Source organism: Clupea harengus, chromosome 14 (assembly GCF_900700415.2).
Source record: "Clupea harengus chromosome 14, Ch_v2.0.2, whole genome shotgun sequence".
Classification (NCBI taxonomy): Eukaryota; Metazoa; Chordata; class Actinopteri; order Clupeiformes; family Clupeidae; genus Clupea; species Clupea harengus.
Window position 1 is genome coordinate 8,565,190 of NC_045165.1, and position 141,606 is coordinate 8,706,795.

Consider the following 141,606-nt stretch of genomic DNA (forward strand, 5'->3'; position numbering starts at 1 on the left):
AAGTAATCAACATCTGTCCTGTCATGTCAATCAAAAGTGGAATTTGTCGCCTCTTCAAGTTAATTTGTTATGTACTTGATACGTGTCAATCTATAAAGCTGGAGATCATAATTGTCAAAAACCTTAAACACACGTAATGTGTTTTTGTCATGGTTAAGGTAATTGGCAATTAACCAAAGGCATTGTGTGTTTTCTGATCATTTAGTTTGAAAGTTTCTGTTAAAAATCTCAATGAGCTAAATTGCTTTATTTCAAGAACATTTCAGTTTTGTTGGACAAAACACCAGGCCACCCAAATACCCCACCACCACCATTTCCCATTGGGTACTTTACCTCTCATATGCCTTAGAAAATCTTTCTTAAGAAACCGGTTAAAAATACCGGAAATTAGCATACAGTACAAGATAGAGAGATCCATAGAATAATTTCAGTGAGAGAACCTTGGAATAACAGATCTTATTTAGGTATCTGCAAACAGTAGTAGTAATGGGATAGATAGTGGAGAGGGTGGACTATATAAGGTAATATAAAGTGCTTTTGATATTGCTAATAGGGAAAGACATTCAGGAAGCAGAAATAATACCAGCCAAGATGGTGCATACACCTCAAGGTGCATTCTTTTCTGGTACCTGGATCCTATGAAGTCCACTATCCCGCACTAATACCACGGTTGCCACAATTGCCCCGTGGCCCAGGTTGCCCCGTCACTAGTTCGGAGTGGATGGTTAAATGTGAAGGTTAAATGTGAAGGTTAAATGCATTCACAAATCCAGGATTAAACTCTAAATTACAAGACTTGCATCCTTCTAGTGAGCATCTGTTAATAAAATATATTCTGTCGACATCCAGCACAAGTAATGATTAAAATTGAATCAAATTATAGCCACACATAGAAAAACAAATACTTTGTTGGATAAGATTCATGCATATAAAAATTTATTATTTTTGCCCTTCTCATTTGTATATCATCTTACTTGATGGCTTTGGCATTTCCATATGTTTTGTAGAGAATATAGAACAATTTGTTAGACTAACAGCACTTGGTATGAGACATGTTATAATTTCTCCCGACCAGTTGAGCAGGAAATGTCAGTGGATGATTGCTCTGTAGAAGGAAGCAGCCATGCACCCTGAAATGCTACAGTAAGCAACCATGAGTGTCAATTATCAGAACACCATGACTTCCGAATGAGTGCAAAATATTTTGCTTACTTGCAGAAGTTTTTTTTTTTTTATATTCCTAACATTTTTAAATACTCTACCTCAATATGGACAACAATTTCAGTGGAAGGAATCACAAAGAGGGTAATTGAATTGTCATTATGTGATGATTCACTTTTCGTAGGAGCGGCGGTCCGCTGATGTTTTCCCCAATCACCTTCCACAGCCCATCTACCATTTCCCCCACAGACCTCACCTAGTCTGGAGTCTCATCTAGCCTTTTCTCATGTCCGTTAGTGAAGTCACAAAGAGCGTGAGAGCAATTTTAATCCCCCCCCCCCCATCTCTTAACTCAGAACATCTCTACAACACTAAAGCAGGACATGTCTATAACTCATTGTTCTGCAAAGGTAGCTATGATTCAGCTGGAAATGTGAATGTTTCTAGCCCCAGCTGCAAGTCATCAATAAATCACAAATGTTGGATAGATTATTACTACTCTCTAAAATCTCCTCTAAAAAGCAGACAGAGCCCATCACACATCAACACTAACCCTGTGGACATTTGATCTTTGTCGTATGTTGTCTAGACACAGGTGTTCTGACCCAGTCTACCCCTCACAACCTCTTCAACTCAACTCTTGGCCAGAGCAAACTCACAAGGTCCAATCTTGAAAGCTCTGTGTTAGGTGAAAATTCACCCTTGTTACCTCAGGACTCCGGAGTTGCATATAAGTATATTTATTAGACAAACAACAATTGCAATCGGGCTCACTCCCAGCACAAGGCTGAAAGTGAATCAATTTCACTCACAAACCACAAGGGTTATATACTTAAGATTTATCTAATACTGACGCCATAAATGTTTAACATCACAGTCAAAACAAAGTTCTCGACTGAGCTTCTTGTATCTTCCCAGAAAACAATAAGTGGCGCCAGTTAATCAAAGTTAAACATATACACAGGAACACAGAAAAGCCATGTTCCTGTTGAAAGAAAAGCATATAAGGTTATTATTAATTCAAGGCACTTGATTCATATATTCTAAAGTTATTAACAGTTTTTGGTAATTATCTCCATCACTCTGCAGTCAGTGTTTACACGTTGAAGTAATTGTTTTAGTTGAGTACGTCAACAAAGTATGTAATGTGAAGGAAAGTAGGGTACCTCCAGACTGACTTCAAAGAAATGGCAGTTGGTGCCTCTGAATATTTAGTGAATGTTAGTTACTTAAATCCTTGTAATGTTTTTCATTTGTATTCCTCTCCACCATACAACTGAAATAATCTTGCTGATGATAGAGAGTTTCCTCATGAGAGAAGCGTATAAAACACCTTATCATTCCTCAGGTGGGTCTTAAGATGCCCTCACACTGAAAATAGGGAAAGGGGAAACATGCTTTTCCACCATCTGGATGAATTTCCAGGTGGATCGGGGGGGGATTTCATTTGACAGTTTTAAAATAATTATTCTATCTTAATTTTCTGCATCATGAAGCTATTCGGGTAGTGCTTTAATTCACCACCAGAGACCTGTAATTCTACATGTGTGATGAGAGGCAACTAGAGCATGAATCAGCAGAGGGTAATGTCATGCTTGTTCTTCAATCTACAGCAAATGGAGAGTTTACACCAGTGGTGACAAGCACCCCTACAATGACTGTGAGCCAACCGTCTGATGAGACCACCATGCCCGCCTTTCCAGAAGATGGGATGATCTTTCCAGAGGACTGTGAGTAGTTATATTTCTGGCTGTAACAGAGGAACAACCTAGAGTTTTGATGTGTGTCGCTGTGTCTGTGTGTGAGTATTGGGGAGCTAGAGTTATTACGGAGAATGAAACAGACACAAAGACACACACAAAGCACGCACGCACGCACGCACGCACGCACGCACGCATGCACGCACGCACGGACACACACAGTTTTTTCTCATGTGGTATAATTGAAGGAAAAGAAAGTCTGCCATCTGCTGGCTTGATTCACCAGGAATTTCTTCACTTGGCTTCATATTGAATCAAAGGTTGCAGAAAGGCCAGTTATCCGGTTTATAACATTGAACTCTAATTTAAATGTCATTTGTGCCAGAAGGAATTCTCTTTGATCTTCCCATTAAAAGTTCATCTTGAGTTCTTAGGAACAGGGAATGATATCATACCGTATCTGTAGAAGGGCAAATACACTTTTATTATGCAGGCAGCACTACTGATGAAGGGTTTGACAAAGCTAAATACATGCAGTCAGGCAAGTGAACCAGCCATTAGGAGGCTAGCATTCATTCAGGCATTGACAAACCCCGCCAGGCTTTTGTTGCAAAGATTGGTTGCAAGACATGGTAATTGCATTAATCAATATCTTGTATTCCTGCCTGCAGCAGCTATGATGTTTTGTGACACCCAACCTCCTCGAGTTTTTCCTACCCTGATAAATCTCAGTGACTGCTTAATCTTCTATTTGTCATGACTTGTTTTCTGCAAGACGCCTACACCAATGTGCTTTGCATCCTCCAAAACTTCACTAATTTATTCCTTGCCACAGGCATAAAAGAATGCATTTTGCATCCTCCACTGCATCATGGGACACTAATTGTATGGGGGTCATCTCTTAGACAATCTAATCCCCTGTACTTGTGCTTCCCTGGCATGTAAATGCAATAACAGTGTAGTCCTTTCATTGTCTATGACCATGTTTTCCACTATTAAAAAGTGTAGTATGTTTCCCTTATCACCTAAGTGCAGTTGTGTCACATGGCGACGACTGTCGGTTGGACTGTTGTCTGGACAGATACCATGTCATTTCATGCAGTAGTGGAGATACTGATTATACTCGCTGCCCAATGCTAAAAAAAAACCTTATTTGATGTGGTTTGGTTGGCAGACAGTTACTGGCAAATGAGCGCTGAACCTACAAATTCTAGGTTCATTCTTACCATTTAGATGGACAATCTGTCTCAGTCTTCCACCCCCCACACCCCCCATTATTTCTCTTTCTCTCTCTCTCTCGCTCGCTCTCTCTTTTTAATCTTCTCAGGCCACAAAGTATTGATTTCCTCTATTCTACCATTTCATTGTATTCTACAGGGCTGCATCTGGGCATCCCAAATTGCCTTCATTGTGCTGACTCATCTCTCCGCAGCTGTGAGAGAACATGACCACTGTTAGATGGGCCCACTGACCCACCATTTCCCACAGAGAGAGAGGAGAATATGTTACTACTTCAGTCAGCCACTAATTATTCAAACGTCATAATTTTGTATCTTATAATTGACACTCTTTCAGTCAATTGCCTCCTACGTCACTTAACAATGAGGCAGCTGCCAAAGGCAGACTCTGTGTTGTATGCAGCCTGGCACACTGAAGTTCAATGCGACAGCACATTGTAAAGCTCCTAATGAGTTCTGTAAGTCTTCCAAGGCTCATTTACCACCATTTACCATCCTCATTTCAGGCAACTCTTTTGTTTTCCATTTCTGCATTACATTTGGAAATAAAAGCTAATGTTAAAACAATGTACAATATGGCTTCTCAGACAGCACACTCTGAGTATATCCAAGAGAGTCATTTGCCTTCCAAAATGTCCGTTTCATGGATGAGATTATTTTACAAAGTAACAAAATCAACTTAATCTAAACACCCAAATCTGGAGTTTGTCCTTGAGTCTCCTTTTTTATATGAAATGAATGCCGTTTCTCAGCATCTCATTACAACAGAGAGCAAGCGTCGCCAGTGTAACCTGAATAATGACATGCCACTCTGTTAGCGGAAAAACAAGTGTAGCAAACATTAGCCTCCAGTAATTTCTTCTGTAGCACAGTCTTATGGAAATGAATGATATAGCATCTAAGGCACCTATGTCGATGTAAATAAAGAAAATGTAAACGCTGTCTTTGATTCTGGTATTTCAACTGTAATGTATTTCCTATGATGACAGTTTTGACTGAATGTCTTATAGATTTCGAGATGCGTAAAAAACGCGTGTGTGTGTCTATGAGTGTGTGTGTGTGTGTGTGTGTGTGTGTGTGTGTGTGTGTGTGTGTGTGTGTGTGTGTGTGTGTGTGTGTGTGTGTGCGTGCGCGCGTGTGTGTGTGTGTGTGTCTAGGTTCTCATTTATGCTTTGCGACTCTTTGACAGTTTACTCTTATTAGTGCTGCCCTGTGCCCTGGGGAACATATCTCAATAAAGAAATAGAGGAAGATTCATAGATCTGCAAGGAACATATATATTGTTCAGTCTGTTAAGTGCCAGGCAGAGAGACATAGGAGTCTCATTTAGTTTCCTAGGGCTTGGGGCTCCCGCCACATAGAGGGAAATAGAGCCCGTCAATCGTCTTAGGCAAGTAAATGAGATCAAGGCTGGTATAAGCCATAAGATTTGGTTTGTAGGCAGACAGGATTTCAAGCAGAGTGGGGAGAGAACTCTGTGGGTCCAGGAAGCAGTGGATCAATTGGGGTTAGACAGGGTTGTATCCCTCTCTACAGGACAGCCAATGAGAGGCTCCGCATGGAGTCATGGCTCCAGCTGGTTGTAGACCTCTCTTTGTGCTTTGGCCCTCAAGTAACAGCAGCAGGTTACAAATCGATTGCCTGCCACATAACACCATAAATGTGAGTTAGATTTATAGTTACCAAGTAACCTCCTGTTGGTAAGGGTAAGCTCTGCAGGATTGATGGATGGTGGGAGTTTGATGACTGATTATTAGAGCTGGTTTTACATAAAAAGAGTATATGACGCATAATTCACTGAAGGGAATGGTTTACATTCGCACAGGTGAGGAGAAACTAAACTGAATACAGCCGCAGCGATATATATCATGTGAGTGCCCCATATGGTAGCGTGTGCCCCACTGAATTATCTGACAAAAAAGGGCAGCTCAGCCAACACAGCTTCACCCATTTGACTAAAGTAATTTCCAAAATAGCGCAAGGTACAGCTACCATCTGTAGCAGGGGCACAGCATTATAGAACTAATGAGTTTGTCACTATCCACAGCCCAAACCTGTCCCCTTGGAGAGGAGTGTGGCTAAGGGAGCTGTTCATTGCTCTGATATGTCACAGGAAACAGTTACGGAATGTCAAACATCCAAACTGTTAACATTTGTGTGAGTGAAACAGTTGTTTACAAGAGGGATTAAACAAAGTAATTTCTTTCTTTCTTTTTTTCTTTCTTTGTTTGTGTTTGCAGCTGCCACGAAATGGACCTTCCATACATGTGGTGCAATTGGCCCAGAGGGACCCACGCAGAATCAGTGCAACATTGCTTATCGCAACAGCAATGTCAATGTCACAGTAGGAACCAGAACACCCTTCCAGGGGATCCAAAGCTGGATAGTGCCTGAAACAGGGGAATACAGGTACAGCCACCACACTGACTTGCAAACAACTGTACTCACACACACATATCCACACCTAGACAAAAAAAAAATTATCTAGGGGGAAGAATGCTGGAGATAACCATTGTTTTTTTGTTCATGATCGAGTGCGAGATTCCCACTATTCCATAACTCTGTTGATGACTCCTGTTTTTACCATGAGAGGAGACATGCGAGAAAAAGCCCACACTGAAGTCAAAATGAAAGATTTTCAGGTCAATCTGCAATCAAAAATGGGCAGCGAGAAAACCCAAAGTTGGCTAGTTTACTAATGTAGCACCCAGCATGAGTAGGGGCTGTCATCAGGCATGGGCAGTAACTTGTCTATGTTTGAGCAGGATGGAGGAAACAGACATCTCTTCTCTGTCTCTCTGTCTTTTGCGTATGTGTGTGTTTTGATTTGTTCAAGGATGTGTATAAATGTGCAAGAAAAATTATTTTCCATATGTGCAAAACAATGTAATGTATGTCCAAGGAATAATGGATGACATGGCATCCTTTTAGTAGAAAAATAATGTATGCAAAACTACATGTGGTTATGCATCGTTGCTCAAATGATACAATGGTCTATACTAAATTTTTCCACTTATACCACGGCTATTACATATATTCATGTTCATTCCATGCGATATTATGTCCTTCCACCACTGAATTAGTTAGATAAATCATACATTATCAGAACATTTTCCCCATAATTGCAAAGGCAAAGCAACCGTCCTGAAAAAAACTGAAATGAGATCCAGTATTAGCTATCTGACATAGTAGGCCTGTGTGCTGACTCTATAGTGTAACTGCAGCGCAGTCCACATAGATGGGTAAAACTGCATTTCCCTGACATACGCTGCTACATTATAATGCACACGCTAAAACCTTAATGTTAAGTGGACACAGTTGTTATGCCTCTCAAAATGTTTCCCTTCTCGATATCACCTCTCAAAATGTCCAATGAACTCAATTGTAATTGCAAAACCATCAGCAACAACTCGCAATTTCTGTAAATGTAAAACGTTACCTGCCATTCTGAGAACTGCATCACAATCAAGTACTCAACACAGCCGTTGTGAAAGAATAGCTATTGGGTCCTTCTATTAAACAATTAAATCAATCTTGGGTCCCTGAATTATGAATTTAACCAAAGTTAAGCCGATGTATAACTACTACTGATATACAAAGGAATTAATAAATTCACTAGTAGCAGTTACACTATGAACATCAACCAAGCATATTTCTTTCTCACAAGTAGTTATTTTCAAAAAACGAATAATTAAATAAAACCACATTTACTAAACATTATATATTAGCAAAACAACCTGGATTGAAAATTTTAAAAATATATACAGTACCAGTCAAAAGTTTGGACACACCTTCTCATTCAATGGCTTTTCTTTATTTACATTTTTTTCTACATTGCAGATTAATATTGAAGACATCAAAACTATGAAGGAAGACATATGGAGTTGTGGTAAACAAAAAAAGTGTTAAATAAACTAGAATATGGTTTATATTTTAGATTATTCAAAGTAGCCACCTTTTGCTGTGATGACAATTTTGCACATTTGGCATTCTTTCAAGCAGCTTCACGAGGTAGTCACCTGGAATGGTTTTCAATTAACAGGTGTGCCTTGTCAACAGTTAATTTGTGGAATTGTTTGCCTTCTTAATGTGTTTGAGACCATCAGTTGTGTTGTGCAGAGGCAGGGTTGGTGCACAGTTCTATAAAGTGAATAGGCCTATTCGACTACAGTTCTAATCCATATTATGGCAAGAACCACTCAACTAAGTAAAGAGAAACAACAGTCCATTATTACTTTAAGACAGGAAGGTCAGTCAAGCCGGAAGATTTCAAGAACTTTGAATGTATCCAGTGCAGTAGCAAAAACCATCAAACGCTATGATTAAACTGGCTCTCATGAGGACCGCCCCAGGACAGGAAGACCAAGAGTTACCTCTGCTGCAGAAGATAAGTTCATTAGAGTTACCAGCCTCAGAAACCGCCAATTAACTGCACCTCAGATTAGAGCCCACATAAATGCTTTGCAGAGTTCAAGTAGCAGATACATCTCAACATCAACTGTTCAGAGTAGACTGCGTGAATCAGGCCTTCATGGTGGAATTGCTGCAAAGAAACCACTACTGAGGATGAACAACAAGAAGAAGAGACTTGCTTGGGCCAAGAAACACAAGGAATGGACATTAAACCAGTGGAAATCTACTTTGGTCTGATGAGTCCAAATTTGAGATTTTTGGTTCCACCAGCATGGCTACCAAAGCATTCTGTAGCAACATGCCATCCCATCTGGTTTGCGCTTAGTGGGACCATCATTTGTATTTCAACAGGGCAATGACCCCAAACACACCTCCAGGCTATGTAAGGGCTATATGATCAAGAAGGAGAGTGATGGAGTGCTGGGTCAGATGACCTGGCCTCCACAATCACCCAACCTAAACCCAGTTGAGATGGTCTGGGATGAGTTGGACCACAGAGTGAAGGCAAAGCAGCCACAAGTGCTCAGCACCTCTGGGAACTCCTTCAAGACTGTTGGAAAACCATTCCAGGTGACTACCTCATGAAGCTGATTGAAAGAATGCCAAGAGTGTGCAAAGCTGTCATCAAAGCAAAAGGTGGCTATATGGGCTAAGTCTATACTTTAAGCCCAGAGGGATTGCTGACCGAGCACTTAATTGACGCGCTTGTTAGATGTCAAATAAGTTCCAATTTTGCGTTCTCGTTCTTGGTTATGCAAATTTTATTTCTCACAGTAAGATCCAGTCCATAAGCATGTCCATACATCCAAACTTGCATCTTATATACATGGAACAGACCTTTGCAAATACAAATGAAGCGGTCAAAAAGGTGTGTGTGCTCTCCCTCCGTCAAGCAACACCTGATACCTGCATGAACTTTCACCCCTATATTGTGTAAGCCTAATTAAAATGGAGCGCCATCTAGTGTCCCACACAAGATTAAAACATGAACCCAAATGGCTCCTACACACCGGCCCCTAATTGTGATGGCCAGGACATAACAATTCCAACACGTACCAATGGGAGCCATAAAGAAAAGAGGGCAGAGTGAAATCACACCTATAGATACTCAGCAAGTTTGAAACATTAGCAAGGTAAAATGAAGACGCAAGTTAAGGCTAACCTATGACTCATGCAGCAAACAAAGTTTTGTCACAGGCCTTTCGATGATGCTCATTTTTGTCTGCAGACGTACTGATCGGGCAAACCCCCTTTTATCATGAAAAGCCTCCAAGACTCTTCCAAGTGGCCAAGAACCACGTGGGGCAGTAGGGTCCATGATGATTACAATATCTCCAGGTTTAAGATTGCCCCTCTTTTGATTCCATTTCTGCCGTTCCTGCAGTAAAGGTAGGTATTCACGTATCCATCTTTTCCAAAAGAGGTCAGAGATATATTGGACTTGTCTCCACCTCCGTCTGACGTACAGGTCATGTTGTTCAAACAGTCCGGGTGGTAAAGATGGTTTTCCTTTCATAAGCAGGATATGGTTAGGAGTCAGGGGTTCGAGATCATTTGGATCATCGGACAGTTTGGTGATGGGTCGGTCATTTAGAATAGCCTCTGCCTCGCACATGACTGTATGAAGTCCATCATCGTCTAGCCTCTGCTGTCGAAGCACTGCATTCAGGATTCTCCTTACCATGCGAATCACACGCTCCCAGACGCCGCCAAAATGTGACCCTGCTGGAGGATTGAAGCTCCACTTGATTCCCCTTTGTTGCAACATTCCTTCGATCTGTGCTTGGTTCAGACATGAGAGTGCCTCCCTTAATTCTCTTTCAGTCGCTGTAAAGTTGGTCCCGTTATCAGATTGAATATGAACCACTTGACCCCTTCTACAGGTGAATCGTCTGAAAACATTAATGCATGCATCTGTATCCAAGGAGTTGGCTACTTCTAGGTGGACCGCTCTACTGGTCAAACAGGTGAAAATCACGCCATAGCGCTTGACTGTACCTCGTCCTCTTTTCACCTCTATCGGTCCAAAGTAGTCGACTCCCACATTGGTAAACGGTGGGTGATCAGGAAGAATCCTTTCCTTTGGCAAATCTGCCATTTTTTGCTCCATCATTTTACCATTGTGTCTTCTACAGAAAGCACATTCAGTGATGATTTTCCTCACCGCTGAATTTGCACCTGTGATCCAGTACCGTCTCCTCAGTGTGGATAGCACATGATTACGACCACTATGGCCAAGCTGTTGATGGATGTGCTTCAGAATGAGAGTAGCTACATGTTGGTCTTTGGATATTATCAGTGGGTGTTTAGTTTCCTCTGGCAAGGCACCTTTAGTCAGCCGCCCTCCGACTCTCAGGAGGCCGCCATCCAAACGTGGATCCAATTTGTATAGAACACTCTGTCTGCTTACAGCACCGTTCTCAGTTGACAACATAGTAATCTCTTCACTGAATCTTTGCTGTTGACAGTACTGAATTAAAGCAAGTTCAGCCTCCAGCAGATCATCTGCCGACAGAGCTTTTCCTCCTGACACAATCACACGCTGTTTGTGTGCATCAATGGCCTCGGGCCCCTTCCTTCTGTGAATCTTGCGCTGAAGTATCCCTTTCAACTTAAGGAACCAGGCTGCTGCTACCTTCAATCTCCTCCAGTCTGAGAAGTAGGCGACGAGACGGTTGGTACCAGTAAGGAAGTCCCTCACATTAATTGCATTTACAACAGCTTCCTTCTTGACCTCCAAGTCATTGGCTTCGATCACAGTATCCACTGTATTGGCTGGCCAGTCCTCTTCTGGCTTACACAGAAACCCTGGGCCGCCAATCCACCTGTTGTTATTGATGAAGTCTCCAACCCTCACTCCTCTGGATGCATCATCTGCTGGGTTTTCCCTGGTACTGATATATCTCCACTGCGAAGTTTTAGATGTTTCTCTTATAGTTGAAACCCTGTTTGCCACAAAGGTATGGAAGCGCTTGTCTTCATTCTTTATATACTTGAGCACGGACGTGCTATCCGTCCAAAAGACTGATTCTTGCAATGGAATCCGCAGCTCTGTCCTCAGCATCAGATCAATGCGAACGGCAAGCACGGCAGCCGTGAGCTCAAGGCGGGGGATGGTAATTGCCTTTAAAGGGGTGACTCTGGCTTTGCCCGTCAGGAATCCCACATGGAAATCATGTCTGTTGTTTTGCATCCTGAGGTAAGTAACTGTCCCGTATCCTGACTCGCTAGCATCAGAGAAGTGATGGAGTTGAGCATGTGTGATGTTTCCAAAGCCTTTAGGTTTAATGCATCTTTCCACTTTCCACTCAAATAGCATATCCAGCTCCTCCATCCACCTTACCCAGTGATGAAGGATGTCAGATGGGACAGTCTCATCCCATCCAAAGTTTCTTCTGCAAAGCTCCTGCAACATGATCTTAGCAGGCAGGAGGACAGGTGCAAGAAATCCAAGTGGATCATACACTGAACTAGACACTGACAACATTCCACGTCTGGTGGGAGATGCTTGATGGATTTCCATCTTGAAGTTAAATGAATCCGTTTCAGCGCACCATTGCAAGCCTAGGGCTCTCTCGACAGGAAGTTTATCCATGTCTAAGTCTAGCTCCTTGAGATCTTTTGCTCTATGCTCCTCAGACAGGGTTTGCAATACAGTGCGGTTGTTGCTGCTCCATTTTGTCAGGGCAAACCCTCCTCTGTGACAGAGGGCAGTCAGATGCTTGACCATAAGGATGGCCTCCTCCTCAGACGCTATACTCTTCAGGCAATCATCCACATAAAAGTTTTCTTTGACTGTTTGGATCACCTCTGCTGGAAAGTCGGCCTGATTATCGTCGGCTGTTTTCCTCAGAGCATATATGGCACAACTCGGGGAGGATACAGCACCGAACAAATGGACAGTCATACGGAACTCAGCCACATGTTTGGTCAGATCTCCCTCCGGCCACCACAGAAACCGCAGGAAGTCTCTATCCTTTTCTGGGACTTGAACTTGATGAAACATCGCTTGCACATCTCCCATGATTGCCACTGGTTCCTGCCTAAATCTCAGGAGAACTCCCAGCAGCGTACTGTTGAGGTTGGGACCTTGCAAGAGCTCTCGGTTCAGAGATGTTCCCTTAAATGTTGCAGCACAGTCAAACACCACTCGTAGAGTTTTCTTCCTTGGATGATATACTCCGTGGTGGGGGATATACCACACGTTGCTGTGGCCGCTACTCAGCTGCTGGGTAGGTACTTCCTCTGCGTATCCTTTATCAATCATCTCATTGATGTATGAACTGTACTCCTTGAAAAAGAGCTCATTTTTCTGGAACTTCCTTTTCAAGCAGAGAACCCTTTGTTTCGCCACAGGGAAGTTGTTAGGCAGAGACAATTTTTCCTTCCTAAAAGGCAATTTCAGGCAGTAATGATTATGCTCAAGGGTTGCAGACCTTTCCACAATTTCCATGAATTTGATGTCTTCCCTTGATAACCCTTTCTCTTCTGTAGCCCTCTCATTGAAGTCATGATTGTACTGATTGTCTAACATTTCTTCTAACTTGCACACAGAGATCCTATTAACCATGGCTGATGTACTCCGACACTCTGCTCCGGAACTGCTGTTGTTCCCATGTAAAGGACCATTAATAACCCAGCCTAGGGCTGTTCTCAAAGCATATGGGCCATCGCCTTTACTGTTGACAACCTCCCAGGGCTCCAACATTTTGGGTGCGTTGCTTCCGATCAACAGATCAACATTCGCCATTATGCTGGGGATTTTAATGTTTGCCAGGTAGGGCCACTTTGCCAAATCTCCTTCGTTCAATAGGTTAACTGAGTTTACCAGCATTTTCTTCTGTGTGAATGTTTCTGGGAGTTTATAAAAAAGGTTGTCATTGATTCCGGACACCTCCAGGCCTGAGACCGAGTATGCTGGCACCACTCTTTCCTGTCCCATGGTTTGTAGGAGAAGATGAGTTTGTCTTCCAGCAAGGTTGAGCCTTCGCATTAGCTGCTCTGAGCAAAATGTTGCGGAGCTTCCAGGATCTAAGAAGGCATACGTTTGAATTACTTGGTCTCCCTTAATGGACTTGACTTGGACTGGCAGGATGGGAAGCAGGCAGCGATCCGTTCCGGCCCCTGTTTGACCACAAGTTTTCGGGGATGCTGTCAGTACTTGGACACCTGACTCCTTGGCGGGTTCTGTAGGTGCATTGGCTGTCTCTCTCCAGTCAATGTGAAGTACAGTAGGATGCCTTTTTCCACAAGACCTACAGGTCAACCGCCTCTCACAGTTCCGACTCCTGTGCCCGGCACACAGGCAGCCAAAGCAAAGATCTTTCTCTTTAAGGAAGCTCAGCTTGTCTCTGTGTTTCATCTGTTTGAACTGTTGACACTGCTGCAATGAGTGACCTTGAGTGCAACACGCACAGCCTAGCGCCACTGCAGAGTCATGTCTTTGCGATGCATTTCTCCGCTCTCCATTATTCTCCATCGATTCCATAGGTGTAATGGTTGTGGCAAAGCTGTTTCCCTTGATCCTATTTCCTTGATGGGACTTTGGCCTATTAGAAACCTTAGATTCATTCATTCCCGATGCTAAGTCACTTATGTCACCATACAGAGGGTCTGATATTATTCTGACATGTCTTTCTAGGAATTTCACAAGGTCTTTGAACAGGGCTCTGTGTTCGGTTTTTTCCAGTATGTCAAATGCAATGGTTCTCCATCTCTCTCTGAGCTTGTATGGCAGTTTAGACATGATTGCCCTCATATTATTTGGCATATCCAACTCTTGCATGTACTGTAGTTCCTCCATTACGTTACAACAGTTGCGTAGAAAAAGAGAGTAAGCCTGCAATGCGCTTACATCTTCTGTCTTTATTATGGGCCAGGACAAAGCCCTTTCTATATATGCCACAGCAATCTTGTACTTACTGCCGAAATGTTCACATAGCAGCTGCTTTGCTTTAGCATAGCCATACTCAGGTGTCATGTGAAGACAGCTACGGATCAGCTCCCTTGGCTGTCCCCTAGTGAACTGTTCAAGGTAGTAGAGGCAGTCACCCTTGCTGGCCTTCTCTTCCACTCCTTGTTCAAATGCTTTCAAGAAGGAAATATATTGCAGAGGATCTCCATCGAACAAGGGGATATCTCTTGCTGGCAATGATGATAGGCGTTGTTGTTGGACAAGTGCGGATGTTATTTCATTTTGCCTTTGCATTACTATGAGAAGGTCTCCAGAGTGACTTTGATCTGTTGGTTGAGTGTTGGGATGGGAACGTTCCAGAGTCGGCGTCAATGTTTCCCTTTCCAGGGCATGATGGCTGTTTGACTTAGTCCCCTCCTTTGGTCTAGTTGCAAGGTGTTGGCTAGCACTCTGGGGCACCCTTATGGCTGTTAATGGGTTGTTGGCTGCTGGCAACGACAACTGCTGGGTCCGCTGGGGTCTGCTTGGGGGTATAAGATTGAATTCCTTTGCCAATGGGTCCAATCTGTTTACAGGTTCCATGTTTCTAGTTTCCCTCTCCAGGTAAGAATTCATTGCATTGGATACCTTTGACCGACTATCAGAGGCCTGTAGCACCGCAAGTTTAGCTGCAGACTCAGCAAGCATGGTTTCCAGTTCATGTTGTTCCTTTTTCCTCCTTATTTGCTGTTCTTGCTCCTCCAAAGCATGCCTTTCCTTTAACTGAGCCCCACAGTGTGTGTACACAAAACTCGAATGGCCATTCATTTAGTAGCGGTACACATACCTCGCGTTGGGCGCCATGCGTCTGATGAATTTCCAGTTGGCTTTCGAAACGAAGTGTTGATTTCTGTGATGGTAGCCTTTAGATTCGCAGAGACGTGAAGCAACGTTGACTCCAATACGAACGCCGTCCTCGCGCTGTCCACAGATGTGTTGTTGTTGACTGGATGAACAAACGTGATGTCCTTTTCTCTACAATCCACGATTGCATGCAACGGTCTTGGCTTGGTTCGAACGCGGCTGTAGCCTAATCTACTGCGTCGGTAACGTGGAGCAGTAACCTTTTTGACTTGTATATGGGCTAAGTCTATACTTTAAGCCCAGAGGGATTGCTGACCGAGCACTTAATTGACGCGCTTGTTAGATGTCAAATAAGTTCCAATTTTGCGTTCTCGTTCTTGGTTATGCAAATTTTATTTCTCACAGTAAGATCCAGTCCATAAGCATGTCCATACATCCAAACTTGCATCTTATATACATGGAACAGACCTTTGCAAATACAAATGAAGCGGTCAAAAAGGTGTGTGTGCTCTCCCTCCGTCAAGCAACACCTGATACCTGCATGAACTTTCACCCCTATATTGTGTAAGCCTAATTAAAATGGAGCGCCATCTAGTGTCCCACACAAGATTAAAACATGAACCCAAATGGCTCCTACAGTGGCTACTTCTAAAAAGATCTAAGAATCTAAAATCTAAAATATATTCTGGTTTGTTGAGTATTTTTTAGTTTACCACATAATTCCATATGTGTTCCTTCATAGTTTGGATGTCTTCAATATTAATCTACAATGTAGAACAAATTAAAAATAAAGAAAAACCATTGAATGAGAAGGTGTGTCCAAACTTTTGACTGGTACTGTATATACATATTACAATTGACATACAAAGTGTCTTTTTCTTTAAACTAAAGTTTACCCTTTGACAAACAATCTTAGCATTTGACAACTCAAAAAATAATGTACGTACCCCAGATAACCAAAGCTAACATTAATACACTGTGTGTGGCTAGCCTGCTAGTTAACTTCACTACAAATTACACTAGCAAACCATCTCCCATCCCCACACGTAACAGGCCTTATTCGTTGCTTGTGTACGTTGTGGCCCAATAAAACTAAAACTGTCCGCTTCACTCCATAGAGCAACTAAAAGAAAATATGGGAGTCTTCATGGTTCTGGGTAAGTAGGTCCTCACTGATCATGAAGTCCTTTTCGAGAAACGTCGTTTTCCGTCGCTTACCCCCAGGTCACCACTCTCTTGGTCTTTTTCCTAATCCCCCGTTATCCCCAATTCTAACCCAACCAGAATTAAACCGATCTTTAAGAAACCAATCAGTACTCACTGACACCACTGGACGCAGATGACAAGGACTCAATAATTCAGGTTCATTCTAAACAGCATTTTCCCATACAATTCAAAAGGAAACGTATCCACTATGAATTGAAAACAATAAAGACATAATTCTTTAACCATGTACACTTACTATCATATATATACGTACATAGGAGTTTCAGGTATATTCATTAGTGCTGTCAAACGATTAAAATATTTAATCGCGATTAATCGGATTTATGTCATAGTTAACTCAAAATGAATCGCGATTAATCGCAAATTTTTATCTATTCTAAATGTCCATTCGTTTATTTATTTTTTCCATCATTTTATTTTTATTTTAATGCCCTTATCAACATGGAAAAGTGGATTGGCTTGCTTTATGGAAATGTTTTATTTTATTGAAAACCAACATTGCCAAACAGGGCGGTACAAAATAAAATTATAAAGTGCACATTTCTGGTAAACAAGGACTCAGCCTATAGTGCAGTTAAACCATGGCTTAATATTTTCTTTTTTTCAAGTTTGCTGGGAACATAGCAGTCAGGCCTCTTATTTCAGAAACAATGAACTGTAACAGTTAGGTTACCAATAAAAGGTAAGCATACTGCTTCTTTGCTTTCAGCCAGCTGCCTGTTGACATTTTCAGACAACAGTGAAGCTGGCTTCTTTTGCACAACTTTTAAACACAACTTTTAAAAGTGAACTTTCCATTCAGAAGCTTTTTATCATCCATTTCGCCGTATCGCGCGCACCATTCACTCAAACCGTAACGTTAGCCTACTACACAGTTTGCGAGGCCAAAAAGAATGTTATTCTAAAAAAAAAGAATTAAAAAAATCGCGATAAAAAAATGTACGCTGTTAAAATGGGTTTGCGTTAACGCCGTTAATAACGCGTTAAACTGACAGCACAAATATTCATACAGCATAAAATGAAAAATCATTTTCAACTCTGTTACAGTTGTATAATATGTAACACAATATAATAGAAAAACATAATAACGCAAATGTGTTTCCTCACTGGGTGAACAGAATTACAGTGTATGGCGCATCAGGTGGTCTCAGTGTCATGGATGTGGTCAGGTCACATGGCATCTATATCGTCGGGGACTTCCACCTGAAGAAGGATGAGGTGCTCTACATTTTGGTTGGCCAGCGAGGGGAGGATGCCTGCTCAAATGTGAGTCTAACTTTCAAATTCACTCTGAAATAAATCACATGAGCATAGACCAGATGTTGATAGCCCATACTTAACTACATTTCTGACCAACACATTGCAACCAGGTTAATGTAGTAGTGTCTCCAACAAATAATCTACAGAAATAAGCATATTTTCCAAAGAGATTCCAAAGCAGTAAACAAGGTTACTTTGAAAACCAGGGCACTGATGTCTTTTACCTGGTGTGCAAGCTGAGAGGTTCTAGGGCAGTCTGAGACTCACTGACTCTCAGAATCACTTTAATTGCACAGCTGAACAAGGGCATTGCCCAGAATGTTGTGGTATCTCATGTTATTTAAAGTTTTATGACCTACCTCTGTACACAGCAGATTCTCCTTCTACATTTATTTTGCATCTTTTCCTGTGCAGGTTAACACAGCTCTAAGCAGATTCTGTTCTGAGCAAATAGGGCCCATGGTGAACAAGTCAATGATCAAAGGTGGAGGAGGAGGAGGAGGGGGTGCCACCTACGTCTTCAAGGTACTGGTCTGTTGCCAGCTCTACTGCAATTAGCAGATGATGCTCAGACTCCTCACTGACCATAGTGTTTGGTTACCATGGTTACAGATTGCCAATGGAACACACAAGCCTCTACTCATTGCAGCAGGAGGTGGAGGCAAAGGCTACAATAGCCATTCAGGAGACCAGAAAGAGATCACGGACATGGACCCTAAAGTGCTGGGACGCAATGGCCTGTCAGCAGCCGCAGGTATTTTGGGTTTGCAGTTTTTGTCTCAAACTGTGGATGCCTCTTCAGGTCCCAGTGATCTCATTATAACAGTATACAATACGAATGTTTATGCCACCATGGAGCGATTATATAAAACTGAAGGGAGTGATGGAGTACCACTGCAATTCATTTCAAAGGCCGATGATATTATAACTACTGGAAGCTAGCAGGTAGTGCAAAAATGTGCATGTATCACCATGAATTTAAGACACATTTTTCAAACAGATATGAGCAAACCACGTTTCGAGATCAATTCAATTCAATTCAATTTTATTTATATAGCGACAAAACCATAAAATTGTCTCACGGTGCTTTACAGAGCCAAGGTAAGTAGGCTAGCACAGAGTATGTAGATATATCATGAGCGGGGTAGAATGAATGCATGACAGTGTGGTGGGGATAGATAGGTGTAGGCAGAGTGTTTCTGCAGGTAGATTAGATGGAGAGACTACAGCAGCATCCCACAGTGGAGACAGTGTAGACTAGGGGAGGAAGAAAGAGAAAAAGTGAGTGAGCAGAGCTTAGCTGCCTAATATGCGTACATGTCCTTAATGGATATGGTAATGCGGAATAGTGTTTTCACAGCCATCTGCATTTGTGGGCAAAGGTCATGCTATAAGAAAGAGAAAAATTTGGTTTGTAAACATCAATTTGATAAACAGATTGAACAGAGAGATATATTTAGGTAAACAATTAACAGTAGATAATATTGCCACTTTATCATTATGAATGCCTTAGCATAATATTATATAGAAGGAGACAAAGAGGGAGAGGGTGCCAAGCATGGTGTATGGGAATTATGTTTATCTTTAGTTTTGATGAGGTATGTTTAGTTATGGTTGACTGACACTCAGGAACCATAAAGGCCTTCCTACACAGCACAGCATGCGCTGTCTGTAGCCCATATTTAATTAATGTTGGGAGTGACATACTGTACCCAGGATCTGTAAAGGCCCTCCTACACAGTACAACATGCACTGTCTGTAGCCCACTGCTGCTAAACACAGCAACATCGCTGACAAGAAGTATGAAGTATGTTGTGACAGGTGCCAGGTTTTTGATGCATTATTTAGGACTATAGGATGCACTAAAGAGGAATGTCTTCAGTAGGGCTGAACGATTAATTGCATTTGCGATTTAATCGCGATATGATAGAACGCGATTTTCTAACCGCAACGTTCGCGATTAAAAAACGTGGTCACAAAAAAAAAAAAAAAATTAAAAATACATTTTTTTTTTTTTTTTTTTTTTTTAAGATGGTACATTTTGCACACAGTGTTTAAAAAGTGCATGCCTAGTGTTTATACTTAAAATTACTTTTTTTAAATTACTTAAATGCACAGTGGCAAAGCCACCGATTTGTTGTTCTTGTTTCTGTAATGAGCAGTTAAATAAAAATGTAAAATGTGGGAAAGAATATTTTACACTAAATGTATCTAATATTGTGTTGGTCATATTTAAATCATTCATTACGTTTTGTTGGGGAAAAAAAGAGGATAAAAAAAAAAATCGCATATCGAATCGCAATCGCAATATTTTGGTAAAAAATCGCAATTAGATTATTTCCCCAAATCGTTCAGCCCTAGTCTTCAGTCTAGATTTGATATGTCCACTTCTCGGATGGAGGCAAGAAGATTATCCCACAGGAGGGAGGCTTGATAGTAGAAGGCCCTGCCTCCTATTGTGCTTTTGATATTCTTGGAATTACGAGGAGACGTGCACTCAGGGAACTATACTAAGTGGTCTTGGTGGGCAGTAGCGGACAACTAATTCCTTGAGGTAATTTGGTACTAAGCTGTTTAGAGCTTTGTATGTTAGAAGGAGTACTTAGAAATCAATTCTACTTTTGACAGGGTGCCAGTGCAGAGAGGCAAGTGAGATATGTTCGTGATTTTTACTTCATTACATTTTACTTACATTTAAGTGTGCAAGCGGCAGCATTTTCTATAAGTTGGCGGTTCTTTATTGAGTTGTTGCTACATCCGGACAGAATACTATTGTAGTAGTCTAGTCGCAACGTAATAAAAGCATGAATTAGGGAAAGAACTTTTCTGATGAAAAAAAATATGTCTTTGAGATCTGTTTTATGTGTGAGTCGAGTTAGAGGTCGTGGTTGATAATAATGAGATTTTTGGTGCTAGTGTTAGATGTTAATGAGATGCCATCGAGTGAGGGTAGATGACTGGATAATGTAATTCTCAATTGTTTAGGGCCTACAAGCATAATCTCAGTTGTATCTGAATTAAGGAGTAGGAAGTTATTAGTCATCCATGCTTTTACATCTTTCAGGAAAGCTTCTATCTTAGGTAGTTGTATCATTTTATGTTATTTTATGTTATGTCTTTGATAGGGTGTCATCAGCATAGCAATGGAAGTTATGACAGCACCTAAGGGTAGCATGTACAAAGAAAAACACAAGGGTCCACGCACAGAGGCTTGGAAACATACTCTGGTGTGATTGGATGGCTCATTGTAGACATAAACAAACTGAAGACAGTCAGAAGGGGAGGGAGTGTAGTATTTTGGCTTTAAATGCCCAACCCTATTTCATGCAACTTTTAAATGGCTTGAAGTGCTCACACCACAACTACATGGCATTTCGTTTTATATGAGTAATGTTGAATAAACTGCGGTTAATACACAGATGTGGTCAATACACCGTGATTTTATTTTTTCCGCAAATGTATTAAACAAAACAGGCTATCCAGGTTAAGACGTGGAAGGGTTTGGTGGGGGTGTTAAAAATTGAGTTAAAACGGAGACTTTAAGTTTGCCATTGAGAACAACAAAATATGCATTGATAGAAAAAACTAAACTGAACAATAGAACATTGGCATTGAAACACTTGTTTTGAAATGAACTTTGGCCACTGAAACTTTTGATGTTTTTTCTGATGCTTTTTCAATGACAATCTTTTCTTTGGTTTTTGGATGTCAGTACTTTTCAATGTCAACTTACTGTCTCTGTTTTGGTGTGGGAAGGAAGGAGTTTAATGGGAGGGCCAAGACATACATTATTTGCATAGATCCAATGGGCAATGGACGTGAATGTGGGTGTGGCCGGATGTATGCGGAAAAGAAGACAAAAGTCACTAGTTTTGTCTCCCTAAGACATTGAAGTGACATCTATCGGTTTCTCCTTATTGATAGATACACTTCTAAATGGTTTCACTTTCATCCTTGCCCATTTCAGATTGTCATTCAACTTGGCTCACAGTCGACAGGTACATGAAGCAGTTGTTGTAAGCGTCGTTATGTTGTCCTCTGTGCTACCACACTGAAGAAAATAATTTTTTTTCTATTTCTTAGGGTTTTTAAATTGGCAATGTAAATGAAATTGAATAATTACCCTTATAGTGAGTGTCTAACAAACCTATTCTTTTTTTAATTAGTGTCATCTTGCTTTCTCCATGAGCCTATGGAATGTTATGGAAGTCTTCCAGTAGAGTTCATATCAGTGATTCACAGACCACTTTTGTCCAGGTGCACTTCGTGATATTTGTAGGCATGCAACAGCCCAGTACCCATCCCTTTGATGCAGGCGGGGGTCAGAGGAGGCTTAGTTCTGTGGGAATCCTCAAAGAGCTCCTTCATCTTGCCAGTGTTCAGTTGTAGATTGCTCACCACACACACTGACAATAAGTGTACCTGCCAGTCCTCTTTATTCCATATCCTATACACCCCACTATGGCCACTATTAGTCATCAGAGAGCTACTGGAGGAGGCATCTTTCCACATTCTACTTGAAAGTTGGAGCTCTAGAGGAGGGTCTCCTGAGGGCTCCACATGTTGCTTACTACACTCCCTTCACTGAGTATCTCAGCCTCATAAAGTGCAGAGGTGCTTGAACGGCCCTTAGTTGGCCTGCCAGAAATACATTTTTCAAAGAACGTAATTCTTACTATGGCGTATCTAAGTGAGAATAGGCCTGATAAAGGAGGCCATCATCCACTCCAGTGTGTGCTTAGTAGGTGAACTACAGAGCTGATGCTGGTCCGGGAGGGAGGTGGGGGGTTTACTCTCAACTGCCTTAATTACATTGAGCCTTAATTTACCACTGAGCTATGATCATGTAACTTCTTAGTCATGATGTTTTCCACATTTTGTGGAGCTTTTTTTTTTTCGGCTCAGCCTCAGGTGAAAATCCGTGAATGCAAAACATAATTCCCCCAAAAGTTCATTTCATTTCTGAAGACAGAATTCAGAGTTGATGTGTAAATGTTTTTGGTTCTGTGTGGGGGCTATTAAACTACATGCATGTATAGACAGCGTGAATTCCGGCTGAACAGCACATTTTAAAAGGCTGTCCTCCATTTCAGTCTATTCGTGGCTGTAACAATAAGCCCCTGTGAATAAAGGCTTGCCAGTGTATGAGAGTTTGTATGGATGTTTGGGTTGCATGGTGGTCTTTCCACAACCCCACTGCTTACCAGCAGAGAATAGAAGCCACTGGACATGTATTATGCATGAGTTGGGTTTCTCAGGCTTTATAATATGTGCAGGCTCTATTCCTGTAACACCTTTTTGCATGTTTGTCATTACTGCCAGTGAAACAGAAATGAGGGCTGATATCCAAATGTGCTTAGTGCCTTCCTTCTCCCTCTCCCACACTGCAGTATGATATTTTTTTCCATAAGATTATTTTTTCCATGTCTCATGTCTCATAATTTAGTCGTCCCAAGTCTGTTCTGAATGGATAAAAAATAAGTAAATCTGGCATATTGATTACAGAGCTTGCCAGCGCCACTGTAGCCTGCCTCCGGCTCCCCTAGAGTCCAGGGGAGGCACCAGAGCTCAGCAGGAGAGGAGGGAAAATACGCTCTCTGCATTCTGTTGTGGTATAGAGCGTGCCGACATAGACGGCTAGATATGCTAGTTCTTACCACCAAGCTGAATGATATCTTTGGGGGTGGGTTCTATTATTGTTGGATGTTTGTGTTTGAGAGTAGACAACGTATATTATTATTATTATTATTTTCATCATCATTATTCATTTTATTATTATTTGTTTTCCAGGTGGAGGGGGAGGTTGGACTGATGGTCCCCCTAGTAGCCAGGGAGGAAGACCACTGGTGCTGGGTGGTCAAGGAGGTCATCCCTGTCACAAGATGGGCTGGAAAACCCATGGGGGCTTTGGAGGAGGGGGAGGGGCCTGCACCACAGGAGGTGGAGGAGGTGGCTACAGAGGTATGTGACGATCTATCATATCAGGTGAGGAGGTTCGTTCAGTATGTGATTAGGCAGGGCTTATCAACAACTACTAATTGTGCACTGTTTAGGCGGGAATACCTCGAAAGAAAATGATCCGAAAGTGGCCGGACAGGATGGCACTTCCTACACCAGTCCCGAGGGCAAGCCCTACCTGGGGGCCATGAAAGGTGAGAGCTGAATTGTACAAGCGTCTTTGGGTATCTAGAAAAGCGCTATATAAAAATAAAGTATTATTATTATTATTACTGTATGTAGTCTTTTTCGACACCAATGAAGGCAAGTTTACATCCACAGTCACATTCCTTTGAAGGGCCCTTTTAAACACTTTATTATGCCCCCCTGTCAACTTAATTTCTGACTTTCATATATTATCAATTCCACTTTATAATGTTGAGATATTTCAACACAAATTACTAGTAAAATCATTGGCATAAAAATATACATAGTCATTTATGTAATTGATCATTTCTTCAAAAGCAAAAGTATCTACCAAAAAGTAAAAAATGTCAGTACATCATATCTACATCTTTTTTATTTCCCCTGGTACAAACTGTGTCATTTCCTCCCTGCCGTCAAACTGCCGCAGTTATGAATAGTTATAGTTTTAGTCGAAGTCTCAACAACAGTCTTGAGGCACTGCGGCACACTAAATTAGCCAACTGCCACCGAACATCAAATATTAACACAACGTGTGAAAGTGTGAAACAAAGCAAAACTGAGTGTGAAAAACACAGCGTCTAATTTATGTGGACCTCCCTGTTATGCAAGCCTGCAACAGAATGATCTTGTACAGTGACTGGACAACACAAACTATAACTCTCCATTTCTATTTCCACTGTAAAACAGTTGTCAATGTGAGAACACAAGCATTAAACTTAAGGTGCAGTCAGCTAAATCAAATGTTCTGGATCATTTCCTTCCTCCGTTGAAGTAAAGCAGCATTAAGAGTTACAATTAACAAACAATTAACATTGTTTGTTTACATCCTTGAACCTAGCTGAAGCTATGGTTCAACACAGTTTGTTTAATATGCTGGTGTGTTAGTATGGTTGCTTACCCATATTAGCAATCGGATTGAAACAAATGTATCGTTTTGCCTGTAGTCATTTTCTCTTTTACCCTTGTATGTATCTACCTCTTTTTCCTGACCTCTACCTGTTCCCCCTGTGTTCTTCCTCCTGTGCTCCTCACGCCCCAATTCAGTGGCGGACGGGGATGGTGAGGTGATCATTATTCCCGTGCTCAACTGCAGCCACTGTGAGTCAGGCGAATGCCACGGAACTGAGGAAGGAATTCAGTGTTATTGCGAAGAAGGGCAACTCTTGGCCCCTAAAGGGCTCTTAATGGCCTGCCTCAACATCTCAGGTATCTGTCATAACAACCTCTGTGGATTCCCTCATCAGTTATTATGAGCATACTGCATTAGCATCTGAACATACAAACAACATGGTAAGTTGACAAAATATTGATTGTTCTTGACTGGTGTGTTTCTTTGCTCCAGCAAGCCCTTCCCAGGCTTCTCAGCCCCCACTATCTCACCTGGCCCTGGGCTTGTCTGTGGGAACCTCTGCCCTCATCGCTGCTCTCCTGCTGGTGGTATCAGGTGTCATGATCAGTGAGTAAAGAGGGAGTGTTTCTAAGAATGCATTCTAAGTTCATTCGCACATATACAGACACAAAAATATAGACATACAAACAATACACATAGAAATGTACTTTCGCCAAACCACCAAACATTGACATTCTTTGAGCACACACTGATACGCACAGCCACATTAATATAGACATACAAACAATACACATAGAAATGTACTTTCGCCAAACCACCAAACATTGACATTCTTTGAGCACACACTGATACGCACAGCCACATTAATATAGACATACAAACAATACACATAGAAATGTACTTTCGCCAAATCACCAAACAGTGACATTCTCTGAGCACACACTGATACGCACAGCCACATTAGCACATAGTACATCTGTAGCTACACTCCATTGCATGTCTCTTGCCAGGTTAGAATAGACACTGGCGGGGGGCGGGGGGTGTCCTTTTGGGACCCTGTGTGGATTGCAGAGGGGGAATATATGGGGAGGGTTAGGTGGGATTCAGGGTCTCAGGTGTGTGCCCAGGCTGTAGGGAGTGCCTGTGTGTTCAAGCAGTATGTTATCTCACACAGACACATGCTCACTGAGCCATCAGCCCACGCATCACATTAAGTGTTGATGTCCACCTGGGAGAATGCAGCGTCGCCACCACTGGGATGAATGTAGCACTCTGATGATGGATGAGGGAGTTGTGTCTGCTGACAGCCCTCGTCCATTATCACTTCATAAATAATTAACTGCATTTGACTAGTGTTTGAAACCGGGGTCAAAGCCACTAGGGCCACAACTGCTGTCTCCTCCTGTTCATCTGCGTGTGTGTGTGTGTGTGTGTGTGTGTGTGTGTGTGTGTGTGTGTGTGTGTGTGTGTGTGTGTGTGTGTGTGTGTGTGTGTGTGTGTGTGAGTGTGTGTGAGAGAGAGAGAGAGAGAGAGAAGGTATGTGTGTGTGTGTGAGAGAGAGAGAGAGAAGGTGTGTGTGTGTGTGTGTGTGTGTGAGTGTGTGTGTGTGTGTGTGAGAGAGAGAGAGAGAGAGAAGGTAGGTGTCTCTGTGTGTGTGTGTGTGTGTGTGTGTGTGTGGTTGTGTGTGTGTGCAGGTGTACATGGCTGTTACATAGGTACTGATTTGCAGATCTCATGTGTGCACTGATTCACCAGTAAAGGCTGAATGCAAATAAAGTATGTGTAATGTTCCTCCGGTCACCTCTGGGTTTCCTCTTCACTTTGTGTGCTGTGTGTCCAGTGTACAGACGGAAGCACACAGAGCTGCAGTCCATTCAGCTGGAGCTGCAGAGTCCTGACTGTAAACTGAGTAAGCTACGGGCCTCCACCATCATGACTGACTACAACCCCAACTACTGCTTCGCAGGCAAGACCATTTCAGTCAATGACTTGAAGGAGGTGCCACGACGCAACATCTCCCTTACCAGGTCAGACATTCCTTTTACATACGTAGCCTCTATATGGACCCCACATATGGGTCACAGTGTCTGTCAATGCTGGAAGTGTGCAGACCCTGTGACCCAAAGTGGCTGTTCTTTTTTTCCATATTTATTCCTTATTTTCCCGCTTCCTGTTTCTGCCTTTTGGCCTCTGTCCTTCTTACTTCTTTCCATCACTGCCTTCTCATTGATTGTCATTGTAAACCTCCTTCTGTCTCTTCTCCTGTGTATTATGTGCGTCAATAGGGGTCTGGGTCACGGGGCTTTCGGTGAGGTATATGAAGGGCTGGCTGTGGGAATCCCAGGGGAGCCTAGTCCCATGCAGGTGGCAGTGAAGGTGTGTTTCCGTCTAACTACTACCAATAGAAATAGAATAGAATAGAAAAGCCTTTATTGTCATTGTATTTGCATACAACGAAATTTGGAGTGCTTCTCCTGTTGGTGTGACGAGGGACAACATATAACACAACAATATTACAACTATCTAAAAACAGTACAAATAGCTTAATATATATATATATATATATATATATATATATATTAAGAGTTCAACAAAGTGTGGTGGTATAGATTAAAGTACTTCCCTGAGGAACAATAAATACATCAACAGTACTTCCCTGAGGTGCTTTACAATAAATACAGAAACAGTTTTGTTTATACACATGTGTAAGGTGACTGAGATGGTATGTGTGACTTGTAGTCAATAATGTGATTAGTGTTTAGTGCATGTCTGTATTTCAATAGCCTCTGTTATCATAACAGTAAAGTAGGCCTTCCAATGGTCCATGTAAATCAGGAATGTTCAATGAACACAGATGTGTAATTGTATGGTGCTGTATCTATGATGACTGTTTGTCTAATCTCCTGTCTTCAATGTAGACTCTTCCAGAGGTGTGCTCGGAGCAGGATGAGCTGGACTTTCTTATGGAGTCTCTTATTATCAGGTGTTCCTCGCAGCACAGAGCACACGCATTACAAACCATCTTCTATATTACGTCATATTCATTACAATCGTCTAATCATTATTCTGTCCAAAAACACCTCTTGTCTCTCTTGCTCTCTCTCTCTTACCCTTTTTTGTTTCTCTGTCACACTGACAGTAAGTTCAGCCACCAGAACATTGTGCGGTGTGTCGGTGTGAGCCTGCAGGCTCTGCCTCGGTTCATCCTGTTGGAACTGATGGGAGGAGGTGACCTCAAGAGCTTCTTGCGAGAAACAAGGCCTAGACTGGTGAGAACAGACATATTATCTCTGTAAGTGTGCATGTCTGGGCTCTGCCTGAGGGGGTAACACACAAACTCTTATATAGATTGGTGGATGGAGGGATGGATTTTGGTGGTAGATGGATCAAATGTGTCAACATGTATTTAAGTTGTCTGCTCTTTCTCTCCTCCTTCAGGACCAACCCTCCAGTCTCACTATGGTGGATCTGCTGAACGTAGCCCGAGACATTGCTCGCGGCTGTCAGTACTTAGAGGAGAACCAGTTCATTCACAGGTATCAGAACATAAACACACACACACACACTCTCTCTCTCTCACACACACACACGCACACGCACACGCACACACACACACACACACACACACACACACACACATATATATATATATATACACAAACACACACACTCACACAAGCCCCAAAGTCCAACAGATGTTCCTGTCTTGATGTCTTGGCTGGGGTGTGCAGCATCAGCACATTTCAGTATGGTTGTCACAGTAGCAACAGTTCCACATCCCCACCCAAAAGCCCCCTCCTCCTCACCTCCTCTAAACTAACTGAAGCTCTCCTTCCTAGCACCAAGACAAACGACTCCAATTAAAACTCATTTACCCAACATGTGCGCAAGAATTATCAATCCGCTTAATGGCACCTGGGTCGAAGGCTCGGAAAGGAAGAGAGACTTTATCCGCAGTCACACAGGCATGCATTAACATTCATCACCATGTCCTTGGGGCCTCCTCGAGTTTGAAGTTGTACTTATTTTGGATGGTTGTATCAAGTTGGGAATATTAGGTTCTCTTCCTTTAGGTCTCACGCTCTTCTTTCCACCCATCACGTTTGACACACAGACACAGAAATATTTGCTCACAAACTCAGTTAATGAGGGTTTGTCCCCCTGGCTACTCAGACTCAATAATGCCACTTCTCTCTAACTAGCTTCAAGCCTCACATTTGGGAAATAGGCTGTTGCGAGTGGCATTCTCATCTTGATTAATGTATGCTGTTGTAACTGTTTCAAATACCTGGTTAAAAATGAAATGCACAGTGAACACAGATTTCTAAGTATGAGATATTAAAGACTTCATAGCATATGAATGAGATTACTGTGTTGGGAGTGCAAGCATCTGTCTATGACCTGTCTGCACATCTGTATAAGCCCACTGTCCTTTGCACATGTATGTGTTTTTTATGGTTTGAGTTGAGTGTTCCCAGTATACCTCAGGCAGGCTGTGTGAAAAAAGCCTCGCCTTTATTTTGCCATCTCATTTACAGAGACATAGCTGCAAGAAACTGCCTTCTCACCTGCAAGGGCCCAGAGAGAGTGGCTAAGATCGGAGACTTCGGAATGGCACGAGACATCTACAGGTACAGTGATGGTGGTACTCTGTGAAGTAATACTCACATTTTATGTACATGACCAATCTCATTTCCATACAATTGCCTGATGGATAATTTTCAAACACTGTTAATGACTTAAGAATATAATAATCAAGTGCCTTGTATTATTAATTACCTTATACAGTATGAATCATGTACTTATGTAAGCATGAACATGGCTTTTCTGTGTTTCTGCGTGTGTGTAACTTAGATTATTAGGTGCCACTTAGTCTGCATATGTACAAGAGCATGTTTAGACCAGAGGTGATAAGAAGGGTCGAACTGTGCCTCGGACGTCAGAAATCCACCACGTGGTTTTCTCTGCTGAACGCTAAACTTCTGTCTATATAAACCTTGTGCGATGTGTTTATCATTGCTTCACTTTCAGCCTTGTGCTGGGAGTGAGCCCGATTGCAATTGTTGTTTGTCTAATAAATATACTTATATGCAGCTCCGGAGTCCTGAGGTAACTAGGGTGAATTTTCGCCTAACATTGCCTGTGTGTGGTTAGGTGTTTAAAATCGGCAAAATTAAAGTCAGGATGTTTTGCTCATGTTAAGTTATGGCTGGGAGCACCTGAATTAATCAGTGGTGCAAGAAGAATTGAAAGGAGAGAAAAAGAAAAAGAAGTATTGTCAGTGTGGGGAATAAAGAAAGAAAAGCATCAGATTCAAACCTCTTCAGCAGGAAGTGTGAATAATAGAGGGGTCTGATTGCTGATGTAGATTTTTGGGCTTCCCTGCTGGGAGTTGTCGACAGGAACCGAGAAGATTCCCCCTGTCGGGTAGGACAGGAGGGCATGGACATGGAACTGTTGCAGCAATGACTGCCTTTTCCTGTTTGTCATGCATTGGAGAAGTTGCTAGATGTTTTCCTCTTAACATAAATAAGACAAACACAAAATAGTGGTTAAATTAAAGGATATAAAATAAAAAATAAAGAAATACACACACACACACATACATACACACACAGACAGATAGATAGATAGATAGATAGATAGATAGAAAGAGAGAGAAAGAGAGTATGGTATGACAAGAAAACAGGATTTTTTTTAATGTACTGTTTAGCATTTATTGGAAGGAGAAAAGGCTCCTTGGAGCTTATCAGGCTTTTGCTGTCAGGTTATCTGCATTTTATATCAATGCATTATATGTGTGTGTGTATCCATGAGAGGATTCAGTGGGCAGACAAACTGTATTTTTCTGCCAGATTCTCTGTCTGCTGCATCCCTTTTAGAGCTGCGTGTCACAGTGAAACACTTCCCCCTCCCCCAGCCAAGGCCCCCTGTCTCTCCTCACCCCTCACAGCGTCCCTCCTCTCTCGCAATAAAGCTTCTCTACCACACACACACACACGCACACACACACACACACACACACACACACACACACACACACACACACACACACACACACACACACACACACATACACAGCTACACATGCAGCTACACACACACACACACACACACACAGCTACACACACACACACACACACACACACACACACACACACACACATACACAGCTACACACGCAGCTACACACACACACACACAGCTACACACACACACACACACACACACACGTGCGTGCACTCGCACACACCCACACACACACTACTTCCTGTCCCTAAAGCTTTCAGCCTTCCACAGTCTTCTGCTTGTATATTTGTGTGGGATCACATATGCACAGATGCAGGCACAGACTGGTTCAGAAAAGCTCATTCATCTATATGTACAAAGGCCGTATGGCAGCACCAGGCAGGAGGAGGCCCATTTCTCTGAAAGAAGGGGAAGCGTTCAGTAGCACGTAGCAGCGGGCTCTGCAGATGTATTTTGTGATAAATGGATGGCCTTACTGTCGCCTCACACCTCTTTAGATTTATCTCTGCACCGTGACGGCCCGACGAGGCCGTGCAGCGAGCGGAAGCACCACGCCGGGTAGGCAGACGAGATGAACCGCGATAAGTTGTGATCAGCAGGTGATCTGATATCAGACCCTCTTATCAGATGTGTTCCGTGCAGAACATGGAAAGGAGGATTAAGTGAGCAGCGAGTATTAGGTGCTGAGAGAACAAAGTGACTTTGTCACTTCTTATTTTTTTTTGCCTTCCCGAAGAGATAAGCATAACAGCGTGTGTTTTTTGACACCCAGACCATTATGTGGACAATGTATAAGGGGTGTGTGCGTTTGTACTGTACACCCATGCGTATGTATGTTTGCATATCTATGCCAACAGAGCGAGTTACTACAGGAAAGGAGGCCGTGCTATGCTGCCAGTTAAATGGATGCCCCCCGAGGCCTTCATGGAGGGGATCTTCACCTCAAAAACTGATACATGGTAAACAGTACTCTTCACTCCCCTAAACCTTCGTCTTCTTCCTTGCTAATTACTGTCTCCCCCTTTTTTTTGTTCCTTCTTCTTCTGAAGCACGCTCAGTCTTTCTCTCCATCTCATTCATTTGCAGTACCTTCCCTCAACAACCTCATCCACACAGTTTCCATATATTTTCAATTTCTTTCTTTTCTCTGTTGTTCTGCGTTCCATTAACCCTCTTGGTTTTTTTTCTGTTCTGTCGTGTGCAGGTCCTTTGGGGTTCTACTCTGGGAAATCTTCTCCCTGGGTTACATGCCCTATCCCAGTCGGAGTAACCAGGAGGTTCTAGAGTTTGTCACTAATGGAGGCCGGATGGACCCGCCCAAGGGCTGCCCGGGGCCAGTGTAAGTTCAGTGTGGTGATGATGGAATCAAATGTTGGATGGTTAGCAATTGTTTATTATTATTAGAAGATTATTAGAAGATAGCTGAACATGATGGGTTTGTTTGTAAAACTGGATGCTTCCTTAAATGATTTGTGACTATTGTAATTCTTGGTACCCTTTCATATTTTCTGTTACCTTCTTACCAAATAAAAATAATTATTAAAAAAAACAGCAATGAACCCAACACTCAAAAATCACCATTTGATTATCCCAAACATTGTTGATACTAGGTGAAGAGAAATAGAGAATTAGAGATATGTGGAGAATATGGTTGTTATGGTATATTAATTACTGCATTCGTATATGTGTCTGTTTCTTTGTTCTATTACCAGGTATCGGATAATGACACAAAGCTGGCAGCATCAACCTGAAGACCGACCAAATTTCTGTACCATCCTTGAGAGGATTGACTTCTGCCTCCAGGTACTGGGTCTGAGGAATTATTCACAACAAAAGAGGATTTGAAGAAATCTTTTCTTGAATGTTTTTTGACCTTGAAATGTTTATCATAATCCCTTTTACTGGATATACATGTTGCATAGTAAATGTTAGTCTCTTATCTGTTTGTTACTTTATATGGGTGGATTCACATGAATTATGAAGCTGATATGCAGACTCTGATTCACTTTCTGCAGGACCCTGAAGTGGTGACAGCACCTCTGGCTGTGGAGTACGGTCCCGTCTCTGAAGAGGAGGAGCGTGTGGCCATGCATCCAGACGACCCCACAACCCCCGCCCTGCTGGTGGCAGCCCAGGGACCACCGGAGGGAGCCGAGACCCCCCTGAACCCCTGTGAGGAGGGTAGAAAGATGGGGGAGTCCTTGCTGCTGCCAAGCCACCACCCTTCAGAGCCCAATCCTGCCACGGTGCTGGCCTCTCAGTCCCAGCCTCAAACCAAGCAGCACCTACCGCTGTCCCACATGTCTCTTTCCAGCACCACAGCGCCCTCTGTGAGCCAATCTAATACAACATCGACCCCAGATGGAGGCCATGTCAACCTGGCCTTTACCCAGGTCCACCCAGCCGAGAAGGATAGTCGTAATGGGAAGCCCACCAATCTGTGGAACCCCACCTATGGCTCTTGGTTCCTGCAACAGCAGCAGAAGCGGCAGCAGCAGCAGAGGCAAGCAAGCAGTGGCCGAATACCTGGGGAAGGCCAGGAGCACACGGGCAGGACAGTGGCAGACAACCTGGGCCTGCAGCATCAGCACAAGCAGCAGCAGATTCAGCTCCATCATCATCATCAGCAGCAGCAGCAGCAGCAGATCCAGCAGCAGCAGCAGATGCAGCAGCAGCAGCAGATCCAGCAGATCCAGCAGATCCAGTTACATCAACAACAACAGGGCTTCTGCCGGCCCCTCCTACCCCCTCCCCCTCCTCCCGGTATTACCCAGAATCCTCTGCTTCTGGATTCAGCTGCATTGCCGCCTGTGCCGCTGTACAGACTGCGCCGCTTCCCTTGTGGGAACATCGGCTATGGGTATCAGGAGCAGGGTCTGCCCATGGAGTCGCCCATGCCCATGCCCATGCCCATGCCCTTGGCAGTGCCCACGCCTCAGCCCCCACCTCCTCTACCTGCTGGCCTTGGAGCTCAGAGACCCCTTTCTCTTGGTCGTGCAGGGAACCCTGAGGAAAGCCGTCCGCTCCTGGTAACCAAGGGAACGGTGCAGGACTCCAGATTGCCCAAGATGGAGGGGCACAGTGCCACAGTACTTTAACAGCCTCCCCATCACAGTCCTATGTCAGTCATCCTGTGCCAACACTGTGCAGCTGCGCCAAACCGTCTTGCAGAGAGGGTTATTACACTTTCCCATCTAAATCCCCCTATTCCCTGTCCTGTGACCTACAGATGTGAAACTCTACTCAGCCTTTTTCTTTCCACTTCAAAAAATAGATCTAGATCAGACTGTTCACTGGTAGGGGATAAGGGCATTGCAAATGGCTATCTGGAAATGTTTTTATCGTCATTGTTGTTTTCCGATTAATATTCAGGTCTGATAACACAGCTGGTCGCTTTCTGTATCATTCCCTTCTGGAGTCCTGTTAGATTGAAAGTTGGGTCAGGACATGGGTCATTGGGTCAGGACCAATCACCTGCACTCACTTTCACTAGGATGGGACCTGCGAATCTCAAGACTGCAGGATGCCGGAGGCACTTTTATCTTTGAGAAAAAAAAGATGTGTTTGTTGATATTTGCTTGCCTGCTTGTTTATTTATTCATTTGTTAATTTATTATTTGGAAGCTCTGTAAATTATTAATGGTAGCACTCCATTTTAGCTTTTGGGACTTAAAAAAACTAAAGTCCAACATTACATTTAATTAATTAAAACACGTCTACAGGGGACACTGCTGAATGGACAGGTTGTTTGGAAGATTACTGCAAGCTATTTCCAGTAAGGTGAACACGCATCTTGATACTAAGAGTGGGTCCATATCGGCCCTGAGTGTATTTTTGTGTATGAGTGACCATTGGAAAATGGATGGATATCAAAATAGTAAAAATGTTCATGAAATTCATCTTATGTAAATAGAAAGCTTTCAAAAGATGTCAATTACTTTTGCTTGGTTCTTAATTGTTCTATGTCTCAAGCAGTTGAGTAAGTATACTTGCCAGAGGCAGACTTTATGAAACCATTACCTGTACTAATGTCTAAAATACAGTATCTGTCTTTTCCAACAGCCTAATTTTGACATTGTTGTGAAGTCACCCTTTACGTGTATTTAATATATCAGATATCGATCTTACATATTTTTCATAATTTCACATTTTCTATTGAAGAGAAACTATTGAATAATAGAATGTTTTCCTTAAAATGGAAATAATATATAAATATAAGATTTATAACTGTCCGTTTAAAAGCTATGTCCCAATGCAGTAATTCACCTGTATCTGTTGAACAACAAAAAAAATCCCATTCCAGGTGGCGGTATCTGCCTCTAATCGAGAGATAAGGCCTTTACAAAATTTTCAACGTACCATTAAACTGGACGGTCTGCATCGCTGATTTAACCTTTCAAATTCTCCCTTCCCTGATGAACTGCACCTGATATAAATATTCTAGCATATTTTCAATATATTTATTTCTTAGTCTCACTGATAATTATGTCACCTATGTGAGATTGACACTTTACACATTTTATTACATTTTGTCAGTGGGAATTAAGGTCTTGCCCATCAGTGTGCAGCAGATATAATAAAGAGCAAGGAAAATGTGTCTCTGCTGGGACATTCAGTTTATTACACCAAAAGGTTGTGAAAGGTTGACGTCTGTGATATTAATTAACGTCTGAGATAATGTGTCGTCAAAGAAAGGCTTTGAGAAAAACAAGAGATTTTATGTACTGTGATGCAAGGAGCCATACCACCATTTACTTTTATTCTTGTTGTTTTATCAGTGGTCCAGGTGATTAGAGTTTATCTTTGCATTTTCAAGTTTCTTTTTACCTATCTCTTATCTGGAGGAAACTGCCCTTGTAAAATGTGTACAGTAATTAAACTATTGTACTATGTCTCTGGTAAACCCTGTAAGTCGACCCTCCTTTGTGAGAAAACTAATAAATTACTCTATAAAATCTACTGCTTGGTTAAAAATACCTCCAGCTAGCTAGGTAAATTATTATTAGGATTATTATTTTTATTATTATTATTACAAATATAATCCAGACAAAACAGGAAATTGACGACAGTGTGCTGGGAAAACATCTTATTTATTTGTGAGATTTATTACAAATACCCTTTTTACCATATGTGAAATCAGACTTCCAAACTCTTCTTTGCCTTTGACCCTGGTTATTTCTTGCAACTGATAACATATACACAACAACAAACCAAACAAAAATCTAAATAAAACTCAAACACACCCACTTTCTTAAAACATTTTTGAGTTGCAAAAAACACAGCACACCCACACTCTAACCTGAACCTGCAAAATACTCACGAACAGATGATGCAAAGATGTGTGACATACAACAACGTAACAAATGAAACCATGGGAACAACAACATCACAAACAGATGATGCAAAGATGTGTGACATACAACAACGTAACAAATGAAACCATGGGAACAACAACATCACAAACAGATGATGCAAAGATGTGTGACATACAACAACGTAACAAATGAAACCATGGGAACAACAACATCACAAACAGATGATGCAAAGATGTGTGACATACAACAACGTAACAAATGAAACCATGGGAACAACAACATCACAAACAGATGATGCAAAGATGTGTGACATACAACAACGTAACAAATGAAACCATGGGAACAACAAGGCCCCCTAGGGGAGCGGCAGCACATTAATCAAATCCATTCAAACTTAACTTAAGCTGTTAGATTCGAAGTCGCTAAGTCTTCACAAGCCTTTCTAAATAAAGCAAGCCAATGAGCTAATGATTCCTCATTCAGTGACTCATGAAAAGTCACAGTAGTCATATATAAATGTTTTATGACTGTCGAAGAACAGCCTGCTTGTTGGGGAACAGAAGAGATGATGATCAGTGATGCAGCTGAAATCTCATGATCGGGAATGTTTTAAGCAATGTTAAAGTGCTGTGTCATGACCTAGGTTTCCTCTACCCCATTGGCCAATATCGTCCTCTTCACAAGTGCAAGAACTTGGTTAACCTTCATAAAATATACTGTTATGAACACTGATACATTTGGCCATCACTTTAATTCAAGGTTGCTTTAATTCAATGCTACTTTTTAATGTAATTCAAGACTGTCAAGCTATACTCCTTCGTCCGTGTAAAAATAAACCCTTTGCTGTGCAGAAATCGCGTACATTCTTTTAGCGCATCCCCACTTCCTCACAGAGTGTTCAACTCATTAACATTCAACACCACCGTCTTGGACTCTGAAGTTTCTTTTGTCTTCTATAAAGTGCTTAGCCTCATTCTGGAATGCACCAAATCTTTGACCTCATTTCACTCTGAAATGAGGAAAAAATCAAGTCAACTTAATTTGACCAATCTATTTTTCTAAAATGTTCACGCTATCCTTCACAAAGTATAGTTAATTCTTAGTGTAAATACTAAAATAGGAAACCCATGGGCTTTATTGCACAGGCAGATCCCTGAAGATAGGGGAACTGTTCTCATCTTTAGAGTTGAACACTATTGTCCATTAATAGGTAGTGCTTGTTTTCCTCTTCGTGCGATACTATCAGGAATGTCTCACCGTGTTTGTCATCAACAGCATAGAAAGACAGCGATGAAGGGCACACACACATCCATTCACATCAAAACACAGAGAACATACGGCAGTGGAAGGCCCTGCTCTCGCTGACGGTGGTGCAGGAGGCTCAGCTGGCTTCATCTACCAGCTTGGCCCCGCTGATGCCCCGGTATGTGATACGACCGGGGCGCACCAGCACGCCATAACCTGGCCGGCAGCTGAAGTAGCGGTGACCTTCCACTGAACCGTCATTCTTGCCCAGAGCACGGCGCAGCTCGAGCCCAAGCCACAGGCCTGGGGCAAAGTCAGTGGTGCCCAAGTAGCGAATCGTGCCCATCTCATTGGCACTGCTCAGCAGGACTTGCATTCCCACGTGCAGTTTGACCATCCTTTCTGAGCTTGAGGAGGTGGTGGTTGTGGTGGTGGTACCCCCTATGCTGCTCGGACGACGGCCTGATGCATCCGTACCACAACCACTGCTTGTTGTGCTCCAGCGACGTCTAACGCTGCTTGAACGGTTCCTGTGAGATGAACAAAGACAAGACAAGAAGAAGACAAAGACAAAAAGAAGACGAAAGACAGCGATGAACAGTGGAAAAAGAGCAAGAGATACAGTAGACAGAAAAAAAGCCTTCAATCCAACTTAACTATAAACAGATGAACCCAAAGGTCATCAATAGGGATGCACCGATACCACTTTTTTACAAACCGATACGAGTACGAGTATTTTTATTTGTGTACTTGCCGATACCGAGTACCGATACCGATACTTCTTAGATTTGGTCTCCATGAAAGTGCAATTAATTTGGAGGCAGATTTTATTTTATCCTCTGCAGATTATGTCAAGCCTATGGTACAAAATTAACAGAAGGCTATCCCAAGCCAAAAATAAACAGAGCTTTCTGGTTTTAACACACACAAAAAAAGCCTTCAAACAGACAATATCATCACATTAGACAAAATGCAAATATAACCAGATAAAGGCAATTCAATTTGCTGCATAGTTAACAACACAGTCTGCTTAACAAAAAGTGAACAGAACTATTACTGGATTAGCACAAGAGCACATTTCAGTTACAAAAGGATCAGAAGAATCTCCTGCTCAAGTACACAAACAATCACTTAACCTATGTGGCACAGTCTTTCTCTCTACCTCTCTCTCTCTGTGTGTGCGTGCGCGTTTTTTTCTTTTGCAAGACGTCAGTTAAGATTGGTTACTTCGGTCTTGCGCCACTAGCAGGGGTGCAAACTCGTCACCTTTCGGCGAAATTCGCCGTTTTTGATCCAAAATAGGTCATTCGTGTGATTCGTGTAGATCTGCAATAAAAATATTTTTAAGGGGGGGGGGGGGGTCCTCCAAGTAATCTGCGAACGCAAACTGTCATGAATATTTTTTTCAAGCTTGTTCGTTTGGCCAACTCCATGTCATAATGACAGGCTTTCTATTTCGGGTCTTCTGCCTCGATGCCGTAATAGACAGGTGTATTACAAGACATCTTTTTCGGGTGAAAGCGTTGGTTTCGAGCAGCCTTTTTAATATGGCATTTACGGTAACGTGTGACGTTGGTACGCTGCAAGAACGTTATACTATCTAACGTAGGCTAACGTGCTAATGTCAGACAGTTGGCTGACAGACGCCTCGCAAATCACATCAACTATTTTTTGCTGGTTACAATAACGGTGTTATCGGATAGTACAGTGTCTTTTTCTCGGTAACTTTTGACAAATCTAAGCGTGAAAACGCCGAAAAATTTACATTTACTTAAAAGACATGGCCGTCAGCCGAGTTTGGTCCGGAGTTTAGCTGCTAAAGTTATCTTCTGTCCTGTCGTTTGAAGCAAACCTCTTAGCTCTGGCATTGGTCTCCCATTATGTATTTATCTATCACTTCACTGGATTGGAAGTCCATTTTCCAGGCTATCGCACGCCCCCTTCATTGAGGCAGAGGTTAGGTTTGCCTCCCCTATGTGCTTTTTCACTGTGGTTTTATGGCAGATCAGCAAGACTAAATAGCTTCTTCACATATGTGAAATACATTACATTACCTATTATATGGATACAAACAACATATAATAAAAGTGTCTACAAATATTTCAGTGATGACAAACAATGAGAAAGCAAAAGTCATGCGCTCAACTGTGTGAGGGATTGCACAATCTGAGATGAGGTGCAGCTCGTCGCTGCCTCACCTCGCGAGTCGCCTCTGTTTGAACAAGACATGGTCAAATTCAGCGATTTTGATTATAAAAATGATCGGAATCATACAAAAAATTTTTTATTTAAAGCAAAGATCAGTAAATACGTATTAATATTTATTTTATCATTATTTGTTTTTTACTTTTCATGATGACTTTTACTTTTCATGAGGTAGGCTATGTGTATGACCCGGTTGGGTTGGCCTGTGCCCGTGCAACATTCAACACAGGAATGTTTATGATGAAACTGTTACCAGAGCACAACATTGTTTACAACAGCACAAAGTTATTAATAGATCTAGCCTCATAATTTTGTTGTCAAAGTGCACCAGATTGATGCATTGAACTTTAAAATGTGCAAAATGTTCTTATATATAAAATATATTCCCCCGGGGGGCATGCCCCGGACCCTCCGCATCGTTGTCACCTTTTTCATCCCTGATGAGTTTGCACCCCTGCACTAGCATCAGTGAACTCTGTGTACTTAGCACTATGGTGTGTCTTCAGGAGTTTAATCAAATTGCTTGTGTTAAACAAAGTACTTTCCTTTCCGCCCTCGACACCGTAGCAGTGCAGATCTTACACTGTGCCTTATTCCTGTCGTCGTCATTTATCTTAAAATGAGCCCAAATCGCCGTTAAGGCAGCATAACGGAATTGCTAATCACTAACGAGATGCTAGCAGCTAAATTTAGCGAAACCTGTATACTGAAATACTTTGACACTATGACAAACTTTCCTAACACAGTCAAACATCAAGCAAATGCAACACAAGACGGCAAATAAGCTACTTACTAGTCTGGCAGAGAGTGGTAGGACAGGTAGGACAATAAATCACATTTTGTGTCAGCATAGCCCGGCCAGTTTGATGCAGTGAAATACTGATGAGTGGTATCGGTGCTTGGTATCGGCAATTCAAAACGAGTACGAGTACGAGTATTTTAACGAAGTATCGGCACCGATAGTGCATCCCTAGTCATCAATAATACAAACAAAAAACAAAAACAATATTAACTCAAATTAGCTCCGCACTGATAAGGGCATCTTAATATGACGTAAAGCAACACACCTGTTGACTGGACTTCTGCGATTTTTCTCCTTAGGTGTGGAGATGGCTGTGGAAGTACTGAAACTACGGCGTATACCTGTATGAATACAGGAAAACACATATCTGACTGAAGGCAAGTTCATATCTTTGTACACAACTTTTCAGTGGCCTGTTAGAATGTGAATGTGACAAATCATGATAGCTCACCCGCCAACGGGTGACTGAGTCGAGAAGAGGACAGCTCAGATAAGCAATCCACGGACCCGTGAATCCTGAGATAGTAAAGGGAGACCAGGAGCATCAGTCAGTGTAATAATCTAGTTATTTCCACCAATAGACAGTTGTCAAAACCAGTACAGGTGTAGAACAATGTTATCTTCTTAGATAGCCTTACAAATGTATGTATCAGATATGAGTGAATGATCCCAGGGAGAATTTAGTGAAAACAAAATCCTACACACAAGATTACTCCTAAGTCAGACTGAGTGAAGTTATAAAACCAGGAGAGATGATAGGAAAAGCTATCTAAAACAAATCACTAGGGGGGAGCACAAGGTGAGGTGAGCCGAGGCAAAAAAAGATGTTAGACCGCCTGAGTGAGGAGAGCAGTGACAGAGAGCTTGCCAACACAGCAGAGTGAAGAGAGCATGGACAGAGAATCAAGGAAGATGAGATAGTGAAAACAGGTGTGAAGGAGAAGATTCAGATGACATGCAACAGAATACTTAACAGGGGAGAGTACTGGCAAAGGAAAAGAAGGTATGGGGCGAATTCACTCTGAGGGGGTGCTGAGTGTTTTCTTCTTCTTCTACTCTAACTGTGAGGTGGTGCTGAGTGTTCTCTTCTTCTACTCTAACTCTGGGGTGGTGCTGAGTGTTCTCTTCTTCTACTCTAACTGTGAGGTGGTGCTGAGTGTTTTCTTCTTCTTCTACTCTAACCCTGAGGTGGTGCTTAGTGTTTTCTTCTTCTACTCTAACTGTGAGGTGGTGCTGAGTGTTCTCTTCTTCTACTCTAACTCTGAGGTGGTGCTGAGTGTTTTCTTCTTCTACTCTAACTGTGAGGTGGTGCTGAGTGTTTTCTTCTTCTACTCTAACTCTGAGGTGGTGCTGAGTGTTCTCTTCTTCTACTCTAACTCTGAGGTGGTGCTGAGTGTTCTCTTCTTCTACTCTAACTGTGAGGTGGTGCTGAGTGTTCTCTTCTTCTACTCTAACTCTGAGGTGGTGCTGAGTGTTCTCTTCTTCTACTCTAACTCTGTCAGACGGTGGTGCTGAGTGTTCTCTTCTTCTACTCTAACTCTGAGGTGGTGCTGAGTGTTCTCTTCTTCTACTCTAACTCTGTCAGACGGTGGTGCTGAGTGTTCTCTTCTTCTACTCTAACTCTGTCAGCCGTTTCTGCTCCTCACCCACAGCTTGGTGGATTCTTTGTGAATGTGAAAGGCCGAGTCTTCCAGATCTCAAAATGATACAGAAAACTATGACACACTCACTATTGCGCAAAGCAGTCCGTCAGATCTTTCAAATACTCTTTAATTGTGGTGAGTATTTTAGCATTGCAATATATTGTGTAAAATATTCATTTATCTATCCAAACTACAGTGAATGGCACACTAAAACTATTCATTATTATTATTACTATTTTCACTGACCACAAGGTGAAAAACAGTTTTGTTCTGAGGGGAATGTTGAAGAGCTTATGGGTACAAAGTTGGTTGAATGGACAGAAGACACTAACCTCTGCACACGTGAGGGAGGGGCAAACACCCCTTGCTTTGGGGGGCACCTGAAGTATCTCACACCTCCAACCGAGCCGTCATTCTTTCCACTCGGTTTGTCCAATTCAATGCCCAACCAAAACCCTGAGAACAGATACACTCAATCAAACTCAAAACTTGTGAAGCTCTAAGTTAAATCTTGCAGAGATACAGGCAAGACATTACACACAAGAAAAGCCACACTCAAATGAGCTCTTCAGGGAAGGTAATGAGCTCAAAGACAGGAATGATTGCAGAGTATTTCAACAGCACAGTGCACTCAACTCAAACCACAGCATGGCAACAGCAATCAGTAACAGCAGAGCCAGGGTCTGCATAAGTGGGGATGAGCCTTCAGAGGGCTCCCATGAGGCTAAGGACGGAATATACAATTGAGAAGGGGAGAGTGGACACGTATGTCTCCCGCCTGCAGTCTCTCAAAGACAACTGCCTATTGAAATGGACTCCTCTTATGACACATTCATCTAATGCAGAGCTTGTTGGGTGGCAATAAAACATCAGGAGACATTATTTCAAGCTGGTAGTCAAGGACCTGGTACATAAAAGCATTATGAAACGACAGACAGAATGATCAGAAGCCCCCCTGCTCTCCTTCAACCTAGTGCAGGTAAAAACCTGGAATCCTATTTAGGAAAAGCACAGATGTAAAAGCTTTCATTTTTTCCCCCCTCATTGTCTGCATTTACTGCAGTCCCTGTGGGACCTTTGGAAGTTCAGTGAAGATCTGTTTAGCACAAAGAAATGCGTGCATCAGCACACTCCCAGTACATCTCTGGAATCTCAGGTGATAACTATGTCTATGAGCTAGAAACAATCCATGGGCACCCATGAGTTAGTTACATTTACTTAGACATAGTTCAATTTAAAGAAAAAAAGGATGACAAAATAGAATCTGACATGGTCCATTAGTTATTTTGGGAACCTCTAACGGGCTAAACCCAATGCTATGGTCTGCTGTTCGCACCAGGTCTTGAGTTCAATGTCGTTGTGCCGCTCCCAACCATCAGACAGCATATGTAAGTAGAAAGTCTGTGGTCACAAGCAAGATGTAGCACTTTTGTGGAGGGGACATTTCTGTTAGCAGTTTGCAGACACCTAAACTCCATAGAAACACCGAGACATTTCTAAACACAGCATCATTTTCAAACCTCTTCCATTCCCTTATCCCAGGCCTCATTCTAGCAAACTGGTCTTGCAGAGTATAGATAACCTAACACTTTGAAAATGCAATGGATAAAACCTGGGCCCAAAGTTATGAATAAATATCAACTAGTTAGACTCAACCGTTTGGAGGGGGCATGGGAAAGTGCTCAAGATGCTGTAGCCTGATCTAATATTAGCAACATTACAGCAACATTATTAGCAACTGTGAAAAGACAATATTGCCAAATGTAAATTGATTCTTTGTTTCAGGGCCTCAAATGAAAATGAAAGGAATACTAATGTTTTCTTTCGGCAAAACTTTATGGATATTGGCATGGTCTTCATATTTCTCTTCAATTTCGAAATGAAAAATGACATTCAAAATGATATTTCATTTTGTGATGTTAGTAATAAGTTGCTTTGACCGCCCAAGGATTCAACTGATGCAATACTATTGCAAATACTGCAATACGCAAGAGGTTCTGCTGAAGAGACATAGCACTTACTTGTCTAACTCTATATGAATTGTGCAAGCCCTTGGACTCACCGGGGGCAAAACTGGTTTTGCCACAGAATCGCACCACACCAGTCCTCTGACCCACCACCAGCACCCTCTCCCCCAGATGGAACTCAGACCCCTCGCCGACCAGGCCACCGGCCAAGGGCGTCCAGTTACTTGGCCCTGAGAAGAAGGGAGAACAGGGAGCAGGAGACACATTCACACAAAGAGGAGAATGGGAAAATGAGATTATATGCTCCCATATGCACTAATTCACGATTCATAAAACAATCATCTTTCGCAGTTTTTCTCAGACTAAGTTTTTCTTATATAGGCAAGGCAAAAAATGGCCCCTCTGCTGCCAATTAAATGTGCAATGGTTATCATCACTGCATATTAGATTATCTAGTTTGATTACTTAGATATTAGAAAGTGATCATTCCAGTCAGTCGGACTGCCTCTTGTCCGAAAACACTTTAATTGTCCCAAATACTGGAGACACAACTGTGTTATGTTCCATATTTGAACCGGCAGTTACTGACAATTGCAGACGGAACATCCAGCCTGATACCATGGTGACTGGCAATGTGTGGAAATAGGTTGTGGTGAGTGTGTTCCTATGTGGTGAATTACCAGGGTGTGATGCAACACCCATGGATTGGTGAGACTGCTGATGATGTGGAGGTTGGGGAGCCCTGGAGCCGAGGGCCTGGCGCTCCTGGCGAGGCCGCAGAGGTGGATGTTGCCAGGGAAATGGACGGGATCGCATTGCTGGACCATATCTAGAGTCCAGGGATGATGAAGAGGAGGAGCAGCTTCTAGACAGAGCACCTGGGGCACATTTTGAAGATAAGGAAGAAGAAATAAGGTCAAAGCACTATGGAGGTGAAAACATTGATTTGAATTTAAATTCACCTAACAGGATGTAGGGCTGGGCAATATGGACCAAAACCGATATCCAGTTTACCCATCACAGGTCTATTTAGCTTAGAAAAAAATAAACATTAGAACTCAGAGGAACTTGACTCCAAATACAGCATGTCTGAGCATGCATTTTGCATTGTTAAACAATTTGGAGAGGATTTCCAACTAAACGTTCACATTCATTGATCCACGGAGGGTCACTTCTGCTGTGGTGGAATATTCCCACAGTTAGTCAAAGGCCAGTCGTGCCCCTCTGTACCTAAGGCACTGAGCGAGCACACTCATTAGTTGCACATTCTTATTTGTGCAAAGAGAGGCAAAATACAGGGGAGGAATTATTCTCCTGGACTTGGACGGCCTAAACACAGTTGACCATTATAAAATATAATGATGAGAAATACAAAGCTCTGCGGTTTTGTTCAGCACTGTTCTTTCCTCTCCCCAATATCGCCTCTACAAAACAACCAGTAAAAATGTAGAATGGTGGCTACTACAGATGACTGAGGCTATTGATATTTGGCAAACAGCTGGTGGCATTATATTCAGGTTATTCAGTCCAATTCACACCTCAAAAATGTAGTACCTGTTTGAGCTTCTGGGGACTCAACTGTGTCTTCATCAGTAGCAGTGTCTTTTAGCCTAATAGCTGCTAAACCTTTTTTACCCCACACAAACACACACAAAAATGAAAGACATGTGATGAGGCAAACACAAAATACAAAAACAGGATTGCAAAAGACATAAAATGGAATGGGAAATTAAACTTTGAATGCCAGAGAGCAAAAAGAACTGAAGGCTGCGGTGACAATCCTACCAGGAAACAGGAGATGCACAGACGAACAGGAAAATATTGTACCAATTGAAAATGTTGAAACCTGCACCTAGGGCTGCCGTTTTTTGGCAGTAAAACATTTTCTAAACTCAACTACAGCTGTGGGTCAGTGCTATCCACACACTTGTGGATACTTCTCATGACACTTTGGGCCCTAGTTTGAGAGTGAAAAGGCAGTGCATGCGGACTGTAGATGCTTCAGAGAGAGGTAAATGTGCGGTCATAGGCTCTAAGTGGGCAGAGCCAGGCCGAAGTTAATCAGTGGTTTGGTTAAAGCCAACCAATAACATTGCCAATAAACACTGAATGTGTCAGACAAGATTACAATATAAAAAGATGGCAATACAGCCGAGGGTTCTGGACAGTGTTCACCAGGAGTGCTTTTACAAAGAATAAACCACAGTGCTTTTTCTGTTGTCTAAACTATTACATTAATTGTAGTTTGTCAAACATGTTTTAAAATGCCCTAGGCATGCCCCTTCGAACTGACTGTTTGGTAATCTGGGTATGTGAAAGGGAAGTAGAATGCGAAAGAATAAACGTCTTAAACGTTTACTGCAACAGCATATTAGGTTTGTCTCAGGTAACTATGATATTCAACTTTAATTAGATTGTATCCTTTACATGGCTTTTTTTACTTTAAATTATTATGGCAACAAACTGTAGGCTATTTGGTGCAGTCAATGCCTCCAGAACCCCAGCAGATCCAAACAGGTGAGTGAAAACCTGTTTAGCTGAGCATTCGGCCAAAGGTGAAAATATAAATGTATTCATTTACATAATTCATGGCTACTGGTGACTGTTTGTGTCAAAGGACAAATCCTGATCTCTAAAACAAAAGTGACTACGAGTCTACATGAATGAGGGGGTGCATAAGACATGGGAGGTTGTGAGCAACGTTTATGTTGATGAACTTGAACACCTGGACGAACCTTAATGCAAATGCATTCTGTTTCTGTAGAAAATGGGTTGATGTGGCACTGCATACTTTTTCTGCCTTAATCTAATTAGACTACAATATGTGAATAGAAATAACAAGAAATGCTGTTATTGTGTATTTACATACATTAACTTAATTCAAGTCAAAGAAATTAGACCCAGACACTCAAGTCTTTCAAGGGGTTTAACCTTTTAAAACAAACATTTTGTTCTTTTTCAAAAGCTTGCCAGGATATGTGTTAACTCAGAGGATATCCAAGATAGATTAATTGCATTAACCCATAACACAGGTTTGCTCCTGCTTTCTTGCTTATACAGAAATACATACGAATAATGCACCGCTCTTCTAAAAATGGGAACGTGATCTTTTTTGATAAATCAGATTTAGGAATAAGCTGTTTTCGGCAGCAAAACTAGGGCCCAGTGAGTGAGAAATCCATCAGAAGACTTTGGTCCTCAAATGACTTGAGAAGAAGAAACTCATACACCAAAGGCCATTTCAGAGAGTAATGGTTACTTTAACTAATACACAGAGAGTAATGGTTACTTTAACTAATACACAGAGAGTAATGGTTACTTAACTAATACACAGAGAGTAATGGTTCCTTAACTAATACACAGACAGTAATGGTTCCTTAACTAATACACAGAGAGTAATGGTTCCTTAACTAATACACAGAGAGTAATGGTTACTTAACTAATACACCGATTGGGGTTAGCAGTTGCTAGGACATGGCATCATCTATTATTGGCTTGGCCACATTCTTTGGTTGTCTTAAAACAATTCACAAAAAACTTGATGCATCATAAAAATATTGTAACTCCGCTGCTACATGATGATTGTTACAAAAGCACAGCAATGGCAATTTTAGGACATCACAAAATGTAAGTACAAACTAGTTACTGTAATGCTCTTTAGACCATGGTCTTACTAAAGTGTGGTAGAAACCCATTGAAAAGATGTATGAGGATATTCACAGGCAGCACTGCAACGGTTAACCCAATTTACCTCTAATATTCTGACAATCACTCACATTCCCTACTCCACAGGTTATTATTTTAAAGACAGAATTAAATATATTAAACACCTCACTTATCGCATAACACTCTGTGAAAATCAAGCCCCAAGGTCTTCAGTTATTATCTGTTTTGAATAAGAAATAGTGGCAGGTCGTTCTCCAAAGAACTTCCAGCTGTGTTCTGAGCCTTCCTATCTAGACATTCAATTCAAGGGCCACAAGAGTCAACACAGATAGACAAATATTTAGCATAATATTAATTCATTAATTTCATATGTAGCATACAGAAATATCAGGTAAATGCATTCACTTTTAAGACACTCATACAGATGCTTTCATACACACACAATCCCTTAACCCCACACACTCACATACAATAGCACACGTACACACAGACACAGTCCCCCACCACCAAACAAACACATGCACATACACACACGCACGCACACACACACACACACACGTACACATAGACACATACACTTGCACGCACACACACACAATGTCTTTTGCTAACTCTCTCCCCCTCTCCCTGTTTCCTTCTTGATGAATTGCTACATGGCTATAAGACGTTGTTATTAAACCTATTTAATTAGACAATCAATCAATGGGATTCACTTTCCTCTGGGCTTCACTATTCCCATCACATCGGATACAAAAAGAAGCACCCAAGGGCATGAATCTCTGGAGCTGTGTGAAGTCCCCTCCTGCTTCAAACGCTCCACCATCATCCCGGTTCCCAAGAAATCCTCAAATCACTGGGCTGAATGACTACAGGCCCGTCGCCCTGACGTCTGTGGTCATGAAATCCTTTGAGAGACTGGTATTGACCCATCTGAAGGGCATCACAGGCCCCCTGCTGGACCCTCTGCAGTTTGCCTACAGAGCAAACAGGTCAGTGGATGATGCAGTCAACATGGGGCTGCACTACATCCTGCAACACCTCGACTCCCCAGGGACCTATGCAAGGATGCTGTTCGTGGACTTCAGCTCGGCGTTCAACACCATCATTCCAGAAGTCCTCCTCACCAAACTCACCCAGCTCACTGTGCCTGCCTCCACCTGTCAGTGGATCACAAACTTCCTGATTGACAGGAAGCAGCAGGTGAGGCTGGGTGAAACAACATCCAGCACCCGGTCAGTCAGCACTGGTGCACCTCAGGGATGCGTGCTCTCCCCACTGCTCTTCTCCCTCTACACAAACGACTGCACCTCAGGAGACCCATCTGTTAAACTCCTAAAATTTGCAGACGACACATCAGTCATCGGCCTCATCCGTGATGATGATGAGTCTGCATATAGGCGGGAAGTTGAACAGCTGGTCCTGTGGTGCGGTCGCAACAACCTAGAGCTGAACACGCTTAAAACCGTGGAGATGACAGTGGACTTCAGGAGGAGCCCCCCAGCACTGCCCCCCCTCATCATACACAACAGTACTGTGTTGGCTGTGGAATCCTTCAGGTTTCTGGGATCCACAATCTCCCGGAATCTGAAGTGGGAACCCAACATCAACACCATCATCAAGAAGGCCCAGCAGAGGATGTACTTCCTGCGCCAGCTTAGGAAGTACAACCTGCCTCAGGATCTGCACCTCAGTCATAGAGTCTGTTCTGTGCACTTCAATCACTGTCTGGTTTGGATCGGCCACCAAACTGGACAAGAACAGACTCCAACGGTCAGTCAGGTCTGCAGAAAAGATCATTGGTGCCAACCTGCCCACCATTCAGGACCTGTACACCTCCAGAGTCAGGAAACGGGCAGGAAAAATCACTGCAGACCCCTCACACCCTGGACACAAATTATTCAAACTCCTCCCCTCTGGTAGACGCTACAGATCACTGTTCGCCAAAACCTCCAGACACAAAAACAGTTTCTTCCCCCTCGCCGTCTCAATACTGAACAACTAACCCACTGTAGCATATATATTTATATTTATATATTTATCCCTGCACTTCTCGCACTCTCCACTTCTTCTTTGCACTACTGTTGCGCAACATTTCACAGCTACTGTATATAGCCATTCCGCCTTGTACATACTTTTTTAAACTCCTTAGTCCATTGCACTGTTGCACTGTTTGTTTGTTTGTATTGTATTGTATTGTATTGTGTTAGCACACTGAGAGTCACTTTACCAAGTCAAATTCCTTGTTTGTGCAAACTTACTTGGCCAATAAAACCTGATTCTGATTCTGAATACGGTGCACTATAGGTCCAGCGGCTTGTTCTGTGCTTTTCCACCAGCAGACGCAAACATCTGGAGAATGTCAGGGAAATAACTGCACTGGCAATTGAACCTCTTAGCTCTGTGAGCTGTGGAATGAGTCACCAACGGGGCAACTGAGTTGGTCAAAGTGCCTCACATGCAAATCCACAGGTTCAGAGCATGACTCAAGGGTGCCCTTCAGACGCCTGTCATTTCTCTGTCTTTCTGAGAAAGAACTCGTTCCTGAACTGCTCTCTCAGTCATTAGAGTTAACTTTGCCAAACTTTTTATAGGCTGACAGACTGCATAAAGTGTGCAGGCATCAGCTGCCAGGAGCATAAAAATGATGAGAAAGGTGCATCGTAAAAAAAATAAAAGACAAGACTAGAAGCCGCAGGGTTCCTAGAGAAAGGTAGAGCCATCATGAGTAGCACTTAAAAGCCATAAGTCTGCATTTAGCGGAGAGGGTTGTCAACAGCATGAGTGGTGAAAAGTCAAATATCAAATAAAGGTATGAGCTACTGCTGCATAGAACTTTGTACTCTCATGGTTATCTGAGTGTGTACCCCCAAACACACACACATACACACAGACACAAATACATAAACACCTATTTAAAAATGGAGGCAATGTTATCCTAGAGTTTCTAGATGGGAGCAGACTGTGAGTGTACTTGTGTGTGACTAGCTGTGTGCACCTTACCAGAGTTGACCTTAGAGGTGACATGTGACATGTCCAAGAACCGCGGGGGGCGGACCGGTGTGGTACTTAACCGGGGGCGGACCCTGGGTCGCTCTGAGGGCTTGCTGATCTTCGAGAGAGGAGCAAAGATACCTGAGGGGGCGGTAGGACAATTATGAGCTAATAATGAGGGAATAGGGATGTCAATAACAAGACAGGAAAAAGGGGCACCATTGCAAACAATGAAGAGTTACGATGAACGAAGAACAACGAGGTGACCTCTGAGTGACCTCTGCCTCACAGGGCAGAATTGGAAAATAAAATGAGCTGAGTAAGGACTGATAAAAAAAAGTTTTGTAGATTCAATATTACCTTGCTTCTGAGCACAGGTGAAGTACTGAACGCCCGCCACTGAACCATCATTCTTCCCTTCTGGCTGAAGAAGCTCCACACCGGCCCACAGACCCCCAGCAAATTCGGTGCTACCACAGAAACGCAGTGTGCCAACCTACACACACACACAAACAAACAATACACACATAAAAAACCCAGTTTAAGTCAATGACTCACTCACATATCAGGAAGTTGGAGAAACTACAAACACAGCAAATATAGAACTACACAGACAACAGATGAGCAGCAGGGGAGAAAGGCACAGAGAGGAAGACACACACATGCACACACACACACACACACACACACACACACAGAGGGTGAGAGAGAGTGAAATGTGATTCGGTGCAAGCAGCTTTGAAATACAGATAATACATGTTCAATGAACCTATTTCATGCTCCCCTTATCACCCCCTCTCCCTCATCCTCCAGAGAGCAATGAGAAGTGATTACTTGTTCATTGCCCAAACCCAATGCATGTTTATACTGCTCCATGTCAACCTCCCCAGCTCGACATCCACCTCTCCACTTCCAAACACCAGCCTGCCCAGTACCAGAGAAACTTAGGGGGACGAGCTATTGTGTGTCTACATGCAGATGAGACGACCAAATGAGCGGGGTGGAAAATAACATTGAATGTAAAGCGGAGATCAAAGCACAGGGACGAGTGCTGAGCCGCTCTGCAGATAATAGGGTTTTGATTAGCCAATCTGCAGATACTCGGCTTGCAGCAGCTTCACTCCCAGTGTGCCATGAGATTTCATTACCACCTCATTCCCTAAGACCCTGTCTGGCTGGGGAGTGTGTGTGTGTGTGTGTGTGTGTGTGTGTGTGTGTGTATCTATATATGTGTCTGCGTGTGTGTGAGTAAGTGAGAGAGAGAGTGTGTACGTGTGTGTGTGTGTGTGTGTGTGTGTGTGTGTGTGTGTGTGTGTATCTATCTGTGTGTCTGTGAGTGTGTGAGTAAGTGAGAGAGAGAGTGTGTACGTGTGTGTGTGTGTGTGTGTGTGTGTGTGCATGTTTTTCAAAAATCCCAGAAAAGGGCACAAAGTCTGACACACACACACACACACACGGCAATCATCTGCTAACTATTCATTCTTTCTCCAGGGTCTCAGCTCTCCATCCACTGCTGTCTAAAGTAGTAATGTAGTCAGCTAGGGAACATCTTACCCTTGCAAAGACTGCAGAATACATCACAGGAAAACAACAGTCTGAAATTTGACACTCTAGGGGGCACCACACATTCATCCAGTGAGTCTTTTAAAGAATGATAGAATACTCTTCACTATGAGTAAAACGCACTGTGTAGTCTATCAACAGTATAAGATCAAGTCGCTGTAGGTGCATCCTAGGTGGCCTATATAGTATATACCAAGTGGCTATTCAGTTCAATAATTGATAATAATTCAGCAGATAATTGTACCTTTTGTCCAGCCACAACAACGCGGTCCCCCAGGCAGATATCCATGGATGCTAGATGCACACGGGCCTTTTCTGTGAGTGCCCCAGCTGGGTTAGACGGCGAGAGGGACAAGGGGGTGCAAGGCCGTGGAAGGGCCTCCCTCAACAGCGTCTGCAGCTCCTTGGCCTGGGCTGCAGCGTCCGCCATCTCCAGGGGCATGTCCACGGGCTGGGGGACCACGTCTGCAGGGCACTGTCCTTTCTCATTCTGAGCCAAACAAAAAAGGAAAAACAAGGAAATAGTGAATTGATGCCTCATAAAAAAGAGAAAGGATTTCGGGATTTTTCCCAATTAATCACAGTGATCACTGTAAGCAACACATACACATTAAAACGTGGTAAACCATTTTAATCTAAAACATGCCCGCACTACAAAAGATTACTGTCCCTCAATCAACATCCTGGGACCCCGTTTATTCCTGCAACTTGTTAGGGTAAGGTGGTGACATGTCAAAGTTCTCAGACAACATGATGGAAGTTGGAAGTCATTCAAATGTATTCATAATTTCAAAGTGTTTTTTTTATGATCTATAACTGGGATCGGACTACTGTCCTCCACTACCCCTACTCACCATTGCAAGAACCTGAGGTATCTAGCCAGAGCTCACATCTCATAATCATCTAAAACATCATCACCCTGCACACAGCTTGAACACACGCACACGCACACGCACACGCACACGCACACGCACACGCACACACAGACACACAGTAGATTTTGTGAGCCTCAAGCCAACTAGGGTCTGTTTGGAAAAACCAAAAAATTGGAAAAACAAAAACATTTAGTTTAATATCCAAAGTCTAATTTTTTTCAGTATTGACAAAGTCAATTTGGGATTTCGAACTGTTTTATTTTTTGGTGATTGGACTCCATTGTAGTGATATTGTATCCCGAATTCCGCCTAGGTAATGGTGAAATGTTGCCTGATAGGCTAGTTGACTTTACCTGTGTGCGATTGCAGCCAATAAGAAGTAGGATTGGTATAAATTGGGCTAAATTAAGAAGAATTGCACATAATGGGTTACTAAAGCCTTATCAGACACCAGGAAGTATTGAGAGAGGGTGCTGATGTAAAGACAGCAGGCTCAGTCTCCACATTCTAAACCCAGACCACCTACACCATTCAGAAATATCAAAGTCAAATTTAATTTCTACTTTCCACCTTCTTTTTATACTGCGGCGAAGAAACAAAAGATCTAAGTTCACTGTTATTCTGAAGCTTGACTTGACTGACTCACGGATTAATGTGTGCAGATATGGTCAATTTGCTTCACTAGGCAAATGAGTTCACTGAACATTCACGAAAGACTGCAACCTCACACCAGCCAAGGCAGGAGGGAGGCTAAGTGGCATGGCACCACTGATTAGGCTATAATGCGCAACAATGAGCTGCAATCAGCAGAGTAAGAGCACTGCCTGAGATTGTGTGAAACAGCGGGGAAGAGTTGAGCTTACTCTTTTTATTTGAGGTGAGCTGAACAGAGCCCAGTGGAAGCTGACCTTTGCTGTGACACTCATTAGCTTTGCACCTTAGACTGGGCAAAAGATGGCTATGCCATCGACCAGAATCCCCCCTCCCGACTTTCCTCTAAAGGCTTTGCACTTGAAAGAATGTCACTCGACATGAGTGTTGTGGGTGATCAACAGAAAGGGGTTCATATAGTACAATGCTGCCCTCTAATGGCAAAGCAAGGTAATGCATCTAATGAGGAGTTGTGTATGAAAAGGAATAGCTCCTAAGCGTAATGCCTTCAAACGCATCACATATGTCTTAATTCAGTTAATCACTGAAAAAAAAACAATCCTGTGCATACAATACACTAACACATAACTTCAATCAATACTTATCAGGTGTCATGAGAGGCAAATATACCATTGCAAAGTTTCTTCATATACAAAATAACAACCGTCCTCATAAAGCTCTAATGGTACAAGCAAATGTTCCTCCATCGCAGAGCCCATAATATAATCAGGCAAAAGACAGTCAGTCAACAAAGGTCAGAGATCAAACGCAGCCATTTTCTCCACACCCAACAGGCAATAAATAATATGCCACTGAGCCAACAATCTATTTAGCTGAGTGCTAAGAGCTGTGGGAGAGTTGGACTCAGTCAGAAGGTAACTGATGAAGGTTGCAGAAAAAAGGCATTGGGTGAGTCACTTGTAGAGGCAGAGTGACAAATGTAAGCCTAATGAGCAGGAAAATGCCAATTTCTCTAAAATGAAAATATTAAATATATGTCCTTAATAAGCCCATAAATCAGGCAATCATTTGAGCCCCTTAAGGCATGAGTCATCATGTATTTGGTGTTGCACATTCAATTGTGCTTATATAATGATTTAGTTTATTTAATTGTGATCTTTGTGGCAAAACAAACTTCTATTTATGTCAATATGTCCACATAATCACATAAGACTGCTAATTTAGGATTGCTGTTTAAAATTGCCTTGTTATCGCAGTTATAAAAAGAGAATTGATTTAATTGAATATTTTTATCCCACATTGTTTTCTCAACCAGGTTGTGGTAGGAAAACATAGTGTGGAAGCTTAATAGGTCCCATTGTGGTTGCCTGCTACTCTCCCATATCAACAGCTTCTGTATTGATATGACTGTCCACAAACACCATAACAATTTTCATTGTTAGACAGACTTTGTTAGCAGACACGAGGAATTCATTTGTTTTAGTGAGGCCTGTGATGCGGAACGCTAACAAGAGCTAAGTGGTAGATGAGACAAAAAGACAAAAGTAAAAATAACCTGGGCATTTGATGTTTTTTGCTCCAAAAGCCTAACCGTTTTTCAAGCCTGGGACTTTTCAGGGAGTTAACAGTGTGAGAGTGAAACAGGAGCCTAGTCTCTGACATCTGCTGTTTTGCAGCGCATGACCCTTGGGTGTTGCACTACATGGCCAACAAATTAGTTCAGGAAATAAATTAGCCATTTTTTTTCCAAGTGGCTGTAGGGAGAATTTGAACATAGGGAATTGATGTTGGCAGCAATGTGAGTGTGTGTGTCACATATTAGAGAAAAAGAAATACATGTGTCCTCTGGCTCTTGAAATGAAAGAATCCGCACGGGGGGGAAACATATTGTGAAACGTGTGAGATAAAGTGAGTGTGCTAAAACACTTATGTTGACAACCACAGATTTAGAATAAGGGTCCCAGGATTGTCAGCCTAGCCAACAATTAACTCTAATATTTACCTGTTGTCCAGTGATATGAATTATTTCCTTATTAAGCTTGACATTTCCGTTCATTCACAAAATGGATCCAATAATAATGACTCATATTCAGTAGTGTGGTTCTGACTTGTCATGCTGGGCATATGCACACACTACAGTCTCACACACAAAAATGAGTTGCAGGAAAAAAGAAAAATCATAATGATGCTTACTGTTCTGTACAAATATTATGCATAAGGATAGTTATGTATCTTAAAAATATGCAGGGTTCAGCTTTAATGCTAGTGCACTGTCTTGAACAAGTAAAATATTATAACAGACAAGTCAAAAACAAAGAAGTGTACATTCATCTGTGGGCTCCTGTAGCGAAGGGAGAGCAGGGTCACCCTACCCGGACTCGAACCCAGATCTACAGGGTGCCAAACATGCTCTCTGACCGCCACACCAAAGAGCCCGGCTCAATGGCATGGCAGCCAGAGAGCATATTTATCCGTAGTGACGATCACATCGTCACACTGCCCTCACCTTCGGGAAGCGCACCCATGCGCTTCACGTACACAGACATCCCTCACGCATACACTAATCATGCTTCTCCCATCCAGAGCACCCCACACACACAAGTGCTTCACAAGTGCTTCACCCAACCATGGGGTCCTTCACACGGGGTCAACATTCCTGGGGGTCCCTCACACAATGTTCACGGGTGCGCCTCCGATGACCTCACAGCAGGGCATCCCACTTCTGACACCATTTGTAGCGAAGGGAGAGCAGGGAGAGCAGGGTCACCCTACCCGGACTCGAACCCAGGTCTACAGGATGCCAAACATGCTCTCTGACCGCCACACCAAAGAGCCCGGCTCAATGGCATGGCAGCCAGAGAGCATATTTATCCGTAGTGACGATCACATCGTCACACTGCCCTCACCTTCGGGAAGCGCACCCATGCGCTTCACGTACACAGACATCCCTCACGCATACACCAATCATGCTTCTCCCATCCAGAGCACCCCACACACAAGTGCTTCACCCAACCATGGGGTCCTTCACACGGTGCTTCACCCAACCATGGGGTCCTTCACACAGGGTCAACATTCCTGGGGGTCCCTCACACAATGTTCACGGGTGCGCCTCCGATGACCTCACAGCAGGGCATCCCACTTCTGACACCATTTGTAGCGAAGGGAGAGCGTGGTCACCCCACCCGGACTCAAACCTGGGTCTACAGGTTGCCAAACATGCGCTCTGACCGCCACACCAAAGAGCCCGGCTCAATGGCATGGCAGCCAGAGAGCATATTCACCTGTAGGGACGATCACATCGTCACAGCTCCCAATACTGAAATAAGATTTGTCTATACTTTCACCTAGCACAATTGTTCACGGGAGATTTTAGTGTCAAAAACATAGGCTTTACACCTAGGTAGCCTATGTAATATTCAATTTACTTACGAAAAATAATCGAAACTATAATTTCAAAACGTTTCTCCAGCCACACAAAAGCCTGCCAACTGTTAAAAAATCATAATGTATCAACCTCCCAGGAAACTGTAACTGTAATGTCTGCTTCTAACAAACGTTTTCAAATTTAGTAAATTCATAAAAAGCTTGAAATATCTCTGGCTTGTCAGGCAAGGGCAAGAGTCTCTGAAGGACAAATGACTCAATATGTTTATGTCCACCCCTGAAATACATTATTTAGGGCTTGGGCAATGCATACACAAATCACTGTGTCAAGTGAGTATGTAGGTGAATTTAGTAGTATTTAGTATTTATTTAGTAGTATGCTTATTAGTCAGCTCAAACATACTAAGAGTACTGGACATGAATGTGTGTATTTCTCCAAACACACATATTCTAGGACTATATCTCATTAGTTTGGGTGAGCATGTTACACAGCAAAAGTATTTGTAGGAAATCATAATTCATTTTTAAAGTAAAAAAAACTCCCATTTAAAGTTGGTTGTAAAGAACGAGTTCTGCATGTCTTCTCATTGGCTAATGACGAGGGCTGATGCTGATGTGACGTATGCATCTTGGCCTCACAAAGCTATTTGGGATGTTATAAGAGATGAGTAGCAGACATCACTACGTAAGGGATAATGTATAGTTCGGCGGTCATTATCGAAAAATAAATCCCCACGGGATGAACATGACCCCGACGCGCAGCAACCCATTACTTGCTGACTTCAAGTTACATGACTTTCCGTTACGTTAAATGACCAGACTACTTGCGGAATGATATGAAAGACGTGAATTAGAAGCACAAAACCCGTTGCCAATGACAACGGTTATAATTTTCTCGCAGCGGTGAATATAAAGAAATCACAGACCTGCGAACGTTGTGGTGGCCCATTCAAATCAACGGAACTTTTTGGAACATTCTGAAGAAGGTAAAACTCACCCGAAAGGCCGGGTTGGCTCCCAGCTTCAGCAAACACTTGACAGCAGACGTGCACAGGTTGGAGGCAGCGATGTGCAAGGCAGTGCCAAAGTCAAAGTCACTGCAGGTGGCATCCACCTCTAGAGACAGAGGCATCAGAGACCAATAAGAGAGAGGGGTGTTAAAGTGTCAGTGAACGAACACAAAGTAATCCTGCCCATCTAAGACCCAGAGATCCAAACAGAGCACCTCATCCTTCTTTTCCCCTCCTTCTTTACTCCCCCTCTCCCATCAACTCACCTCCTGGTTGGGAGGCCTCTAACACCACTCGGATGAGCTGAGGGACGTCAAAATACGCTGCGTAGTGCAGTGCGCTCATGTTGGTCCAGCGGCTGCGTAGGGATGCCTCTGCACCAAGTAACAGCAGCTGCCGAGCAAAAATGGCTGCCCGCTCTGCATCACCTGGGTTGGGAGAAAAACCTTTAGTAAATTGTGAGAGTCCTTTCTGAAGGCTAAGAACGGTTTGTGAGGTCACAAAAAGTCAATAGATTTGGCCCATAGTTTATTGTTCTGTTGCTCCTCTGAGGAGATCAGGAGTGCTGTAGTTTTCTGCTTCTGTTTTTTTTTATGATCTAAGAGACTTTGAAAATCTGAAAACTATTTCAGAAAAGCATAATTCTGTGTGAAATTACCCAAATTCTAAGAATCTTCTCAGAAGAGTTTTACAGAAACCAAGTGCAACTCCAGTGTGGTACAGAATTAAAATGACATCAGGTCCTTATGTCATGGTTTAAAAAAAATGTCCTTGTTCAAGATACATTTGAGCTTAATAAATACATCTGAGAGCAGAAAAGTAAGGTAGGGACACCAATGCATTTTGGTGAACACTTCAGGTAAAGCTATGATGAAGTGTTTATGTAGATGTTAGAGAGGATGTAGGACACTTTCCATACTGGCATATGAGCTAACGACCCACCAATGCCAGGCGCTCCTGCCTTGCAGCAGTAATGCAGGAGACTCATGTCAGTCAACCCATCCCTGTCATTCACTCCACAGCCTCTTTTCAGGATCTATACACAAGAGAATAATTCAAAGTAAAAAACCCATGAAAATGATCAAATTCCAATCTAATTAACTTTGAATTTAGTAACTTGACATTAACCTAACACGAGGTGCAATCAAAAAGTTCTGAAAATGCGACTATAAAAAGTAAAAAACCTCCCTGATTTCAATTTCACTGGGATGTCCTTCGAGGTAGTCACCTTGTGCAGCAATACACTACTGAAAAGCACATTGCAAATGGTGCTGGATATGCTTAAAGAACAGGACATCCAGGGAGCGCTCCAAGTATGGTAGGATCACTGGGAGTGGTGTATCACTGCATACCGTGACTACCTCGAAGGAGGTGGCAGCCAAAATTAAATCAAGTAAGTTTTTTGCTTTTTATAGACGCAGTCTCTGAACTTTTTTATCACATCTCGTACATTCTAATCCAAAATAAATTCTCCAGAATGTAGCCCTCGTATGATGGGCTGTATCAATCTCAATTTTAAGGGATTGCTCGACAATGCTATTGGTCAGCTTCAACCAAACCTTTCACTAATGAACTTCGGCCTGGCTCTGCCCACTTAGCAACTTTGATCACACCTTTACCGCTTGCTTTAGCAACAGTGCACGTGCGCTCCCATTTCCGCCAGCCGTTATAGTCCTCAAAATGGACTATATCTTCTTCTTATAATATATAAGATAATAATAATACCTAAATGTGTGATTAGCATTGTGTGCATATCAATCCCTGTAACTTGGCACTACATTCAAAGAACGGTTTTCCTAAACAAATCCCAAGGGAAAAACATGATTCTCTACACATCAAACAAATCAATCAGACTGAGGAGCTATCTTCTGTAGTCCTCTGTGTTGTTTCATCTAAACATCCCGTTTCTGATCAGGCACAATTTTCTGAAGGTCCTCCAACTAACAGTTGTGGTTGTGGTAATATCATTACCAACTGGCTTTACTCCAGTGAATGTAAAATCGATTAGAAGTTAAATGTCTTGCATTTCACCTCTGGGATGAGGCCTGTAGTAATTATAACACAATTATGAAAACAGAAGGACAACATTGTGGAGTGCAGACCTCACTGCCAATGAGGCTGATGTTCTTCTGGACTTGGGGAACCCACTGCCTTAGCACAGCAAAGAGCTCAGGCACTGTGGTGTGAGGGTCCCGCAGAACCTCCCTGCACAGTGGATCATTAGGGTCGAAGAACGAAAACTCTGGAGAGGGAGAGAAAAGTGGAAACTGTTTCAGATGTACAAAGGTTGTTTCAACCACACAGTGGCATGCAAAAGTTTGGGCACCCCATGTCAAAATTTCTGTTACTTACAATAGCTAAGTGAGTAGAAGATGAACAGATCTCCAAAATACATAAAAATGATAAGAATGGAACATTCTTTTCAACATTCTAAGCAAGATTAGTGTATTATTTCTGTTTTGTCACTGAAGATTATTCACTAGGTGGCGCTATTTCACAAATAAGTCATAATGAGCTAGGGTCATACACCTCCTCGAGGCCAACTTGCCATATCAATTTCGAGCTATTGCCCAAAAAGTGCTATGAGCCTACCCCACTTCAAGGGGTGCTAACACGAAGGGACACAACCACCTAGGGACACAAATCTTAGGTACTTATATCCCGTATCAGCCATGTGGAGCTACGATCATGTCAAGTTTCATGTGGATTGGTGAAGTCTTAGTATATGATATTGTCAACCAAAAATCGGTGATTAAAAAAAAACTTTGACAAACATTATATGACCGCCCTAAGGGAGCAGCAGTGGTCATAATACGTGACAGATAAAGAACAATCTCTTCCAACACTACAGTGTTGTTACTGAAGAACCCTCAGAACAAACAAAACAATGCTGATGTGTTTTTTTTACCCCCTTTCATTTTTAGGTTTTGTCTTTCATTACAGCTACTACATAGTGTATGTCTAGAAAGAACCTTTCTTTCTATGTCTAATGAGCTAGTTAATATGTGCAACAATGTAACCAACTATTCAATTATTACTGGACAATTATCAGTGGACAACTATTTTTATCGTTTTCAGTCGATGAAGTTGATTAGTTGCTGCAGCCCAATATCAAAACCAGTCAAAGTTAATTGAAAAAGAAATCTCGAGTTTAGTACATTTAGTGGCTTTAAACTTAATACATTATCTGTTTGACACAATGAGCAACCTGATTCTTCTCCATGTATTGCGAACAGAACAGAGAGGACAGTTACATCAAATTAATCAGATTAAAAAATGCCGTTTGGGCAGTCGTAGGCTGCCTTGATCATTTCTACTCTATACTGAAATAAGGTAAGGTACTAGTGCTTCAAAGTCATTGCCATCATAACTTTCATACCAAAGTATGGTCTTACTCACCACAGTCTGAGGGCATGGGGGCTGAAGCCACTTGGTGAATGATTGGGCGTTCGACTGAATGAGGGAACGGGCTGCTGTATCTCCCCTGACCCTCTGAGGGCTCCAGCTGAACATCCTCTCTTGTCATGTCCCTCTCAGGACCTGGGAAATTACAACATATAACAAGTTTGGTAAGTTCCATCAGCAAACAGACTTATGATTGTGGAACAGGTATTTAGCAGATGCTTTTGTCCAAAGAAACATTACACAAAACAAAGTATCAAATTAAAATGTAAACTTAAAACAATCAATGAACAATAATAATAATAATAACAACAAGGCCAAATACTAAAACTTTCATTACATTAATTTGTTTACAAAAAAAAAAAAAAGAATTAGATAGATGATGTTTAAAAAGGTGAGTTTAAATATATTAAGGCTGTCATTGAAAAAGACAGTACTATGTAGATTCCACCACTGAGGTACCACGAAAAGGGTCTTGTCATCGAGAGGATGCAAAGACAACAGACACTCATCAAAAGAGCGAGGTGGTCGAGAGGGTGAATACCGCTGAATTGTGGCATTTAAATAAACTGGTGCCAATCCAGTGGCTTTCCTAGAGGTGAGAGTGAGGGACTTAAATGTAATTCTAGCAGCTACAGGAAGCCAGTGAAGGGTGATCAGCAGGAGTGTCATGTGTCCTTTTTGGTTGATCAAAGACCAAAGTGCTGCTGCATTCTGAGTAATCTGCAACAGCCTCACAACACATGCAGGCAGGCCCGTTAAAATTGAATTGCAATAGTCTAGTTTAGAAATAACCAGGGTCTGCACAAAAAATTGTGTAGCACATTATGAGAGAAAGGGTCTGATATTCTGAGTATTATAAAGTGTAAATCAACAAGACTTCAAGACAGAAGCTATATGCTCAGAGTAATTAATCAATCAATGTGATCAATTATAACACCCAAGGAGTCAATGAAGATGAACCAGGCTGAATGTTAATATTTTGTGAGATGGCCGGATTGGCTGGGAATACCAGGAGCTCAGTTTTTGAAAGATTGAGCTGAAGGTGACGATCCCTCATCCAAACTGAAATATCATGTAGAAATTCGAGCCGATATTGTGGGGAATTGACAAGTATAGTTGAGTACCACCTGCATAACAGATAAGAGAACCCATGGGAACAGATGATCCCAAATAGTGGGACAGAAAATAGGAGGGGTACAAGTACCGATCTCTGGGGTACACCACCAGTGGAGATACTTGCCCCAAGAAACACTGAATGAACGTAGCATATCAAGTATAGAGAGAAGGATGTCATGGTTCACTTTACCCACAATGGGTAAAGGCACATATCACGACATAATGTGGGACTGCCATGATCACTACCTGCTAGCTCTACTACTAAGCAGATGTCCTTTGATAACCAAAAATCTATAAGAAGCAATACAGATCATTAACCTACAAAACCTTTGATGTGAACTGATGTGTTGATTGATGTGAAAGCAATCACCAATGATTTGTCATAAATTCAGCCCTTAAGAACATGGGAGCAATCCAATCTGGCCTATCTACGACTGCTTTGCCGCGTTCTTAAACCTGTTCTTAGCTAACAACGAATCCCAGATGAGAAACCATTAAGGAATGCCAGAATTGTCCCGGGAACTTCGTAAGTGGAGTTAAGATTGGTCCATTGCTCCTAACTGGCACTCTCTGGTAAGCCAAGGCAAACTGTTTCTAAGTGTCAGTGCATAACACTCAAGCTTAAGCCAATGAAAGACACAATTACAAATCGTCAGACAACTCACATAAGAAGGCAAAAAGCAATGATCCTGACTGAACTAAGCTAAAAAAAAAAGCATGACAAAAGTAGCTTTTTGACTTACCATTTCTGAGGTTAGTAGGCTTAGACCTGTTATATTCCATGACAGAGTCATTTATAAGCATAGCTCTGCAAACAGGTCCCAAAATAAATCCTGGGAATAGGGTGCCATCGCCACACTCCCGCCCTAATATCCAAGTTCAACTGTCTCTCTCTGCACCTTCACTGCCTCCACCCCCCACACACTTTTTTCTACGCCATGACTCTGGAACTATTTTTAGAAAGATACATGAAATGCCATTGCTCAGAATCAGAGCTACAGAACTCACTCTCTTTGGTGGGACACTCTCCCAAATGATACCTATAGATTGGCTAAATCTGGAATGTTATGGAATTTCTTCAAAGTTATAAGGCATGTGTAACAAATCTCTCAATATCTTTACACATTTCCACAGCAAATTACTTATTCTTTATGTCCTGTTTCTAAACTTCAGGCTATTTTACATACTGCCATTCACAGTTCTGTATGTGATAGAGGTAGCCTATGTGTTGGAGATGTTGTGATTAAATGTTTCCGCTCCAATCCCAAACATTAATGTCTCTTCGCCCTTGAAATTCTAGAGGGAAAAAGGGTTCTCAAAAAATGGAACCGTTGATTTATTGGCCAATGTTATACACTGATGCCCAGGTGTTACCTTCTGACGAATTATAGTATTGCTTCCACCGATTATAGTAATGACTGATGAATTGTTTCATGTATATGCTTAAAAAATAATTAAATTATTAAAATAAATGTTTTGTCTTGTCTTTATTGCAGAGTGTCCCATGTGAGAAATGTATCAGTTTAGTCTTCCTCCATAAGCTTAAATGACACCTGCATACCCATAAACTTCCCAAGGTCTGTTAGCCTTGTGAGGGTCTTTTAAGCTTTGCAAAGGATGGGGGTATGCAAGATAAGGACAGTTGAAGGGTGAAAATGACCTTATTCTGGCCAGACAACTTGACACTTGTAGAGTAGCCTATCTTAGCTCCTGCAAACTGTATACGTAAACAACTACTTCTGAATCTCAACCACTTTGGCTGCTCAGTCTTTGTTTTATTTCTTTGTTACAGCAATAACATGTAACAATTGATTTACATAAGCGATGAAAGTCACAGTTAGTTGGTGGGAAATGGCCGCACATGCCCATGGCCATCTCTTAGGACCCTAGCAACACAGACCGTCTCTTAGGACCCTAGCAACAGAGACCATCTCTAAGGACCCTAGCAACACAGACCATATCTTAGGACCCTAGCAACACTGACCATCTCTTAGGACCCTAGCAACACAGACCATCTCTTAGGACCCTAGCAACACAGACCATCTCTACCCTCTGCATCCCTTTTTTACAAACCATCCAAGAATATCAAACATGATATAGGAGGCAGCTATTGGGACATGCTCTCTTGGGTATGCAGACTATGCAGGTATGACAGTGCAAGTGTTTCACTAAAAGTAGCAGTGGGGGCTCCTAGCGGAAGCCAGGGAAGGCAAGGCTTCCGCTACATGATCTGAGACATGAAAACCTCTAAAGCAATACACATTATACTTAATATACTATATAATATAATATACTTTAATTATACTTAATTAAACACTTCACTATACATCATTATATATCAATTTAGCTTGTGCACATTATATCCTGACCTACTAGATTAATACAGTCCTGACAGCACCACTGCAAATTCTTAGTCAATCCTCTTTATCATATACATATACACCCACCACCTTCCCCTGCCCCCAACGTACAAATTCGTATTGGGGCTTCCTCATTTTCAATATTCATGCACCGCTACAGTAAATTAGTTGTGTGCGAACTGTAAAATGTATTCAAGAGTATGTGTGCAATTTTACAAATTAACATAACGCAAGTGTGCCAACCGTGGCTGGACAACATAGAGCTTGGGTAGCAGAAAAGAATGCATGTTCAAGGTGGTAATGTGGAAGTTACACCTCAAATTGCATTATTTTCTGCTACTTGAATGCTGTGAAGTCCATTATCCCGCTTATACCATGGTTGGCACACTTGCATTATGTGAATTTGCTGATACAATTTCCACATTTTGATTTCTACAGAACAAACTCCCATCACTAGTTCTACATTGATGGTTGCTATGGCCAAAGCCCAGTCGTTAGTTTCATACATCTCATTGCCAAGCTAGCATATCCCATGTAAAATGACTGTGGTCATTAGCCCAAATGTAGTGTAACTGTGCTGAAAGCTATTTCAGACATAAAATGTTACTTGTCTCTGTTCTTCTGCCAGTCCATTAATGTGTAACTCTGTAACAACAACTGTATCAACTAGACAGTTAATTTAAACTTCACAACAGACCTGGTGACTTTATATGCATGTGTAATACGGTCAAAAAACTAGGTCTACTTCTTAGGTGTACAAACCAAATTGACGTTCTAAAGAACGTATCACAAAAGAAAATTCAACCAAGCTGTGGTGTACACCAGTCCTATGTTTACAGACATTGCAGTGTGTGAGCACTGGCTGGTGGCCGAAAGCCATCACGTTATATCAATTATTATTGGAAGATTTACCATTTTTGACAGTGTTTCTTTATCGTTTTATCATAATGTAATCTTACTTTTTACACATGATTTGTAAGATGTATGTTAAATAATATTTTTTGAATAATCTGTGCGCCTTGAATTTCTTAGGCTAGTAAGTTACCTAGCGTTAGCACCTGGGTTGTAGTTTAGCAACATATGAACGGATCCCCAGTAATGGTAATAATTCTTTGGGGAAGAAAAGACCTGTGTTAAACCAAATCTCTAAGGTCACTCATATGATCACGTTGGTTGAAATGTATCTTGTATGTTACTGCTACAGTTAAAAATATGCCAACATTATAACAAAAGTTAGTGAATTTTGAGAAAGTTGTGAATTTTGCATGTAATTCCATGGGAGCCAACAGTGTTCTGCCTACAGCCCCCTATGTGACGTAAATTGTGACGACACCTAAGTATTGGTCTATAAAGCAGTTCAAAGTATAAGTAATAATATAATTATTAAATAAAAACAGTTTGAAACAGAAATAATTAAACACCTAGACATTAACTATACTGTAACGTTAAACACTATAATTTGTCAGACCCCAGTTGTCTTTACTGCTTGCTTTCCAGGTTTGCTTAAAATAGCTTATGTTATCTATCTAGAATGTAAAGGTGCCAACTAGTTAGCTGTTGACATTCTCTCTACCATGTAACGTTACTTGAATGGACACAAGCAACTCATCATCAGAAATATAGGCTTTAATTAATCCCCAGGATGCTGATATCTTCATCTGGCTATTACACCTGAAACAGTTTGTCACGTGTCAGGAAGTTTAGAGGAAAATCCAACTGTCCATTTTGGGATTAATTTATTGTTCTGGCATGTAGGTAAACTGCCCTGCAGGGCAAATGAAACTTCTCAACCTGGCATGTAGCAAAGCTGCACCGCTGGGCAAACAATACTTAACTGAGCCACCATTATCAAAAAGCTGCATACATGCGCACTAAACAGCATTAGGCCAGACATGTGAGCGCTACACATTGACAATGTGGTGACAACTGTAGCAGGAGATAGTAAAATAATAAAAGTTCAAAAGAAAATGATGTGATCGATTTCCTACAATCAAATAATAATAAAACGTAAGAAGAACAATATGTGATTACTTGCGCTTATTGCATTTTTATTACTGATCTAGAAAGTGCAGTAGGTCAAATTTGTCAGAGTTCAAACACTTCTTATGCATCTCTGTCCTGAGATGAACGGATGATTTTATATTCTGTATTTGCACGGCTCCTGTGGACCCCAAGGAGATGCATAGCATTTACTAGTGAGCGCCATCTAGCGTTGGATCAAACCCGGAAGTATAGATTTGGGATTGACAACTACAAATTCTCTGTTATGAATTCAGGCATAGGGTTGCCTCTGCATCATAATTCAGCAGATTCTAATATCAGCATGACCTATTTATACCAAGGCCCCTCACAGATCTTTCCCAAATCCAAGGTTGTTGTAAAATAGTCATAACTAACATGTTAGGGTAACACTCTGAGTGAATGCTTTAAGCAGCATAATCATACAGTTCGTGATCCAAAGATGAACCTAGACTACTAATCTTAGACTACTAAATTGTCCCTTAACGTTCAATTTAGAAATGGTGCCTGCTAGCTAACAGGTTCCCATTCATTGTTTAATCTACTTTGCTTTTAGCAGGCAAGATAGCTATTAGATTAATTAACTAGCAAACCTGTGCAAACTATTGTAGCATTAGCTACTGTTGAGCATCTATAGGTAGGCTACTTCTAAGACGTCTGTTGGTTATATAATCATACAGACATACAACATTGAATAATACAGCGTACTAAACTGTGCAACATATCATACCTGTCCCCTCACGATGACTGTGCTCCTTGATGTACTTGTTCAATGGGTGATTTTAAATCGACAGAGAACATAATGTGGTCTTCTTCCCAACTGATGCACTAAGGGGAAACCATCTGTCTGATCGGTACACAGGCAGGATAAGGTAACATGAGAAAATTGTATCACTGGTCTGCTGGTATAGCAGCGTGTAACCAGCGACAATAACCACAATTCCATCATGGCCGCCATTCATAATTTTTTCAAAATAAAAGTCGGAATTTATTAATTCGTTTTTTTTTCATTAAACAATGCTAAAAAATGAAGGGAAAGAAATATGATTTAATGTGTTATGTGCTACCAAAGGGCATGGTAAGTCTCAACCGGGTCACATGCACAAGGCCTTCACTAATCACCTACTGATGAACATCAAACTTCAAAATGTGGCTGAGAAAACAACTCTCTGCACTCCAAGGTTATGGCTAACCCCTCCCACCCTCAGGTCTTTTTCAAAAAACTCCCCTCTAGTAAGAAACTGTGGTCCTCAGGAATAAAACCTCACGCCATAAGAATCGTTTTTTTCATCAAACCAGATTTTTAAACAAACTTTGAAGTGGGCCTTTATTTTTACGCTTTTCGCCACCACATTGCCATCTGTTGTCACCTATTGTCGCCAGCTCTACGGAATTTATCTTGGTTTCGTCAAAGGAGGTTCTCCATCAGAGAATCTGTAGGCTACTAATAACAAATTGTCACAAAAATTGAGTAATACCGCCACCAGCTGTGCTGGAGTATGCAGTACCCGAGGGGTCCATTCCCAAACCACCACAACTTTGTGGGAGACGGGGGCATACAGTTACTCTTGAGTAATTCAGAGTAAAATAACACATAGCCCAAAGAATCCTCTGTCTTGCTGACAAATCTTCAAGTACACATGGAACATTTATCAAAACTGTTACAAGATATAGAGATATATAGAACGAAATCATCTTAAATTAGATTTGTATTTCCAGAAGGAAATACTAGTGCTAAACAAAAGGAAATTAAAATGTAAAACAAATATAAAGTAAAAGGTTAGAAAGTTGAAAAGATATTGAATGCATGCGCAGAGAGAGAGGGGGAGGTAGAGAAAAGCAAAAGCTGTGTGAGATGGGGAAGGTCATGAAGACAAACAGAGAGATAGACAAAAGAAATTAGGAAAATGTAGCAAGACAGATGGACAGACAAAGACACAGTACATAACCAAGGACATGGGTTACAGAGTAAGATGGTACAAAATAATGTAAGCATTTAGTTTAAGTTACAATAGGAAAACAGCAATATTCGGTTCCATCAATCCCCCATATAAGCATTTTATGCCCACACTTTAAGAATCGCTATGTAAACAACCACCACTCATATGGAGATCTGTCATGTATGTTAGTGTCTTCTGGGTGGGCAGTATCTACCATGACAAGAACGGCTGAATCATCAGGAACAGTTTCCAGGGTGGTCTTCCAAGTTGTAGAGTAACATACACTGAGCAAATGTATGATTCACCTCAGCTGACTCCTTTTTAAGAAATTTGAAATTATCTAAATTATCAACAGTTGACTGTACATGTTTTCCAAATATATAGTTTTATTTTCCTGCTCATCCTTTTGTAATGTTCCACACTACTGAATGGTAGGTCAACTGGTTTTGAACCATGAATTGGGCCATAACTGAGAGAAATGAAATAAAAAATAGGACTGAAATGGAATGTACCATTGAAGAGCAATGAAGTTATATTGAAGTTGTATTTGAATTGATGGTCCCATTCCACGGGCCTATGTGCAGCAGTTTAGTAACAGCTTTTTAGGGCAAGGAGTTATTTTTGTAGTTCTAATATACAATGATACAAGTTGCATTTGAACAGCTCTACCCGATCATACTTGCTGAGAAATGTCTGTGTTCTTTGTTTCACTGTGCTGACATCAAAAACAGCATCAATAGAGATTCTTGAAAAGAAACTATGATAAGCAGGATAGACTGTACCATTGATATACATCTTAAATGCCTGACACACTAGATGACTACATCATATGCTTCTCTCTTCTCACTTGAGGGAGATTCCCCTCTCAGTAAATCCGTCTGTAACTGCTTCCTCCTCCTACAAGGCCAATGGCGCAGTCCCGTAATGACGTCAATAACCTCTACTAACACAGCAGGGGTTATTGTTGTGTCACTGTGTTAGATCCAGTCGCTTACCACGAACAGTTCTATTTCATTGGCATATTGTTGACTGTTTCTAACATTGTTGTATATTTATATTAATTATGTTGAAATGATTACTCAAAAATAATAATTGTATTACTCTCTGACACAAATGTGGGTAAAGAAAGCAGTTAGAGCTGCCTATGCAAGTATTTCTAAAGTCTATTTCTATTTCTAATATTCAAGGAGATGCAACAGTTGTTGCATAGACTGATATTGTGAGGTACTGTGCAAGCTATAAAAAGGTACCTGAAAAGAGCCCTGATTACCTTAATAAGCTTAAAGTCTTAGGAGCGTGTGAGTTTTATTTGTTTTAACATGACATATGTGCACACTGAGGACTGGAGTCAAAGCCTCTTTAATCCTTTCAGCTGCTCGTCCACCACACGGTCAAGGTGGAGCTCCGCTGATTTCTGTTCAGAACTGAAATGGGAGGAAAAAATCGAACAACTTTTCAGGGACTGACCGACTAATGATGGGATACTTACTATGTGGATTTATCTCAATTTTGTCTTACACGGATACCTTTCATTTGTTCTTTTATGGAGATAAAAGCAAGCTGTCAGTTACATCAGTGCATTCGACCATCTGAAAATGACAGGTACAGCTGGTGGATAAAGACCTGAACCAGGCTTTCTTCATTTGGAGGATTTCTAGGCACCTTGTTGTGTTTTCACTCTGCGAGTACGTAAAAGAGTCCTAAGGATTCTGAGATGGGTTGCTCCCCATCTAGAGGAAATCATTTCCCTGGGGCACACAGCTCTTTCAGGAAAGCAAGGGCTCTTCTGCCCGGCAACCAAGAACACGCAGGTGAGTCACCGTCTGATGATGGGACTAGCAGAGGCTCTTCAGCTGCGGGAGAGACAGATGCAGGGAGATGTTCTTGGGCCAGTGGGGAGAGGCAAGCAACAGGTCAACAAGATACCAACGTTGCATGCTCAGCTGTGAAGACTGTAAATGAGGGGGGGGGTCGCTTTGACAAACTTGCCCCTCAGGAAATCGCAGTTAATATTTTATCGCAGATAAAGGATAAGCAGGGGGAAAATTCAGAATCAGGTGAAAAAAAAGCTGTTAAGAAAACTAAAAAGCCTATCAAAGGAATTAAACAGGGTAAAAAAAAAGAGAAAGAGAAAAAGGCTGTCACTGAAGAAAAAGTAGACTTTCCAGAGTTACTGGTGAAAGCCCACCAGGCTGCCTACGGTTACCTTAATCCCAGTATAACCAAATATGAGGTCTTGCTTGGGCTTTTGGACCATGCTGCTCAAACTCAAATTTCTCTGCAGCCCATGGTGGCCTTCATGCTCATGCGCTATGAAGAGATCAACAGAGGGCTTGAGGAAATAGTGGAAGAGGGAGAGAAGCTTCTTAAAGAAAATGGGGAACATCTGGCTTGGCCTTGTCCTTTGAAAAACCTCTCAAACACCCCTGCCAGAGCAAACACATCTTCCTCCACCACAAAACCTCCGCCAGATTTATTACAGCAGCTTCTGCAATACACTATACAGAGGATGCATCTTGTAAGCCAATCAGTGAGTGGAGTTGGAGATTCAGCACTGGAAGAGGCCGTGGATTACTTTACTTCGGTGTCTGACATACTGGAGGAGAAACTGAAGGTCAAACGTGCATCTGAGGCTCGTCTCATGCAACTGTTAGCACGCGTTGAAGCTGCCACGCTTCGAAAACCAGGACCGGAGGACTCTGCGTTGTTCAGTGAAGACAGTGGAATCGGAGGTGAGAGTGAGTCGTTGGCTGGATCAGACAGACATAGACCCCGCCGAGAGAGCGGTGAGTCCACTGGGGCCTACTGCACTTCAGCAAGCAGCCCAATGGGTAGCAGCTCCACTCCAGTCCAAGAGGGAACTCCAAGGCACAAACTCACACATAAAACAAATTCCTGTCTCTCGCTTAACTCCATAGACTCTTTTTGTAATTTTGGACAAAGAGGACAAAGAGAGTCTGAATTTCTTTGTAGCTCTGCCTCAGTAGATGATGATGAAAGAGAGGTGGGGAAAGCGATAGATAATCATGAAGAAGAAGTAGAATATATTAACAAGAAGTGCCCGAGCTCCTCCCCATTGCACGCTTGCCAACAACCATGTCGTTTAGCTTCAAAACGTATAGAAAATCCACAGAATATAGAGATGACATTAAAGATGAGGGATGCAATTAGTGGTCAGATCAAATATGTATCATCACAGAAGTCTAGTGCAAAAACAAAGCAGACAGACAGTCCAAAAATTAGTAGACGACAGTGGAATGAAGAGGAATATACACCAAAGAGGCCCCAAACGCCCACACTAACGAAGAAGAAGACAACAGTGGTCAAACATCGACGTACTCATTCTGCTGACTCGATCCGTAGCAAGGCAGAGGACCAAACACTGCTTGAGTTGGAGAGAACTCAGAAGGACCTGACTCAGAAGCTTGAGAGGATGAGTAAGGCTGAGGGGAACATTAGGAACAGTGGTCCTAAACAAGGAAAGGTAAAGACCCAGCCAAGCTCACCATCAACACCTGTTCGTTTACGTCCTTTGCAGAAGACCCCACAAAGTCCTTCAAAATCGAATAAAAAAACAGACCACGGAAACAGTTCAACTACAGAAAAGGAGAAACCGAAGGAGTCAGATGACAATTTAAATAAAAAGAATGATCTAGAAGATAGGATCCTCTCAAAACCAACTCCTTCGAGCCCAACACTACAAAGGCCAGCTGGGCAGTACAGGGGCAGAAATTCTGTGAAGAGATTAATAGATACATTCAGCCAGGGAGTTGAGGAAATTAAACAGACACCAGAAAATGTCAAAATACTTGGCCCTCTGAAGGGAGTGATGAAGTGTGGTGTTCCCATCATACCTGGACTAGGAGGCATAGACACAATGCTCACCTTTGGAAATGATAACTTTCGAGTAGACTCAAGAGTCTCTAATAGAACAGATGATGTTGACATTGATGACCTACCTCCCCCACCTCTTGAGGTACTTATGGACAACTCTTTTGAAAATGTCCAAAAATCCGAAACAGAGGAAGGAGGGTCAGGCAAAGGCCACTCCCCTCTCCTCAAAAGAACTGTGTCCCAGAAGCTACGTGCCTCCATGCAGTCCGTGAACGTGCTACCCAGTAGAGGCAGTGTGCGACCCGGCTCCCTTAGCATGCTGCCGCCATGTGCTGCCTCCCACCAGGAAACTAAGCCTGAGGTAGACTCTGGACAGCAATCCATGAAAACTTTGTCCACTTTAGGAAGTGGAGGGACAAAGCAGAGAGACAGTAACACTTCTGATGCAGTGCCTTCAGCTTCAGGAAGTAACAGTCAGCCAGCTGCAACGACATCAACATCCAGAGCCCGAATGTTGCCCTCTACACCTGTAACTTCCAGCAGCCTTCAACGAAGACTCCCCAGCCCCCCAGTCTTTAAACGGCACCCCACCCCTCCCTCTTCCGCCAGCCCTCCAGTTACTCGCAAACTCCCAACACCACCACCTGTGAGCCAAAGGAGACACTTCAGCCCCAGTGCTACGAGGCAAGATGGCAGCGGATGGTCTACCTCCACATCTCCCTTCAAGGCCCCGTCCCCACCGGCCTCTCCAAAAGTGCAGAGATGGTCACGGGAAAACAGCAGTGACGACTGCTCATCCTCATCACGGGTATTTAGCAATGCCCGGTCGGTATTTTGTCCTGCTTCACCCTCTCTATTCGAGGCAAAGCCTTGCCCTGTACCGCGACCCCCACAGGCATGGACCCCCGCCAGTGAAGCTGTTGTTTCCTATCTCTGGGGGGACCGTGTGAGGCGTGGACCAAAGCCTTTCGTCAGACGTAGCCAATCAGACCGAAGGCCCAGTCTGAATTGTCCACCCAGATCACAAGCTGTCTCTGTTGCAGAAAGCTATGGGAGTGAGCCATCCATTGCTAGTCTTGAGTGAGTATGGCATTTGATCTCACGCATTGGGCTCCAATTTCACTGACGGGCAACGAGCAAAGCAATGAGCATGAGCAAAGTCTGTCGTGCATGAAGTAAATCGTGTGATGATGTGTGGGAGCATTGCGCTGACCCACCCATGTTTGCACTTAGGAGCTTGCTCATGGTATTAGATTAGCAAAATGATTTTGCCAAGTTATTAAATTAGCTTTAGTTCATGCACGGCTGTCTTGCTCATTGCTTTGCTTGTTGCCAGTTGCCCATCGATGATTTTTGTACTGAATTTAAAGGGGGAAAAGCTTGCATACTATCAAATAGTTATTCCATTTGTTCCATTTATTAATGAAATCCATGTGAAAGTTTCATTATGTACACTTTATCATCATATTATATTTAGTTCAGTCTCTCCTCGCATACACATTGACTGATATTAAATATTTAATAATCTGCTAAAATGTCTAAACAGCAATGTTTTCATTGAAAAGACCCACAAATAATTGTAGTGTGTTTTTATGATCCACCATATAAAGCTACGAATATATTCTTCTACATTGTCTACATGGATTTACATGGAAGCATCTACCAATGCTTGGAACTGCTTGTTTTATCTGATTATGTGTATGTGCATCAGAGCATTTCAGAAGGAGCTTCCTGAAAAGCAGCCTTTTCACCAAAGCAATTGTTTGTGTTGTGCTCCAGTGTTAATTGTGTTATTGTAAGACCACAGTATTAAAAGCCTGGCTTTTGCATGTAAACCATTTACTCTTACCAAGAAACTAACCATTCCAATCTGACATTTGAAACAAACAATAGGCTCTTTACAGAACTATATAGTGTGTATTGATTTTGGATGCTGCAGATGTGAGAATTGTTATGCCATTCATCTGAAGTCATCTCTCTTTTCATGTTTTCACTCAGACTTCCTCAGCCATGAATTAAGTTTGTGAAATGTTAAAACAAGATGTAATTTATTTATTTTATGCTTTCAAATACTATTAATATTTCTATACAGGTGCAATAACACCAAAAGCATGGGCAATTGGTTAATCCTACAATGATAAAATATCCCTGACTCACTGCTTTTGATTCTCTCTTGTGCAAACCAGATATTAGTAACCTGGCCTATTTCTCTAATTCCATAGAGAGAGACTGCTCATTTTGTGTGCTCTTCTGTGTTGCTCTCCTATAGGCTGGAAGATGGTCCAACCAGAGACATTTATAGATGGGACAGCCAGTCAGAACTCACAGGCGCTACACGTTCAGCTTCACATCCAGACCTGTGCATTATAGGTCATGCCTTGCACCGTGAATGAGCGGGTTGGTGGAGGAACAAAATGGATTATGGATTAGCAACCTTCTCTGAGATTAAGACTTTTTCCACTGGGAAGAGGAGAATGACTAATTCTGTGAAAGCCTATTAAGTAGTGGTAGTCTACCACTTCTTCCCATTTCACTGTCATTCTTTAACTGCTGTTTACTGCAAGACCTTGGTTTTCTCACCATTTTCACCAAAGAAACAAAAGAAAAAGAAATTATCCTGCAAATTAATCAAATATGTGTGATTTATAATTTGATGCTATACATTTTTAGTTTCTTTTGTGATATTTTAATATTTGACTTTTTACTCTGTTTCTTAATAAAAGGGTATATTGACACAGCCTTTGGTTTGGTTATTGACATTTTACCACACCAACACGTGCCCTTTACCATGTGCTCTATCCACATTCATTACCCTCAAACAAAAACTGCTGGTCAGAAAATCTGGAGCCTGTTTCACAAAAGGTGTGCGGGTCACAGGTTTTGTTCAAAAAACCCAATGGAATGGTATGGAATATCAAGAAGCCCCTAAGCCCCTAGGCATAATTGTCTTGTGCGAAGAAGGTATTATCTTGTGGGAACAAGTTATGATATGATGCACACAAATCATAATTACCTTATGTGCGTGCACAAGATAATAACTTGTTCACACATCACCTTACAGGACTTTAGGAGCTCTGTAGAATATAGATTTCCACATCGTGAAATATTACATTAATATTACAGATAAGTAACCTTTTAGAGGGCCAACTCAGGTCAAACCTGCAGCTATCCCAGGGTTATAAGATAACGTCATGGGATAACCAGTGTCCAGATGGTTATAGAACCTAATGATTTAATCATTTTGTCTAAGTTTTGTTACATTTTGTTCATCTGCAATTGAATGGAAACCCTGTAATTTAATGGTCGAATAACGTATCGTATGTCCAAACATATTGTTATTGTTGTTATTGGTAAGCTTGCCAGGACGAATGCGTAGTGCAATTAAAATAGCAGCTTTAATGCAATCCCTGTGTTCTATACACCACAGGACCCCAGGTGTGCCACTTTATTGGCTTTACGACACACAGAACAAGGACAAGAAGCAGGTCTTATATTGCTACACTGACACTGGTGCTGACGGTGGATATATAAGGCTAGACTAACACAGAGAACTACTGCACACTTAGACTGCATATTATACAGCTCATCAGAATGGTGCAAAAGGTTTCATTTATTGCAATGGGCCCCCCAATGTTCAGAGGTCTGATATTTCTTTATTAGTACCACTGCAAAAAATGAATAACTGCCGCCATTGGCAACAGGTTTTGTGCTTCAAATTCACATATTTTATATCATTGTGCAAGTAGTCTACTGCGCGTCGGGGTCCTGTTCGTCCCGTCGGGAAAAAAATGTCCTGACCGGTGGACTATACATTATCCCTTACATAACACACACAGACTAAAATAAGGACAATAATACATGCTGACATTAACGCAACCATGGAATAACACATTCTAAAATGGAACATTGAAACACAGAATCACACTATTTTAACAAGCACACACGCACAGCATTATGGGACGAATTACACACAGACCTGGGAAGCGCACAACCCCCTGCACGTTAGAATATTTTACTGGAAATGTAATGGAAGTTATTGTATTATTGGTAAAATGTTATTGTTGTCTTAAGATGATATTGTAGCATCCAATAATGCCAATCCATCAAAATGATATATATTATTATAAATATTATTACATTCACATATATTTATAAATATACTGTATATACTGTATATATATGTGTGTGTGTGTGTGTGTATATACACAGTATACAGTATATATATTTATAAATAATACACTGTACATTCAGAAAAAAACTTTTCACATTTTGTTATGTTGCAGTCTTATGATTAAACAGTTCAAATTAATTCTAAACTTTAAATCAATCTATGAAAACAGGATTTTATATATTTTTAGATAAGAGAAAAAAACTGAAATATCACACTGACATGAGTACTCAGGGCCTTTACACAGTTCTTAGTTGAACCACCTTTGACAGCAGTTAGATTCTTCTTGGGTATGATGCCACAAACTATGCACAGCTGGATTTGGGGATTTTCTACCATTCTTCTCTGCCTACCCTCTCAAGTCCTGTCAGGCTAGAGGCTAATTTCAGGTCTCTCTGATATTCCATTGGGTTCAAGTGAGGGTTCTGGCTGGGCTGTCTGAATGCACTGTATAATGGTCCATCAAAATGTAATAAAGGACAACGCCCACTCATTTAATAAAAAAACAGATTGCCTAAATGAATGAAGCAATATTAGTTTAGGAATGCATTTATTTTTTGTTGATCATTATCTTCAAATGGACAGTGTACTTTACACTGTAATCCTGTGTTCATCCTGTATTGTTCATTGAGTGCCTTACTGCCGTAATTCTATTGTTGATGAAAAGAGGGCTGAAGATGAGAAGTGGGCCTAACTGGGTATTCTAAGTAAGGCCTCTAGACTCCCACTTAAGTCTTATTAAATCTACTTCAAATTTCACTACAGAGTACGTAGTACATACATTTTTAAGTATGCCATCTAAGTGTAATAATATTGCCTTTAGTCGGCACTCCAGTTACAATAGTATGTGTTTAAGTCCCCCTTCATCACCAGCTGGCATGAACCACATTTGTTTCAAGATTTCCCTGCCCGTCTTTCCTGGGAGCCATGTAACCACTTTAGACATTTAAGTTGTGCTTCATTAATTGCTGCCTATTTCAAGCCGCTCCACATCTTACACACAACAGATACCAGACAACAGATACCAGACAGTTGCATTTATATTGAGCAATTTTTAAAACATGAGACTACTATCTTCCAATGGGACATTATGTTAGCTTATCCCAAATTATTATGTTATACTTATTCATCACTAGAAAATATTCAGCCTGAAACCATGTGCTCTGGGTAAAAGAAGACAAACATGGGATGGAATTAAGTGGCCAGCACAGCCTCAGGACCTCAGCCATACTGGCTGTTGTAGGGGTAGCTTGACTGTACTGTACAAAAAAGAGCCCATCAAGCCAAATGACCTTGTCATGAGGTGCTTCAGGTAGCATAGGATGAAATGTTTCCAGATGAATGTCTTGACTATACTTTCTATTCATGGCACAACGTATTTGAGGTATGAAAATATTAGCTTTGGTGGACAACTTTTGAATAGTTGCTTTTGAAGTAATTTAAATAATGTACCACCATCCTACCACTGGACTGGTGTGAGCCATCAGCTGTGTATCCCCTTTCTGGACATAAGGTCCATTTTTACCTGTTGATAAAAATGCCACTTCAAATGAGCATTAAGAATATAACCACTAGATGGGCATGGGTTGACAGTATATAATTACATTTTTTAAATCCCATCAGGACCATTAAGGGTATTCTACATACACTATTATACACTGTTCTGTGGACTACATAGACAACATCTGCTTCAGAATTGAAATCCTTCTCAGTGAATAACAGGAAACTGTAATAATGGGAGGAAACTGATTTGATGTCATGACTTGTTATTCGACTTGTTATTTTTAAACTGTAATGTTCAGTCCCAATTTAAGTGATCATTAGACCTGCTAATACACCCAAGTCATAATATAAATGAGATGTGAAATGCTACTGGAAAATATTGTTTTATTGTCTGCAAAATAAATGCTATCTAAATACATTTTTGATATAGAAAAGTTATTGTATAGAAAACTTGTCATGAATGGTATGGTCATTTGCATTTTTTCACAGCCATGAAACAACAACTAAATAAGACTGGAATATTAGATGAGTCTGATGCAATGCAGAGGTATGTTAAGTCTAGCAGGAGTCATCCAAACATGCAGTCAATTCTTGAGAAATATCTTTAAGAGTTGTCAATATTGCGTACAATACATATGCTTGAGCTTGACCCAAAGCTATGGAAAAATAATGTATAACCATTTGAGACAGTAATACAAAATGTATCACATCTAGTGATAGCATAAGGTAAATGTTATATAAATGTACATGTAGTATAAAAAGGATGTATATAATTGTATGTAACAAAGATGTAAACTTCATAAATGCATAAATGACGCCTGCGTCAGAAAAGAAAATATATAAACGGCAACTACGGTCCAGTACAGATCTAAATCAATACCACAATCATATTTAGACTCATTGTACATGAGCATATCCAAAAATAACACATCAAAAGAACCCAGGATCTGGAGTAATGTAGAGGTTTGTTCTAACCTACTAGATGTAGTGAGAAATGCAAAAGGCTTCGATGTCAGTAAATGACAACAAAGTAATGAAAACGTCTTGGCATCTGTGAGAAAGCCCAATTGCATTGGGCCAATTCTTTCTGTTTTTCATTTTTCTCATCAAGGGTTCAACCTCCAGGCTTGCAGGCAGGAGTGCTCCTCTGTGCCTCGGTGCAGTGCTCCAGAGTTTTGAGCTAAGTGCTTCTAGCTGGCTGGCTGGCTGGCTAGCTAGGCCTTCTGAGGCTTTGCAGTAAACATTAACCACAGTGATGGCTCAGGACACCACCCAAGCTCATAACTTGGTGTCTGCCTGCAGCTGTTCCAAGAGGGGGTTGGCCTCACTGTCAGGGGTCATGACTGTGACACTGTCCCTCCGCACAATACAAGTGGGTCGGTGTTTGTTAAGCATAAGGATCAACTGCTGACGTTCATGCTTCAGCTCTTCAATCTGGGCCTTGAGATCAGAATTCATCATCTCTAGCCTTTCCGATTCCTGTGGAAGCCAGGGAAAAAGAGGCTATTATTCTCGAAAACCAATAAGTCGTGACAGATATTACATTCTGGTAATTCCATTTCCGACAGCTGTGTTGCTGTTTAACGAATCATTGGCAAAGAAATAGCCCTGCCATTTGACTATATAAAGAACACAATAATACCTTGGTTTGAACAGCTGCTGATAGTTTGCTACTGCTAAGGCATACTAGTGATTTTATAGCACATCCTGGAGGTAAATGAAAGGGCAGTTGTACAGTGTGAACAACTGAACCATGGAAAATACCTTTGTATGTATACAGTCCTTTAGTAGTTTTCTGCCACAAAATGCAGTAAAGTATGTTGTCAGACACAAAGATAGCATACAATCATTTCTGTTTTTTGATAGTAACCGACCTGTTGCAGATATTCCGTTCTTTCCTTCTTTTTGTTTCGACATCGCGCTGCAGCCACTTTGTTTTTCTCTCGCCTTCTTTTCCTCCTGTCGTCCTCCTCATCCCTCTGAGCAAAAGCAGGAGTCAGATAATGAACAATTAATAAGGCTGTTGACATCAATGGACATTAAATCTCACATGACTGATATCTGATATAGGTATTTACACATCAACATTTTCAGAGACCTTTACAAAAAAAAAAAAAAAACACAAAAGTATCAAAGAGCAGCTAAATTGAACTGTTGAATATTCTGCTTCAAGGTAGTCAGCAGTTTCTTACTTCACCAGAGGCGACATACTGAGGTGTTCTGTCATTTGCCTCGTGGTCCTTACCTCAGCCTTCATTACCCGTTTGGCCCTCTTGCCCAGCAGGTGCAGCGGGGAGAGCATGGCACCCAGGCTGCACAGGTCAGCATACTTCAGCTGATCAGTCAGCGTCGTGGCAGAGATGCCCGTCAGCAGACCCAGGCTGGGTAAGGAGCCGGCCGCCACAGAGGGATCAGGGATCGGCCCGGGCATCATGTTACTCCCTCCCACGACCACAGCTGAGAGACAGAGTCATGGATTTTTTTTTAATTTCATTTCATTTTAGCGGTAGATTCCTCACTGGATCAGTACAAATGGTGGAATGGCGTGGCATTCAGAAGACTGCAATCAACAAGGGGGCCAGCCAAAAGTCATGCAAAATGATGTAAAGGTATCACACAGAAAACTAGTCATCATAGAGTTTTGATTCCTCACAACATAATAATTCCTTAACATTTAGGCCAAAGCAGTGCAGTGTTTAAAGTATGGGACCCCTGTGTGATAAGTAGCAGCAATTGAAATCATCACATTCAAGGAAAGCTCTAAACTTGGGCAGATATCATTTATATGATTAAACACACAGATTTCAAAGATCAGGCAAAGCAGTTCTTTCCCTGGCAAGAAATAGCCCACCAGTGGACATTGGAAAGGTATGAGAGAAATACATTCATGACACTTATACAGTACACAACATGAGCAAATACACCAGTGTATTCACATAATTGTCGAAAGATCCAAAATTATATCACCATACAGTAAGTGCATTACTTGAACATTAGGGTATTTGCTCTTATGTAAAACTGTTTAAATTTAGTATATTAAAATCGGATATAGCATTCAAAGGCCCACTACTACCTACAGTGCACCTACAGTGCACAGATAATCCACCAGAGGGCAGAAGACGTGTCAGATTGCATACAACAGGTTTTTAAGTACAGTATTGATTATGACAATGTAAGTCGTGAAGCAAGTATGATTCAACAGTCATTATAGGGTTAAGTAAAACAAACATGCCATACGTTGGATAAACAGAAGAGGGTGCATTTACACTAATATTGGTAAACCGATATGAGCAGGCTGATAAACCAATATGGACTGCTAAGTGACAAGAGAGGCCAAATGTGGCTGCTGTATTGGCAAAACCAATATAATATATGGCCTCTAGTTCCAAGAATTAAAAAATGCTCCGACCTTAAGATGTAATGGTTAAGCCATACTTCATTGTTCTGTGAAGACACCATGAACAGTAGTTTCAAAGTAATGTGCAGTTACTTACCTTTCCCACATTTTGATATTAGTCACATTTAATATATTTCAGACCCTACCAATCTTTTGAATCAATAAACCAAGGTTATGTACTTGTTATATAAATAACAAAATAGGCAGCGATCATCAGGCTTTTAAGCACAATGTGGTGCTACCCAAATAGCAAAAGACTGAATGATTTTGTAAATGTTCTGTAAGGAATCCGAACCATGTCAGATGAACCAGGAAAACATGGTGTAATTTGTAATACGCGACATCTTATGGATGATTTGTTTGAAGTTGGGTAAATAGCTTCTATAGGCCATTATTAATGAGACAACAAAATTCCATTAAGATTGGCCAATCACACAAGCATGTATTAGCTGCTGAATTTTGATTGGCCATAGGTAACCATTTTGTTGAGCAAGCCAAATGGAACTTATGAGGAGATGTGATCAAATGTAGCCAAGTATAAGCATACAAATTTCTGAATTTTAGCTAAAGTGGTTCCTGAGATATTGAAATGTGTCAGTTCCCCCCATGAAAAAAATTCACAAAATTTGGTGTTCATCCAAAAAGTTATATAGTAATGCAGCGTGAACTTGGTATCTTTACATCACAAGATATTGGCGAGTGAAGCGGGAGATTTTTGCATTGAACTTCATTCGGTGTTTCCTAGAAGAGAACTAATCATAACAATTACGTATTTTTTGACAAAATGGTTGTCAAACTATTGCCCCAAAAGTGCTTTGAGCCTATCCCACTTCAGGGGGTGTTAGAACAAAGGGGCACATCCATCTAGTAGGGACACAAACCTTATATTCTGTATCAGCCTTTTGGGGCTACAATCACGCCAAGTTCAATGTGGATTGATGAAATTGAAGTAAATTATATCATTGACCAAAAAACAAACAAACAAAAAACACTTTGACAAATACAATTACCAGAACTTTGATTATATTTACAAAGTTTGAGTCAAACATATGAACTATTTAGACAAATTCTGTTTAAAAAGGTGAGTTTTTTTTTTAACGCTTCTTGAATGTACCAAAGGTGTCGCTGAAATAGACAGCACTGTAATCCCACCACTGAGGTGCCACGAACAAAAAATAGTCTTGAAAGCAATCTCTTGCTAGGGAGAGAAGGCAAACACATCAGTGGAGTGCAGAGAACAGAGCGAAGTGGTCGAGAGAGAGATTAAAGCAGAATCACAGCATTTAAATAGGCTGGGGCCGACGCTATAGGCAAGAGTGAGAGAGAATAAAGCAGACTCACAGCATTTAAATAGGCTGGTGCCGACTCTATAGGCAAGAGTGAGAGATTTAAATTAAATTATGGCAGCAACAGAGGGCTAGTAAAGGGTTAAAGAATGTGTCCCTGTTTGGCTCAAAGACCAAACGCCCTGCTGCATCATCTGCATTGTCTCACCACACATACAGGCAGGCCCACTAAAACTAGTCTTGAAATAAGCAGGGCCTGCACAAGGTTTGTAGCATATTGTGTGATCTTTAGAATAGTATTCAGTATGCACCGACAAGACCTTGAGACAGCAGCTACATGCCCAGAGAAATTAAGGTGGTCATCAATCATAAGACCCAAGTTTCCTGCTGTTTTAGTTGGGGTTAATGGATGCTAATAATGCAGTTAGGTAACTTTGTAACATTGGAAGGGGTTCAAAAAGTAGTTTCTCACATAATGAATATGTACAAAGTTGGGCATTTTAATAGCATGACTATCAAGCCTGCCAAGACCCAAGAAAGGGCATTTCAAATGCTCTTCATAATCTGATGTTTTCATAAGGCCTCAGATTCCATCATATGATTCACAGAAAACAGATATGCTGGAATGACCTTTTAAATGGTCTTTTACTAGCTCTTCATAGATGTCTTGTCTAGCCAATCCGTAACTAATGCATAGTCTGTAGTCATAGTAGGTATCAAAAAGTATTGTCTGAATAGCAAAAAAAATAACATTGCTGATAATGGACATTTTTCATAAAACTATGCACTTGAAGGAAACCATTATCCCATTATTTTACAGTTTGAGATGGATGGTCCCCAATTATATTTCACTATATAACAATGGGCTGTCCTGTATTTGTATTGTAGGTAGTCACCAGAGGGCGATAAAAACAAGGTGGCTTAACTTTTGAGGCCAGCTCCCAACATCCACTTTTTTATGTCAGTTGCTTGTTGCTCAATTGCTCAGTTACATCCTCAGCTTACTCTTAATATGTCCCATGTGCTTGTCTGGAATATTTGAATTAGTCTGAACATATAATGAAAGCTGGCCATGTAATCAAACAGCAGCTGAACCTGGTACTAAAGATCATAATAATGTCAAAATAACAGAAATGATCAGGGAAACCCCAAGTCATCAAATTCCCCTTTCACCAGCTGTCTCTCACAAATGGTGTCTGCGGTGTGTGCAGTGCAGAAGTAGTACCCATGGCGATCAGACAAAGGGAGCACTCCTAGAACTATCAAAATAGGTGATCAGAACCACAGAACAAGCTGCACAATGCTAATAGTATATCATGCAGACCAAAAACAATAGTTGGTATGATACCCACTCAAATGTCCAGACAATCTGTTTTAATAAATGACAGCCTTACCAGCTTGCTTATACATGCACATAGTGCCTCTGATCCCACTGTAGGTTTTCCCTAGCATTAGCACCAAGACCTCCCAAGCAGGTCCAGTGCTGCTTAATCCTCATCTTTCAATAACAATCTGTGTGAATCCAAACTACAAAGGGGGCCAGAAAGGACAATCAAACATAAAAATAATGACATTGTGAAATATCTATCTCTGTTCTCTTTTTAGGCTGGCATTATGATGTACAGAGCTGCAGAGACAACTCAGTTTTCTGAAAAGCTCTTGCCACCATATGTAAATTACTTTTATTAACTCAGAAAAAAACATCTTACTCTCTGCCTATTGCTGACACTGTAATAGACGCATATACCACAACCTAGCTTTGCTTTAAATATAATAATACTATTAAGAATCCATCTGGCAGAAATCTGGTAAAACATTTACATTTTATTTGCAACAAATTTGCAATTTGTTGTAGTTTGTAGGGGTTTGTGCAGACATCTAAAATGAAACAGAAAATGTCCTGGGCAACCGGAGAAATGGGTTGGAGAAAAGAGGCGATTCATTCTGTCTTAATCATAGAAATAAGACTTGTGCACTGGGCATCTGAGCAGGGGCCCACAAGAGGCATACTTGTGGTTTTAGGTACATTCATTGCATGCACATGTATGGTGTAAGTTGCAGTCCAGTACTCAGCACCATTATATTCTTTCTTTCCTCTCTCTCTCTCTCTCTCAAACCTACTGTGCACAATATCAAACCAACTAGATGTGCTTCATTATTTTCAAAGTTGTTATATCCTTTCATATACATAAATGAACAAATGAGTTTCAGTGTCTTGCTCAAGGACGCTTCGACAGGGAATCAAACTAGCAACCTTCTGATTACTAAACGACTTATCTACCTCCTGTCCCACTGTCGCCCCACTGTATAAAAGTATGACAAATTAAATTTGTATTTTATTTCACTCTAGGTTTTTGCAGGGCAGACATGACAAAATATTACAGAACAACAATTAACAAAGAGACTAGTTCCATGTTTCAAAATCAACAAGTGGTGCTCCTCCCGGGCTACACAAGTTTCAGTCAAAAAATACTAACATACTGACCTTCTTTGATTTTAAGCAACGTTAGAGGTGATAATGTTTCTATCTGTGCTTAACATCCTCTTACAAACAGTACTTGCACAACTGCACAACTGGTTCTTACCAAAGTTGTCATGCCACTACAAAAAAGGGCCGAGGGATCTATTGCCTAGTAAGCGAGGAGCTCATTTACAAAAAGGTAGCAGTCAAAAGTACCAGTTCCATTTACGTGAATTTTTTTTACAGACTAACCACCCTTACCAATTCACAAGTGACAAATGGTGGTGGGCCCATTCTGTTTATGATTTTCCAGGTTTGTGGTCATCACCTTCGACATTGACCTTTTTGTTAGACAACCAACAAATCATCTTGTTTAAGTTATTAAGGTTTTTTTTTCTGCATTTATCTTAAAACCAAAATGTTCCCACAACAGTACTGTTATCTACAACTAAATCAAATGTGAATGTGAATGCCTGCCCATCAATTTGGTGCAGTGAAGTGAAAGAAATGTCATTTAATCTAATAGAATATGCCTATCAGAATGCATGGGGACAAACCGGAAAAAGATTATACGATATTTTGGCTGTAATATCGGTGTGTGTGTGTGTGTGTAGCTGTAGGATGCAGTCACTGTGCTTTGCAGTTAGTAAACATCACACCGTAAGACACATGCTAGCAACATCTCACCCATGAGTTTTAGCCTCTTTGCTGGCACGCCCACCTCCCATGTCCAAGTTTGAGAGAACAAGTCTGGTGTGTTGTCTACACAATGTAGGGAACATTGGTACTGTGACAAGGATGGGAGTGAGGTTTGGGGAGGTAAGTGCAATGGTAGCCAGCAGGTAGAGAGCTGTGCAGTGAGTAAACCTCACTCCCTGACACCTTAAGAGACGTGCTAGCAACAGACACTAGCACCCATGGGTTTTAGCCTTCCTTGCTGGAACTTACACTTCCCATGTCTGAGGTTGTGTGTTTGAGTCCTGTGTGGGACTGTGCTGTCTACTTTTCACAGGAAAATAGGGCTGTTGAATTTTTTAACAGCAAAGTTCTTATCTGTGCATTTGTATGGACCTGGCAACTTTGATCATGTGTTATCGCATGCATGAAGAGATCAAATACAAACATTCAAGCAATCTTAACTTTATGTCTTAGCTTATTTACAAGATTTAATTTCAATAAGATAGTCTACATTGTCAATAGTGAATAACCCTTCTAATAATGTCAAATGTTGCAGTTGGTTCAGATACAAACAAACACACCACAGCACAATATTTATATCTGGGAAAACTGGTTTGTTGGCGTGGAGTGGAGTGGAGAAATATTATATCCAGAAAGCACACATTTTTCTATAAGAATGCTCTGGTACAGGTACAATTGTGCATTAGCTGTGAATATTGTCTGAAAATCTGTCAGAAATGGATCATATATAACAATATGCTTTTTTCCCCCCGTGATTATCTGGTAGCAAATAACACCAAAACACATGTCTTTGAGTGAAGCAACACGTTATTATTATTATCAGTATTATTAGGATTCCTCCGCCAGGGGGGTATTCGTCGTAGCTCGCTAAGCGGTTTAGCGAGCTAATTTTCAGGCTAAGATAAAAAACGCCCCTCTTTTTGGTTCGTGGAAGCAACTTTTGATAAATCACCATAGTTACATATCGATTAGCACTAACCTACTCCAGGGCAGGCTAACTTAAGTGTAGCTGGATAAGCTTGCCACACCCCCGGAAAAAGGAGGGATCCCATTGACCAAGGACTGATATTAGAGTTAGATTAGCGGAGGGAGAGAGTTCTTTGCGATCGCCAAGATCCATTATTCTTGTATGAGCGCTACCGATTCAGCCGACAAGGAATCATTAATTTACAAAACCTTCTCGAGTCATTTATTGCAAACACCACAGTCGAACATTGACGGTCTTGCGCTTTTTTGCGAGTGGTACATTTTTGTAGTGTCGGTGATGCGGAGAACAAAGCACTCATAATTATATGAGTGTTATTAGTACACCATAGCATATCATTATTGTAGAAAATGATTAAGGTGGACTCATGATAAGAATAGAGAGAAATACAGACAATTTATTTTCACTGCTTCAATTTATTGCATTTGTTATTAATACATTTAGTCATTTAACAGACGCTTTTATTCAAAGCGACTTCCAAGGAAATGTAAAACTACATCGAGGAAGGAGATGAGGGGATTTTAACTAGCAACCATGCAGATTCAAACCGGTAGAGGAAACCTCTGCACCAGTGGACACTTGCCGTCAGGTATTCATACATAGATATCACCCTATAAACATCCCAACACACCTTGCTCTCACAGCGGTGGTGGTGTTGAATTTTGCCATGATTATGGTCTTGTATTCTTCATAAGCGTTCATGTTCATCTCCTACTCGCCAGCGGAGAAAAAAAGAGCCCTTTTCTTTGAGTTTAGAACCATTATACCGTTAGAAAATCATGGTTTTGGTGATCGACCTTTCCTGCCTTTTGAAGTAGGACGTGCACGCGCAAATGCCATGATAACTTTAGCCTGGTTGAAATTAACCACATGATTAGGATGCGGATCAGCCGTTAACAAACCGATATTTGCTGTTCTCAATCAGCTCGCTAATCTTAACGGGCTAAAAGGCCAATTGATTAACTTAGCTTCAATCCTACGACGAACGTACCCCAGGAGGAAACCTATTGTTATTGTAGGCTTTCTTATTATTATGTTTGTACCATGGGAGTCAATGGCAGCCCCTAGAACCGTATGGTAACTTTTTCTGAAATTTGGCACACTCATTAAGGACAGTCCCTTCTTTACTCACACCAAGTTTCATGTCTCCCACTAGACCACATTAGCGCCACCAACGGGTCAAAGTTGGACTTTTGTTAACACTGTAACTTTCAAACCGTTTAAACCGATTTTCAAAAATGAGGTACCATTGGATTCCTTGGATCAAGACGAATTCAACGTTTAATGGCGCCAATTTTCGGTTATATAGATTTTCCTTTATTTCCGGTTTTATCAAAAACCTTTGAAAGCCTACTCCTCCTACAATGTTTGTCAAATCTTCTTCAAAATCACTAGAGAGGATCTTCAGACCAAGCCTCACAAAACTTATTCAACAAACAAATTTTGATCCTCACAACCGTTTGTCCGGTACAGCCACTCAAATTCAGCAGAAAAGCAGCTAAACAGAAAGTGAAGTGATATCTAAGCAAATCTTTGATATATCAAACTGGGTGTCAGTGGTACAGGGGTAGAGAAGTTGTCTAGTAATCAGAGGGTTGTTAGTTCAATTCCCTGTTGAAGCGTCCTTTAGCAAGACACTTCTTTCTTTTCTTATTTCCCTTCTTCACTCTTCTTTCCTCTATTCTTTCCTTCTGGTGTGTGCATGATGTTTAGTGCTGACTATACATGTTACTATACACATTATTTAGGTGGAGGCTTTGGTAACCAGGTCAAATCAAAACCAGCACCATCATACCACTTCCTATGAAAGAGTTAATTTTAACGAATGTACATGTATAAATTATTACGGTCAACTATACGATTAAGTAACTTGCACAAATATGACACAATAAAAGCAATTAAAAATGAGGACAACAAATCTTCTACAGCTTGGCTAAGTCCTAACTATGCACCCCCAGCTCAACTCTTCTGCTAGGATCACAATCTGAAGCTTCCACTTCCATAAAAAAGTAAGGTCGGCCTACTGTAGGATCCTAAACGTAATGCAAGAAAGAGCAAGATAATCAAAATACGCTGTAGGACAATCTTTTGCATAATCAGTCATAAATTATTATTATTAACAATATTATGCGATTTCTTATTTAATATGCCTGTTGGTCCATTTTTGCAGTGCCAATCAACAATCAGGGGGATTGGTTTAGTTGCTGACAAATGAGTTACCTTTCATTTATAAAGGATGCTGCATTCTAGCCGTTACATCTCCATTATATAAGGTACCGTATGGGACATTGAGGAAAACTGAACAGGAATTTGCAAAGGACTTTGTTGAGGTGAAAGTGTTAAACCTCATCTCTGGTAATTAATGAATGAACCCAATTAATTTAAGTTGCATCAACTGCCATTAGCCACAGCCGATGTGATCCCAATGGAGCAGTTCTAATGCAATGCATAGAGAATGTGTAATGGACACAATTCAGATTGAGTTATCCTGTGGACTCTATCCATCCTAATTTTATGAATCACTAAACACTTTCCCTTGAGTTTTCTTGCATCACCACCCCTGACAGTGTTAACAATGATGTCAAAAATGCTACACCCATAACTATTATCCAGCAGCACACCATGAGGACACTTCATTTCAGGAACAGTTGTTTAGCCAGTGATGCTGGGTAGCTATAATATAAAAACTCGTTGCTATAACAGTAGGCCTAAAGTAGTTTGATGTCCTATACAGTTAAGATTAATGACGGGCAGCGACCGGTAGATAAAGTAGGCTACTTTTCTGATAAAGCCTACACTTTCTCCATATGTGGGTAGACACTCCAGTGTCATGACTTGAAGCGGAAGTTAATCGTCAGAAAGGCATGTAACGTTAGTCTACCCTTACATAACATCACCACCAGAAGCAAGGTGACTAGACTCTCAATGGTCTCTTCTCGTAAAATCGTCAATTTACCGTTAATCGATTCGTTGCAAGTTGCTTTAACATAAACGGTTGTGAATATAATCAATACTAATGAAGTAAAACTTGGCAATTCTCCTACCTATGTTGGAAATTTCAGGAAATAGTAGGCTACGTTACAAGTTTAACTGCAACGTGAGCATGGCGCTTAGAGCGATCCTCCACACCGAAAGTTAATAAAACTTTTTTTATTACCTGGAGTGGTTTCCGTGTTCAGCAGATATCCTTTTTTCGGATCAGCAGAGGGTCTCGAGTAGATTTTAAAAAGTGGATATCGTTGCATCAGCCCGTTTCTTTACCGATCCCTATTTTGAGGATTTGGGAATGCGGAAGTCGGTTGCTGTGCCTGCCAGACGAACGCAGGGATGGACAGACGCAACATGACAAAACCAAAGGGCCAGTGAAGTGAAGGAAGAATCGCACGCTCCTCCCCTTGGAAACCAGAAAACAAACATATCATTGATGCTTTTCTGCTGAAAAGACCATTGGACAGAAACGTAACCTTACATATAGGCCTACGACGCCCTTCGCTTTGGCGGGGATTTTAACATAAACGTGGATGTGGAATTTTACTGTTCAAACATTGTAGACCCTTATGAGTCATCAAAAAATGCATATGCTGAAGTGACCCCTCCTGGACATCAGATTAGGTGGAGAATTTATACATTATTTTCACATGGGGCCTTCTCTCTTTTATGTAGTTATACTATATGGTTGAATTATGAAAAGGTCATAAGTCACTTATTAATACTTTTAAATCGTGATCATGAATCATAATCAGCATAGTCTTCTTTGTTGCCTTCCTTTTTACTATGAACTATAGACACCAAGAACACAAATCAAATAGGACCAGAATTTGATGTCAATATTTATTCATAAGCAATCAATGCTCATTTCACTTTTTTGACGAACAAGTCAAAATTCAAATGGTAGAAAAATAAATTATAGTAGAGTACATCTCAATAGATATAGCACTGGATGTTTTCATGGAAAACTCTAAACATTTTTAACAAATGAATCAAAACACAGTCTGAATGATGACAGTGAGGTATGCAAGACCCATGACGGATATGTACATAAGCACAACATTCAGAGCTATTAATATACAATTGCCATCAAAAACACAAGTCCACTCTGTGCATTCCACAACACAGTAAACCTAGAACAATAATAAACATAGATGGAACTCTGATATAATATATAGCATATCTGCATGCTTTTCAAACCAGAACATGGTCCATTCCTGTCCATAAAATGAATAGCCATGCTTTTAGCTACATCAGCTACCTGGAAGATGGTTAATACAAGTTCTTTCACCATTAACATTTTCTTTGATGTAGCCATTCAACCAGTGGCTTTACACCAATAGCACATCAATCCAAAAATCTTGACAACACAACATGACATATAGTCTAGTAAACTCCAATCACTCATCCAATTAGTGTCCCTGTCCTCTGTCACTCATAGCACTCATAAAGCCAAAAGGGTTGGAGAGTTGAGGATATCCACTCTGGAATCACTTTTGCCAAGCCCTCCTTTGTAAAACTCAGACCCATCAGGGACCGAGTCCTGTTCAGGGCAGGAAAATGTGAAGACGGACCGATAGCTGCTGCAGGTGGGCGTCGAAATGCTCACCACCGGAGTGCTCAGAGGCTCCAGATCACTGGCTACTGACTTGTAGAGTGTCTCCCAGTCCGCCAGGCCCAGCGGACCACTCAGATCTATGTCAGGGACCGAACGAGCCGTCTCAACATACATACGTTCCTCAGGACTGGCCAGCAGATCGTCCAGCAGCTCCTCCCTGACATCCAAGCTAGGCTCAAGATCACAGAGGTCACTGACCTCTGCAGTAGCACAAAGCAAGATGTTGGAGTTCCCTGAGATAGCAGAATAGGGCACCGTAGGGTCCTCCAGCTCCTGCAGTGCGGGTGCTTCCTGGGGACATTCCTCAGAGAGGAGCTTGCTCAGGGTGTCAGGGCTAGAGGGAGGCTGGTGGGAGGTGGTAGATTCCTGGAGCATACTTTCCAAGTCTGTAAGCATCTGGCAGGTGGGTCTGTGTGTTGCCAGTATATATTCCAGCCTCTTCTTCTCCTTCAGCAGACTACTGATCTCTGCTTGCAAAGTGGCTTTGTCCTCCTCAAGTTGGTCTGTCTCCTTTGAAGGAAATCAAAATCATGACTATGAGCCTTTTGGAGGAACCGTGATTTATTTTATTTTATTGGGTTCTGATACTTAGCACCACATGATATCACGTAAACATTAGCTATCAGGTTTACTTACAGACTGCAAGGTATCAGTAAGCTCCCTTCTTCTGTTGCGACATTTTGCTGCTGCCATCTTATTTCTCTCTCTCCTTATCCTCATCTTCTCCTCTTCCTCCGGAGAGAGCTGCAAAAAGTAATATCCAGGGAATACAAGATTGTCACTGTACAGTCTCTACATGCATGGCCTCCCGTTCCACCTATGGAAAAGGGGTATTTTGTCTCTGCTTCCCTCGTTTGTTGTGACTTTAATTTAAAGTGGAAGCTTCGGCCTGGCACACAGACAATGTATGACTATGGTAGTTTACTGACGGCTACCTATGCTGCACTGCAAAACAGCGCGATCTATCTGGATTCGCTGCAAAGTATAGGTTGCTCGCACGGCAGCGCAGAGAAAGCGTATCAACATACCAGTTCTTTTTTCCCCCTCCTGATGGAATTTTTGCCCTTGCTACCGCCTGCTTTGGGGGTCGCTGGGATGGAGTTATCTGCTTCATTGGTCTGATCTCTGCCCAGAGATGGTGAGACAGACGTGATGATGGTCGGCTGGACCATCCACTGCAAATCTGGGGTAGTTGAGATCGCAGTTACCGTGGGAGCAAACGGAACCTCAGACACGTCCATCTACCAAGCAATAAAAATGAAGGTCTTAAAAGACTAACAAATATTTTTGCACAATTCTTGTTTGTGTGTATTACTTAAAAATGTGTTAGCCTATACCCTGAAATCTGAAAAATCCATTCACTCTACGTCGCGATTAGCCTAACTTAAAAGACAGACAGATATTCCTACTTCCAATGATTATCAATAACTTAACATGATATATTATATTATATAATCCATACAATTACTGGTTAAGATATATTTAGACATCCAAAAATAGACTCCTCCAGATCAATATTTGACTTTTCATTGTTGCTGACGTCAACATTGACGCAAGGCTGCTGTGGAGTCTCCTCAATGGTTTGATTTTTCTCAATGAACCACTGTATAGGCACTCCCAATGTTAGATTAGCATGCATGATGGCCATTTGATAGATTCACCAAGCATTCCTATTATGGAAATAAAGCATAGTTATATTTGCTAGTTAATTCACCCCTGTTCAGATCCATCACGAAGAGGGCTACAGAATAGGCCAACAAGATACTATTTAATCATTATTGTGTTATTAATCATGGACAATTCGTTTCGGGCCATATTGTCTGCATGATCAACAGCTGTCATCATTTTGCAATATCTCGCGTCTCTAAACAAGTAAACGTTATCCTTCATCATGTGTCAGGCATAGCATAAGCCTTAAATCAATATTGTTTTCTTCGCACCCAAGTTCCTACATTAAGGTAGAATAAAATTGTACCATGCGATTTAGCTAGCATTTTCCATTCTCCTCTGATGCCTGCTGCGCTCTACCTGGGTGTTCTCTGTCGGAGAGGCAGATGAGGTAGACAATAAAGCGTCCGCTTGCGACTGTGGATAGTAGGCGAGGGTTTCCCCAGCTGGAGATGCTGAGCTGCAGCGTGACAAGGAATCAGGGTCGGTATTCGCGTTGCTCGAAAACATTTTCCTTCTTTAATTGGGCAGTAACAGACGGAAACAATACTTCGCAGTTATATCTTTTCCTCTACAGATGTGTGTTTTCTCTCCCAGGTTCGTATACCTGGTAACTGTGATAGACCACTGTGCTAGCTCCTCCTATTTATAGTCTGTCAGAATTTTATGAATGAACTGAGGTTGTACCATTTGAGCAAATGGGAGCCGCGCAACATTCAAAGCAACGCGTAAATGATTCCTCAAAAAATAGATATTTAATAGAAAATTTAGATTTATTTATTTACCACAAGAAGAAGCCTCAGGGGATGTGGTTGTTTCAAATACAAGGGCATTTTCGCCATGATAACCCCCCATGAGAAAGAAATAGGTCTATGGCACGTGTAACACGTCCATTCATAAATGTATGCGCAGAGGTCGATCAGACACGACACTTGGCTGCTGTGAGCAAATACAAAACAATGACAGTATAGTATAGGCCTATGTCTATATTGTTTCAAATATTGTTTCAAATGTAACTTTAAATTAGATACTGTTGTAGCAATCCAGTTCCTTTTGAGAACATGTTTATAACCGAAATAATGTTAAGATTAAGATACGTAGCCTATGTTAAAATGTTGTTCCTCCAGGCAAGAGGAATCAACTGAACTCCTCTTGAAAGATTCAAATCAGTGTGACACATGTAGACCTCCTTATCTTTATGCAAGGGAGACAGTCGCCTCTTTTTGGATGGGATTTGTTTATAGGTAGCAGATAGCTCTGTTTGTATGCTTTTAAAAAGGGGTGACTGTGACTTGTTGCATGGCATGGCGTTAACTATACCGTAAGCTGTGGGATAGCCTGGTATAGTCTAGTGTGGTGTTCAAGTTTAAGTTGAGCATGACAAAAAGCATTACGATATGTTGTATAATATACATACTAGGCTATATAATATACATAATGTATAATATACATAATCACTATATTGTATTGATTTTAAATACCTTACATAATATTTTGCTTAGAGAAAGTGAAATACTGGATTCTCCGATAACAATGCTACAGCCAGTATATTTATATTTTAAATGTTCTCTTCCAGAGCAGAACGTCTGTTTGTGTTTTGGCTTGAGTGATTCCGCCCCCATTTTTTCAGTACCATTTCGACACCCCTGGTTGCCAAATAAAAACGCGAACACGGCGTACAACCGCCATGGAAGAAAGCAAATGAACTGGACCAACAGATATCATGTTTGATTCTGCCCAACCAAAACAGCCTCCGCATCATTCTAAAAGGCTGATCTCTCACCGCACCATGTCAGTTTTAGGCTACTAGTCAACGAAGTTTCAGTATTTAGCATCACTGAACAACTTCTTATCTCGAGGTCAACCAGACCTGTTTACCAAATGCCTCAAATACAATATGCGTGCACGTGTTGTCTTGTGTGTCTATGTGTGGGCAGTGTAGATGGCTCACGGATTTGAATGGATTTCAATCACTGATCTCATGGTTTTCAGTCATGTTAACTTGACAGGTATGGAGGACCTGCACACTATCTTCTCTCAGAATCAGAATTCTTTTTTTATTCTTTTTAAGTATATTTACACATACAGGAAATTAACTTGGTGTAATTGGTGCATAGGATGTAAAACATATTAACAAAATAGCAAGATAAAATAAATAGCAAGAAAAATAAAAGATATATGTTTTACAAAATAGAATTTTCCTCTAGATTCTCTTCCTCCTCTCTCTAGCTCACCATCTTCGTCACCATCTCCGCCCTCTGTCTCTAGCATAAGAGGCACCTGACCAGCTGGCTTCACTTGACACTGGTGAGGGGACGTCTTAACTGAGATCTGCATGAGGCTGCAAAAAGGAAGAACAGTAGGCTACTACTCCGAAAAATATGTGAAATGATTTATAGGTTATCTGTTAACTTCAGCAATATGTTATCATTATCGGCGCCTGGAAAAAGGTAACTCCAACTCCAGTGTGTAGCCTATTTCTGGAGCAGTGGAATTGTTGTCAGTTCTTAAATGCTTTTTAAATGTAACAAAGCTGTTGTCGGTTCTTAAAGGTTTTTAAATGTGCCAAAGCTGTCACTGGAACGGACAGGACTAGGTAGATCATTCCACCAGCGAGGTACCACGAACGAAAAGTCTTTAGATTACCAATAGTTTGTTCATTCACAGGATAGCTGTTTGGATCATTGCGGGCAACTGTGATGGTCAGTCCATGCATTCATTTACATACATCAATATGCAGTAATATGCTGCTCATATCTTATCAGAGGTGTTTGCTATTTGTAACCATGCTGTCAGCCTTCTACATTTGCACAAAGACACACACAAGTAGAGAATCAACTTGGATGTGATTTTACTTGAACTACTTGAAACTGTATGATATATTTAAACCGTATGCATGAACTCAGATTTAACTTCATGAAATGTATTAAAAATATATTTCCCAGTAAAGCATTTTATTAAATGTGTGCTATCTAGATTTATCAGAACTGACAGTGGTTTATTCTCAAAATAAAACTATTTCATTTAATTACCAGATAATGTGAAAATAAATAATGATGGTAATGATGGTTATCAATTTAACGAATAACTTTAAAGTCTTTGTAATCCACTGCATCAATCGTCTTCTCGTTCTGGAACTCAGCTTTGACGATGTGTGATCGAGGGCTTCCTGTGGTCTTCAGCCATTCCTGCATCTGCCTAACTTTGTCAGCTGGTCCTTGAAGCTGCCCTTGCACTGTACCATCCTCAGTGTTCTGCACCCAGCCAACCAAGCCCAATTGCGTTCCTTCTTTCTGAAAACCAAGGATGAGATAGATACATTATCTTAAACAAAACAACATAAACTATTTTTAAGCCAACTTAAACTTGCGTTGCAGGATATATTACACATTACGTGTTCAACTGAGGGGACCGTAACAAAGACGTTGACATATACTAACATATAGGATAAATAGTAACACTTATGCAAAGCACAACTCTTACAGACCACACCTCTTGTGCTTTCCCATTGCAATCTTCGAAGAACAAAGATGTTCTGGACATTGAGCTTGCCAGACTGGCTTCCAACCCAGCACAATGGTTCAAGTCTACGCCGTTGCACTTGCCAATAAGGACATGGCGGGAAAGGAAAAGGCACAATTTCATATTAAACTCAATGCCAGTGGTCAGTGGGACTATGCTATCTGTTCTACTGTTCGTGGGGGGACTGTCAGATGAGTTATCTGATCCCCAGGAGGTAACTGGTCACTGCAATTTGAAAACCATCATCATCAGCCATCATCACTCCTGGGTGTCCCAGGGCAACATGAAGGGTCCACTGTCTACCCATATCCTTTGGTCCATGGATAGACCACTGTGATGGAGGGAACATTCTACCTAGAGGAAACTCTGGTAGCCTCTCTCATTGTCGTCCAGAAAAGAAAAAAAACAAAGAGCAGCCTTTATGCTCTCAGTTCTGCTCTGCACTGCCCCGGCCACTAACACAACCTGCAGCCTCGGCACTCAATCCGTGTATAGGTATTACTAGTTTTGGAACACTCTCTGTCCAGGTCACCCTCTGAAGCAGGTCGCAACTGCTTATCTGCCTTTGGTAAAATGATCATGTTGGTTTTTTTGTGGGGATAGTGACTACAGTGTCAATACAAATTGTAGAGTGTCATTTCCAGCAGTTTCTAACCTAACTCCAAAATCAGAAAATGTATACATGAGTAGATGTCATAATATCAGCCGAAAAGAAGACATCTAGTTTGCAATGCCCCAAGCACAGTTTTATATTCACCAAACTTATGTAAGGGAATGGAGAACCCTTCAAATGAACAGTGTACTTCACGTAAATACCACCATAAACTTACATTTAGGCTACAGTAATGTTTTTTTTTAATTAAATATTGGTATGTTGTGGTTGGTGAGGTATCTGATGGTTATAGATAATCATGAATATGCATCCTATAGAGTTATTCATGCTCAAATATTAATTTTAAAGAAGTTTCACAGTGAAGCTTTAGTATGAGGTAGGTACCTCTCACAGGCCAGGGAACCACTGAGTAACACAAGCTGGGTCATTTTAAAAATCACCAGCCTATTGAGCAGATAAATACATTTCACAACCACTTCAACTAGAAAAAAAACAGTCACAAGGTAATTTCAATTCAGCTTCTGTCGTTTGCCAGCTTGGCATTTCCCCTTTTCTCAAGTGACATAATTAGGCTACTGAAGCAAGCATTCTGTTCAACTCATGACATCATAAATCAGTTAGGCCCATTTTAGCTAAATGTCTACACAGTTGACTCATGTTCCAACACAAATCCATAAACAAATAGTTTGATTACATCATGGCTATGACAGTATTATCCTTGCCAATATTATCTTGGCATGAAGAACATGGTTCCCAATGTGGTCCCACTGCAAGCCTGTCAGAAGATTATTCTCAGTGTACTAAGTCGCCAGGGGATCCATTCAGGATTCAATTTAAATGTTTGGCGTCCATTTTCAAAAAACAACATAACACTAAACAAACGCTCAAGAAATGTGTTTCACTCTGAGTGCGCATAAGGTAGTGTGTGTGTGCGCAAGCAGGTGGTCTCAAGTATTTTTGCTTGAAATGCCCATCACTACTTCATACAACTGAAATGTTAGTTGCAGTGGCACCACTGACACCATGAGGCAACAGTGAATAAACTGCAGCCTATATACATTGGTTTTATATATTTACATCACTATTTGTGATATATATAAAACAACGTTGACGTCTCTTACAACGTGTTCGTAATATGATTGCGATATGATGGAATACTCGATGCAGGTTTGCCAATGAACGGAGGCTCCGATAGAGAGGACTTTTACGGCACAAACCACATCCACACAACATGAATTTTGCTGGAGACCTCGGACAGATGGGAATCAATGTTACATACAACATATAACAGGGGCATTTCAGAAACGGTCTGGTGTGATTATAGCCTAATCATCACTGTGGCCAAAACACATTTTACAGGCCTGCACCAAACAGGGACCTACACGTCCAATTAAAACTAAATACATTTGGTTCCCTCGCAATTACCACAGCAATTCACGGGACAAAATACATTAAGTTACCTGGGTATACTTTCGAAAAAACACCCCTTGAACTTTACCGTAGACTTCATAATCCACCGAGAGGAGGTCAGTAGCCATAGTGGAGGCCAATTACTCCTAATACTCTGGCGAGATTTTCATCAAACGTTTCACCGCAGGTTCGAAGATCTTTCTGTAGCATCATGAGCAGCGTTCAGTGAGCGACGATAGTCAAATTAGCTCGAGCAACTTCCGGTTCCAATTTTTCAAAATAAAAGTCGCTTATTAGCCCAAGTGTTTCTTAAACTGTCAGAAATATTAATTTCATAGTAACATCAAAATGGCTTAAAAACGATTCACTGATGTTACAAAAGTATGATTTTCTTGTTTAAATATAGGGGACACTGACTTAATGAATTAATTCATTATTGTAGTAAGAAACAATAAAACACAACACAATCTGCTGATAAAAGGATTGTGCCTTCATTAAAGTTGGTTGAACATGTTCAGAACACTGTAAAGAAAGGTTAAAATATGTTTAGCAGTAATTATTCTGGTCATGCACTGTGAAAGAACACTTGACACACAGATCACACAAGTGAAAAAGGATTATCTCCAACGCCAGGGTATTGCCATGTGACACATATCACACTTTTCTGATGAAACTAAGGATTGTGTCTCAATAAAAGAGGGGTGGAATATGTTCAGGACATTCCAAACATTAAGTTAAATGTGTGTAGTAGTTGTGATTCACGTCACTGAGTTCTCCACAATACTTTGTACATAGGCGATCAGACAGGTGAAAATGCATTGCCTTCAATGGCAGGGCCATGTGACACGTATCACACTTTTCTGATGAAACTAAGGATTGTGTCTCAATAAAAGGGGGGTGGAATATGTTCAGGACATTCCAAACATTAAGTAAAATGTGTGTAGTAGTTCTGATTCACATCACTGAGTGCTCCACAATACTTTGTACATAGGCGATCAGACAGGCAAAAATGCATTATCTTCAATGGCAGGGCCATGTGACACGTATCACACTTTGCTGATGAAACTAAGGATTGTGTCTCAATAAAAGGGGGGTGTAATATGTTCAGGACAGTCCGGAGTGTTAGGGAGAGAGGAGAGAGGTGTGGAGGAGAGATATGTGTAAAGAAGGGAGAGAGGGATAGGGAGAGAGGAGAGAGGTGTGGAGAGAGGTGTATAAAGAAGGGAGAGAGTGATAGGGAGAGAGGTGTGTAAAGAAGGGAGAGAGTGATAGGGAGAGAGGTGTGGAGGAGAGAGATGTGTAAAGAAGGGAGAGAGGGATGGGGAGAGAGGTGTGGAGGAGAGAGATGTGTAAAGAAGGGAGAGAGGGATGGGGAGAGAGGTGTGGAGGAGAGAGGTGTGTAAAGAAGGGAGAGAGGGATGGGGAGAGAGGTGTGTAAAGAAGGGAGAGAGGGATGGGGAGAGAGGAGAGAGGTGTGGAGGAGAGAGATGTGTAAAGAAGGGAGAGAGGGATGGTGAGAGAGGAGAGAGGTGTGGAGGAGAGAGGTGTGTAAAGAAGGGAGAGAGGGATGAGGAGAGAGGTGTGGAGGAGAGAGATGTGTAAGGAAGGGAGAGAGGGATGGGGAGAGAGGAGAGAGGTGTGGAGGAGAGAGGTGTGTAAAGAAGGGGGAGAGGGATAGGGAGAGAGGAGAGAGGTGTGGAGAGAGGTGTATAAAGAAGGAAGAGAGTGATGGGGAGAGAGGTGTGTAAAGAAGGGAGAGAGTGATAGGGAGAGAGGTGTGGAGGAGAGAGATGTGTAAAGAAGGGAGAGAGGGATGGGGAGAGAGGAGAGAGGTGTGGAGGAGAGAGGTGTGTAAAGAAGGGAGAGAGGGATGGGGAGAGAGGAGAGAGGTGTGGAGGAGAGAGGTGTGTAAAGAAGGGAGAGAGGGATGGGGAGAGAGGAGAGAGGTGTGGAGTTGATTACAGACAGCAGGGGGCAAAAAATGAAATTCAGTTAGATTTTGATCAATGGTATCTTATAACCGTTTTAAAGTAACTTCTAAACAGTACCGAATATTTATACTATTTGCAATGGTCATAGCCTATGTTTGTGTAATCATGTACACTTTTTGCTTTTAAAATGCAAGTGCACGGATCAATTACATTATTTTTTAAACTAGGCCTATTTAAACGATATAATGTTAACTGTCAATTTTCAGCTACAGCTTAGTCATTATCAAAGTATCCTGTACGCTTAAAAGTAACTCACTATATCTTACCTTCTTTTAAAACAAGTTAATGTAATGCACAGATAACAAAATACTATTATAAAGTCTGATCTAGCGAGTAGACAGATTAGGACTTTATAATGACAAATAGGCTACTATAACTTTCAAACACGCTTTCAAATATTTTCCTGATCATAACGGCAAATGCAACAATAAAACTCATCCATAAAAAAAGGTTTTTATATTACCCAGTCGATTAACAGTTTTTTTTTTTGTAAAAACCTTTCATTTGATACAACAAACTAATTTTGCTTCCTCGTTTCGTTTTATTTCCTGGGGTTATTGTGGGTTATTGTCGCTAGCAGAACGGAACTGAAGTAGAAGCAAGTAACTAGCTCATCAACGCCTGACTGAGAATTAGACTGATAAATAGGTATCACTACAACAAATGTGCTGCTAATTTAGGCCAAACACTGGTGCTGTTTTCCTTCTTGTATTGTAATGACAAAGTGACATTGAATATTGTCAGTGATGTCAACACTTCTCACAGTGTTGAATGGAAGTTCACACCTGACCACACACACAGCAATTGCAATCAGCTGAAGCCAGTTGGTGAATGAGGATTCAGACAGAGGAGCTGTGCCTATAAAAGACCAGGTTGGATGTTTGGGAGTCAAAGCTGGGGTGTTGCTGTTGCAGTGGTGAGGAGAGTGCTACTTTTGGGTCTGTGATCCAAACCACTGAAGTTGGCTATGACTCTTGGCATGATGTTCAGGTACACATTCAATTGTTTGTCTTTAGGTATATCTTGTTTTATCAGTTACTTGGTCTAAACAAAGTTTATTCTGCAGGTTGCCTTGGATATGCCTTTACTTAAGTGAAATATGCTGCCAACAACTTCAACAAGGTATGACTTGGTCTTTTTTTGTAAAGTTGCATGTAGAGTTTATTTTAATTGAAGCCCTTGTTTTGTTCTAGGGTTGGACGTTCCCAAAGGTTATGGGTACTTTGGTTTCAGGCTTAGGTCCCCGGCCCCAGTGAGCCAGGCAGCTAAGATGCCCCAGGTGCAGGGTGCCTCATCAAGGCAAGAGCGCTCCCTTGTGATCACAGAGCCATCAGGTTTTCCAACGCGTTACGTGGACAAATCCTTCCGTCGTTATATGCGTCGAAAATGGGGCCTGCCCCCATTCCCAGTGAGCCATACGGCCAAGATTCCCCCAGTGAGCCATACGGCCAAGATTCCCCCAGTGAGCCAGACGCCCAAGATTCCCCCGGTGAACCAGACGCCCAAGATTCCCCCAGTGAGCCAGACGCCCAAGATTCCCCCAGTGAGCCAGACGCCCAAGATTCCCCCAGTGAGCCAGACGCCCAAGATTCCCCCAGTGAGCCAGACGCCCAAGATTCCCCCAGTGAGCCAGACGCCCAAGATTCCCCCAGTGAGCCAGACGCCCAAGATTCCCCCAGTGAGCCAGACGCCCAAGATTCCCCCAGTGAGCCAGACGCCCAAGATTCCCCCAGTGAGCCAGACGGCCAAGATTCCCCCGGTGAACCAGACGGCCAAGATGCCCCAGTTGCAGGGTCCCTCATCAGGGCATGAGCGCTCCCTTGTCATCACAGATCTATCAGGTTTTCAAGCGAGCTATGTGGATAAATCCTGAACATGAAGCCCAGACTGACCAAACTGTAGACTACACTCCTTCAAGGTAGGCATGGGTGTTTCTGTATGTCTGTGGTCATAAGGGAGGGTTTGAATTCTAATGTGTTTCTTTCTCTTCAGGAGAGGATAGATTTGCAACGTTGATCTTAGCCATGGAGGTATCTGTCCACTTCTGTTGTCAAATTCGGTTTCGTGTTGGAGGGAGTCTTGCTTTTCTCACTGTCTTTTTTCAGGCCCGGAACTCAAACCTAAATGGATATCTAGGATGCACTTTACATTGTGGTTAAAACAATAAAAGACTTTTTCTAATTTTGCATCATCAATTTCTTGATGCCCTTTTAACCTCCTGCTAAAACTGAATGGAATTGATGGGTAAAAGGCACGCTATCCATGTGTAGCATTGAAATCTTGTCCTGCTGTTGAGGGGGGTTGACTCAAAATGATTACAGTATTACTGGAAAAAATCAGGATGTAGAATTTATTCATTGGGTTCTCTATGGCAAACCAAGTTTATAGGAAGCCACCTTTGTAAGGTCTGTCCTTGTTCAGTTTCTGAGTTTGTCTCCCTTGTGTTGTCACATGTTTGTTCCCTTGTCTAGTCCTTGTTCCTGCCATGTGCTTTCCTTTGTTTGTTTATGCCATGTGCCCTCGTTGTTTGTGTCTCCACCCCTCACCTGTTCCCAATCACCCGGTTTGTTTGTGTTATTGGTTTCTCCTGTGTCCCGTTAATTCCCCTTGTTTAGTCCACCTGTGTCATTGTCTGCCCCGCCTTGATTGTTCTCACCTGTGTGTGTGTGGTCCATGTATTCTTGTTTATCGTTGCGTCTTCGTCATTATATGTTACGTTGGTATGTTTATTGAGTTGCCAGCGATTAGCGCTTTCTCTTAGTTAAATTGATTTACTCGTGCTTCTGACCTCTGCCTGTACAACGACTACTCTCCTGCCTATTCCCTGTTTGGATTTGTTTGCTTACTCTTGGACTGCCTACCTGTGTACCAAACCCTGCTAGTAAACGATTATTCTTCACTCTACTGTATGAATTCTGAGTCGTGCGTTTGAGTCCTGCACATCACCACCCATTCGTAACAACCTTCAGTCAAGTGCCTACTTTCTTTTGAACTGTTGTCCTTAAGGTGTATGTAACATACTGCCATTGCTTATTCCAGAGGCGCAAATGCTCCCTAAAATGGGCTATATTTGCAAGTACACTGCATCAGTGTTTCAATTATCTTCTGTCAATGACATATGGGCAAGTTGTATTTCTATAGTGCATTTCATCCAGTGTGCTGCGTGTCAGGTTACTGTTCGTCCCTTTGGGATTTATTTTCTGATACTGACAGGCAGACTTTACATTACCCCTCACATAAAGGACCTCCGAAGGTTGGGATGGGCCATTCAATACAACGGAAATTTCTGCAACATTCGGAGTAGCTGTATTTGCTATGAACACCTCTGTTGTCAGAGCAAAAATACTCTGGTCTAGGCTTAAAGTATTCGGGACTATCGGACCCAACAATTCTACTGGTGGGGTTCAGTTCACCTCGACTATGGTTGGGACATACACAACAAAAACATTCCTCCTATTTATCATCTACAGAGGGCTACAGATATCTGGGCTTTCACCTGGACAACAGACTGGACTGGACATGTAACACTGAGGCTGTCTGTGGGAAGAGACAGAGCACACAACTTTTTGAGGAAGCTTAGGTCATTCAATGTTTGCTGTAACAAGTTACGTGTCTTCTGGCAGTCTGTTGTGGCAAGTGAAGCCATCTGTAGGGGCAGCAGCATCAGAGCCAGAGACTAAGAAACTCAACAAAATGATTAAGAAGGCTGGCTCTGTGCTGGGGACTGCACTGGAGCCCCTGGAGTTGGTTGTGGAGAGAAGGATGTTGTGCAAGCTGCTAAACATAATGGGCAACACTACATACCCTCTAAACAACAACAATTTATATATATTGTAATTCTTTGTTCTCTTTTTACCTACCTCATTCTATGTGTTTTTGTAAGTTATTTGTGCTTTTGTTATTTATGTGAATTACTGTGGAAACAACACTGAAATTGGCTGAATTGGCTGATATTGACAATCAGATCCCATCAGTTTTTTCAACAAAATATTTTTGTAATCACCTCAGTAGGAGTGAAGGGGCAGTTGGGAAGTTTAAGAAACTTCTTGATGGTATTTAACAGGACCTTAGGTCTATGGTGGTTCTGTGACTATTTGCCGTATGTGACATGGGGCATCTTGGCTGCCTGGCTCACTGGGGGCATCTTGGCCATCAGGCTCACTGGAGCCAGGGGCATCTTGTCCCATGCTGGGGGCATCTTCAAAGGTTCATTGTAACTTGGGACACCTTCACCTTTGGTAGAGCTGAAGTCATTCACGGAGGGTACATAGCCACTGCCGGGAGGCCCAGGCCTGAAACCATAGTACCCATAACTCTGGGGAACTTCCAACCCTAGAACAAAAAGGGCTGTGAGAAGTGTTGACATCACTGACAATATTCAATGTCACTTTGCCATTGCAATGCAAAAAGGAAAAGCAGCACCATTTGTTTGGCCTAAAGCAGCACGTTTCTTGTAGTGATACCTCTTTATCAGTCTAATTCTCAGTCAGGCGTTGATGAGCTAGTTACTTGCTTCAACTCAGCGTATACTTCAGTTCTTGACACCAGTGCGCCTATGACGGAGTGTAGACCCAAAGGTCATTCTCAGCCCTGGCTTAATGACAATATATGCAAATTGAGAGACTCTTTGAGCAGGACTGAACGCAAATTGAAAAATTATATCTTATGATGTCACACATAGAAATAGAAAATAGAATAGAAAAGCCTTTATTGTCATTGTATTTGCATAGAACGAAATGTGGAGCACTGCTCAGGTTGGTGCCATGAGGGACAACATATAACACAACAGCTTGTGTGCATTGGTAAAGAGTACAAGTACACCCCCTGAGGTGCGTTGCAGATAAATAAAGCAACATTTTTGTTTTACACACATGCATAAGGTGACTGAGATGGCATGAGTGACTTGCAGTAGAATAAAGTGTCTAATGTGTTAATATGGCACAATGAAATTCCACATTTTAATGCATGTCTGAGTTCAATGTTCTTTTGGCCCTCCTTTAGACACGTGGTCTTTGCTCTGGAAGACCTGGATGTCTGCCAGAGGGCAGGAGAGTAAATAGGCGGTGGCCTGGGTGTGATGAGTCTTTCGTGATGTTACTGGCCCTAAAGGCTTTTCTATTCTATTTTCTATTTCTATGTGTGACATCAAAAGATATCATTTTCCCATTTGTGTTCAGTCCTGCTCAATATGTCTCTTAATTTCCATATATTGTCATTAAGCCAGGGCTGAGAATTAGCTTTGGGTCTACACTCAGTCATCGGCGCAATAGTGTCAACAACTGAAGTAGGATACACTGAGCTGAAGCAAATAACTAGCTCATCAACGCCTGACTGAGAATTAGACTGATAAAGAGGCATCACTACAAGAAACGTGCTGCTAATTTAAATTGGTGCTGCTTTCCCTTTTCTGTATTGTAATGGCAAAGTGACATTGAATATTGTCAGTAATGTCAACACTTCTCAAAATGTTGAATAGAAGTTATCACCTGACCACACACACAGCAATTGCAATCAGCTGAAACCAGTTGGTGAATTAGGATTCAGACAGAGGAGCCTTGCCTATAAAAGACCAGGTTGGTTGTTTGGGAGTCAAACCTGGGGTGTTGCTGTTGCAGGGGTGAGGAGAGTGCTACTTTTGGGTCTGTGATTCAAACCACTGAAGTTGGCTATGACTCTTGGCATGATGTGCAGGTACACATTCAATTGTTTTTTTTTTAGTATATCTTTTTCTATCAGTTACTTGGTCTAAACAAAGTGTATTCTGCAGGTTGCCTTGGATATGCCTTTACTTAATAAGTGAAATATGCTGCCAACAACTTCAACAAGGTATGACTTGGTCTTTTTTTGTAAAGTTGCATGTAGAGTTTATTTTAATTGAAGCCCTTGTTTTGTTCTAGGGTTGGACGTTCCCCAGAGTTATGGGTACTTTGGTTTCAGGCTTAGACCCCCGGCCCCAGTGAGCCAAGTGGCCAAGATGCCCCAGGTGCAGGCCCAGATAGCCTCCATGCCGGTCGAGATGCCCCTGCCCCAAATGACGCAATCCAACCCTTTAGGTAGTCTTGGCATCTCCTCCATGGAAGTCAGTGGAGAAACCACTTTTAATGGTGGTGATGCTGAGGGTCCCTCATCAGGGCAAAAGCGCTCCCTTGTCATCACAGAGCCATCAGGCTTTCAAACGCGTTACGTGGATAAATCTTTCAATCGTTACGTGCGTGGAAAAAGGGACGTGCCCCCGTTCCCAATGAGCCAGACGACCAAGATTCCCCCAGTGAGCCAGGCGGCCAAGATTCCCTCAGTGGTCCAGACGACCAAGATTCCCCCAGTGAGCCAGACGGCCAAGATTCCCCCAGTGATCCAGACGACCAAGATTCCCTCAGTGGTCCAGACGACCAAGATTCCCCCAGTGAACCAGACGCCCAATATGCCCCCGGTGAACCAGATGCCCAATATGCCCCCGGTGAACCAGACGCCCAAGATGCCCCCGGTGAACCAGACGCCCAAGATGCCCCCGGTGAACCAGACGCCCAAGATGCCCCCGGTGAACCAGACGCCCAAGATGCCCCCGGTGAACCAGACGCCCAAGATGCCCCCGGTGAACCAGACGCCCAAGATGCCCCCGGTGAACCAGACGCCCAAGATGCCCCCGGTGAACCAGACGCCCAAGATGCCCCCGGTGAACCAGACGCCCAAGATGCCCCCGGTGAACCAGACGCCCAAGATGCCCCCGGTGAACCAACCGGCCAAGATTCCCCCGGTGAGCCAACCGGCCAAGATTCCCCCGGTGAGCCAACCGGCCAAGATGCCCCCGGTGAGCCAACCGGCCAAGATGCCCCCGGTGAGCCAACCGGCCAAGATGCCCCCGGTGAGCCAACCGGCCAAGATGCCCCCGGTGAGCCAACCGGCCAAGATGCCCCCGGTGAGCCAACCGGCCAAGATGCCCCCGGTGAGCCAACCGGCCAAGATGCCCCCGGTGAGCCAACCGGCCAAGATGCCCCCGGTGAGCCAGGCGGCCAAGATGCCCCCGGTGAGCCAGGCGGCCAAGATGCCCCAGGTGAGCCAGGCGGCCAAGATTCCCCCGGTGAGCCAGGCGGCCAAGATTCCCCCGGTGAGCCAGGCGGCCAAGATTCCCCCGGTGAGCCAGGCGGCCAAGATTCCCCCGGTGAGCCAGGCGGCCAAGATGCCCCAGGTGCAGGATAGTCTTGGCATCTCCTCCATGGATGTCAGTGGAGAAACCACTTTTAATGATGGTGATGCTGAGGGTCCCTCATCAGGGCAAGAGCGCTCCCTTGTCACGTTACGTGCGTGGAAAAAGGGACGTGCCCCCGTTCCCAGTGAGCCAGACGACCAAGATTCCCCCAGTGATCCAGACGACCAAGATTCCCCCAGTGATCCAGACGACCAAGATTCCCCCAGTGATCCAGACGACCAAGATTCCCCCAGCGATCCAGACGACCAAGATTCCCCCAGTGAACCAGACGGCCAAGAGGCATCTTCCCCCAGTAAGCCAGACTGCCAAGATTCCCCCAGTAAGCCAGATGCCCACTATTCCCCCAATGAGCCAGGCGGCCAAGATGCCCCCAGTGAACCAGACGCCCAAGATTCCCCCAGTGAACCAGACGCCCAAGATTCCCCCAGTGAACCAGACGCCCAAGATTCCCCCAGTGAGCCAGACGCCCAAGATTCCCCCAGTGAGCCAGACGCCCAAGATTCCCCCCGTGAGCCAGACGCCCAAGATTCCCCCCGTGAGCCAGACGCACAAGATTCCCCCCGTGAGCCAGACGCCCAAGATTCCCCAGTGAGCCAGACGGCCAAGATTCCCCCAGTGAGCCAGACGGCCAAGATTCCCCCAGTGAGCCAGACGGCCAAGATTCCCCCAGTGAGCCAGACGGCCAAGATTCCCCCAGTGAGCCAGACGGCCAAGATGCCCCCAGTGAACCAGACGCCCAAGATGCCCCCAGTGAACCAGACGCCCAAGATGCCCCCAGTGAACCAGACGCCCAAGATGCCCCCAGTGAACCAGACGCCCAAGATGCCCCCAGTGAACCAGACGCCCAAGATGCCCCCAGTGAACCAGACGCCCAAGATGCCCCAGTGAACCAGACGCCCAAGATGCCCCCAGTGAACCAGACGCCCAAGATGCCCCCAGTGAACCAGACGCCCAAGATGCCCCCAGTGAACCAGACGCCCAAGATGCCCCCAGTGAACCAGACGCCCAAGATGCCCCAGTGAACCAGACGCCCAAGATGCCCCCAGTGAACCAGACGCCCAAGATGCCCCCAGTGAACCAGACGCCCAAGATGCCCCCAGTGAACCAGACGCCCAAGATGCCCCCAGTGAACCAGACGCCCAAGATGCCCCCAGTGAACCAGACGCCCAAGATTCCCCCAGTGAGCCAGACGGCCAAGATGCCCCAGATGCCCCAGGTGCAGGGTAGTCTTGGCATCTCCTCCATGGATGTCAGTGGAGAAACCACTTTTAATGGTGGTGATGCTGAGGGTCCCTCATCAGGGCAAGAGCGCTCCCTTGTCATCACAGATTCATCAGGTTTTCAAGCGAGCTACGTGGATAAATCCTGAACATGAAGCCCAGACTGACCAAACTGTAGACTACACTCCTTCAAGGTAGGTATGGGTGTTTGAATTCTAATGTGTTTCTTTCTCTTTAGGAAAGGCTAGATTTGCCCAGTTGATCTTTGCCATGGAGGTATCTGTCCACTTTTGTTTCTCAAATTCTGTTTCATGTTGGAGGGAGTCTTGCTTTTCTCACTTTGTCTTCTCTTTTCAGGCCCGGAACTCAAACCTAAATGGATATCTAGGATGCACTTTACATCGTGGTTAAAACAATAAAAGACTTTCTCTAATTTTGCATCAATTTCTTGATGTCCTTTTAACCTCCTGCTAAAACTGAATGGAATTGATGGGTAAAAGGCACGCTATCCATGTGTAGCATTGAAATCTTGTCCTGCTGTTGAGGGGGGTTGATGCAAATTGATTACAGTATTACTGGAGAAAATCAGGATGTAACTTCAGGAGGTAGAATGTATTCATTGGGTTACCTATGGCAAACCAAGTTTATAGGAAGCCACCTTCAGTCAAGTGCCTGCTTTCTTTGAAACTGTTGTCCTTAAGGTGTATGTAACATACTGCCATTGCTTATTCCAGAGGCCCAAATGCTCCATAAAATGGGCTATATATGCAAGTACACTGCATCAGTGTTTCAATTATCTTCTGTCAATGACATATGGGGAAGTTGTATTTCTATAGTGCATTTCATCCAGTGTGCTGCGTGTCAGGTTACTGTTCGTCCCTTTGGGATTTATTTTCTGATACTGACAGGCAGACTTTACATTACCCCTCACATAAAGGACCTCCGAAGGTTGGGATGGGCCATTCAATACAACGGAAATTTCTGCAACATTCGGAGTAGCTGTATTTGCTATGAACACCTCTGTTGTCAGAGCAAAAATACTCTGGTCTAGGCTTAAAGTATTCGGGACTCGGACCCAACAATTCTACTGGTGGGGTTCAGTTCACCTCGACTATGGTTGGGACATACACAACAAAAACATTCCTCCTATTTATCATCTACAGAGGGCTACAGATATCTGGGCTTTCACCTGGACAACTGACTGGACTAGACATGTAACACTGAGGCTGTCTGTGGGAAGAGAGAGCACACTACTTTTTGAGGAAGCTTAGGTCATTCAATGTTTGCCGTAACAAGTTACGTGTCTTCTGGCAGTCTGTTATGGCAAGTGCAATTCTTTTTGAAGTCATCTGTAGGGGCAGCAGCATCAGAGCCAGAGACTCTAAGAAACTCAAAAAAATGATGAAGGCTGGCTCTGTGCTGGGGACTGCACTGGAGCCCCTGGAGTTGGTTGTGGAGAGAAGGATTTTGCGCAAGCTGCTAAACATAATGGGCAACACTACATACCCCCTAAACAACAACAATTTATATATATATTGTAATTCTTTGTTCTCTCTTTTTACCTACTTCATTGTATGTGTTTTTGTAAGTTATTTGTGCTTTTGTCATTTATATGAATTGCTGCGGAAACAACACTGAAATTGGCTGAATTGGCTGATATTGACAATGAGATCCCATCAGTTTTTCTTCGACAAAATATTTTTGTAATCACCTCAGTAGGAGTGAAGGGGCAGTTGGAAGGTTTAAGAAACTTCTTGATGGTATTAAACAGGACCTTAGGTCTATGGTGGTTCTGTGACAATATTTGCCGTCTGTGACATGGGGCATCTTGGCTGCCTGGCTCACTGGGGCTGGGGGCATCTGGGCCTACACCTGGGGCATTTTGGCTGCCTGGCTCACTGGGGGCCTCTTGGCCATCTGGCTCACTGGAGCCAGGGGCATCTTTTCCCATGCTGGGGGCATCTTCAAAGCTTCATTGTAACTTGGGACACCTTCACCTTTGGTAGAGCTGAAGTCATTCACGGAGGGTAAATAGCCACTGCCAGGAGGCCCAGGCCTGAAACCATAGTACCCATAACTCTGGGGAACTTCCAACCCTAGAACAAAAAAGGGCTGTGAGAAGTGTTGACATCACTGACAATATTCAATGTCACTTTGCCATTAAAATACAAAAAGGAAAAGCAGCACCATTGTTTGGCATAAATTAGCAGCACGTTTCTTGTAGTGATACCTCTTTATCAGTCTAATTCTCAGTCAGGCGTTGATGAGCTAGTTACTTGCTTCAACTCAGCGTATACTTCAGTTCTTGACACCAGTGCGCCTATGACGGAGTGTAGACCCAAAGGTCATTCTCAGCCCTGGCTTAATGACAATACATGCAAATTGAGAGACTTATTGAGCAGGACTGAACGCAAATGGAAAAATTATATCTTATGATGTCATACATAGAAATAGAAAATAGAATAGAAAAGCCTTTATTGTCATTGTATTTGCATAGAACGAAATGTGGAGCACTGCTCCTGTTGGTGCCATGAGGGACAACATATAACACAACAATACAATATATTGTGTGCAGTGGTAAAGAGTACAAGCACTACCCCTGAGGTAATGCATTAAAATGTGGAATTTCATTGTGCAATATTAACACATTACACACTTTATTCTACTGCAAGTCACTCATGCCATCTCAGTCACCTTATTCATGTGTGTAAAACAAAAATGTTGCTGTATTTATTTGCAACACACCTCAGAGGGTATACTTGTACTCTTTACCACTGCACACAAGCTATTGTATTGTTGTGTTATATGTTGTCCCTCATGGCACCAACAGGAGCAGTGCTCCACATTTCGTTCTATGCAAATACAATGACAATAAAGGCTTTTCTATTCTATTTTCTATTTCTATGTGTGACATCATAAGATATAATTTTTCCATTTGCGTTCAGTCCTGCTCAATAAGTCTCTCAATTTGCATATATTGTCATTAAGCCAGGGCTGAGAATGACCTTTGGGTCTACACTTTTTTTAACATGTTAAATAGAAGTTATCACCTGACCACACACACAGCAATTGCAATCAGGTGAAACCAGTTGGTGAATTAGGATTCAGACAGAGGAGCCTTGCCTATAAAAGACCAGGTTGGTTGTTTGGGAGTCAAACCTGGGTAGTTGCTGTGGCAGTGGTGAGGAGAGTGCTACTTTTGGGTCTGTGAGTCAAACCACTGAAGTTGGCTATGACTCTTGGCATGATGTGCAGGTACACATTCAATTGTTTGTCTTTAGGTATATCTTGTTTTATCAGTTACTTGGTCTAAACAAAGTGTATTCTGCAGGTTGCCTTGGATATGCCTTTACTTAATAAGTGAAATATGCTGCCAACAACTTCAACAAGGTATGACTTGGTCTTTTTTTGTAAAGTTGCATGTAGAGTTTATTTTAATTGAAGCCCTTGTTTTGTTCTAGGGTTGGATGTTCCCCAGAGTTATGGGTACTATGGTTTCAGGCTTAGACCCCCAGCCCCAGTGAGCCAAGTGGCCAAGATGCCCCAGGTGCAGGCCCAGATGGCCTCCATGCCGGTTGAGATGCCCCTGCCTCAAATGACACAATCCAACCCTTTAGGTAGTTTTGGCATCTCCTCCATGGATGTCAGTGGAGAAACCACTTTTAATGGTGGTGATGCTGAGGGTCCCTCATCAGGGCAAAAGCGCTACCTTGTGGTCACAGAGCCATCAGGTTTTCAAACGCGCTACGTGGATAAATCCTTCAATCGTTACGTGCGTGGAAAAAGGGATGTGAACCAGGTGGCCAAGATGCCCCCAGTGAGCCAGGTGGCCAAGATGCACCCAGTGAACCAGACGCCCAAGATGCCCCCAGTGAGCCAGGTGGCCAAGATGCCCCAGGTGCAGGGTCGCTCATCAGGGCAAGAGCGCTCCCTTGTCATCAAAGATTCAAGAGGTTTTCAAGCGACCTACGTGGATAAATCCTGAACATGAAGCCCACACTGACCAAACTGTAGACTACTCCTTCAAGGTAGGCATGGGTGTTTCTGTGGTCATAAGTGAGTGTTTGAATTCTAATGTGTTTCTTGTGTTTGATCTTAGCCATGGAGGTATCTGTCCACTTCTGTTAAATTCTGTTTCATGTTGGAGGGAGTCTTGCTTTTCTCACTTTGTCTTCTCTTTTCAGGCCCGGAACTCAAACCTAAATGGATATCTAGGATGCACTTTACATTGTGGTTAAAACAATAAAAGACTTTCTCTAATTTTGTATCAGTGTCTTGATGTCCTTTTAACCTCCTGCTAAAACTGAATGGAATTGATGGGTAAAAGGCACGCTATCCATGTGTAGCATTGAAATCTTGTCCTGCTGTTGAGGGGGGTTGATGCAAATTGATTACAGTATTACTGGAGAAAATCAGGATGTAACTTCAGGATGTAGAATTTATTCATTGGGTTACCTATGGCAAACCAAGTTTATAGGAAGCCACCTTCAGTCAAGTGGCTACTTTCTTTTGAACTGTTGTCCTTAAGGTGTATGTAACATGCTGCCATTGCTTATTCCAGAGGCGCAAATGCTCCATAAAATGGGCTATATTTGCAAGTACACTGCATCAGTGTTTCAATTATCTTCTGTCAATGACACATGGGGAAGTTGTATTTCTTTAGTGCATTTCATCCACAGTGTGCTGCGTGTCAGGTTACTGTTCGTCCCTTTGGGATTTATTTTCTGATACTGACAGGCCGACTTTACATTACCCCTTACATAAAGGACCCCCGAAGGTTGGGATGGGCCATTCAATACAATGGAAATTTCTGCAACATTCGGAGTAGCTGTATTTGCTATGAACACCTCTGTTGTCAGAGCAAAAATACTCTGGTCTAGGCTTAAAGTATTCGGGACTATCGGACCCAACAATTCTACTGGTGGGGTTCAGTTCACCTCGACTATGTCCCAACCATACACAGCAAAAACATTCCTCCTATTTATCATCTACAGAGACAGGGCTACAGATATCTGGGCTTTCACCTGGACAACTGACTGGACTGGACATGTAACACTGAGGCTGTCTGCAGGAAGAGAGAGCACACTCTACTTTTTGAGGAAGCTTAGGTCATTCAATGTTTGCCGTAACAAGTTACGTGTCTTCTGGCAGTCTGTTATGGCAAGTGCAATTCTTTTTGAAGTCATCTGTAGGGGCAGCAGCATCAGAGCCAGAGACTCTAAGAAACTCAAAAAAATGATGAAGGCTGGCTCTGTGCTGGGGACTGCACTGGAGACCCTGGAGTTGGTTGTGGAGAGAAGGATGTTGTGCAAGCTGCTAAACATAATGGGCAACACTACATACCCCCTAAACAACAACAATTTATATATATATTGTAGTGCTGTCAGTTTAACGCGTTATTAACGGCGTTAACGCAAACCCATTTTAACGCCGTTCCTTTTTTTATCGCGAGATTAACGCGATTTTTTTTTTAATTAATTTTTTTTAATTTTTTTTTTTAGATGAACGTTCTTTTTGGCCTCGCAAACTGTGTAGTAGGCTAACGATACGGTTTGAGTGAATGGTGAGCGCGATACGGCGAAATGGATGATAAAAAGCTTCTGAATGGAAAGAAGTAGTAGGCTTACCTTTTATTGGTAACCTAACTGTTACGGTTCATTGTTTCTGAAATAAGAGGCCTGACTGCTATGTTCCCAGCAAACTTGAAAAAAAGAAAATATTAAGCCATGGTTTAACTGCACTATAGGCTGAGTCCTTGTTTACCTGAAATGTGCACTTTGTAATTTTATTTTGTACCGCCCTGTTTGGCAATGTTGGTTTTAAATAAAATAAAACATTTGCTTAAAGCAAGCCAATCCACTTTTCCATGTTGATAAGGGCATTAAAATACAAATAAAATGATGGAAAAAATAAATAAACGAAGGGACATTTAGAATAGATACAAATTTGCGATTAATCGCGATTAATTTTGAGTTAACTATGACATAAATGCGATTAATCGCGATTAAATATTTTAATCGTTTGACAGCACTAATATATTGTAATTCTTTGTTCTCTCTTTTTACCTACTTCATTGTATGTGTTTTTGTAAGTTATTTGTGCTTTTGTCATTTATGTGAATTGCTGCGGAAACAACACTGAAATTGGCTGAATTGGCTGATATTGACAATGAGATCCCATCAGTTTTTCTTCAACAAAATATTTTTGTAATCACCTCAGTAGGAGTGAAGGGGCAGTTGGAAGGTTTAAGAAACTTCTTGATGGTATTAAACAGGACCTTAGGTCTATGGTGGTTCTGTGACAATATTTGCCGTCTGTGACATGGGGCATCTTGGCTGCCTGGCTCACTGGGGCTGGGGGCATCTGGGCCTGCACCTGGGGCATTTTGGCTGCCTGGCTCACTGGGGGCCTCTTGGCCATCTGGCTCACTGGAGCCAGGGGCATCTTTTCCCATGCTGGGGGCATCTTCAAAGCTTCATTGTAACTTGGGACACCTTCACCTTTGGTAGAGCTGAAGTCATTCACGGAGGGTAAATAGCCACTGCCAGGAGGCCCAGGCCTGAAACCATAGTACCCATAACTCTGGGGAACTTCCAACCCTAGAACAAAAAAGGGCTGTGAGGTGTTGACATCACTGACAATATTCAATGTCACTTTGCCATTAAAATACAAAAAGGAAAAGCAGCACCATTGTTTGGCATAAATTAGCAGCACGTTTCTTATAGTGATACCTCTTTATCAGTCTAATTCTCAGTCAGGCGTTGATGAGCTAGTTACTTGCTTCAACTCAGCGCATACTTCAGTTCTTGACACCAGTGCACCTATGACGGAGTGTAGACCCAAAGGTCATTCTTAGCCCTGGCTTAATGACAATACATGCAAATTGAGAGACTTATTGAGCAGGACTGAACGCAAATGGAAAAATTATATCTTATGATGTCACACATAGAAATAGAAAATAGAATAGAAAAGCCTTTATTGTCATTGTATTTGCATAGAACGAAATGTGGAGCACTGCTCCTGTTGGTGCCATGAGGGACAACATATAACACAACAATACAATAGCTTGTGTGCAGTGGTAAAGAGTACAAGCACTACCCCTGAGGTAATGCATTAAAATGTGGAATTTCATTGTGCAATACTAACACATTACACACTTTATTCTACTGCAAGTCACTCATGCCATCTCAGTCACCTTATTCATGTGTGTAAAACAAAAATGTTGCTGTATTTATTTGCAACACACCTCAGAGGGTATACTTGTACACTTTACCACTGCACACAAGCTATTGTATTGTTGTGTTATATGTTGTCCCTCATGGCACCAACAGGAGCAGTGCTCCACATTTCGTTCTATGCAAATACAATGACAATAAAGGCTTTTCTATTCTATTTTCTATTTCTATGTGTGACATCATAAGATATAATTTTTCCATTTGCGTTCAGTCCTGCTCAATAAGTCTCTCAATTTGCATATATTGTCATTAAGCCAGGGCTGAGAATGACCTTTGGGTCTACACTTTTTTTAACATGTTAAATAGAAGTTATCACCTGACCACACACACAGCAATTGCAATCAGGTGAAACCAGTTGGTGAATTAGGATTCAGACAGAGGAGCCTTGCCTATAAAAGACCAGGTTGGTTGTTTGGGAGTCAAACCTGGGTAGTTGCTGTTGCAGTGGTGAGGAGAGTGCTACTTTTGGGTCTGTGATTCAAACCACTGAAGTTGGCTATGACTCTTGGCATGATGCGCAGGTACTCATTCAATTGTTTTTTTTTAAGTATATCTTTTTCTATCAGGTACTTGGTCTAAACAAAGTGTATTCTGCAGGTTGCCTTGGATATGCCTTTACTTAATAAGTGAAATCTGCTGCCAACAACTTCAACAAGGTATGACTTGGTCTTTTTTTGTAAAGTTGCATGTAGAGTTTATTTTAATTGAAGCCCTTGTTTTGTTCTAGGGTTGGATGTTCCCCAGAGTTATGGGTACTATGGTTTCAGGCTTAGACCCCCAGCCCCAGTGAGCCAAGTGGCCAAGATGCCCCAGGTGCAGGCCCAGATAGCCTCCATGCCGGTCGAGATGCCCCTGCCCCAAATGACACAATCCAACCCTTTAGGTAGTTTTGGCATCTCCTCCATGGATGTCAGTGGAGAAACCACTTTTAATGGTGGTGATGCTGAGGGTCCCTCATCAGGGCAAAAGCGTTACCTTGTGGTCACAGAGCCATCAGGTTTTCAAACGCGCTACGTGGATAAATCCTTCAATCGTTACGTGCGTGGAAAAAGGGACGTGAACCAGGTGGCCAAGATGCCCCCAGTGAGCCAGGTGGCCAAGATGCCCCCAGTGAGCCAGGTGGCCAAGATGCCCCCAGTGAGCCAGGTGGCCAAGATGCCCCCAGTGAGCCAGGTGGCCAAGATGCCCCCAGTGAGCCAGGTGGCCAAGATGCCCCCAGTGAGCCAGGTGGCCAAGATGCCCCAGGTGCAGGGTCGCTCATCAGGGCAAGAGCGCTCCCTTGTCATCAAAGATTCAAGAGGTTTTCAAGCGACCTACGTGGATAAATCCTGAACATGAAGCCCACACTGACCAAACTGTAGACTACTCCTTCAAGGTAGGCATGGGTGTTTCTGTGGTCATAAGTGAGTGTTTGAATTCTAATGTGTTTCTTTCTTGTGTTTGATCTTAGCCATGGAGGTATCTGTCCACTTCTGTTGTTAAATTCTGTTTCATGTTGGAGGAAGTCTTGCTTTTCTCACTGTCTTCTCTTTTCAGGCCCGGAACTCGAACCTAAATGGATATCTAGGATGCACTTTACATTGTGGTTAAAACAATAAAAGACTTTCTCTAATTTTGCATCTCAATTTCTTGATGCCCTTTTAACCTCCTGCTAAAACTGAATGGAATTGATGGGTAAAAGGCACGCTATCCATGTGTAGCATTGAAGTCTTGTCCTGCTGTTGAGGGGGATTGACTCAAATTGATTACAGTATTACTGGAGAAAATCAGGATGTAACTTCAGGAGGTAGAATGTATTCATTGGGTTCTCTATGGCAAACCAAGTTTATAGGAAGCCACCTTCAGTCAAGTGCCTACTTTCTTTTGAACTGTTGTCCTTAAGGTGTATAACTGTGAAACACCGCTCCAGCCGGCCATCTCACCATGTGGGATGTAGCCTGGTAGAATGGGGTTGCAGGCACGAACACACGACGCAGGAGACCGTGGCTTTCATGAAAATAGCCAGATTTATTTACAACGGGGTTTAAAAAAAAAAAAAAAAAAACATACAAACACAAACTGAACACACTAAAGCCTATACTAGATAAGGTACACCTCTGCATACAGGTTTTGTCTAGTTCCTTGTCCAAGCTCCATCCAGCATGTTCAGTCTGTCCTCTCTCATGAAACAATAGGGTGCACCTTAAGTAAGGCCACCTTGGTCCAATTAAAAGGTAATTGGACCCCTCCACAGGGGTGGGGGAATCCGGACCCAACCATTTAGGTAGGGGAGTCCAGTCCTTCCCCTGTAAACCACAGTGAGAAGGGGGAGGGACTTCACCTTTTCACAGTAACATACTGCCATTGCTTATTCCAGAGGCGCAAATGCTCCATAAAATGGGCTATATATGCAAGTACACTGCATCAGTGTTTCAATTATCTTCTGTCAATGACATATGGGAAAGTTGTATTTCTATAGTGCATTTCATCCACAGTGTGCTGCGTGTCAGGTTACTGTTCGTCCTTTTGGGATTTCTTTTCTGATACTGACAGGCAGACTTTACATTACCCCTTACATAAAGGACCTCCGAAAGTTGGGATGGGCCATTCAATACAATGGGAATTTCTGCAACATTTGGATTAGCTGTATTTGCTATGAACACCTGTGTTCAGAGCAAAAATACTCTGGTCTAGGCTTAAAGTATTCGGGACTATCAGACCCAACAATTCTACTGGTCAGGTTCAGTTCACCTCGACTATGTCCCAACCATACACAGCAAAAACATTCCTCCTATTTATCATCTACAGAGACAGGGCTACAGATATCTGGGCTTTCACCTGGACAACTGACTGGACTGGACATGTAACACTGAGGCTGTCTGCAGGATGAGACAGAGCACACTCTACTTTTTGAGGAAGCTTAGGTCATTCAATGTTTGCCGTAACAAGTTACGTGTCTTCTGGCAGTCTGTTGTGGCAAGTGCAATTCTTTTTGAAGCCATCTGTAGGGGCTGCAGCATCAGAGCCAGAGACTCTAAGAAACAACAAAATGATGAAGGCTGGCTCTGTGCTGGGGACTGCACTGGAGCCCCTGGAGTTGGTTGTTGAGAGAAGGATGTTGCGCAAGCTGCTAAACATAATGGGCAACACTACATACCCCCCAAACAACAACAATTTATATATATTGTAATTCATTCTTTGTTCTCTCTTTTTACCTGCCTCATTGTATGTGTTTTTGTAAGTTATTTGTGCTTTTGTCATTTATGTGAATTACTGCGGAAACAACACTGAAATTGGCTGAATTGGCTGATATTGACAATAAGATCAGTTTTTTCAACAACATATTTTTGTAATCACCTCAGTAGGAGTGAAGGGGCAGTTGGGAGGTTTAAGAAACTTCTTGATGGTATTAAACAGGACCTTAGGTCTATGATGGTTCTGTGACAATTTTTGCCGTCTGTGACATCATTTTTCAATTTGCATTGAAACCTGCTCAATATTTCTCTCAATGTGCATGTATTGTCAATGTCATTGCATGTATAAGCCAGGGCTGAGAATTAGACTAATAAACAGGTATCATTACAACAAATGTGTTGCTAATTTAGGCCAAACAATGATGCTGCTTTTCCTTCTTGTATTGTAAAGGCAAAGTGGTATTGAATATTGTCAGTGATGTCAACACTTCTCACAGTGTTGAATGGAAGTTCACACCTGACCACACACACAGCAATTGCAATCAGCTGAAGCCAGTTGGTGAATTAGAATTCAGACGGAGGAACTGTGCCTATAAAAGACCAGGTTGGATGTTTGGGAGTCAAAGCTGGGGTGTTGCTGTTGCAGGGGTGAGGAGAGTGCTACTTTTGGGTTGTTGATGCAAACCACTGAAGTTGGCTATGACTCTTGGCATGATGTTCAGGTACACATTCAATTGTTTGTCTTTAGGTGTATCTTCTTCTATCAGTTACTTGGTCTAAACAAAGTTTGTTCTGCAGGTTGCCTTGGATATGCCTTTACTTAATAAGTGAAATATGCTGCCAACAACTTCAACAAGGTATGACTTGGTCTTTTTTTGTAAAGTTGCATGTAGAGTTTATTTTAATTGAAGCCCTTTTGTTCTAGGGTTGGACTTTCCCCAGAGTTATGGGTACTTTGGTTTCAGGCTTAGGCCCCTGGCCTCAGTGAGGCAGGTGGCCAAGATGCCCCAGGTGCAGGCCCAGATGGCCTCCATGCCGGTCGAGATGCCCCTGCCCCAAATGAGACAATCCAACCCTTTAGGTAGTCTTGGCAGCTCCTCCATGGATGTCAGTGGAGAAACCACTTTTAATGGTGGTGATGCTGAGGGTCCTTCATCAGGGCAAAAGCGATACCTTGTGATCACAGAGCCATTACGTTTTCAAACGCGCTACGTGGATAAATCCTTAAATCGTTACGTGCGTGAAAAAAGGCACGTGCCCCCGTTCCCAAAGAGCCAGGTGGCCAAGATGCCCCCAGTGAACCAGGTGGCCAAGATGCCCCCAGTGAGCCAGACGCCCAAGATGCCCCCAGTGAACCAGACGCCCAAGATGCCCCCAGTGAACCAGACGCCCAAGATGCCCCCAGTGAGCCAGGTGGCCAAGATGCCCCAGGTGCAGTATCACTCATCAGGGCAAGAGCGCTCCCTTGTCATCACAGATTCATCAGGTTTTCAAGCGACCTACGTGGATAAATCCTGAACATGAAGCCCAGACTGACCAAACTGTAGACTACACTCCTTCAAGGTAGGTATGGGTGTTTGAATTCTAATGTGTTTCTTTCTCTTTAGGAAAGGCTAGATTTGCCCAGTTGATCTTTGCCATGGAGGTATCTGTCCACTTTTGTTTCTCAAATTCTGTTTCATGTGGGAGGGTCTTGCTTTTCTCACTTTGTCTTCTCTTTTCAGGCCCGGAACTCAAACCTAAATGGATATCTAGGATGCACTTTACATTGTGGTTAAAAATTAAATACTTTTTTCTAATTTTGTATCAATTTCTTGATGCCCTTTAAACCTCCTGCTAAAACTGAATGGAATTGATGGATAACGTTGAGGGAGGTTGAAGCAAATGTATTACTGGAGAAAATCAGGACGTAACTTCAGGAGGTAGAATTTCTTTATCGGGTTCTCTATGGCAAACCAAGTTTATAAGGAGCATCCTTCAGTCAAGTGTCTCTTGAACAGTTGTCTTTAAGCTTTAGGTGTGTAATGTGTGTATTCCAGAGAAACAAATGCTCCATAAAATGGCCAATATTTGTAAGTTCCCTGCATCAGCTTTTTAATTATATTCTGCGTCAACCATATATATATATATATAGGCAGGTGTTACAAATAAAATGGTTCATACACTGTAATGATGGGTAGTTCATTAGCGATGCCAGTAGGTGGCAGCATCAGATATGTATGAATAGCTATCCACTATGAAGGAAGTTGGCAATGTAGCTAGAGTTTGTGATTTAAAAAAGAACTAGTTTATTTCTTGGAAGAACATTACATGGTACCAGGAAACGGCTTTACTTCGTCAACTGAGGAAAGTGACATAAAATGAATGCACAGAAACCGCCAGGTCTGTTAAAACTGAATGGAAATGTGGATGCTAACTGGAGGACATTCAAGCAGAAATTCAAGCTCTACGCTGGCGCGCTGGGAATTCAGATAAGAGCAAATGAGCGAAAGATAGCCATGCTGCTAACTCTCTGCAATAGAAGTCTTCAACACATTTCTGTTAGCTGATCCCAAAAACAACGAAAAGTTAAACCCCTTCTTAAAGAAATTTGACGAGCACTGCTTGCCGAAGAAAAATGAAACACATGAAAGGTACGTCTTTCGCACAGAAATGCAGGAATAATTTGACAACTTCCTCGCGGATCTGAAGATAAAAGCACAGACATGTAATTTCAAATACGCTTCTACGTCCATTACTTATGACGAAAGCATGGAGGGGCGAGCCCTCCCGGAAGCCATAGAGAATGCATTGAGAGTAGGGATGTCACGAGAACCGATACTTACGATACCTTTCGGTACTAAAATAACAAAACACCGACTATACCCATTTTTTTGAAGTACCGTAAGTACCGTGAGCGCCGATACCAGCTGTTTTCCACATGCAGATGTCATTTACTATTGTAAACGATTAAACTAGTGGAGGCGGCCAGGTGCGCAGTGTTGCCAGACTGGAAATGGCGAATCGTATCAAAAGGCTCAGTTTGGAGGATAATTATCATATCTGGCAACACTGGGAAGGCGGTCGACCAATGACAGTCCTCTCTACAGTCAGAGCTCGCGCAAAAAGGTGGAATGTAATGGAGATACCCTTTCCAAAACTACATAATAATTAGTTTGTGAAAGATCCAGAGAAACACAAATATCCGACGAGGCAAAACCCCGGACGCTTTTGGAATCCCTGCCGGACGCATTTTTTAGGTCTCGAAAAGAGGACATGTGCGGGTAAAAGAGGACGTCTGGTCACCCTACTTAAGCAAACAATGCTACCGTGTTCCTCAGACCAAAGGAGGTAATACTTCCAATTTAGTTAAGCACCTGAAAGACCGTCATCCGGATTTGTTTAAAGAATTCAAGGAGAGTTTTGATTCATATTAACAACATCCAAAGAATGCACTTTTTCAGTTTTTTGTATCTGTCATACTGAAATACACGTTACATGATGTTTAAGATGGTGGGCACGTGTGTTAAGCCATTGTATGTTATGTACGTAGTTTAGGTTAGCTATGCTGTAGTTTTAACGTTAGCCTATAGTCTAACTTGGTTAGAAGGAGAGAGAGAGAGAAAGAGAGCATGCATCTTGCAAGTATCAAGTCAAAACTAGCGAAATTCACTGAATGTCCTAGTTTAATATAGTTACAACTGAATATGCACGATTACCCAATTTATTTATTGTTTTCGATGCATTAGACACAATGTAGCCTAAAAGACGATTTGCGAGTGACAGCTGGAATTTCGCCGCGACCACACTGAACATTGATTTATTTTTGTATTTAATACGTCCTTTAAGAAGCTTTACTCTTTAGGGCTGTGAAATGCTGTGAAAAATTATGCAATTTTGCCCAAACTCATGTTCATCTTGTTAGCTGAATGGCTGCACTGTTATATCCACTGTTCTGTTTTGCACTGTTGTTTTTGCACAGTACCTTTTGAAAAGATGTCTGGAATGTGTCTGGGGACACTAGTTGTTGCACTATGACCATACATTTCACTTTATTATGTTGTGATATGCTCTATTGCACATGTTTTGTATGTTTTATGACATTTTGCTATAAAATATTTTAATAAAGAAGTTCAAGTTTCAAGTTTTAGTACATGGAATCATGGAAAATCCTTTTTTTTTTTTTCCCGTGGTATCGAAATTGGTATCGAGAATCGTGTTATTTTACTGGTATTGGTACCGACTACTGAATTTTTGGTATCGTGACACCCCTAATTGAGAGCCCTGTTTTTTGAAAAAAAAAAATGGATTTAACATGGTAGTCAATGAGAGAGGTATGGGGTGATTTCCATTTCGCCCCTAATCGCCCAGAAGGGGCGGGGGCATTTGAAGCACGACTTTTGCCTGACTGTTACCTGATTGGACAATGACATTCAGAGGCAGATCAGACGGTCTAGTCTAGTGGTAGAATCCGACAGAAAAAAAATCTCCTTTTCCCTTTGGCAGTGCGTCGCCCCAATCGCCCTTATGGACAAGCCGCCCCTGCTGGTCAACATGGATACGGTGGGCCTGGACCTGACCATCAGAGCACAATACAACCATAATCTCAGAAACACATGGGGAATGGTATTATGTGAATAGGTAAATCTATGCGGTATTAGGTGAATTAGCTTAAATTGAGGATTGGAGACAGAAGATAAATGTTATTATTTGAAATAAGGGGGATGGCCCCAGTGGATACAAGGGAAAATAAGGGGTGTGTTATTAGATACAGTGGAGCCTTCTGTATGGTTAAGGTCAGATGAGAGGTCAGAGGTTTAATTGGCTGAAGGGGTCAGCCAACCAGGGCTGTTTGTTTCTGTGTGTGTGCTTTAAACTCACATTGGACACCATTGGTTTTACAGGTTAGTTTGGACATTTGAAAGCTCATTGGTTGTGTGTAGTGTATGCATGCCCTGTGTGTGTGTATGTAGCGTACGCAGACACCTGTGTGTGTGTGTATGTAGTGTATGCATGCCCCTGTGCCTATGTAGTGTATGCATGCCCCTGTATGTGTGTATGTAGTGTATGCATTCCTCTGTGAGCATGATTAACCTGAGCAGCAGAACCGCTCTTTTGGACCCGACTGCAATGTCAGGCAGCCCGTCTCCACTCTGATCCAAAGCGGACTAGGCCACAGTCAGGCCAGTCATTTCCCAATCCCTCTCCCAATCTCTTTCCAGCTCGCTTCCTGTCTCTCTCTACTGCCCTATCTGATTACACATTCTCATGCTAGCATGGAGAAAAGCGTGGTCCATCTCCACTGGTGTGTTAAGCATAGTATGATTGTAAGATAGAAGTTTTTCTAGTTTGAATATTGTCTAAGCACTTTGGGTAATTTTATGTGTTAAGATGCATTATTGAGATACTGTTTTTGAACTGTGATATTTGTTGAATGTATTTTGTATTAAATGTGTTCAGTATTAATTATCTGTTATAAGGCATTAATGATGCCTGTTCTGAATTGCGGTAATGTTATATTTTGTACTGTCAACGAGTTTGATAATTACATCACAAAAGCACTTTCAAGAGTGAATGACTATGGAAAATTGATTGTTTAAAAGAAGGAAATGTATTGTTCGTCTTTGATTTGTCTTTGATAAAGTTACGTGTGGATATCAGCCATCAGACATGGTTCCTGACTTTTGTGTGTCTTGGAGCTAGAGACATTAGTTGGCTTTTGTCTACAACCACCACAGGATGGTTGAGGCCACAAGGCATTAGCATCTATATGGCCATATCTGGCTATAGCCCCAGTCAAGCTAGACTTTCCCCTCTGACCTCCAGACACACCCATCCCCTCCCCTTTACACCTCTTGTTATTTCCACACTATAAATGCTTGTACATTTCTGTAATAAATGAAAAGAAGAAGCAAGAAGACCAACCCGTGAGCAGCAGACGTGCCTAGTGCATGCTCGTGTTGTGTCGCTGTGTCCGTGGCTAGTGGCTGAGTAAAACACATTCTTTCGCTAAGCCGTCTTCTACAAGTCTGTTATTCCTGAACAAACTAACTTGAACCAATCGTGGGCCTTCGACGATTTCGCCGGAGAACAGCGCAATCTTTCATTTGGTGTTTCCACCCAGTTTCACGGAGTCGAAAAGGAAAATAAGGTTAGAGTCATTTTAATTTTTACTCCGCTAAAACAGAAACAGAAAGTTGCTGTGTAATAATTTAGAGCCAGTTAGCAGGAATACGGATTTGTTAAGTTGGGCCTACAGTGAAATTGTTTTTCCGAGACAGATCATTTGTGTGTACGTGTTACGATTTCATAGTCGTAAGCACTTTGAGTTTCCTTTTTGAGTTGTATTGTTTAAGGTATCTATTAGTAATATTACCTTTTTCGGAAAACCATACATAACGGTGTAGGCTGTGAACAAACGTTTGATAAATTACTTGGGACTGAGGCCCGGGATGGAAATAATTCCAGTGTTGAATTTTTACAGGGTGAAAGACGATTTCAAAGTCGCATTATAAACTGACCGAGCGTTGACTGTGGTGAAGGATTTTGTTTGATAATTATATCAATGGCTTTTGCGCACAGAATTGGCATAGCAAGGTAGTCATTTATCAGAGTGGGCGATTTGATTTGCTGTCCAGGTAAACTGTAATAATTGCAATAATTTGATGGGTTATAGTAAGGTGAGTTGCGTTGCAAGGGTAATTTTGATCATAGCGTTGCGTTTTTGAATTGCCGTCAAAGGAATTTAAACTAGTGGTTCAAGCTGGCCGTTGTTCGAGAGCCTATGAGCTCGTTGAAGTGAGAAACTTCTTTTTTTATTTAGTTATTAAGAGATTTGGTGTTTGATTTGAAGGTTTGATAATAGTTTGGCCGTGCTTGACTGTCCTGTAGTGTTAATCGCTAATGTCCGTATATCTCTATTCAGGGTGTGAGCTTGATGGATGAAATGACGAATTAGGTTGCGTTTTGATATGGGCATTCATTCATTCATTATTGATCAGAACCTAACGTTTTAAATTAAGATTTAAAACTAAAATAAGCAAGTGACCAGTTGTTGGCATAGTTTTACTTTCGTTGAAGGTATTTTGTGTAACATCTGTGAAGAGAGAGAGCATTTAAATTGCTGGGAGCGCGGCGCGCATAACTCGTCTGATATAAAGATGTTTAGGAAGAATTTAAGACAGGCTAAAAATATCCCAACTACTGAGAAGGGTGGTTTAGCAGTCCCGGAAGTGGACGAGGCAACCATGATTGAGACAATCCGAGGCTTGTTGAATAGTAGTCTTAAACTGGATGAGACCGAAAGGAAAATTGAGTTTAAGTATAATATTGAACATAATGTATGGTGTCTAGCATTACATAATCAGTCTCTGTGCAAAAAGCAGGGCTGTGAAATAATTTTACCCAAACAAATGAATGGGATTTTCGCTTTCACCTGTGAGATAAGGGACATGGCATGTTGGTTGCAAGAAACACCAGATCTTGAATATTAATACCACTACACTATAGGAACATACATTGATACCACTACACTATAAGAGCATGTGTTCTGTTTTAAACCTTTTTACCACTACACTATGGGAACACGTGTTTGTTGACATTTTGTAACAATGTTGGATTGTTTGATCACTATGTCTGATTATGTTCGTTATGGTTTTGTTAGGTTTTATTGTGATCATGATGTATTTTGATTTATGATCAGATGGGGAGATTGTTAGATTTAGGCGTTTTCATAACTTCACATAACATAACTACATCTCAACAAACCCCCGCAAATTAGTTTGCATAGCACCAGACTAGTGCCATCGAGGTGGCCCCTGGCCTTTTGTCTATGTTGATGAGCCATCAGACATGGTTCCTGACTTTTGTGTGTCTTGGAGCTAGAGACATTAGTTGGCTTTTGTCTACAACCACCACAGGATAGTTGAGGCCACAAGGCATTAGCATCTATATGGCCATATCTGGCTATAGCCCCAGTCAAGCTAGACTTTGGAAAGGGTATCTCCCTTCTTGCGCGAGCTCTGACTGTAGAGAGAACTGTCATTGGTCGACCGCCCTCTCAGTGTTGCCAGATGCACGATAATTATCCTCCAAAGACGATAATTTTGAGCATTTGGTACGATACTTTGACATTTCCAATCTGGCAACACTGAGCCCCTTGCCACTTCCACTAGTTGCATTGTTTACAACAGCACATGACATCTGCAATGACATGTGTAAAATATGTCAAAATTTTGTCGCGGGGGGAGGGGGTGGGGTCATCTGCATGTGAAAAATATGTCAAAACTTTGTTGCGGGGGGAGGTGGCGGGGTCATCTGTATTAACTACCACGCCCCCTCCCCAGCGACGAAGTGTCCTCTTTTTCACAAACTTAAATATGGTCACCCTATCCTATGCTGACATGGGAAATGTCACCAACAACCTGTTCATATACTGCTTCAAAATTATAGTCAACTAGTACTTATTTATGAATTATTTGATTTAAAAAGTGCCTTTGCGTCTTCCCGTAGGCCTACTTGTTAGGCTACACATTACAACTTTGGAAGAGAAGCGCAATAACATCGGCACTGCGTAGGCCTATGTGGACTCAACAAATGTATTTAGACTAGGGCTGTCAGCGTTAACGCGTTAATCTATGCGATTAATGCGGCCGCGATTAACGCGATAAAATATTTTAACGCAATTAACGCAATTAAAAAAAAAAAGACTTTTTTTTTTTTTTTTTTAATGCCTTTATTTGGATATGACATGAAGTTATGACAGGAAGCGAGGCGGAGAAGAGGTGGGGAGAGGATATGGAAATTAGACTATCAAGTCATAACAATGAATCCATTAATAACTGACATGGTGAGAAACGAATGACAGTACATAAGAGACAGGAGGGGGGAAAGCGGTGGGGGGAAGGAGGGATTTTCTGTCAGAGTAATAATAATAATGGATTTTATTCATACAGCACACTTGAAAATACAATTAAATCTCAAGGTGCTTTACAGGTATAGAGTGTTTTACTCTTACCCATAGATGCAATGCTTTCCCTGATCCCTGTGCTTTCTCTTACGACTGAGCTTAACAGCCTAATTTCGCATGACTTCTGATATTCTGTGCATTTTATGGCAGGGTTCTTAGCAGGTCAGGCAGTGTGCGTAGGGCACCAAGTGCACAAAAAATAAATACATAATAAAAAATAAATTCAAATGGATAATAGCAATTTATCTAGGTTTCAGACTACTACACCATTAAACCAACCATTGTGGGATGCATCAGGGATGGGCAGGAGGGTGAGTACAGGAGCCTGGTGGATAACTTTGTGCAGTGGTGTAGGCAAAACCATCTGCAGCTGAACACCAACCACTAAGACCAAGGAGATGGTGGTGGACTTCAGGAGGTCTCAGCCTCCTCTGCTATCAGTCTCCATTGAGGGGGTCAGTGTGGAGGTGGTCAACACCAATACTTAGAAGTTCATCTGGACAATAAACTGGACTGGTCAGCCAACATTGATGCACTCTACAAGAAGAGTCAGAGCCGGCTCTACTTCCTGAGGAGGTTGAGGTCCTTCAATGTTGGCAACAAACTCCTTTGCATGTTTTACCAGTCTGTTGATGGCGGTGTCCTCTTTTATGCTGTGGTGTGCTGGGGAGGCAGCATAAACAAGAAGGATGCGGAGGCGACTGGACAGGCTGGTGAGGAAGTCCGGGGGCTGTTGTTGGCACTGTTTGATTTCACATTTAAAGTGAAAGAGTCAACATCAACACGTACATATTTCATTCTCATCATTATCCATACAGATGTTTGCCGCTCTCTCTTTCGATCAAAAGTAGTGCAAGTTGCAAGGCGCTCCTCGACCATGGTGGCACGCAAAACGTTTTTAATGGTTTAAACTCTCTGTTTGTGCGCTACACTCACAGGAATTGTGAGCTATATTTTGTTCTGGCTAGGCTAAATCTGAATACAAGGCTAATCTGGCCAGGCTAAATCTGAATACAAGGCTAATCTGGCCAGGCTAAATCTCTAACCACGTATCCACTAGTAACATTTATAATTTCCGACTGAACGTTGTCTGTTGCTGCTTTGATGTAATTTTCTTGAATTATTTTGTTAATAAATATTTCATGAGTAGTATAGTTGTTTGTCAAATTTTATTTGGCATTAGTAAATACAAATAAACGTTCACAGAGTGATAACACGTGTTATAGAGGCTATTTTGCACGGATATGAATACAGGTGTGCATTGAGATTTTGGCTTGCCCTTTGGTGTGCCTTGTGCACACAAAAGTTTGAAAACCACTGGCCTACAGGATCGTTAAAAAACAATACATTCATCCAATGACATAAGAACACCAAAATACCACACGTCAGGAGCAGGTGTTTTTTGAATGGCGAATTTTTCGTGCTTTAGCGGATTTGGACAGCTGGCCAAGTGTACACTTTGTTTTCCAGTATTTCTGATTTTTTTAAATATTTTTTTTGGGCCTATTTCAGAATCACTCTGTTGCTCCATATACTGCTATTTTAAGTTTGCCAATACCAGAAGTGGAATTTGGTAGCACCGATGATGCACCTACAATAATGGCCTTAACAACTTACCTAAATTGAGAAAAGTTCAAAAATGAACAAGTGGCAACTTTCCCGTTGGTTCAAGCCATAGTGCTGTAAGTACACAAAGATTAAGACTTTAAACACCAACTATTGACATATCAACCATTATAGAAGGACCATTAGAATTTCTACCTTTATTACTGTGTCAACATACAATATTTGATAAGACACTGTCTAATTAGTTAGCCAGAGGATCTTGTATTTTGGCACGTTAAACGATGGCTAGCTTGAAGGCTAGAACATTCTGACATTGAGACAACAATCAAAGTGAAGATTCGAAGGTCATGAAAATGATTTTCACACAAAACAATAGGTGTGTGTATATGTGTTTGTATTTATTAACACCCATAACTTTCTTTGGTTTCACTGTTAAAATGGGTACAGATAACGGGTGATTCCAAGACCACAATTCATTGGATGGTCTTAACATAATTAAATCAACTGACAAGTCAAGAGTATAGCACAGAGAAATTAAATGACAAATTGTAATACCTCACCCAAGTACCACATTCAGGATCTTTACTCAAGACAGAATAAAATAACATGGCCAAATCTGCCTATTACATCAGTAGTTGATCGGGGCCTTAATCCGGCATTCAAACATGCCTGTGACAAAATACATAATAAAACTGAAAAAAGGAAGGCAGATAACAGTAAACTAAAAGTAAACAAACACATATTTGCTTGCAGATTTCTCTCTTAAGTTGGTTCTGTGAAAAAGTGAGTCAACTACTCATTGCACAGTAAATATGCCTAACATTATTGGCACTGTAATGACAGAAGTTGTAAATTAGCAATCTGTTGCTAAAAAATCTCCCCCATAGGGTTACAACCAATCTTGACAACAGCTCCACCATCAAAGGATGGACAAGGTTTGAAAACTCTTATTGTTACCTCACACCTTTCAGCCCCTTGTTGTCTAGACATACATATGTAATGTAAATATGCTCAATGTATAGGACTACTTGAGCATTAATGGACATTCAGTAAGACAATTATTTGTTAATATCTCAATAAGGCACATTTTAACTGATATTAAAAGTATTGAGGACAATAATCCTTAATTCTGGCATATTCTTGTCTACATGTTATTTTAGTAACTGTATAGCCAGTTACCAGTTTGGTAGATAAAGTGACCGATATGTGTAAATATGGCTTCAAAATCCTCTATTTTCCAACATGAACGAAGGGTCATTTCTGCACTGTCCAATATCTTCAACTTTTATGTTATATTCTAGACATCTGAGTGAAGAAAAACAAACCCATAGTGCTATTTTAACATGTAACATGTCATTCTGTATGCTCATGACATAACGAACGATAAATATAGTTGGTGACTCAAATTGAACTGGCAGTTAAAACATTCCACAATCACAATTTCAGGTGTAACAAAGTAGCCCAAATAATTCTTACTGCATTATTTTCCTTTACCCTTTCAACAACACTGCTGCAATTCCATAGATGTCTGCTACTCTATGGAAACATATAACTGTGTCTAGTGAAGAATCAATTCTTCAACCTATATGTCTTGCCAAACCTATTAAGGTGAAGTTAATTTAAATGCATTCCTTTTAAGGTGTTTTTTAACAGTATTTTCATTATTTCCTCAAAATAACAATAGGCAATCTATTCTTGAGTCCTGCCAGTACAGCTGTGCTGTGATTGTGAAGATGCATTCAAAGTGTTGCACTACAAAATATGAAAATTGTCATGGAGAAAAAATACAAGCAATATTATTCTTATATACTGATAATGGAATGAAACAACATTCTGAGAGAATAGGGTACGGCCAGCAAGGGGAAAAAAAAGGAAAGAAAACCAGATTCCAGACCTTACACCGTTTGACATTTTCGGCAGTCACAACTTAGAGGAAAAACAACACTCCTTCCCCACCTCTTGCTCAAACCTCTGCCAACCAAACCACAGAGGGAAATGACTGGAGAGTGATTGTGCAGAATCCCTCACAATAGGGGAGAACAGAACTGTGCTCACTGTTTGGCTCCTGTATAGGCTCATCCCTCCTCTTCATCACGTGACGGACGACTTAAGTGCTGATTTGTTTGTGCATCGACAGGACAGCTGACTGTCATATTCTGAATGGCTTCCCATAATTTTTCATTCTCCTTCAGCTGGTCACTGAACTGCAGTATCAAAGGGGGGGGGCATCAACTCAGATTATTCAAATTGATATTAAATTTGTGAATTTTTTATGAAATTAAAGTTGTTAGTTAGCATGAAAACATCCAGTTAAAACAATGGGCAATTGCCTACTATATCCATTTAACAAAGACCTTACCTGCTTCTGTAACAACTGAATCATTGCCTCTTGCCTGTTAACGATTTCTTTAAGCTGCAAAAGAGAAGTCAGAAAGTTATTCATGGAAAAAACTGAGGTATAGATGCGGTGTTGTTTAAAGTTTCTTCATCTGGGTTTTGGGAGGAAAGGAGACGTGGGCTCATAAAGTTGCCTGGCTATACGGTCAGAACATGTGACTATTCCCTGCAATTTAATAGATAAATCTTGGTTTAATCCGAGTTTAAACGTATCCTTTTTGGTACAAATCACCCTTACAGATTCAAATTTAGATAGTTGGATGGCTAATGTTACGACTAGAGATGGTTCTCCCATGAATGACCTGTTCTCTTAGAAAGAATCTCTCTCTAGGAACTACTGTTCACATCTGTACAATAACTCCTAGCTTTGACGACTGCTGGAGCCAATAGGTATTTGGATTCACCATGACAAAGCCAATAATTGGCTGGATCTACATGATCCTGAACTTATATGACCCTCAAAGAACGCAGTGTTTTCCCTCTCCCACTCCCAAACTTTTTCTCCCAACACTCTTGTTCTGAGTCAGAGAGTTGGAATTCTGACACTAGAGGGCTATGTTGACTGAGAAATGACTGAAAATGGATGAGAGGCACATTAAAACTGCAATAGGTTTAGACAAAGAAACGCTAACATAGTTGAAAAACGCTATTTGTTGAGTATGGTTGTTTTGCAGCTGTTTTTGATAAGAGCATTTTCTTATTAAATGCAAACATATTCCTAACAAAGTTTACAAATGTGCCTGCAAAGACAAGGTCTGTACTATAGCTTACAAACTATAGGGCCTTATTTTTCTTCCACATATTATGTGCAAGCAAGCTACCCATTCAACTGCTGTGTCCTTTTCAATGTGAAAAGTTCAGCCTCAGATCAGATGAACTGTAAGGGAGAACAAGAGAAATCATTCTTCCTAAAAACGTTGCTCCATGTGGTGTAATATACAGCCTATTGCCAGTATATCTGCAGTGACTGCCCACTATGCAGCGACGGGAACAGGGAAATAGAAGAAAAGCAGCGTTTTGATACATTTCAAAGCGGACAGAAACCCCATCAACACATGTGTATTTTAGGACTACAAGTTAGAGGATGGATGGTGATGTCCATCACAGAGGCAGAAATGACGCTAAACTGCAGACTGGTAGATTATAAGAGAAGATGGTACAGTCACTGTAGGAGCTGGGGAAATCAACTCCCAAGGAGTGTTTTGTTTGGTGTCCTTGACTTACCTCTTCAAGGTCACTGCTGGCCTGGCAGCAGGACATTCTGAGACCTGGCTGCTGCTGCTGTCCACTTTGCTCGCAGGCTTCACTCTCTGTCATACCACTGACCTTCTCGCAACCCGACTGGCCTACCTGCTGGGCACAGACATATTCATCAAAACAAAACAAAACAAAACAAGCAAGGAGCAAAATGGAGATGTGAAAAAAAAAAAAAAAATGTAATGTACCGAGCAGCCTTTTACTGCACCAGCTGCAGCCTTCAACTCCTGGAGCTCATCATAAGGGAGGGTGGCACTCTCCGAGTAAGCGGGGGCCAAAGGGTTAGACGTGGAGCTGGAGCTGGCTGGCATGGGGATAAACTCTGCATCCTGCAGTTCCTGTTTAGAGAAAGTCAAGCATACATTTAGGTGCAACCATTTTGGAACAGACTATTTTCCTCAACAAAAAAAGGTCACACCAACACGTAAGGGCTTAAGTATAGCCCAAAATGTCTGCGTTTGTACAACATAACTGTGCATTTGTGTCTCCAAAGTATATTAGTTTTGCTGTTGCAGACACATCTCTCAGCACACAAGCTCAATCAATCAGATTTCCCTGCCCCTTCATACCCAGTTACTTCTCTAAGAGCGATAGCTACACCTATCTTAAAATAGCTTTGCTGGTAATCTAATCAGATTGGGCCTCATTCTCGAACGCAGTTAAGAAGAATTTAAGAAGAATTTAAGAGGAATTTCTTCTGAATTGGATTTAGGACAACATTTGGCATTCATGAAAGTTTTCTCATCTGGGATTTGCTCTGAACTTCAGAAGACTTTCCGAACTCGAAATAGCAGTCGTAACTCGGCCAGAGTGGGCCATCTTGTGGTTTTTTGAGGAATCGCATTTAAGAAAACTCTCCGTGTTAATGAATTTGTGAGAAATCGTTGGTGATTGCGTTCACATCAACTCTACAGATCCTCGGATTAAAGTATCATTAACAATTACGTTTCACATGTAGGCCTATAGTCATGATTCTACGAGGCACCGTGATGTCATAAAATAAATAAAAGCACTACACCGGAATGCTGCGAGCGTCGTTTGGCACTGCCGTCTGTGCAAGTACGGCAATCCAGAATTTTCAAGTAGTTCCACGTTGGTGGAACGAACTGCCTAGCACTACCAGAGCAGGCGCGTCCCATTCTACCTTTAAGAAGCTTTTGAAGACCCAACTCTTCAGAGAGCACCTCCCTTCCTAACTGGCACTTCGACTAGTGCTTAACTTGCACTTATAGCAGTTACATTCCTGCACTTCGTTTTTATTTCCTATTTCGTTTTTCTATTTCTTATGTAAAGTAGTATTTATTGTTACACTAGGTCTCTATTGCTCGTAGCTTGACTGTTCTATCCCTTGTACGTCGCTTAGGACAAAAATGTCTGCTAAATGACTAAATGTAATGTACACGAACACTGCTGTTGCTTTCGTGTAGATTCAGTCGATTCCGACTGCACACGTCACTACGGTTGCGTGCCCTTATAAGGAGCTGGCAGGGCGTGTATGTATGCAAATTCAGGAGCACGAGAACGCGCTTTCAATTTAAGAAAACTCTTCCGGGGGAGCACAGCCCAGAAAACTTCTGCTGCGTAGGACCACATTTTCAAGCGTGCATGAATTTGGCGGATGTCTTTTGCTTACGTTGTTTTTCCGAAGCCCGTAAGAAACATTTCAGAAGAAACTTCAGAAAATGTTCGAGAATGAGGGCCATTGATTCTAATCAATCGGATTAATTGAAGGATGAAATAAACGAAACTCTCATTTTATCAGTGAGTCTCCAGTAGTTTTATTCCCAGGGATCAAACATGGATTTAGTTTTCGCTTAACTCTGAGCCAGTGCTTTAAAACTTGCAAGCACATGTGCAGTCAATGCGCACAAGTCCGTACGCACGTAGCCATGTTCGTTATATACTAAATATATACGGTATATAAACTTCCCCTCTAAGGCTTTTTGACCTTCAGGGACACTGATACCTTGCGCAGCCAGAAGGGACAAGAGCTGTTCCCTGTTTGGTTAGTTATGGACATCAGGGGGGACTCCAGGTATCGGTCCTCCATGTCAGCCTCCACCGTTCTCCCCAAGGTTCCCTCGCGCAGCTCTGTGTCTGCCGAGCCCTGGACCGCGTCCAGGTCCACCGTGGCAGTGGATTCATGACTAACACCTTGATGAAATGTGAAAAGGGAAATACATATTTTCTGGTGCTGGTCATTGAACTAGTTACACAAACCTCTCTCACAACCTTGCAGTTACACAACATTGGATAAACTTTGCCAACATTTAAAAAAAAGATAGTGTGTAATAATGTGCCACAAAGCTAATGTTTAAGACTACAATGAAAACTTGCCCTTTCCTATTTCAGTACATTATTTGTTTCAAAATTGTATTTACCACTGCCAATGGACACCCCACTGCTGTTGGACCGGATGGTTTTTGAATTGAGGACCTTTTCTGGAAAAAAAAGAAATACAATACATTTTGGTAAAGCAGGCAAACGTCACTACACTGTCACAACAATATCACCAAGGACAAGCTTTGAATGAATGAATGAATGAATGAATGAATGAATGAATGAATAGGTAAAGAGGTGGATGAATAGATCAATACACACATTCACAAACAGACAGATCAATAAGCTTAGGTTAGCTTGTGGGTAGTCTTCAAGTAAGTCAGTATAGGTAGGTACTTGGGTCTTCTCAATATTCATTTGGCTAACCTCTATTTTCCACTAGAATCTTGAAAAATAGCAATGCCGTGACACCACTTACAGAACAGTCCTATGATAATCAGTGTTGCAGTTTATACAGGCTGCACATGGAAAGAGGTGCAATGGCAAAGGAAGCAATAAAACTGGCCTTCTTAGGGCTACTTAACTTAATGTGCAATGATGAAAGATGAGACAAATTAAACTGGGTGATCATGTGAGATTCAGAAAGATTCTCTCACCCATGATTAGAATGGTGTGCCACCCACGGCAGGACAGGTCGGGCACATGATGGAGAGAGCCGAAGATGGGTCGGGGAAGGGCAGGGCACACCTCGGACCCAAAGCCTCGGTCTGGAGGCATCCCAAGCCGCCCATTGCCAGCATTCCCCCAAGCAAATATCTGATTGTCTGCAGGAGGAAAATAAGACGAGGTTACGAGATACGAGGTTTGATGACTCTCAAATCACCAATCATTTCCCTAATCTTTCGTCTTTACAAAGAAAGTCAAAGAGCCAAGTCTTGTGCTTACCTTCAGTTGCTGCGACAGTAAACCCATCTCCACAGGAAACCTTGGTGATGCCCTTTCCCCCAAAAGGACCAACAAGCAGTTGGACACCCTGGTGCTTCTTAAAATCCTTCACCCCAAGTTGTCCATACTTGTTGCTGCCAAAAGTCATCAGACGACCTCTCTCTATAGAACAGCATACAGGGTGTTAAGATGTTCATGAAACCTGAAAACATCTATAAAGCATGTCAAACTGGATAGAACTGAAGGCATAAAAGCAATTCTAAAGAACAATAATAAACATGGAAACAGAATGTGTTTATTTTTGTAATAGTACCATCTATGGCTGCTGTATGGGTCTTCCCAGGAGCAATACTGTGGATCTTGAAGCGAGCCAGCTGCTTCACAAGGGTGGGTGTGATTGTATATGGCACTCCTTGGTAACCCTAATTAAAGAGATAAGGTTATTTCAACTTATTTCCACTTAAACACTTAAAAATAGATCTTAAGACATTTTTCATACGATTTAATCATTAGCCTATACACAGCAGGAAGACTTATTTTTACAGGTAATATTGCACCTTTCTTCTGAGAGAAGGAATTCTGATGGAACACATCAGTAATAGAATATAATCCCTATAAAACAATCCAGCTGCAATCAACTTTAGCATTATAAACTATATATAAACAAATCTATGTTGCAAAACTATGACAAACTATGAAACCGTTTTGATAGGTAATGCAGTAACTTTCGCCCTCAGAGCAAATTAACATAGACCGTCCTAGTGTTCCTGGTAAATTTGCTCTTATATGTAAATATGTTATATTTGTAGTCAATAAAACAAGATATTATGCTAAAGAAACATGGCAGATATATTTGTTCCTACATTTTCAGAAATTCACCCAAGTCTGTTCTTAGGTTTTGCATCTAACTCATTAGTTTTGTGATTGACAAATATAGCATCTCTACATTTTTATTTCATATCCTAAAACTTTTTCAAAAAAGATTTTTCCTCATAATTTATGTTGATTCACGTGGGTTAGCTTAAAAAAATACACCCTGAGAGCATTCTGAACATGGTTCACAAACTCCACACTCAGACAATATAAATATATCCCACCTCCCCAGGCTGGTGCTTGAGGCCAGTGATGCCCTGGTTGAGACCCAGCCTGTTGAACTCATTGTTTCCACAGGCTAAAACCTTCCCAGATTCTGTGAGGAAGAATGTTCCATCACTACCACAGCACACAGTTTCAATGGTTGCACTTTTAGGCAGCTCCACCTGCAAAGGAGACAGGAGACGTAGTGAGGAGAAACGTGTGCAGTAGTATTCTGAAGATGAAAACTGTTCCATCCGTTCTGTAATCCTCCTGTACACTAGAAACCAATCATAGACTAGCAGAAAGACCCACACATTTGGTTCCCGAGGAGAACCTGGGAAAAACAATCGTATGGCAGGGACCTTATTCGGCACCAGCAACATGCTACCTCACAGAGGTAGATTACACCAAAACGGTGAACAACTTTATTTCAAAGTGTTGGTGAGGAAAGGTATTTAAATTAGTTACATACGACAGCATTCAAAAACATTCAAAACAAACTGGTGGTATGGTATTGGTATATGGTTAATGTTCAAAGCCTCTTTTCATTTTCTTGAAAAGAGAATTTCTACTATTCTGTGCCAAACCCAGTGGGCATTTTGGAATCCATATGTGGAAATGAATCAGAAGAATTGCACATCTCATGTGACTATACATGTCATTCCAATGTATTTGATGTGACAGTCAAAAGACATGTTATTCATGTGTTAAACTGTGTTATTCATATGGAATGCTAGAAAGAAATGTATCCGTCTGTGTTTAAAAGTTTGTCACCTGGTGCTCATTATCAAAGCCACACACCAGGGCTAAGATCAAGTCTCTTGGCTTTGTTCTGCGTATTCATTGTTGACCACTAAATATGTCGCTCCCTGCATATCTCTTCCCATAGTTTTCCCATGACTACCTCTTCTCCACTGGCCTTCCCGTAAATGCGTATGCATAAGTAGGAAAAGTGCAACTAGTCTTTGTCTGCTCCTACGGCATGCAGAATGAGGTTTTAGCCGTGTGAGATCAGTTCATACAACGCCACGTTTTTAGGCACATGTTGTGACACAATTACGCCTAAAACGGGCGCTAACATGTCCCTGAGCCTTCCAGAATTAACCCCTTGTGCACCAATACTACTGGATTCTACTCACTTGCATTGGGGAGGCGAAGTCATCCTCACAATCCAGCCCAAGCCGCCCTATAGGAAGATAAACAGTGATCATACAAAGGTTTGTTCTAAAAAAAAAAAAAAAAGGGATAGAACAACAAAAGTGAAAAGAAGGGCTCCTCCCCACCATACTCTCCGCAGCCCCAAGAGTAAATGTCCCTGCTGTGGGTGAGCACCACCACATGGTTGTCCCCGCAGGACACCTGACGCACAGGGCGCTCATGAAAGAAGTCCAACAGCACCGGCTCCAGCACCTCCATGCCCCGCTCACTCTCCACACCAATGCATCCATAGTAGTCGGAGCCAAACAGGTACAGCTGATCCTCATCTAGATTCAACCATACGATCATGCCACATTAGGATACACACCAATGCATCCAGAGCAGTCGGAGCCAAACAGGTACAGCTGATCCTCATCTAGATTCAACCATACAATCATGCCACATTACCTTTGGTAGGATACATTTACTATGCGGTACAAAAAGCACACAAAATCACATATGAGTTCACACACATGCTCCCTCAATTCCAAGCCCATTTAAGGTTCTAGAAAACAACTCTCGTTGTAAACTCCTATCTTAATTGATTCCTTAAAAATATCCTAAAACAAACAACACTGTAATGATACGGTAGTAATAATCACGGCTTGACAGGACCGATTCTCCATCTCCAACTTCACTAACCGGTGACACAGGCGGTAAAGTCTGCTCCGCAGGACACCTGACGGATGGCCTTCCCCTGCAAACGCTCCACCCGCCGCGGTTGCCGATAAGAAGACTGGTCTCCATGACCCAACTGACCGACCATCTTTGCCCCACCCTGCACACTCTGTACGTAGGCACAGACACAGACACAGACACATCAAAGACCACATCATCACAGAGATTACATCCATCTTTTATACCATTTGGCCATCTTCAAGGCACAGGGTTAAAGATGGAACTAAAAGGCTTTTCTGTCTCATGACAAAAGCCACTTCAAAAGATGTGGATGACCTCTAATATATTTCACTCCTAGGGAGAAAAAAAAAAAAGACTACCTGAGTTGGGCATCACTACGTGAGATGCCATCAAAAAGTATACTCAACAACATATCAAGGATCACCATGCTCTCGACATCATATCATTGCAACAGGTCATACTAGTTTGGAGTCAGACTTAAACTTTCCACTCAGGCTTTCATTAAATATACCTTTAGGTGAGGAATTTTTAAACAACCAAATACATGTTAAGAGTTTGTCTGCTCACCGCCCAAGTGTATAATTCCTTCTCAACCGAAACGACGGCGAAGTGGGTCTCCCCGGCACACACGTGCTGGGCACTGCTGCCAGCCTTCAGCATGTCGAGCTTTTGTGGGGTGAACTTGCCTCCGCCCCAGAAGTACACCTCCCTGGAGCGTGTGGTAACCACGGCAACTGAACTCTCGTTCACTGTGTTCAGCCTAGAACCCGGTTCACAGAGAAAAGAAAGAGTTAAAAAGAACAAATCACAATCACAACTTCTGATGGCGTGTGCCGAGATATATCCTGCCTGTATGATCATGTATGATCATGATCACCTCAGACTGACCAAATCACTGACATCCTCATTTTGAACAACTAAATCCACTGCTAAAACTTTTAGTTTAGTTTAGTTTAGTTTAGTACATTGTGTATAGTATAGTAATGTTTAGTAATAATGCAATGTAATATTGTGTATGTATGTATCAATGTAATGTAGTGTAGTAATGTAATATTGCTAACGTTTTTATTCTCAGACTATACAAAAGAAGTTTTAGTTTAATACTTCTGCCCATATAGAAGGTCTGAACCTATTTCATCTTTCAACAGGTTATTTTGCCCTGGTGGAGGAATGAAGACTCATCTCTTCTGATATCACCTTGTTATTAACATCTTAAATCAGGGTACCTTGTTACTGATACCTTGTTAATGTAAATTATTTTCAGTACATTCTCATATTATATATGATATTATATATAATTACTGTAAGTCTCTTTGGATAAAAGCATCTGCCAAATGAATTAGTCCAATTTCCAGTCTGAATGTTTTGAATACAGTCCAGATTCTACAGAAGCACTTACAGTGGGGAAAATAAGTATTCGACCCC

The 141,606-nt window shown here is 41.9% G+C and overlaps 9 protein-coding genes across 28 annotated transcripts in view; 4 read left to right on the forward strand and 5 right to left on the reverse strand.

Annotated features, from left to right (window-relative positions):
- Window positions 1–31,971, forward strand: part of alk (ALK receptor tyrosine kinase) — a 256,323-nt gene extending 224,352 nt beyond the window's left edge. The window contains exons 11-26 of the mRNA XM_031579809.2: window positions 2,775–2,891; window positions 6,340–6,508; window positions 17,615–17,762; window positions 18,171–18,281; window positions 18,369–18,510; window positions 23,547–23,717; window positions 23,810–23,908; window positions 24,945–25,106; window positions 25,243–25,356; window positions 26,591–26,777; window positions 27,036–27,126; window positions 27,669–27,733; window positions 27,890–28,019; window positions 28,189–28,286; window positions 29,289–29,381; window positions 31,638–31,971. Coding sequence (XP_031435669.2) covers window positions 2,775–2,891; window positions 6,340–6,508; window positions 17,615–17,762; window positions 18,171–18,281; window positions 18,369–18,510; window positions 23,547–23,717; window positions 23,810–23,908; window positions 24,945–25,106; window positions 25,243–25,356; window positions 26,591–26,777; window positions 27,036–27,126; window positions 27,669–27,733; window positions 27,890–28,019; window positions 28,189–28,286; window positions 29,289–29,381; window positions 31,638–31,743 — 2,003 coding nt within the window. The 3' untranslated portion in view covers window positions 31,744–31,971. The remainder of the gene's footprint in view (window positions 1–2,774; window positions 2,892–6,339; window positions 6,509–17,614; window positions 17,763–18,170; window positions 18,282–18,368; window positions 18,511–23,546; window positions 23,718–23,809; window positions 23,909–24,944; window positions 25,107–25,242; window positions 25,357–26,590; window positions 26,778–27,035; window positions 27,127–27,668; window positions 27,734–27,889; window positions 28,020–28,188; window positions 28,287–29,288; window positions 29,382–31,637) is intronic.
- Window positions 31,972–35,851: 3,880 nt separating this feature from the next.
- Window positions 35,852–67,884, reverse strand: zgc:103755 (CAP_GLY domain-containing protein). Of its 2 annotated transcripts, none has more exons than XM_031579810.1 (16): window positions 67,689–67,884; window positions 61,458–61,598; window positions 60,161–60,300; window positions 59,001–59,094; window positions 58,325–58,486; window positions 58,046–58,164; window positions 52,422–52,667; window positions 50,975–51,110; window positions 50,624–50,755; window positions 45,512–45,583; window positions 44,638–44,835; window positions 44,053–44,187; window positions 42,323–42,446; window positions 40,799–40,863; window positions 40,613–40,688; window positions 35,852–37,870 (listed from the first exon to the last, which is right to left on the reverse strand). In XM_031579810.1, exons 2-16 carry the CDS (start codon window positions 61,582–61,584, stop codon window positions 37,477–37,479), a joined length of 2,220 nt encoding a protein of 739 aa, XP_031435670.1. In that variant the 5' UTR covers window positions 61,585–61,598; window positions 67,689–67,884; the 3' UTR covers window positions 35,852–37,476. The 2 variants fall into 2 exon arrangements, with proteins under 2 accessions (XP_031435670.1, XP_012674984.2); XM_012819530.2 differs by lacking the exon at window positions 67,689–67,884 and adding an exon at window positions 63,323–64,062.
- A 2,370-nt stretch (window positions 67,885–70,254) lies between these two features.
- On the forward strand, window positions 70,255–75,469 carry pcare1 (photoreceptor cilium actin regulator 1). The gene is made up of 2 exons (XM_031580788.2): window positions 70,255–73,812; window positions 75,002–75,469. The coding sequence occupies exons 1-2, from the start codon at window positions 70,613–70,615 to the stop codon at window positions 75,123–75,125; spliced, it is 3,324 nt and encodes a 1,107-aa protein (XP_031436648.1). The 5' UTR covers window positions 70,255–70,612; the 3' UTR covers window positions 75,126–75,469.
- Window positions 75,470–78,770: 3,301 nt separating this feature from the next.
- On the reverse strand, window positions 78,771–90,971 carry jdp2a (Jun dimerization protein 2a). The gene is made up of 4 exons (XM_012819502.3): window positions 90,389–90,971; window positions 80,649–80,860; window positions 80,278–80,382; window positions 78,771–79,882 (listed from the first exon to the last, which is right to left on the reverse strand). Exons 1-4 carry the CDS (start codon window positions 90,474–90,476, stop codon window positions 79,682–79,684), a joined length of 606 nt encoding a protein of 201 aa, XP_012674956.1. The 5' UTR covers window positions 90,477–90,971; the 3' UTR covers window positions 78,771–79,681.
- Window positions 90,972–91,048: 77 nt separating this feature from the next.
- Window positions 91,049–95,441, reverse strand: fosaa (v-fos FBJ murine osteosarcoma viral oncogene homolog Aa). 3 transcript variants are annotated; one of them, XM_031580123.2, is made up of 4 exons: window positions 93,866–95,441; window positions 92,866–93,078; window positions 92,474–92,581; window positions 91,049–92,347 (listed from the first exon to the last, which is right to left on the reverse strand). In XM_031580123.2, the coding sequence occupies exons 1-4, from the start codon at window positions 94,013–94,015 to the stop codon at window positions 91,664–91,666; spliced, it is 1,155 nt and encodes a 384-aa protein (XP_031435983.1). In that variant the 5' UTR covers window positions 94,016–95,441; the 3' UTR covers window positions 91,049–91,663. The 3 variants fall into 3 exon arrangements, with proteins under 3 accessions (XP_031435983.1, XP_031435984.1, XP_031435985.1); XM_031580124.1 differs by having other exon boundaries at window positions 93,175–93,885; XM_031580125.1 differs by having other exon boundaries at window positions 93,813–93,883.
- A 96-nt stretch (window positions 95,442–95,537) lies between these two features.
- acyp1 (acylphosphatase 1, erythrocyte (common) type) lies at window positions 95,538–99,299 on the reverse strand. The gene is made up of 2 exons (XM_012819501.3): window positions 99,101–99,299; window positions 95,538–96,798 (listed from the first exon to the last, which is right to left on the reverse strand). The coding sequence occupies exons 1-2, from the start codon at window positions 99,176–99,178 to the stop codon at window positions 96,583–96,585; spliced, it is 294 nt and encodes a 97-aa protein (XP_012674955.2). The 5' UTR covers window positions 99,179–99,299; the 3' UTR covers window positions 95,538–96,582.
- A 2,618-nt stretch (window positions 99,300–101,917) lies between these two features.
- LOC116217885 (proline-rich protein 36-like) lies at window positions 101,918–109,245 on the forward strand. Of its 8 annotated transcripts, none has more exons than XM_031580709.2 (5): window positions 101,918–102,031; window positions 102,108–102,163; window positions 102,235–102,818; window positions 107,355–108,128; window positions 108,210–109,245. In XM_031580709.2, the coding sequence occupies exons 1-5, from the start codon at window positions 102,009–102,011 to the stop codon at window positions 109,134–109,136; spliced, it is 2,364 nt and encodes a 787-aa protein (XP_031436569.1). In that variant the 5' UTR covers window positions 101,918–102,008; the 3' UTR covers window positions 109,137–109,245. The 8 variants fall into 8 exon arrangements, with proteins under 8 accessions (XP_031436569.1, XP_031436570.1, XP_031436568.1 ...); XM_031580710.2 differs by having other exon boundaries at window positions 107,355–108,092; window positions 108,228–109,245; XM_031580708.2 differs by having other exon boundaries at window positions 107,355–109,245.
- A 3,366-nt stretch (window positions 109,246–112,611) lies between these two features.
- Window positions 112,612–121,675, forward strand: LOC105893157 (RNA-binding protein 12-like). 9 transcript variants are annotated; one of them, XM_031580718.1, is made up of 7 exons: window positions 112,612–112,723; window positions 112,800–112,858; window positions 112,930–113,348; window positions 117,769–117,930; window positions 121,182–121,244; window positions 121,299–121,439; window positions 121,601–121,675. In XM_031580718.1, the coding sequence occupies exons 1-6, from the start codon at window positions 112,701–112,703 to the stop codon at window positions 121,392–121,394; spliced, it is 822 nt and encodes a 273-aa protein (XP_031436578.1). In that variant the 5' UTR covers window positions 112,612–112,700; the 3' UTR covers window positions 121,395–121,439; window positions 121,601–121,675. The 9 variants fall into 9 exon arrangements, with proteins under 9 accessions (XP_031436578.1, XP_031436580.1, XP_031436576.1 ...); XM_031580720.1 differs by lacking the exon at window positions 121,182–121,244 and having other exon boundaries at window positions 117,769–117,939; window positions 121,272–121,439; XM_031580716.1 differs by having other exon boundaries at window positions 121,182–121,439.
- A 9,091-nt stretch (window positions 121,676–130,766) lies between these two features.
- LOC105893154 (serine/threonine-protein kinase Nek9) lies at window positions 130,767–141,126 on the reverse strand. 2 transcript variants are annotated; one of them, XM_031580571.2, is made up of 14 exons: window positions 140,749–141,126; window positions 140,185–140,329; window positions 139,629–139,829; window positions 139,485–139,531; window positions 138,366–138,527; window positions 137,582–137,690; window positions 137,269–137,430; window positions 136,980–137,147; window positions 136,425–136,484; window positions 136,010–136,197; window positions 134,232–134,381; window positions 134,011–134,139; window positions 132,749–132,802; window positions 130,767–132,593 (listed from the first exon to the last, which is right to left on the reverse strand). In XM_031580571.2, the coding sequence occupies exons 1-14, from the start codon at window positions 141,040–141,042 to the stop codon at window positions 132,465–132,467; spliced, it is 1,998 nt and encodes a 665-aa protein (XP_031436431.1). In that variant the 5' UTR covers window positions 141,043–141,126; the 3' UTR covers window positions 130,767–132,464. The 2 variants fall into 2 exon arrangements, with proteins under 2 accessions (XP_031436431.1, XP_031436432.1); XM_031580572.2 differs by having other exon boundaries at window positions 134,011–134,136; window positions 140,749–141,124.
- Window positions 141,127–141,606: the final 480 nt, after the last annotated feature.

Coding starts and splice junctions, on each gene's coding strand:
- zgc:103755 (XM_012819530.2), bottom strand. CDS start 63,383: ATGCTTATAAATGACTCTGTCATGGAATATAACAGGTCTAAGCCTACT. Junction 40,689..40,798: donor ACTCAGTCACCCGTTGGCGG/GTGAGCTATCAT, acceptor GTATTCATACAG/GTATACGCCGTAGTTTCAGT. Junction 37,871..40,612: donor CGCAGAAGTCCAGTCAACAG/GTGTGTTGCTTT, acceptor TTCATCTCACAG/GAACCGTTCAAGCAGCGTTA.
- pcare1 (XM_031580788.2), top strand. CDS start 70,613: ATGGGTTGCTCCCCATCTAGAGGAAATCATTTCCCTGGGGCACACAGC. Junction 73,813..75,001: donor CCATCCATTGCTAGTCTTGA/GTGAGTATGGCA, acceptor GCTCTCCTATAG/GCTGGAAGATGGTCCAACCA.
- jdp2a (XM_012819502.3), bottom strand. CDS start 90,476: ATGCAACGATATCCACTTTTTAAAATCTACTCGAGACCCTCTGCTGAT. Junction 80,383..80,648: donor AACGGGTAATGAAGGCTGAG/GTAAGGACCACG, acceptor GCTTTTGCTCAG/AGGGATGAGGAGGACGACAG. Junction 79,883..80,277: donor GAACGGAATATCTGCAACAG/GTCGGTTACTAT, acceptor TGGCTTCCACAG/GAATCGGAAAGGCTAGAGAT.
- fosaa (XM_031580123.2), bottom strand. CDS start 94,015: ATGTTTTCGAGCAACGCGAATACCGACCCTGATTCCTTGTCACGCTGC. Junction 92,582..92,865: donor GGAGGGGGAAAAAAGAACTG/GTATGTTGATAC, acceptor TACTTTTTGCAG/CTCTCTCCGGAGGAAGAGGA. Junction 92,348..92,473: donor TTACTGATACCTTGCAGTCT/GTAAGTAAACCT, acceptor TTTCCTTCAAAG/GAGACAGACCAACTTGAGGA.
- acyp1 (XM_012819501.3), bottom strand. CDS start 99,178: ATGGCTACTGACCTCCTCTCGGTGGATTATGAAGTCTACGGTAAAGTT. Junction 96,799..99,100: donor TTTTTCGAAAGTATACCCAG/GTAACTTAATGT, acceptor CTTGGTTTTCAG/AAAGAAGGAACGCAATTGGG.
- LOC116217885 (XM_031580708.2), top strand. CDS start 102,009: ATGACTCTTGGCATGATGTTCAG. Junction 102,032..102,107: donor ACTCTTGGCATGATGTTCAG/GTACACATTCAA, acceptor TTTATTCTGCAG/GTTGCCTTGGATATGCCTTT. Junction 102,819..107,354: donor CGGTGAACCAGACGGCCAAG/ATGCCCCAGTTG, acceptor CAGACGACCAAG/ATTCCCCCAGTGAGCCAGAC.
- LOC105893157 (XM_031580716.1), top strand. CDS start 112,701: ATGACTCTTGGCATGATGTGCAG. Junction 112,859..112,929: donor CTGCCAACAACTTCAACAAG/GTATGACTTGGT, acceptor GTTTTGTTCTAG/GGTTGGATGTTCCCCAGAGT. Junction 113,349..117,768: donor AGATGCCCCCAGTGAGCCAG/GTGGCCAAGATG, acceptor GACGTGAACCAG/GTGGCCAAGATGCCCCCAGT.
- LOC105893154 (XM_031580571.2), bottom strand. CDS start 141,042: ATGATCATACAGGCAGGATATATCTCGGCACACGCCATCAGAAGTTGT. Junction 137,431..137,581: donor CCATACAGCAGCCATAGATG/GTACTATTACAA, acceptor GCTGTTCTATAG/AGAGAGGTCGTCTGATGACT. Junction 137,148..137,268: donor TACTGTCGCAGCAACTGAAG/GTAAGCACAAGA, acceptor TTCCTCCTGCAG/ACAATCAGATATTTGCTTGG.